General features: G+C 44.2%; 1 protein-coding gene and 1 long non-coding RNA gene across 2 annotated transcripts; one reads left to right on the plus strand and one right to left on the minus strand.

The window, feature by feature from the left end:
* The first annotated feature begins 54,641 nt into the window (after window positions 1–54,641).
* LOC144824422 (uncharacterized) lies at window positions 54,642–112,795 on the plus strand. The gene is made up of 3 exons (XR_013608941.1): window positions 54,642–54,691; window positions 70,233–70,429; window positions 110,806–112,795. It is a non-coding gene; the product is annotated as an uncharacterized LOC144824422 (long non-coding RNA).
* A 24,037-nt stretch (window positions 112,796–136,832) lies between these two features.
* Window positions 136,833–137,258, minus strand: LOC144822641 (amphinase-3-like). The gene has a single exon (XM_078680392.1). It carries the CDS (start codon window positions 137,256–137,258, stop codon window positions 136,833–136,835), a length of 426 nt encoding a protein of 141 aa, XP_078536518.1.
* Between the last annotated feature and the right edge of the window lie 6,921 nt (window positions 137,259–144,179).

Raw genomic sequence — 144,179 nt, forward strand, 5'->3', positions numbered from 1 at the left:
TGTCTCCTCCCCGTGGGCTATACGGAACATGATCTAACCCAAAGAATCGCAGTTTGTTTCTATCTTTGTTGTGGTGTTCCGCAAAATGCCGGGCTACTGGATACGAGGGGTCTACTCTATCGATTGCCCTAAGGTGCTCCAGCACTCTCAACTTAAGTTGGTTGATAGTGCTCCCGATGTAGCGTAAGCCACACGGGCATATTAGACAATACACGGCATAGGTAGTACTGCACGTGATGAATTTGTGGATCTTATTTGTTCTGACCGCATCTGGAATATCATAATGGAGCACCCTACGGCTATTAGCACATGCTTTGCACTTTCCACAGGGAAAGAACCCACTCATTTCCCTCAGAGTGTTAGGTTGGATACTAGGAGCTTCCAAATGGCTATGCACCAGCATATCCGCCAGGGACCTAGCCTTGCTAAAGGTCACTAGTGGGTATGGTGGCAGATCTTCTTTTAGCACCTCATCAGTGAGCAAAATGTGCCAGTTCTTGTGCATCCTTATTTTAAGTCTGTCGGCACCTGTGGAGTATGGTGTTATCATCCTAAATGTATCCTTCTTAGAGGTATTTGATCCTTTATGTTTCTTTTTGAGCAGGTCGTCCCTGGGGATCTTCCTGACTTTTTTCAGAGTGCCCTGTAAAAGTGGCTCATTAAACGAAAGCTGGCCAGGCAATCCGAGGCAGCCATCTCGAATTCCCGGTCTTGAGTGCTATTCCTCTTGATTCTCAAGAGTTCCCTGTAAGGGATACTCTTGATAAGTTTCGATGGATGTCCACTTTTCGCAAAGAGGATAGAGTTCCCCGCTGTCTCCTTGCGGTACAGCGAGGTGTGAACATGGCCATTTTCAACATACACCCGAAGGTCCAAATAGTTGGCTGCCACCCTACTAATTTTCCCAGATAGGTGTATGTTGTAGATGTTGTCATTAAGAGATTTGATGTATTTCTCTGCCATGTCCCTGGTGCCTTCCCACACGATGAACAAGTCATCATTGTAGCGGTACCAGTGTACCACCCTACCGCTTTCCTGGCCTTCCTTCCAGCTCCTGGGCACCCGCTCCTCCCACCAGCCAACAAACAAGTTTGCATAGCTGGGAGCGAAGCAGGTGCCCATCGCCGTACCAGAGATTTGTCTATAGAATCTATCCTCAAACAAGAAAATTTTATGAGTTAGGCAAAACTATATATATATATTACGACCACCATATCCGGTTATTCCTGGTTTCGAAATTGCGGCGAGCCTGCGCGGGTGCCGGACACCCTTCCAAATTCGCTCTCTGTTTCCTTCCCAATTGAAGAACCCACGCAGGCTGCTTCTGAATGCAAAAGTGATTTTATTTAAGGCACAAAATCTGGTAGCTGCCTACCGACGCGTTTCGCCACTAAGGCTTGGACCAAGCACAGTGTTGTGAACATTTGGAATATGCCAGAGTTTGCCAATAGGGATTTTCCCTAAGCACATCATACTGAGGAATGTTTATGGCAAGCAAGAACGAACAACGGTGGTTGCAGTATTCACCAATGTTGCCCAGACAATCGTAATGGGTAGCCGAAAAGGGTACTAAACCTGTTAGAGCTTTGGAGAGTGTTGGGGTAACATTTGGGAAGTTTGCCAAGAGCTGCATTGGAGTAAAATTAGAAGTTGGAGTACCGTCAAGAGGCACTGTGGGACTTGCAGTCCAACGATGAAATGAAATTACGGAACGGCAAAAGTTAAAGGGAACAATTTGACATTATTGAAATCTGTGTACTTAACGAGTTAAAAGAATTATGAAAGTACTTCCAAACCTTAACCAAACGAATATACTTGCCGAAATACACAGAATAACGGACTGCCTCTTTAAAAATAATGGACCTTAGTCCTTCTTCAATGCCCAAGCTACGTTTAAAATAAGCTAACGAACCCACCATTGACTTAAAGCATATGATTAAGAGGATCTGTACCTCGAAACGCGTCATGCTGTTTTTGCCGAAAATAAAGCCTTTGAAAAGTGCGATGGTGTGGCTGGTTTCACGTTGCTGGTAGCTGCGCGTGTATCTCGGTTGATATGTATACAGGGGAGGGGAGGGATGATGACATTTAAGTGTGGCGTTCAGCGCTTGCGCTCATGCTGACAATTACGCCGCTGAGGAAGGGATTTTTGCATCCTGAAACGCGTCCGGCTGTTATTTGGTGATTTGGCTATCCTGAATGAGACTTTGCTAGCAAGCTGCCACAATGCAAAATAAAGAGCGATAATTTACTTTCTGTGGAGTCCTTCAAAGTGTGGTTCCTGTGTTGTTGGATATATATATATATATATATATATATATTTATATATAAAAATATATATATATATCCATTTTCACGTCCTCCAAGAACCCGTGATCAAGGCGAGTGTATCACCGAAACGCGTTGGGGCTACGGATCCAGATGCCTGATTTCATGCTGCAATGAACTGACTAAAGAATCCTTGGACCACATTTGAATTGTGGAGAAGCGTGGCTCAGTGGTTAGAGGCGGCAGACCCGGATGCTGAGATCGGTCGTGGACCAGGGTTCGATTCCCCGCCTCGGCAGGTCTCGGGCTCAAAAATTCCACGGACTCGACAATTCTCACTCCAGTGCCTACTCGACTCACGGGGTCACACTCTGCGACTCTGGCCAATAGCTTGCTTAATCTCCACTACGGCCCCTCGCAGCGGGATGCCTGGCTTTCACCTTGTGGATACCCTGCCAGGGTATCTCACAGGGGAATACCAGGACGGGTTCCCTAAGCAAGCGCCTTGATACCTTCGGGTGATATGTGCGCTATATAAGTCGCAATACATTTACATTTACAATACATTACTGTGGTAATTTACCCTGGATTGGAGTGCATCGACGTGACTTTGTTACGTATTGTGTATCTGTATATATATATATATATATATATATATATATATATATATATATACAAACATAATAATAATGTCATTAAAACTAAATATGGTGTCCGTTTGGAAATCTTAGGTGCTTTTTAGTGGTGCCACCATACCAGCGGCACCTCTGAAGGCACACACATCATTATCTTCCTTGCATGGATCTCTAAATATGGTGGTAGATTCTCCTGTGTAAAAAATCTTGTTATTCTCTTTTCTGGTTCTCGGGTTTCTTCAGCAAGGCAAGGCTGTACTATGGCCAATGAGAACTCCATAGAATTGGATACTTTTTCTCAGCAGACCTGTGTTTCTCATGACCCATAGTGAAACAAGCGCAGAACAGGACAAATCAGCAATTCATAGCACGTTTGGTCGTTCCTTTCTCCTGGAGCCTCGGTCCTTGTTACAGACTTCTCCAATCCAGAACAATGACCAATGACTTATATTTCTTGATTCGGGGAAGTCAGTCCAGGTTATAGGTACCACGTCCTAATGGCAGGTGCCTAGAGGAAAAGAATGCCAGCAGTATTCGTTTTGCAACTACCCAAAAGTGTGATCACAGAACGCCTAGGTTATGGTAAAAAAGGTCTCTTTATTCTAGCTATCTCCTTCTACAGTTGCCTACATTCATCTACAGATATATTGCTAATCAGTGATTATAGCCCTTCAACACTCCAAACACTCATTAACCATGCCATCTTAGTTTGGACTCAGCCATATGCAAATCACACTCGTCCCTGCTCTGATGGGAACAGTCCAACCTGAACTACCAGGCTAGCTCCACCCCGAAACAGAACGCAAGCAATGTAGGACCGGTCTCAGCATGATTAGGTGAAAAATGATGGACTGGGATGCAGCCTGAGCCACTGCCAGTAGCTAAAATTAATTTAAGCATTCCATCCATCGCCTTGCTGTTGTAGTTGACGCCCTAAGTGCAACAGTTATGCCCAGATGTAGCCCCAGTACTGACTGTGCCACTGGAACCAAGCTATACCTATACCTGTCTGATTAGCCCTAATCAGGGAGAAACCGGTCCTAGGTTTCTTTTGGCATTAAAAAACACAACCCTCAGAGGAGGGCCCTGGGTGCACAATGCAGTCAATGTTATTGACACATGAGGTGTGCTTTCCACTCTCTCCAAGCCTCTTTGAGGCCATGAGGTTCCCACCCTAGGGGTAGATATGCAAATTTGTGGGGGGCACACAGCACCCCTCCCCAAGTCTCTTTGAGACCCAGGGGGACCCCATCAACTGTGGCCAATATGTAATCAAGAGGAGAGGGACAACCAGCTCTCGTCTCAGAGCCTACAACAGGCCTCGGGGACCCTAACCCCAAGGGCCTACATACAAATTGAGTCTAGAAGTCCATTCTGCCCCCCTCCCTGAGCTACTGTATTTATATATACACACATATATAAATATGTATATATATGCATATATACTTGCTCCAAACATCACCAGCCTGCTGCACACTCGAGCGGGTGCTTTCCAGAGCGGGGGTGGACCCGCTGAAATATAATTGCTCCCAGATTTCTCAATGTTCGTAGAGAACCAGAAAAAAGCACTCTCAGGGGGGGTAAAGATACCAACAAAACTTTTATTGGTTACCCAAGCACGGACAAGACGCGTTTCGGCACTTCGCCTTTGTCAATTGCGAAGCACGAACGCACCGCCATTACTTTTAAATCATGTTGTATTTCGTCATCATGTGCATGGCAAGAAAATAAAGAAAGGACAAAACTAAGTAGCAAATATATCGCCATCTTAGAATGTCTACTCTGCATAAGACAAGATAGTAATTACATTGTAACTCTCATGTCTAAGAGATTGTTTGTTGGAAAATAATGTGAATAAAATTATCCAACTACATAATTGCACATTTACAATATAAGCAGCATTTCATAAAGCCCTGGATGGGCTGAATCTCTATATACCTCAATCAAGCCCACAGATGGGCATACCTCATAACTTGTCAAGCCATGTGAAGAATACAATAAACATGAATCACTTTTTGAATATAATTATTTGGGCACTGAGCCCTATATGAAATGTATTTGAGGACAGAACCGTCGATGAGGAGTTAAATGGCACTGAGCCAATGAATGAACTATCATAACATAGACATTACATCCAAACGACTTGGTAAATGATGGACTATGTGTCGGCTTAACTTAGACATAAGTTAGATGGAATTTTTCCATGCGTAAAAACCGACTCTCGTAATCTCCTTGAAAGACTGTCCCTTCCCTCTAATACTTTTGAAAAATAACTTAAAAGTGATGAATTTAATGTATTCTAATGCAACGTTTCCCCCAAAAAAATTTCAGAATGTTTTGTTAAACTACATCTCCCAGGATGCTTCATTATAAGTTAATGGGGAGTAAATGTATAAATAGTGAAAATAGAAAATGGACAAGTGGTAACACTGTGATCAAGACCTGCGGTCGAAACGCATAGGTGGATGGGGCTCCTTGAGTCTCTTGAATAAAAAACCCATACTTCAGCAAATGGACGAGTGCAGACATTATTTTCTGTTTTGGTGAAGGATATATAGGTATATATATATATATATATAAATAATATATATATATATGTACTATAGTTATAGTTAGGACCTCGTTTCTATTCAAAAAGCGTTTTTTCTTTTGCCAATATCTTTGGCGCCGTTTCAAAACTAGTGGTTCTCTCTGGTCAGCACCTGTTTTGAAAGTTTTGCGGTGATTCGTTGAGTGGGAGAAGAGAAAAAAGGGGGGTACAAAAATGCGTTTTCTCCATGTGAATTTCCATAGGAAACCTTTGACAAACCTACAGCCTGAACTGCTGAATGGAATTACATAAGTTGGCAAAAAGTAAGGTCTTGGTTCAGAAAGCGACCTTTTTTGTACCGTGTGTATCCGTTCACTAGTTCTTTAGAAATACAAAATATCAATATCTGGTGGCGGAGGAGGATTCGCGAACCTTCCTGAGCACGAGCTTCATATTGATTGGTTGTCATCAATCCAAACCAGGAAGTGTTGCCAGTCATCTTGTGACTTGGTAAAACCGAGTCACAAGAAAAAAGGATACAAAAGGATAAAAAACAAGAAAAGGGAGCAGGGTAGAAATACCCCAACCCCCTAGGCCTGCTCACAGGGACCACCAGGGCCCAAAAAAGCATAAAAAAATATATATTTTCGGCTGAATTGAAGCTGGGTGCACGAATCAGGCCGAAAAAAAGAAAAAACAAAGCGCATGCTCCCGCGCTTCGTTTTTCTTAAGCCTCCGGGTAGGCCAGGTCCCTGGGGCAATTTATTATTGGTATGCAGGGGCCTGCGGGGGACCCCACAGCCCCGGGGATTGCCACCTCCCTGGGGCTTTGTTATGAATGTGCTGGGGAGCAAGTGCCACCCCCGCTCCCGAGGGGACCGCCACTTTCCCGGGAATTGTGTCAATTATGCGTGTGAAGGGCTCCTGCCCTCCCCCACGCTGCCCCTGGTAACGCCACCCCCCTGGGGCATTTAGTAATAATGAGCAGGGGCCTCACGGGCCCACCCAAACCCTGGGGACCGTCACCTCCCCGGGGCTTATATAATATAAAAGAGAGTGTGTGGGAGCTCCTGCCCCTCCCCAAACTGCCCCGGGGACCACCACCTCCCTGGGTCCCCGCCCTGTCATTGCAAACTCTGCTTCGCTTCATAGAAGCAGAAAACCTGCTCTTGCTTACATGAAGAGAAGCAGACAGGGGGAGCTGAATGTCAGCAGCTCCTCTTATCCAAAAGTAATGCCGGCTCCTGCGGGAGGCAGGGAGACGGTTGGGACCGCAGGGGCATTGGGGCTCCCCCTGCAGTTCCCAACGTAAGGCCAGGCCACAGGGGAGGGGGTCCCCGGGGCCATAATTAACCTCAGGAGGGGGCTGTGGTAAATAAATAAATAATACCCTATTTTTTACATGTATAAATGAATAACAGATAGCTCAATAAATAAGAGTCAAAATTCGAGGTAGTAGGAGTTTTGCAGGTTTATTACAGCATAAAGGACAGGATCAGGACAACCTGCACGGGAATAGGATGGCAAGCCCTGGCAGCGCTGCCGTGGTCAGGATCTGGAATGGCTAGCTCCCCCTTTTAATAACAATACATGAGTATATATACATAACACAAACACATAGCATTACATTGCAATAGGCGTAGCAGTGGGTGGAGCAAGAGGTGTGACGCGTAGCAGTCGCGATAGATAAGGGTGAAAAGAAGGTGTAACAGGGCGTATACATAGACATGTGATGCAAACGTAACAGAATATGTCATGAATGGGCGGAAACATTGGAGGGGGCTACCTAAGGAGCCGGGACCTCTAACCTGGTGGTGCGCGCAAACTGACAATGACGTGTTACTAGGAGAAGCTGGGGGCTATGAACTCTGTGCTAGGAGCAGAGACTAAAGTCTGGAGAGTCAGGGCGACATGTACCTAAACCCTATCTGGTATCTGATGTTTAGGGAACATGTTGATGTAAACTAGACGTCATGAGGGGAAAGGCTAACGGACTCTAAGACTGAAGCATGCATTATTCTACATGTAGTGCGTGATGAAGAATATTAAATGACCATTAAATACAGTATTTCTCTTACATGGAGCCGTATAGGCTAGACAATGACGGAAACTATTGATGCAGTTCAGTAGCTTAGGAATGCAGAGAAGGAGGACTGAACTGATAACTGGACTCATAACATAGTCTTGGCAGACTCAGAGGCAGAGCCAGGCTGCACCGGGCACTGCGAGGCAGGAAGTAAGTGAAAGGTCGAGGATACAGGTGGGGGCTGGATCGCTCCTCAGCGAGGGTTCAGGAGACAGGAGCTGAATCTGATGTCCGGGCCCTTTTGAGGCCTAGAAACGGGGACTTTTCAATGAAATAACGTGCACACTGAGAAACGTGGCAACATAACTTTACATAGGCCTGATACTCGTATTATTCACGAGGACTGGAAGCTGGCATACCAGAGGTGGACACAACTGTAATTGCGTCTTTAATCGAACATGGGGAATAACATATGCATATTAATCATGCACACATAACATATGACGGATGACACGTAGGGACACAGAACATGGCAAAATTTACTTTTCCACATTCCCTCCTTGTCACTACGTTTCCATCAGGAAACATCAATATTCATGAAACCATCTATCATTTCATACAGTATCATTTGCTCATCTCGAATTGTCTTGGAACGGGATTTAGAACGGGACTTGGGACTAGGAGTTATACTAGAAATACAGGATGTAGCACACATGCCGCAAATCGCAGGGCCACATTGTATACAGAGGCAGCAGCTGAATATGATCGCTACTGCTATACCTAGAAAGGACAAGACTTTCCATCCCCAGGCGGAAATTATACCCCAGAGCCAACCGGACCATGTCCAGGTGCCTGGATTTTGGTGGATCAGATGGGCAATTTTATGGAGTCTGGTTATAGCGGAATAGACAGACGGTGCGTTATTTGGAATGAAAATGCAGCAACTAGATCCGATGACTCTACAGGCCCCGCCCCTATCGGCCAGTATGACGTCAAGGACGAGACGATTTTGCAAAACTACAAATCTCATAGCAGATTGCTCTTCGGTTAGGTTACCTAGAGCAGAGGCAGTCTCATTTACTACAGCTTCAAGGGTTCTGGTTAATCTACGGATTAACTTACTATTCTGGACAGGGCCAATAAAGAAGAAGAAACCTTTATTGAAATCTGTATACTGTTCTAGAGTAGTTTCAGTATAATCGACAATTGGGGACTCGATCTCCCTTCTATGTCTAATGTGTACTAGATGTGTGTTTCTATGATAATCAGATGGGGCAAGAAAAACTGGTGGCAGTAGGAAGGCAATGTAACAGGTTCCCTCCCAATCGAGGGGCAGACGGACATATGCAGTTTGACCACAAATAAAATATGTATGACGTGAAGCTTTGAAAATAGATTTCCCACTGTCCCTATACTTGACAATAGTAGTACAATCACTATGTCCTACATGTACAGAACCATAATTTCGGACACATAATTCGCCTTTGACTGGTAGTACTGAAATAGCAGGTAAGTCTGGAGTAGTATCAGACTGAACATTCAGAACCATAAAATTCGACGAATAGTTACCTAAATTGTACACTTCATTTTCTAGATCTAAACCTGTTCTGTGGGGGAGACCTTGCTTGTCTGGGAAACATGTACTGTTAAGAAATGACATATCTGTTGAGGATGACGTTAACGTGGACCATGCTCCACACGAACCATTATGTGAAAAAGGATAAGGAAAAAGTGGCAGAACTCCCTTCGGTGTCTGGAAAGGGGGGAGTCGACCACACACCCAACAATTAGTGGCATTGCTGGTCTGGTGTGAATAATGCAACATACGGATAAATGTATTGTTTCGCATAGCGAGGCGGTATGAATATTCATGAGGAGGCAGATCACTAAACGTGTGTTCTACTGTAATATTAGAAGGCTTATTTACATGAGGAACTGGAAGATACAGATAGAACGCATAACTGGTGCAGGAAATCATAATGCTGATAAATAATATGAAACTTAGAAAAACGATACATCGGATTGAGTTTTGACTGACTCTCTCACTATGGGGGTCTATTTTATACATGTCAGAAACAGTCTAACCGTTTCACCTAGGGGAGGACTTATACAATCAAACTGACTGACTTATTTTACTAGACCGTAGCTTCTGTTTATACTCCTGCTGCGGAGTTTTCTCTAACAGGGGAGGGGTTGTAGCAATGTCTTTTGCGGGACAGTCCTTGAGAACAACGTTTTGGCAGTCCTTTAAATCCTGGGAAATGTTCTTTAAGGCGGGTTTCAGTCCATTAAAAAGTTTGATATGAGAAAGGTGGACCCAGCCTTTGCGTCCCTCCAACTTCACGGCTGTACGGGTAGTGAGGAGGACCAGACGGGGCTCCTTCCAACGAGGCTCCAGCGGACTTGATCTGTCAAAGTTGCGGACCATCACCATGGATCCTGGAACGATTTCATGCGGTGCCACCTCTGTATTGTCTGGAAATGCGGCGGCAACCTGTGAACGACATGAGTTGAGGGCAGACATCAAGGAAGCTAGGTAATCTGTCAGCATATTACTTGAAACATCGGTAATACATCGGGGTCTAGGAGTACCCCACATGTTAGGGGGGCGGCCGAATACGACCTCATACGGGGACAGACCTGATCTGGAATGTGCGACCATGCGCATATAAAACAAAGCAACTGGCAGAGCTACTAGCCAGTCCACACCTTTTTCTTTACACACTTTAGCAATGCGGATTTTCAGAGTCTGGTTATGTCTCTCAACGAGACCGGCTGCTTCAGGATGGCGTACACAATGAAACTTCCACTGGTACCCTAACAACAGGGAAACGTGCTTCATGAGTTCAGATGAGAATGGCTGACCGTTATCAGAATATACGACTCTAGGGAGTCCATAACGAGGGAAAAACTCACGAACCAACTGTTTAGCAGTGGTCGCGGCTGTGTAATCTGGGACTGGATATGCTTCTGTCCACCTGGACAAAGCGCATACAACTACGAGGACATACTTGAAACCTCGACATCGCTCCATCTGAATATAATCCATCTGGAGGACCTCAAAAGGGTGGTCAGGGGGCTGGAATCCACCTTGTTCCACCGGGACACTTTTACCTGGATTAAACTGACAACATATCATACAGGTACGGACTTTCTGCTTGGCTGCAGCTCGTAAATGCTTGTTGAACCAAATGTTCTGGATACTGTCCAGATGTCCAGATGTCCAAGGGAGAACAGTCGGTGCGGCTGCCTCCTGTGTCGTTAACTGTATCAGTGGCTTGGCTAGAAATGCATACTGCGGAATCCATTGTCTACAATAAGAAGTAAGGCCAATAAAAGCACGTACCTCCTTCTGGGTTCTGGGCTGAGGAAGACTCGCTATCAACTGGATACGGTCTGGTGTTAACTGCCTACCCCTCTTGGACAGTAAGTGTCCTAAGTAGACCACTTGCTGGACACAGAATTGAAGCTTCGAAGGGGACACCTTGTGCCCCATCTCGGCTAGGAAATACAGAACCGTCAGTGACGCTCGCTCGCAGTCACGTTCAGAACGGGCTGTGATCAGTAGATCATCGACATACTGGAGCAGGGCAGTGTCAGTTGGCATGTGAATGTTGTCTAGTTGTCTCTTAAGTGCTTGACTGTAAATACTAGGGCTTTCTGTGAAACCTTGAGGAGCTCGTGTAAACATATAGCTTCTTCCATTTAAACAGAATCCGAAAAGAAACTGGCTGTCTGGATGAATGGGAACACTAAAAAATGCATTCTTAAGGTCGATTACAGTAAAGAACATGGCTTCGGAATCAATGGCTATCAATAGGGAAGAGATATCTGGGACAACTGGGTACTGAGGAACTATACATTTGTTAAGTTCTCGTAGGTCAATCACTAATCGATATACTGGGGGTGCATTTGGATCAGTACGTTTCATGACTGGAATGATCGGTGAGTTGCATACATTGGAGTCAGTTTCTACAACTACTCCTTGAGCCATGAGCTCGTCTATAATTTTGGATAAGGCTGCTACAGCCTCAGGTGGCAATCTATACTGTCGGATTCGTGGTAATACTACACCTGGTTTGAGAGTCACACGATGGGGTGTGATTTGCATGTAACCTACATCAGTTGGACCTTGCGCCCATAGATGCTGCGGGACATTAGACAGTCTTGGATCAAAATCTCGTAATACATAGTGACCCTTAAAGTCACGTAGGAACAGACGTATTCCCTCCGGGGAACAACATATAACTGCACCTAACTCTTTCAGTGTTTTAATGCCTAACAGATTTTCTGGACATGACTTAGTAAGTAACAGATCAGTAGTACGGGACAATGGACCTACTTCTAGAGTGACTGGCTTTGAAATCTCATTTACGATAGGCTTTCCTGAAAATCCAAGGGAAACATTTCTTGAGCCTGAGAGCGGAGCCCCTGGAACTTCGGCGTGACTAATGGTGGTCCTACTTGCCCCTGTATCAATCAAAAACTTTCTGTCTTTCCCTAATATTTGACTGTGAACATAGGGACCTTCTTGATCTACAGGTATCTCGATGAGAGGCAAACCTACCTCCCTCTCTAGGCTGTTTCATGAATACTGCTGATACTCTGGATACTCAGACTGTGCATACTGGTACATCTGCGATGTAACATGCTGTGTTGCAGCAATAGGCTGCGGTGCTGTAACTGTCTGTGGTGCATTCTGAGACTGAGGAATCTGTGAAACCTGTTCTTGTCTAGGCGGACGTGGTCTTTCTTTAGTCTTACCAGTAGCTATGTTATGTTTCAGAACTGTACACTCGTTTATGAAATGACCTGGCTGTTTACAATAGTTGCAGTTCCCTTTAACGGGACCCGCAGGCTGATTGGCTTGATTCGGACCCCTCTTCTGACTGTCTTGGGGAACAGATTGTGCAACTAGTACTTTCATTTTCGTATCTTTCATACGTTTTCTCTCGTGTTCTTGTTCTTCCCTGATTCTATTCTGGTGGTACTGGAGCATCTGGAGCATCTGGGACGGAGTATTAGCTTGCCAGGTACTTTCGACTTTCAGAACTCGGTTTTTAATTGGTGGACTTGAATTCTCGACTAATTTAGTAACAAAAAGGTGAGGGTATGACTCACTACTTGTCTTGAGTCCACTGTTGATACTAAAACACTTTTCAAATCTAGAATAAAAATCACTAATGTCTTCTTCTTGTTTCTGTTTACAGGCTGAGATTGCATCCCAGTCTTCCTTTTTCGTTGTTAATGATCTGGGTAAAACTTGAATCAATAATTCTGGTAATTCTTTACATTTATCTCCGAGACCAGTACCTGGTACTTGTATCTTATCTTCAGCTTCTAGGACTGCCCAATCTATCTTTTTCTCTCCCACCTCCCATTCTTTTTCTTTGAGCTTTTCATACACCCCTGCGGGCAACAGAACCTTTAACATTTTAATTATATCCGGGTATGTGTATTCTCCCATACGGAGCATGTCTTTTAATTCTCTATGGAACCCCGCTGGATCTTTGTCATGACAGGGGATTAATTTCTTCATTTCAAGGAGTTCCATCTTTGTGATCGGGGTGTATACAAACACTCGCTGCATTTCGCCACCCGTTCCTCTAACTGGGTGGACTTCTCGTAACGGATTCTGTCTGTCTATGTAAAATGGTTTACTTTCTGGGGGTGAGACATGAACAAAATGCGGGTTCAAGAACGTTCTATATTTGTGGCGTTGTTCTAGAATGACACTAATTAAATCGGTACCGAGACCTCTCCATCTATACTGGAGTAACTCGTTCAGGATATCATGTAACGGACCTGGATCAGAATGTTGACCCTCATACAGAGTAATGAGGTGCTGAATCATATACATACCCACCAGTCGTTGCTCGGCTGGGGGCATTTTCAGAAACATTTGTGCCACTATTTCGTCTGGAAAAGTGGTAGAATCAGTAATCCATCGGACTGCCGATCGGGCTAGTTCTTGTTCATGCATAGTGCTTAACTCGCTATAACCGATTCGTGATTTCAGAATGTGGTCGGTAGCTTGAAATACTTGTTCTAGGGAACCTTGATCTGGTACTGGATGGTAGAAAGTAGACTTGGGTTCTAGACGTAAATGGCGATCTGGAAATCTAGGTTTTCCTACATACGCTATTCTGACGGAATTCTCATCGTCTTCCTCTTCAGGATCAGAGGTACTTTCTTTCTCGCTTACTTGTGCTGCTTTACGCTGTTCGTGTATCTTTATTATCTCTCTACGGATTTTCTTATACATACTTTCCATGGCATTGATGGTATTGTGCTTACCCTCGGCTATATTATCACTCCACTTTGTTAGAGTTTTCATTTCTTCCGGGTCTTTAGACGGGTGATCTTGTTCTCTTATTAGACAGTTAATTAAAAACTTTAATATCATGCGCTGGATCTCGGCTTTCCTTTGAGACATGGCATCACTAACACTTCCTGGGTCATCCCCTGTACGGATGAAACAATATATCCTGTCTAGATCTTCTTTCATATTCGGCAGGGTGACTAGATACTCGGTCACCCTCCTTACGCGTACTGAATATAAAACCATATTAAACTCGCCTGGAACTGGGTCATAGGCACATTCGCCAAGGGTTTGCCTGATCTCTGCAACAGACTTATTACTCTTGGGAGTACGCTGTGATGCTTGAGCATGTAATTCGAGTGCTGATAAACGCTTGTATGGCGGCGGGGTTTGAGGAAGACCTCCTCCTGCGGCCCCTAAACTAGAATCATCAACCGATGCTTTTCGTCCTGGCACGGTGGGTAATTGAAACGTGGGCTGGACTTGTATAGCGGGCTGACCCGGGGGGACTGCAAAGGGTACCCCGGTATCTGGAGGAGCAGGAATTACCTGATTTACAGGGACTGGCGGAGCAGGAACAGGATTTGCATATTCAGGGACTGTGTCGTCCAGATAGGACGAAATAAAAATATCAGCTGCGGTCGGTTTGTGACGTAGCTTGGTCGGAACTAGTGGTGGCGGAAAATTACTGGAGGCCTCCGGGGTCGCTTTTGGCAAGCCCTCGGCAAGAAGAGGATACATACCCTTAATGAGGGCATTCCTCTGTCTGTCTGATTGTTCAGTTCTAACTCGTTCACCTATCTCGATTAATTCTTTTTTCTTGTGCTCGTTCTGAGGATTCTCTACTTAATTCTGACTTTCTGATTTCTTTTTCGGTTCTTTTATGAGCTTCTTTGCGCCATAGCTCGATGGCATCTTTCTGTGATTGTCTGGCTTTCTTTTTCCATAATGCCTCTTCTACTCTCATGATGCACTCGGCATCCCACGTACCTGATACGGGCCATCTATACTTTTCTTCTAGCTCCTTTGTATACTCTACCCATAAATCTAGATATAATATGGCGCTTATGCCATGTTTCTGATACATAAAGTGACCTGGACTGTCCCTAGGCGGGACAGGAACTGCTGCTTCCAGCAGACCTTTTCTAGTTTTTAACTGACGTAATTTTGAGAAGAGCGGCATGGCTGAATCTGGACAATAATACACTACACAATAAAACACGAAATCACGTCGCACTCATACCACAACATCAAGATACATGAAGAACATTATAAATAACAGTTCGAACAGAATACTACCTGGAAATACTGAGTACAGGAAGAACAGAATGCATGAATTTTTCTCGAGAACTGAACTGACTAAAACAGAAACTAGATGCACTGCTGAAACAGTACGAAACTTACCGGTCTCTTAAAGAGACACGTCAGGACCCGTATCCACCGAAGTGGACACTTCGTTTGTGGGACTGTGTACCACCAACCCACAGACCAGAGTCAATTAAATTGACCCTGTCTAGATACCACCCCAGTAACGGTACTCACCGGGCAGCAAGAACGGAAGGCCTCGGACTGGACTGGACTGCTTCAACGACGACGACGAACTTCGGACTTCAGTTACGGGTGGACCTCCGGATACCTCGGACCTTGGACTCTTGGCTTGGGCTCTGGTCGGGACTCGCCGCGTTCCTCCACCGTCTCGTTTGGATGCTGGACCGCCTCCTCCGTCTCCTCCGTGGGCCTGAGGGATACTTGAGCAGAAATATCTGCCACTGCGCAGAAGAGTTCCGTCACGACTGCAGAGGGTCAGGGGGTCGGCGTGGCTTCACCGACGCGTGGGGAAAGGGCAAGTCCCTGTTCGGGCGCCATTATGTGGTAAATAAATAAATAATACCCTATTTTTTACATGTATAAATGAATAACAGATAGCTCAATAAATAAGAGTCAAAATTCGAGGTAGTAGGAGTTTTGCAGGTTTATTACAGCATAAAGGACAGGATCAGGACAACCTGCACGGGAATAGGATGGCAAGCCCTGGCAGCGCTGCCGTGGTCAGGATCTGGAATGGCTAGCTCTCCCTTTTAATAACAATACATGAGTATATATACATAACACAAACACATAGCATTACATTGCAATAGGCGTAGCAGTGGGTGGAGCAAGAGGTGTGACGCGTAGCAGTCGCGATAGATAAGGGTGAAAAGAAGGTGTAACAGGGCGTATACATAGACATGTGATGCAAACGTAACAGAATATGTCATGAATGGGCGGAAACATTGGAGGGGGCTACCTAAGGAGCCGGGACCTCTAACCTGGTGGTGCGCGCAAACTGACAATGACGTGTTACTAGGAGAAGCTGGGGGCTATGAACTCTGTGCTAGGAGCAGAGACTAAAGTCTGGAGAGTCAGGGCGACATGTACCTAAACCCTATCTGGTATCTGATGTTTAGGGAACATGTTGATGTAAACTAGACGTCATGAGGGGAAAGGCTAACGGACTCTAAGACTGAAGCATGCATTATTCTACATGTAGTGCGTGATGAAGAATATTAAATGACCATTAAATACAGTATTTCTCTTACATGGAGCCGTATAGGCTAGACAATGACGGAAACTATTGATGCAGTTCAGTAGCTTAGGAATGCAGAGAAGGAGGACTGAACTGATAACTGGACTCATAACATAGTCTTGGCAGACTCAGAGGCAGAGCCAGGCTGCACCGGGCACTGCGAGGCAGGAAGTAAGTGAAAGGTCGAGGATACAGGTGGGGGCTGGATCGCTCCTCAGCGAGGGTTCAGGAGACAGGAGCTGAATCTGATGTCCGGGCCCTTTTGAGGCCTAGAAACGGGGACTTTTCAATGAAATAACGTGCACACTGAGAAACGTGGCAACATAACTTTACATAGGCCTGATACTCGTATTATTCACGAGGACTGGAAGCTGGCATACCAGAGGTGGACACAACTGTAATTGCGTCTTTAATCGAACATGGGGAATAACATATGCATATTAATCATGCACACATAACATATGACGGATGACACGTAGGGACACAGAACATGGCAAAATTTACTTTTCCACAGGGCCACGTGGCCCCCTTCAAAATAACTAAATAAAAAATCAAGGCTGGCCAGGCCAATGGGATGGGGTCTCCGGGGCCATGAGTGGCCTCAGGAAGGGGGCCACTCTGCCCCCCTCCCAAATATTTAATTATTTAAAAACAAAATGTAGAAAACGAGACAATGTCCCGGGGTATGGGATCCCCGGGCGATAAAGACATCAAGAGAGGGATCCTCCTCCAAAATAAAAAATTAAAAGGAAAGGCTGGCCAGGCCCTGGGGGATGGGGTCCCCAGGGCCCTAAACATATTAAGAAAAGGGGGGCCACACAGTGCCCCTTCTAACAAAAACGCAAAAAAAGAAAAGATGCGGAGGCCCCGTCCTCTCCCAGCACCACTGTGCAAACACGCCTCCTGTCGCATTCTAAATTGGAGGATTAGGTCCCCTTAAAACCTTTGGGTCCCAGGGGGCCAACTAGCCCACCAGGTACCTCCAGTAAGCCCCACACACTGAGATTGCTGAGACATGGTATTGGGCCATGCCCCTTTTTAGTCCAGTCTGCAAACGCGCCTCTTGGCACACTGCTTGTGGGGCGATGAGGTCCTCTTGTATCCTTTCTCTATACCTCTTCCCTCTATCCCTCTTCCCTCTTTATGCAGCTCTGTTCCTTCTGTCTGTTTTTCTTTTGTTTCCTACTGTACCCCTCTTGTTTCTTTCTGCACTCCTCGAGTCTCTCATACCCCTCTTCCCTTTTTCGGCACCCCTCTTTCCTCTTTCTGTATCTCTGTTACTTCTTTTGTTTCTTTCTGCACCTTTTCCCTTCTTTCTGCATTACTCTTTCTGCACCTCTGTTACTTCTTTCTGCACTTCTTTTGCTTCTTTTTGCACTTCTTTTGTTTCTTTCTGCCCCTCTCTTGCTTCTTTCTGCACCCCTCTTGCCTCTTTCTCCAACCCTCTTCCCCCTTTTTCACTCTGTTGCATCTTTCTGCACTACACTTGCCTCTTTCTCCGCCTCTCATCCGTCTTCCTCCACCTCTGTGGCTTCTTGTTGTACTTTTCTTTCTTATTTCTGTACCTCTCTTACTTCTTTCTGTACCCCCTCATGTCTCTTTGGGCACCTCTCTTACCTCTTTCTGTTCCTTCTTTCTGCACTTGTTTTGTTATGTTTCTGCAGCTCTCTTGCTTCTTTCTGTAGCCCCTTGCCTCTTTTTCTAACCCTCTTCCCTCTTTCTCCACCCCTCTTGCCTATTTCTGCACCTCTGTTGCTTCTTTCTGCACTTCTCTTGCTTTTTTCTGCACTCCTCTTGACTCTTTCTGCACCCTTCTTCCCTCTTTATGCACCTCTCTTCCCTCTTTATGCACCCCGGTTTCCTTTTTCTGTACCTCTCTTGCCTGTTTCTGCAACTCTCTTGGCTCTTTCTGCAGTTCTTTTGTCTCCTTCTGCACCCCTGTTGCTTATTTCTTCACTTCTCTTGCCTCTTTCTGCACTCCTCTTGCCTCTTTCTACACCTCTGTTGGTTCTTTCTACACTGCTCTTGCTTCTTTCTGCACCTTTCTTGCAAATTTCTGCACCCCTCTTTCCACTATCTGTACCCCTCTTCCTTCTTTCTGCACCTCTCCTGCCTCTATCTGCACCCCTGTTCCCCCTTTCTGCACCTCTTTTGCCTGTTTCTGCAACTCTCCTGCTTCTTTCGGAACTTTTTTAAAGGTCTGCGTGCTCTCGTGACTGAGGTATATGTCTACTTGTATATGTATTCTTACATGTGTTATGCATCTGAAGATGGTAGCTTAAAAAGCGGTTATCTTCTCCCATAGGTGGTTAAATCTTCCCAGTTTTGCTCTGTCATTCGGTTGCACAGGTAGCTATGTCTTATGTATATATGTGTTATAGGGTCCCTCAAATATACTATTGAATACCCATGTGCCCTGTATTGTGAGCAGAAAGACACAATTTTACAGAGTATGCTTTGAAACACAGGTATTCAAGTGTTTGTATGTTTATTTTCATTTAACATATCACTAGGTAAAAGCATAGACGCATGCATACCTTCACAAACCTGGTCAGACTTACAACAGTGATATGCTCAGGATTGCTGTTTTATATTTGGTAGGCCTAACATTCTGAGCAGTCGATTAATAGTAAACCTTCAAGAGAAAAGTGAGCCTTAAGACATCTTCGGAGAGTGATTAGTGATTAGGGTACTTTGTATGAGTCTGCCGTAAGGTGCAGTCAAAGTAGGTCTCTTTCTGTACCTCTCTTGCCTCTATCTGCACTTCTCTTGCTTCTTTCTGCGCCTTTGTTCATCTTTCTGCACATGTTCTATCTATGTAGGCATAGTTAGAAATTAGCATTTAAAAAACCTTTAGAAATACACAAAAAAACAGAGGTTTCAGGGACGTTATAGTTAGGGATTTACATTTAAAAAAACCTTAGAAATTCATTAAAAAAAACAGGTTTCAGGGACGTTATAGTTAGGGATTAGCATTTAAAAAACCTTAGAAATTCACTGGAAAAAACACAGGTTTCACGGTCACTATAGTTAGTTGGACATTTCACTCGTATAAAACCAGAGAAATTTGGCCGTTATAGTTAGTAGAGCTAACTATAACTCACGTCCCTGCAATGCGCTGCTGATGACCTCACATATTACATCACTCATGACATGGTCAGTAACATCACTGATGACATCTCAAACTACATCACTGATGACATCAGCCACGTGATCATCTGATGCACCTCCCCACACTCTAAAAAAACCTTTGATACACCCATTCTAAAATACAGACTACCAATATCGAAACCATAGACAGACCAATAGCAGTTAGTACATACCCAGCTCAGTGATTCATAAGTCTAGATACACCTCCACTCACTATCCCATACAGTCACTCATACATGCAGTCATTCATCAAGACAGCCAATGAGATACCCACTCGTGCACCCATATAGACACTCACACACTGCCACTCACCCAAACAATTACTCAAAAATCTAGTCAGTCACCCAAAGAATTAATTACACTGACATTTATTCACATATACAGTTATACACACACACCACCTCATATATTCATACAGATAGTACCATATATGTACTCTCTTCAACAGTTACTGACATAAGCAGACACTTATCCATGCAGCCACTGTCACAATCACTCACTGTCACATATACTTACTTATATACTCCAACACTCACATATACTGCCTTTCACATATGTAGTTACTTACACATATACCACAAAGACATCCATTCATATATATTGATGTGACCACCATTACTGGGTAATATATATATTTATAATTGTAATTGTTTTTATGCAAGGCTTACAACCCCTGACAAGGCGTTGAAGCATTTTTGGGGACGCTCCTCCGGAACCCAAAGAGGATTAGTGGTGAATTAGTATAGGGAGATATGAAATTAATTTGAGCCGTGGACATGTGAGTTTGTTATTTGGATTGAAACTAGATACTGTGGTGATAGGGGAGGGAAGGGTTTGCATTTATATAGCACTTTCTTCCCCTGATGAGGTGTTGAAGAACTTTTTGGTGGATTACTGGGCAATATATTATCCAGCAGTCACCACTTGAAGTTATAATTAGGTCAGCTTTTCATCTTTTGTGTTGCTAAAACTTTGGCTCAGTTTTTACAAATCTTCACACAACTTTACAAAAAAGTGCTCTTTTTTAACTAGTTTGTGCATGGAAAGTTTAGGGGTAATCCATCGAACAGAGAGCAAGAAAAAGTGGGGGTCCCAAAAAGCAAAATACCCATGAATTTTCCATCAACTTCTTTAAGAAGCACTACAGCAAAAACAGATGAATGGAATTACACAAAATTCGTCAGGAAGCTAGATATGGTTCACAGATTCTGATTTTTGTGATTTGATGTAAATCCGTTCAGTATGTTTTGAGAAATTAAACTCCACAAAATTTTGTCTATCTGGACATTTGAGTTCAAGGGACTCTTGCAAGAGTCCCTCAAACTCAATTTAAATCAATTGAGCATTCTGATTAGCCCAGGGGCTTTTTTTACTTGGGTCAACTCGCTCCCATGGTGGTCATACTCCCGTAGGAGCAGGTTCTCTGATTGGCTGCAAGCAACATGAGAGACATTTTTCTGGCAGCCATTACAGGATTTAGTGACTTAGTAGCCTGTCCTGAACTTAAAAAATAATAATAATAATGAAAGAGGCAGGTTAGTGATATCCTGCCCTATAAAACCCCCTGGGGGGGACCCAGTGGGACCACCCTGAGGCCAAAATAAAAACTAATTCAGCAAATTTTGCTGCAATCCAGCAGGACTCCCAGAGGAGTAGGGAACAGCAGGAGGTAAATGGTAGTTATTATTTTCCAGTATACTCATCTTCCAGAAATCTTACAGATGGCAGGGCACTTGATATTTTGTGAGATATTTATTATTCAGAAGTTTAGTGTACAGGAATTTGCACTCTCATCAAAATATATAAAGTTGGCTATCGAGAGATATTGCTCAGGTATATCCATCTACAATTAGTTACTCTTTGCATACTTTCTGACAAGTTACTAAAAGCTATCTCTTTATCTTGTTGAAGACCACTACAGCCGGCAGACCTCCTTGACCAACAGAAGTTCAGTCTTTTGTCTATGTTATTTCTCTTGTTCCATTCCCCTTTCTCAGTTTCTACCTCTGGCATTCATATTCTTGTGTATGTGGTTACTGCTAGGGATGGTCAGAGACGGTAAGGTGCATTGCTTCCTCTGGATCCTCCACAAAAGTTTGTGCAATCTGCTATAAGAGAAAATTATGCAGGCTTCCTATTCTATAAAGCTTTGGATAAATTAACAAAACATGCAACCACTAGGAAACCAAAACACAGAACAGGGCTGCTGATGAAGCCACTCACGGCTTAACAGAGGCTATTGTCGATTCTACGACCTCCACTCTAGCCTTCAATTTTTTATGGTCCTCACGTAGGAATCCCAGCTCAGCATGCAGTGTTTCTATTTTGGGGACTAGAGTGGATTTAATGCCTATTACAGCTGCCATAAGTTTATCAAAGGGGTGCGAGAGGTCCAACTGGGGCATGGGTGTACTATTGGTGATTGCACAGAGCCCTGAGCACCAGGAGGTGGGCCCTGTGTATCATTAGTATGTGGCTGTTGCTTGTCCATTCTAGGTTTGCCCATCGTGGTGGTGGCGCTGCTCCGCGGGCCCCAGAAAAGTGAATCACCTTAGGCTAGGCATATACGTGGCACTATGGTGCAGGAACTAGACAGAGCGGCATTGTTTCGCAATTTCTGCGCCCGGTTTCTGAGCTGGGTTATGTTGGAGGACTCAGGTCTCACCACACCGCTGACTTGAACTATAGTGCTGTCTGGTGGTGCAAAATGCCATTTGTAGACAGCAGAGAAAGGAGGGGCTGTTAATTTGGTGCTAGCGATGATATGTTGGTCACAAGCTGGTCACGAGCTGCGACTCAGTGGGACAGCGCAGAGGTGCCAATACCTGCCGGTGCTGTTTACTTGAAGTGTTGCCTGGTGCAGCTGAAGAGAGAGGCTGCTTTCTTATGCGTTGCGGTACAAGGTCTCGTAATGGCCCATTTCAGGCCCAATGCTCTTTAGGCGTGGCAGGGCCGCCTAGAACTCAAGGCCTCCCCCGTGGCGCTAGCAGACTTTGTGAACTTGTGCCTCCACTGAAGCCGGGAGGGGTCACTGCTGCATAGGAGCCAAGTCAATCACGCTGGTGCCAGGCAATAAGTCCCAGAATAGGAGGCCTGGGGTGTGCTGAAGCGCAAACCGGCGTACCAGCTGCAGTCTGCAAACCCTCCTCCGGGAGCCTGATGGGATTCTGCCTCAGTGCCGGAGTAGCGTTGGGGTTACCCGGTTGCAATGCGTCGTGCGGCGTCGAGCCCTAGATGCTGTCTTGCAGCTGTGGTCCTGCGTAGGCGGGCCGGGCACACGGCCTGCGCCGACTCGAGTGTTCCGTTCTAGGCCGCACCTCCACGCAAGTCTGGGGGGAACGGTATCGGATCCCAAAGCCTAGGCTGCAGCGGCCGTGCTGCACCGCCCCATGCCGATGGTGGAGTCCAAGGGGTGCAGAGCGATCGCGGCTCACCCTGGGGTAGGCTATCACTGATCTCGAAGGTTACTGCCGGGTGTATGCCGGCTCAATGATTAATTGTCACGTTGTTGAGGAAAAGTAAGAAGCCCCAGTGTCTAACACAGGGTTACCGGTTGGCACCCCAGCCTGGTTAACTTCTGAATGGGACTTCCTCACTGGTACTGCAAGGTATCAAATTAACCATGGCATTAAATCCGACTTGATGCCCACGTCAAAAATATTGTCACAGTAAAGAAAATTTCAAAAACTTGCCACTCTGTGCCCAGCTAGTCCAGTGACCTCACAAAAACCTTAGCACACAGACAATTTTAAGCCTGCCTGGGAAGACATGTGAACAACTCCCAGGCTTAGGAACAAAGGCAGAAGCCACAGGGTGAGGTGTGACTACATCGCCCAGGAACCTTACAGCTAACCTAAACATAACCGCCTACAAAAACGGTACTGTTCTCATTCAAGCAGCCAACAAAGACTTAGAACAATTCGACAAATATTTCTCCACCCTTAAAGCTCACGTCCTTAATCAGCCCCATCACCCACCTCATATCGGAGATAATGCCCTCACCAACACACCACCTGTAGTCCTTTTGGACCAATCAATCCAATCTCTCTGCTATCTCAGCATCCCACACCCCCATCTATAAACCCTAACCCTTCCCTTAGGCCAGTAAAAGTGGGCGACAAGCCTGTGGTAGGTCTTGTCTTGCCCCAGATGTCCTGCGAGAGGCAGGTCATGAGCCAGACCCATTAGGAGGTTCCTGAAGCGCGCCGGTACCACCAGCACATGGGCTGCACCGGGCTCAGCAAACTTAGGCTCACTTTATAACAACTCATCTTCCCAGTAGATGAAGTGATCTCTGGACGCTAAACCTGCTGCTTGGTCTGCAGCTTGTTGCTGCATACCAACAAGAGAAGGGCACTCTTTCTGGTCCTTGCAGAATTCCTGCCTGGAGGGCCCACCTTCTTGCTGCCAATGGGTCAGCTCAGGCAGGTCGCCCAGTTCGGCCACCTGTTCCCTTGTAGGTTCCAGGGCATCCCCCTCAGGTTCTGCTCCTTCCTGGACCGTGGGAAAGACTGGGGCTGGTTTCCCGCACCCTCTGCTGCTTCCTTGCCTGGCAGGTCTCTGGGCCACTGTTTCAGGCTCCAGTTCTGCTGAATCATCCCTACTGGCTGCCATAGCACGCGTGGTCACACAGATCCATGTAGGCAAACCCAACATCTCCAAATGAGTTCTGTGTTCTACATCCTTCCATGGAGAACTCTCCAGGTCATTATCTAGCAGACAGTCTACAGGCAAGGCATCACTGACAACAACTTCCAAAAGACCAGAGACTCCCCCCATTCAAAGGGAACACGTGCTACTTTACAGAGGCTGGATTTATCGGCGGCTTTCGACACGGTCGACCACACGATTTTGGTTGATCGTGTCGAGAGACTCGGAATCTGCCACTCCGCCAAAAATCTAATTGCCTCCTTCTTAGCCAAAAGAACGCAGGCCGTCATTTTAGGCCCATATCAATCGGCACAACTTTCATCTCCCTGCGGAGTTCCTCAAGGCTCATCCCTTAGTCCGACACTTTTTAACATTTATGTGTCGGACCTTGCTAAAACCATCAAAGCACACGGGATGAGCCTAACCTCCTACGCCGATGATACCCAGTTGGTACTGGCAATCAAAGGTGATGGAGATCAAGTGTCTGAAAAATTTAAAAAGGGACTTATCGACATAGGAGAATGGATGGCCACCAACTGCCTCAAATTAAACTCAGATAAAACTGAGGTGGTCATATTTGGACCTCTTCTCCCAGCCTGGCCATCAAGTTGGTGGCCAGATGCCTTCGGTACCCCTCCCATCCCAACTGCCAAAGTTAGGAACCTCGGTATCATTTTCGATGAAGGTTTACACTTCATGGATAACGCCAATAAAACAGTTTCCACAGCACATCTAAAACTAAAGATGATCAGGAAAATTCGACCTTTTCTCCCGGACTCTGCCATCAAAACTCTGGTCACCTCCCTAGTATTTTCTGCTCTGGATTATTGCAACGGCCTCTTTCTCAACGCTCAATCTAGAGTCATATCCAAACTGCAAACTATCCAGAATGCAGCAGCACGTCTGCTGTCAGGAAAAACAAAATATGAATCAATATCTGGAAGCATAAAGGATTACCATTGGCTCACCGTTCGAAACAGAATCCATTTCAAGTCCCTCTGTATCGTGTTCAAAGCGCTCAATAATCAAGGACCTCATTTTTTGAAAGAGCAGCTGCAACCGTACAAACCTAGCAGAATTTTACGTTCAGCCACACTCGGCCAACTGTTTATTCCCCGCACAAAGACAGTATCCTGGGGTGATCGACGCTTCCTGGTGGCAGCCCCAAAGCTCTGGAATACTCTACCCCTAAACATCAGGCAGAGCCCCTCCCTCCTTCACTTCCGTAAGCTCTTAAAAACTTGGCTGTTCGATCAATGACCTTTCCAACTCCTCGTTTTTTACCACAAGTAACTGGTTTCTCAGCGCCAAGACGCCCTAGGGTATATGCTGCGCTTTATAAATATCAAAAATAAATAAATAAATAAATAAAGAGGCGCACTGAGCTGTTAGCTGCAACTGCGGGGTGTAGTACATTGAGAATGACCTGATCTTCAGATACCCACTGACACTTCACGGATGTCACGCTGGCTCCTGTGTCTCTCAGAGCCTCTATCTCAATCCCTTTAACAGTCACCTTCTGCACGTATTTCTTAGTGTTAAGGGGCAGTAACGTTTCTGGGACCATCTCTTGGTCTCCTAAAGAGACAAGGGACATAACTGCTAGCCCCTCCGCCCCACTAGAAATCTAATCCCCATCCAAAGCTACACTTGCTAACCCTGAGGCTGGAGCACCAGTGGGTGCTGGAGGTTTCTTGGGACATTTGGGAGCAAAGTGGCCCACCTAATTGCAGTGATAGCAGGTAGGGGGACCCTTGTTGTCCCTGTGGTCTCTGTTGTCCTGCCTGCCCCTAGGGGGCCATGGCTGTCTAGGCCTGGGGGGTTGGGATTCCTTTCCCTGGGTACTATTTTGGGGCCCTTGAGAGAACTCTTTTTAGTTACCCTTGTCCCCCTCACTCTTCTGCTGAGGACCCTGCCCACCTTTGGCTGTGGTACCCACAATTCCTCTGTGGACCCTGGTACTGGTCCAGCGGTCCACCTCCTTAGCAAGCTCAATGGGGTCTGTCAGCTTGCTGTCTAAAAGATGCTGGCGCAGCTCTGGAACACAAAGACTACTCAAGTGCTCCCAACTGGAAGGGTATACTCAGATGTGAGTCCCTTGCTCATTGCACCATCAGGATTCAATCAAGCCGGGCCGAAGACGGCTGAAATGCCAGAAACCGGTCCCCGGAAGCTTGTTTCCTTCCCAGTGTAAGAATTGGCTGTTGTAGTCTGGTCTGCCCTGTTCCCATGATGCACTGGGCCAGGGACAGACTAATTTGCATACAGCCGGGTTCTGAAACTGGGATGGTGCAATGAGCTAAAAAACGGTGTTGGATCTAGCCCTGATCTCTTGACTGGGTGAGAGTATTCTGCTTAATTCAGAGACTCTGTCCATCACCACCCCTTGTTGTAAATTATTTTGTCCACCCTAAGCGTGGAAGGGTATACTCAGATGTGAGTCCCTTGCTCATTGCACCATCAGGATTCAATCAAGCCGGGCCGAAGACGGCTGAAATGCCAGAAACCGGTCCCCGGAAGCTTGTTTCCTTCCCAGTGTAAGAATTGGCTGTTGTAGTCTGGTCTGCCCTGTTCCCATGATGCACTGGGCCAGGGACAGACTAATTTGCATACAGCCGGGTTCTGAAACTGGGATGGTGCAATGAGCTAAAAAACGGTGTTGGATCTAGCCCTGATCTCTTGACTGGGTGAGAGTATTCTGCTTAATTCAGAGACTCTGTCCATCACCACCCCTTGTTGTAAATTATTTTGTCCACCCTAAGCGTGGAAGGGTATACTCAGATGTGAGTCCCTTGCTCATTGCACCATCAGGATTCAATCAAGCCGGGCCGAAGACGGCTGAAATGCCAGAAACCGGTCCCCGGAAGCTTGTTTCCTTCCCAGTGTAAGAATTGGCTGTTGTAGTCTGGTCTGCCCTGTTCCCATGATGCACTGGGCCAGGGACAGACTAATTTGCATACAGCCGGGTTCTGAAACTGGGATGGTGCAATGAGCTAAAAAACGGTGTTGGATCTAGCCCTGATCTCTTGACTGGGTGAGAGTATTCTGCTTAATTCAGAGACTCTGTCCATCACCACCCCTTGTTGTAAATTATTTTGTCCACCCTAAGCGTGGAAGGGTATACTCAGATGTGAGTCCCTTGCTCATTGCACCATCAGGATTCAATCAAGCCGGGCCGAAGACGGCTGAAATGCCAGAAACCGGTCCCCGGAAGCTTGTTTCCTTCCCAGTGTAAGAATTGGCTGTTGTAGTCTGGTCTGCCCTGTTCCCATGATGCACTAGGCCAGGGACAGACTAATTTGCATACAGCCGGGTTCTGAAACTGGGATGGTGCAATGAGCTAAAAAACGGTGTTGGATCTAGCCCTGATCTCTTGACTGGGTGAGAGTATTCTGCTTAATTCAGAGACTCTGTCCATCACCACCCCTTGTTGTAAATTTTTTTTTTCCCAACTGATTAAAAGCAACAACTCATTAAAATCAGTTACTTTACTGCCCTTCATTCAACCTTCCAGTGCACGTGAGTACAAAATCACACATTCCATCCAAGTCTCAGACTCTCTCTTCTTGAAGTTTCTAAACTGCAGTCTATACTGCTCTGGAGTAAGGCCATACCAGAGACATAAGGCCTCCTTCATATTGGGGTAGGTCATGGCACCTGCCATCTAAGGGCTCTAGAGCACTCCTCCCAGAAGCCTCAAAATGTTTCCACAGGCCCGCCCCCCAATGTTGCTCAGGCACATCATTCATCCTTAATGCAATCTCATAAGAAGTAAACCAGGCATAAATATCCTCACTCCTATCGTAATTCTGTACCAGATCCTTGGGAATATATACTTTACCCCCCTGCACTGGCTGTGCGCTGCCACCATTTAAACTGGCATCCACCTCCTTGGCTTTAAGATCCAGTTCTCTCATGCTCAACTCATGAGCCAAAAGCAATTTCTTTTCTTCCAGGGCACTGGCATATTTGCTCTCCTCCACTGCCCTTTCTCTCTCCATTTTTAACTTCATGAATTCCAAGTCATATTCTCTCACTCTTTGATTCTCCTGTAACTCTTCCTGGGTGAAACCCCTACTGGAATGGTTGCTGCCAGGCCTTGAGCCTGGTCTGCTCACAGGCAGATTTATGGGTTGAAAACCATTCCCTGTACTTGCATCATTTCCCTCTTCTGCCTCCCAATGGGCCTTCAAGATTCTCTGCAGCCCATCCTTCCTGTAGACGCTCTTTATGGGGCACTCAAACTCGTGGCAGAATTTCCTAAGCTGATCAGCTTTGTATGAGTACAAATCCTCAATGATAAACTCCAATTCTGCCTCCAAGATGGGTGCCTTTCCATTCACAGACATGATGCTTTGAAGAGTTACTCAAAAATAGAACCAACCAAAAAAACAGTAGTATGCTGTGGCATAGTGGTCTGCACTCACTAGTGAAGTACACCAATCACTGTGGGTCTAATACAAATACAAGGTCAAATCCCCACCACTAAACAACAATGTTAGAACTGGGGGTCTCTAGTTGGCAGAGGTAGGACCCCCGACCAAATAGGGACCCTTGCTTCTAGTCAGGGTAAGGAGGAAGCCCTCTGAGATAACCCCTGCTCACCCCCTTGGTAGCTTGGCACGAGCAGTCAAGGCTTATCAAAGGCAATGTGTAAAGTATTTGTACCAAAACTCATAGTAACACAGTGAAAACACCACAAACTGACTCCACAACAGCTTAGAAAAATAAAGGTATTTAATCTAAACTACACAAGACCAAAACGCCAAAAATCCAACATACACAGTTCATGAATATGGTTGCAAAAGTGTTCTTAAGGTTAGCGATAAAATAATCTACAGTTGCGTCACGTTTTAGCCACAGTACCTTTGTTTGGGATAAAGAGTTCCAAGCACAGAAGATGTAGCGGTGGAAAACAAGCGATGCGTTACTCCTGAGACCCTGGGAAGGCATTAGCGACAGCCCCGCTGCAGCAGCGGATGTGTTGCGTCGAATTCGGTCTGTATGGGGAGGAAGGCGATGACTTGTATGGATTCCATTGCGTAGGTTCCGTAGGAAGTTTTCTCTCGCAAAGGCACGATGCGATGATCTCGGGGGGGCTGCGACGATCTCCGGGGGACGATGCACGGTCCAGCGGCGATCTTCCTCTCGCAGCTCCTCTGAGACGATTCTCGCAGCGACTTGATGTGGTGATCTCACCCAGCGGCGACAGGCTCTGCGACGATGTCCGCAGCAACGGGAATCTTCACGCTAACGAAGGATGCAGCATCTTCTGGCAGCGGCGACAGGCGATGCGACAATCTCGGTCTTCGTAGCGGCGGGAACTTTCTCGCTCGGCCGGGATTGCGATAAATGTTCTGTTGCAAAGTCTCTCAAATCATGGTTTCCAGCTTCCCAACACAGGTACAACTTCCAGAGGCACCACACATGGGCCAAACACTCCAGGAAGGACATAACTCTCTCAGAAGAGTTCAGGGAAGCTGGGAGTGAAGTCCTTTTGTTCCTGGGACTTCATAACAGGGAGCCAGCTGTTCTCAGGCTCTTAGAGATTTCATCAAACAAGGGGACACAGCACAAAGGAAAGTCCTTTCCCTCTGCTTGGCAGCAAAGCAACTGCAGTTCAGCCCAGCAGAGCACCAGCAGGACAGACTTCCTTCTTCAGTTTCAGCTATGGGGCAAGATAGCCTTACAATAGTGAAAAACGAAAATGGCTGTAATTCACTACCAGAGCATGTCACCTGCACAAGTACATGCTCTACCTTTCACGTACACTGCACCCTGCCCAAAGGGGTACTTTGGGCCTTCCATAGGGGTGACCAATGTGCACAGAAAGGGAAGGCTTAGGCCTGGCTAGTGGGAACACTGACCAGGAGGACATGGCAGTTCACAGACTGCACACAGGCACTGCGGTGGCAGGCCTGAGACACCATTTTAGGGCTACTCATGTGGGTGGCACAATCAGTGCTGCAGGCCCACTAGTAGCATTTGAATTACCAGCCCTGGCACACTTAGTGCTCTTTACTAGGGACTTCTTGGAAACACAAATATGCCAATCAGGTATATCCAATCACAATAACAATTTACACAGGGAGCACTTACACTCTGACACTGATCAGCAGTGGCAGAGTGCCCAAAGCATCTAAACCAGCACAAACGAAATCCAGCACAGCATCAAAAATACAGGAGGTAGAGGCAAAAGACAGGGGAAAACACGCCAAAGATGCCAGGTCTAACAGGGATGATCTTAGCACAACAAACCTTTCAAAGCCAAATGTGGTCAAATTGCTGTGGACACAAACATGCAAAAACGCTGACAGGAAAAAACTGGAAACCACAAACACTAGTTTTCAGTGATGCTATGGTTATGCTGTTGGGGTACAGTGAGGTGAATCCCCAAATGCAGAGATGCCACACAAGACTACATAATTGATGATCAGACCCTGCCTCACGCAAATTTGCAGGCATCAACAAGGAGGAAGCACACGAGTAGCGGCCAGAGGAGTTAAGTGCGGTGAGGCAGGGTGGCGAGGCCAGAGGCGCGGAGGAGGAAGTTTACAGGCTACGGAATAGGAATTATTTATTTGTTTAATTTCCCCAAGTCCGTCATCTGTCGACTCCCCCCTCACTCCCAGTGCCGCTGCTGAAGCACACATAAACTATTTTGTCATGTTCAATGCCAAATACTTTTCCAGCTACTCCTACAGTGGCAGACAGTGGCGGAAACAACCTAGCACCATGGTTGTTTGCTGCCCTTTCCTCCCCCATATGCATGAGGAGTCCCAGTCTAATTTAGCAATGCCTAAGCTATCTCAACGTGTCCCCAGTCTGTTTCCTGAAAACATATTGGCTGGACATGGGGAGCATTTAGCACTCGCTGGCTGCCAATGGGGATGGATTGCAAAGTAATATAAGCATTCAGTGTGCAAATTCCCTTCTGAGACTACAGGTTGTACCACACTTTCTTGCCACATGGAGGTTTCAGACACAAGTGGGTTAGCCATGGTCCAGCTTACATTTTCAACGTCCCGATGCAAGCCATTCCCGGGATCCGGACAGAAAATGAGTTCAAGGCTAAACGTCAGGGCCGGAGCAGAACTCGGGGGCGGGGGTAATGCTTAATTTGTAAAATAGATAAGTGCTAGGGCCCTGGTCAGCCACCACAGCTTGCACCACCCATTGCCACTGCCAGTGCTGCCAATGAGAGTACATACACAACTACTAACCATCACACTCCTACAAGTGTGGCCATTCAGACTGTTCGTAGAAAAAACAGGAGAAAACCCATAAACCTAGTTGGGATGGGTGTATCGTGTGTGCAGAAACAATTCCCAACAGGTATTACGTAGAGACAGTTTCAATTTGTGTATGCCATAGGCATTACAGAGGAACAGAGACAAGGAGTCAATTAGGTTTGAAAAAGGTGGTATTATTCACCAAGTAGCAGAGGGAGAAGAATTTTTCTTATGCAGATACAGTTTATACAGCACTGTAGAGATCAGATCTTGTGACAACCCAGTGGCACTTGGTGCAGGTGCTATATACAATGAGTGAAGTGCAGGTGCAAGTGCTTTTAAAAACAGCATTGGCGACGCATTAGTGAAAATATATACATCAATTACAGGCTCCAGAAAACAAGTTATAGTCACTTGGAAAAACAATTATTTCTATGGGAGCTTGAAAAGTGATATGCGTCATAAAATTCAGGCTGTAAGGTCGACGGCGTTTCGATCCCCTTTAGTCGGGATCGTCATCAGGACAGAGTTGTCGATGAGTACAGTGCTGTTGGCAAAGAAGGGCAGATTAAGGCAAGGGGCCGGAGAGGGACAGGATGGGGGGTGAATGGGTGTACAGTTACCGGTATGAATAAAATCAAAATAGGTCTACTGTGTTAAGGATGTATAGAAAGTGATGACTGGATAGGGACGGTGAAGGGTTGGGGGTGTCTAGTGTGGAGGTGGTATAACTAGGTATTATATCCGGATAGTGGATGTGACAATTCTAATGCTTTTGGCAACACTCACATTGTAACCAGGCAGGAATGCGTGGCTAACTATGTTCCGAGTCAGCGTGGAACACTCGAGTGCTGAAGGGAACATGAAGCAAGAATGAGTAAAGGGATCGGTATGGTACAGACATTGTCAGGGTCAAAGTACCTTGTGAAAAATTACCTGGTCGCCGTTTTCAGTCCGGCGGCTTGCGGGGAGTTGGCAGCGTCTGGAGGGGAAGAGGCAGAGAGCGGGTTAGGGAGGAAAAAGGGGGGCAGCGACGAAATGGTAGTCACGATCAAGGCGAGTACACAGCGTACTTAGGCACTGGTCTCACCTGAATTAATCAGTGGGTCAGAAGGCGAAGGCTCATCTGGCGTGGCAGCTCAGGACACCGAATGCAGGAGCTAGCTGTGGCGTTTTGGTGCTCTCGGTTTTGACTAGGCAACCGCGAGGTTGGGGCGGGGTCCGAGCGCTGTCGATGGGCTAGATCTGGGGAGTGTCTAAGGCGTGTCACGGCGCTTTGCGCGAATCGAAGGGCTGAGGGGCGGGGGCTTGCGTGGTTTGGGCGGGAGCAGGAGGCGTGGGGAACGGTTACCTGGGAACCGGGGATAAACAGGAACTAGTTCCTGAAGAAGCAAGGTAGGGTGGGTGTGACTCACGGCACGCGCTGGAGAATAAATAAGGAGGTGTCTTCAGTGTGTGGGAGGGGAGAGGCTGAAAAAGCGGCCTTTGGGGGAAAAATACACACACATTTTTTACGTCTGGACGGGGACACACAGTATTGCGCAACTAAGAGCGATAAAGGTTATTAGAAGACGGATACATTTAGTCCGACGAGGTATGAAACCAGGCAATTAATTACAAGCGAGTAGTCTATGCAGTTGGATACCTATAGTCCGATCAGGTATGAAAACAGGCAATTAGTTACAAGCGAGTAGTCTATGCAATTGGACTAGCATATTGGGAAAAGTTTTTATGCAGTTAGAGACGTGGTCATTGGTGACAGTAAAACCAGGTATACAACCAATATGCAGATATGAATTACAGTAGAGAAAAGTAAGGAGCAAGGGATAGAGGGACAGTAGGATTTAAATGGAGATGGTGCTGGCCCATTCGTCGCAAGCCCCCGCCCCTCAGCCCTTCGATTCGCGCAAAGCGCCGTGACACGCCTTAGACACTCCCCAGATCCCGCCCATCGACAGCGCTCGGACCCCGCCCCAACCTCGCGGTTGCCTAGTCAAAACCGAGAGCACCGAAATGCCACAGCTAGCTCCTGCATTCGGTGTCCTGAGCTGCCACGCCAGATGAGCCTTCGCCTTCTGACCCACTGATTAATTCAGGTGAGACCAGTGCCTAAGTACGCTGTGTACTCGCCTTGATCGTGACTACCATTTCGTCGCGGCCCCCCTTTTTCCTCCCTAACCCGCTCTCTGCCTCTTCCCCTCCAGACGCTGCCAACTCCCCGCAAGCCGCCGGACTGAAAACGGCGACCAGGTAATTTTTCACAAGGTACTTTGACCCTGACAATGTCTGTACCATACCGATCCCTTTACTCATTCTTGCTTCATGTTCCCTTCAGCACTCGAGTGTTCCACGCTGACTCGGAACATAGTTAGCCATGCATTCCTGCCTGGTTACAATGTGAGTGTTGCCAAAAGCATTAGAATTGTCACATCCACTATCCGGATATAATACCTAGTTATACCACCTCCACACTAGACACCCCCAACCCTTCACCGTCCCTATCCAGTCATCACTTTCTACACATCCTTAACACAGTAGACCTATTTTGATTTTATTCATACCGGTAACTGTACACCCATTCACCCCCCATCCTGTCCCTCTCCGGCCCCTTGCCTTAATCTGCCCTTCTTTGCCAACAGCACTGTACTCATCGACAACTCTGTCCTGATGACGATCCCGACTAAAGGGGATCGAAACGCCGTCGACCTTACAGCCTGAATTTTATGACGCATATCACTTTTCAAGCTCCCATAGAAATAATTGTTTTTCCAAATGACTATAACTTGTTTTCTGGAGCCTGTAATTGATGTATATATTTTCACTAATGCGTCGCCAATGCTGTTTTTAAAAGCACTTGCACCTGCACTTCACTCATTGTATATAGCACCTGCACCAAGTGCCACTGGGTTGTCACAAGATCTGATCTCTACAGTGCTGTATAAACTGTATCTGCATAAGAAAAATTCTTCTCCCTCTGCTACTTGGTGAATAATACCACCTTTTTCAAACCTAATTGACTCCTTGTCTCTGTTCCTCTGTAATGCCTATGGCATACACAAATTGAAACTGTATCTACGTAATACCTGTTGGGAATTGTTTCTGCACACATTCAGACTGTTCGACACCCCCAGAGCTACAAGAATGGCTTGAGCGACAGGAATTAGTTGCTTTTAGTGTATTCAGTTAATAAACAACTGCTGTCCTACTCATCTCTAAATTACACAAACAGCGCCACCATGTAGCAGCTGTCATAAGTGCTGGAGTTGACAATTAAGTGCCGGTGCTGCGCACCGGAAACTAGGGACTTGATTTAAGCACAGGTAGGTGAGGGAGGGCTGTCTTTAGAATTAACACAGTTTAAAAAGCAGCTACTGCAGACTTCTTTGTGTGTCCAGCGGTTTTCAGGCAACCATAACATGTGAAGGTAACTCTGTTGATTAATGTTCCTGCTGGAGAGAGATGGAAGTTTCTCCAGGGGCAATTTTCACTCATGATAAAGTAGTGCAAAGGGTTAATGTGCCTGCTACAAAGAACTTGTAGCACGCAAACCACTGAACAGTATTTTATGTGGATCACTCAGTAGGTTACTGCTGAGATCCTTTTGTTACTTGCAGTTTATACGTTACAACGCAAAGAACTGACTAGTAGCTATGAACTATCATCGAAGAGCTGCATGCAAACTGCATTCTTATTAGTTAATCCAACCACTGTGTTACTTTTTAAACTCTGACTTTGTGCTTTTCCAGACCAAACACTCTTAAAATATACTACCTTCTAGTATCAGTGATATGTGACTCCTACACCTAGTAATCCTTATTGTCTTGTGCAACATTTCCTACAGTCTGATTTACATACGTAAGATTCCTTGACTGTGTACAATGTGTGCATGATGTAAAGTGCTCTGACACCCTACACTGGTATGAGTAGCGCTATAAAACAAATGAAACGCATGTGCATGAGGGGCTATAGAGAGATGAGAGGCACTGGTGGAGTGTGGTAATGAGTGAATTCGTGGAGAAGGAGGTTTTTGGGGACAGGGCGGCAACACAGATTGTTGCACTGGACGCCACTAGCGCTAAAGCCGGCCCTTCTATATGTGAATTGAGGGATTCCAGTCTCTCATTGAACTGTTGGATTCTACCCATATGGCACGGCCACTCCACAGCCCACTGTGCAGATTTAATACAATGGAAAAATGCAACCCACCATCAACTTGTAATGCGACCTGGTTGTTACCTATCACTGTGCCTGTGTCCTTGAAACTACTTGGGATCCATTAATCCTCAGCAAGGGCAGATACATGATTTTTTTGCCATTAAAAACTAGACCTGGTACTTCATGTCATTGAATCATTAACAATCCTCCTCCCTTCTGCGGGTACAGGGATATGCATTAAGATTAGGCGTGAGTGAGATTTTAATTACATTGGGGTAATTCACATAATTTCAGGAACTTCGTGTTACTATTGTCACACAAAATTCCAATAATTACATAATTACACAATTTTGCGTCATTATGCGCCAGTTGCAACAAAATTTCACAGCGAGTGCTCAGGAACAACGCAAAAGGCGAGAACCAATCATGCTTTTTTTAGTGGGAAATGCGTTCTTGCATCAAAAAATTTGACGGTTATACAGATTTAACGCTCAAGAAAAGCGTCAAACGACAGATTCCCATTTCTTGTATTTAGCTATTACTTTCCCAAAAGTTTACATGGTTGCACAAAAGCATTTATGCAAATTTCCGACACTCCTAATGCCTACTGTATGTTATTTACTCACAATAGTTTATACTATGCCTTCCCACTGATCTGGGTATAAGGCATCACATGAGGTGTGGCTTCCCCCTGACCACTTCCTCTGCAAGTAGCCAGAGTTCACACTCAGAAAAGTTTATCTTTGTGAGCCTTGCAAAGGCCATGGGGGTGTTTCAGTTAGTACACTTGGTGGGATGACTATTGTAGGCAAACAATGGCATTAGTGCATTGCTTAGGGCAAATGGAGAGCCAGTGGGGGCTTTGGGCCATACTTGTATAAGACACAAGAAGTCTCTGCCACAGCCAATGCAGCTCCAGGAGCTCAGAATGCAGTCTGTGCAAGGAGCTGGGGTACATTGAGCAGTGCACTTCTATCAGGGAAGAAGTGCACGTGTCTGGCACAATTCCCGGAGGGGGTGGCAACAGCAGTAACAGCACTAAGAGCAGTAACAGCACTAACAGCAGGAGCGGGGGCAAGAGAGCGCAGCCACCTTTAGGGGGTGGCAGCCGAGTGTGTGCCCGGTGAGTCTGCATAAGCGACCCAACCAGGTTGGAGGTGGCTGGCAGGCTCATCTGAGTGCCCTGCTCTCCGCTCCCCCGCGTCAGGAAGCTGAGCAGAAGGGAAGAAAAAAGCTGCAGGCTAGCGGAAAGGAATCTGGTGATTCGAGGAAGGGGTTCAAGGAGGCTGAAAGCGCCAAGAGGTCAGAAGAACGTGAACAGTGGATAACGGCACTTCAATTTAAAACAAATACATATCATTCAAATTTTTAGCTATGCGTTCAGGCAGGGTGAGGAAGGCATTGGGAGAAAAAGTAGTTTACTCAGAAAAGCCTCGCCAAAAGGAAACAAGCATTTGCAATGCAATAGGTCTCGCATTATTAAAGTTAGAGCTATTGGCATTGTAAATGGCAATGCCTTTTATTTATGTTTTTGTTTTTAAACATTTACAATGCTAATAGCTTAGCCCCTTCGCTGCGGGGGTAATTCCCCCGCTGTGCTGGGGGAGAGGGGGGCGCGCACAGCGCTCCCATGCTCATGACGAGCTGAGCGCGTCATGAGCTACAGTGCTCCTGTGCTCATGACGAGCTCAGCTCGTCACAGGTGCATTGGTTCCCATGGAACGCTCAGCACAGCAGGGGAATTCTCCCCGCACCTGAGCGTTCCATGGCCCATGACGAGCTGAGCTCATCATGAGCACCGGAGCGCCGTGCCTCATGACGAGCTCAGCTCGTCATGAGCATGGAAAAGGTTAAACTCTCGCAAAAATGAGACCTATTGCATTGCAAATGCTTGTTTAAAGGACGCCCCAGACACTACTTCCCCAACCTACCAACCTTCAGCTATAGGACAAAACTGCAAGCTTATCTTAACAAGTCCATACCTGAATACATCGTGCTTCGAAGAGCAGCACATGCGCTGCTCAGGAACGACCTTAAAAGTCTCTGTTTTAATAGCATTATACAATATGGTCGGGTATACAGGGAAGAGCCGATTCTGCAGCTAGGATGGCTAGAATGTTAAGGCAGTGTTGGATAGTTGTCAGGGGCTATTCATTCGTTGCCTTTTAGAGGATAAAGAACATTGTTTTCTGCTCCTAAAAAATGTAATAGGTGTCAGTTATAAAGGGCTTTTATGTTAAGCGCTACACATGGAACATTGTTTAATGTAATGGATACCTAGTGTTAAGTGGTCCTTTTTTCAGTGACTTTGTGTGCATGCGTGTGTATGTATGTGTGCGTGCGTGTTTATGTGTTTGGGTTTGTTTGTGTGTGTTTGTATGTATGTATGTGTGCATGTGTGTTTGTGTGTGGGTGTGTTTGTATGTGTGTGTGTGTATTTATTTATGTATTTGTGTGTGTGTGTGTGTGTTTTTCTCTGCAGATTATAGGTTCACATCTCTGCTGGGCAGCCTCTGCCTTTCATCCTTTGGTGTCATTGTCCCTCTGACACGTTATTGGTTTTACACGAGGAGGGACTTAATACCACTCAATCTTTAAAATCATTTCAATTGATGACTAATCGTCATGGTTACTTATTTGCTAGGGAATCACTTTAAAATATAATGGCCTAAATCTGCCAAATGAGGAGAAATGGCACTGTACCATTAAAAGTACTGTGTTCTTGTTAAGAAATGTTAGTACTGTTAATCAAAAGTATACCAGGCTTCTTGAAACGAGCCGACTGCAAGATGGCTGTGCTAAGATAGCTTCTTAAACTTAACTGTACCTGTCAAACTGCCTCATATCACGTAGCCCCATCACCTATCCTCTCACAATGTCAGTGAAGTGCACCTCCATTTTATTAGTACTGATAGCGCAGGACATATTCCTGGGCATACTTAAAGCTCCTAAATTACAAAAATATAGGAAGTAACTTGCCCCTCTAACCCTTAAAGCCAGAATTAGATCAAATCCCTGTGCAGTTTCTTGCTTTCTATTCCACAGTATTGTGACAGGAAAAGCATCGCCAAGAATGTGAAATGTCTTTGTTTGTGTTTTGGTGACACAAACCCGTATGTCTCGGGTTTGCAGTGCTCCAATAGGGCTCCCAGGGGGGGCATGTTCGCGCTCTCTCCAGGCACTGTCACTTAAAATTAAAAATTAATAATGGCCAAATCAGCACGTGGCTGTAAGGGATGTATTGACTGGTCGATTTGAAGGTTTCGAGGCCACGCTGCGGGCCCACACAACTCGCCCTTTCACTTACTACTGGGAAACGAACAAAGGGATTAGTAAGGAAGTCGCAACTGCCACACAGAATGCCAGAAAAATGACAAGAGAATGTGAAAGCCATTTTCTGGGTTGTGGGATATATATGCGTTTCCGTGGTAACTCCTGTTTCTTTACAATAACACCACTCAAAGCCCCTTCAAATACAAGCAATGGTGGATTTGCTCCCACCTTCTTAAGATGGTTAAATGTCTTTATTAGAACACCAGAAAACATGGTTACAAAAAGAAACAAGCCATTTACTGTATACAACAGTGCCTCGCAAGAGAGACGCATGGTCTCGCTGACTCGAACCTAAAAATAAGTGACCTATACTGAAAAAACAGTGACTCGACTATCGAAAAAGATAGCGATGCGAATTCAGTAATTCAACTCAAGGAAACTCCTTTTACAAGAAGCATTAGTTCGGAAAGTTATTCAATCCTTGCACTGTGAACACAAATGCTACAGGTAGTCAAACTATTTACTTGACTGGTAAAAGAGACTATGCAATGGCCGAACAATGCATAAGCTTAGAAGCAACTCGGATGCCCTTATAGGCAGCAGTAACACACTCAGACTACAAAGCGCATGCAGCTGAATAATGCAAAAGGGTGTGTGCTGATGTCCTTGTTTGTTTTCGAATGCACCCGTTATTGTTATGTTCGCATGTGATTTGTAACACACTCATCCCACAGCACGAATCAGAGTATAGATTATTAGTGACTGACAACAGATCTGCAGAGATTTGAATGGCTCGGCCCACATATGCCCCTGCATACTAATAATGTTCGGGAAGAGAAGCTTCGAGGTATGCATACCGCCTGATGTATGTACACTCATGTCCCAGTCACATTCCCTGATGACATTCCACAGAGCCAACTCCCTCCTTCGCTTAGGTCGGTCGCCCTTCGCTGTCTGCCCCTAGCCCGCCCCCTATCCGAGAGACCTGCAGAACAATCGACTTAGGCTGAGCCTTGTAGCCCCACAATGAGGGGGTCTTTACCTGGTCTATGGGCAGCTGCACGGCGTTGCTGAATGGCTACAGGAGCGTGGACCCGGTGGTGGTCGCCCTAGCGCTTGGGAGCGCTTTATCTTGCCCCTAGCGCTTGAGATCGCTTTTCTGTGGTCCCTAGCGCTTCGTAGCGCCTTATTTCTGCCCTTCTAAGCGCTTGGGAGCGCTTGATGTCCTGCTAGCGCTTGGGAGCGCTATTGATCCCAGCCGGTGCCCACCCGGCGTTATTTGCCCCTTTTTATTAATCTAAGCGAGCGAGTGCCCACCTCGCTTTATATTTTTGAGAGTGCCGCCGTCGGGCCCGGGATTCCCGAGGAAACGCTGTGCCCGCCTCCCTGCTCAGGGCTGCGCTGCCTTTGGCGGACCCCTGAGGCAGGAAGCCAGGCAACCGGAGAGAAGACGTGGGCCAGGCCAGAAGAGAGAAGGAAGTCCCGGCTGCTGCTGGGCTATGATTGGCTGCCCGCCGGGATGGAGCAAAGAGGCCGAGTCCTCCCGCGGCCCGGGGCTCCTGTGAGCTAGGGAGAGCCCTGGGGCTGCCCCACCTTGAGTCCCGGTCCCGAGATGAAGGACCGGGTGAACATAGGCGCTGTCGGGCGGGGCTCCCAGGGATCAGGAGAGCCCCGCTACCGCCGCCCCAAGTGAAAAGAGGCGCTGTCGGGCGGGGCTCCCAGGGATCGGGAGAGCCCCGCTACCGCCGCCCCAGAGAAGAGAAATCCTGCGTAGCCGGTGAGTGGGGTCCGGTGCTGGTGTGTGTGTGTGTATGTGTGCGATGGCGGCGGCGGGGGGAGGGGAGTCTTTGTATGTGTGCGTGCGTGTGTGTAGGTGCGCTGGTGTGTGTGGTCTCTGTGTGTGCGTGTAGGTGCGCTAGTGTGTGTGTAGGTGCGGCGGCGACAGGGGGGGTGTGTGTGTGCCTGTGTATGCGTGTGGCTGTGTATGCGTGTGGCTGTGTATGTGCGCATGCGTGAGTGTGGGTGCGCGTGCACGCAGTCAAATCCAGCTCCAGAGAAGCGTGTGGCACCCTCTTGTCCCTCATTCCCCCGAGACAGGCAACATTAAGTCTCCAGCCTGGACGCATCCTTCGGATGCTAATTCCAGGCGAGACCTAAAAAGGCGACAAACCAGAAACAGTAAATGGTGGAAGTTCTACACTGATTAGTCCGCTAATCTCACCTATTTCGTCTATGTTTGAAAAATCAATGTTAAACAGAAAAACAACGCAAAACTCAAGATTTCACTATTTAAAGGATCCCGGTTCATTTCTCTGTGCTACTCCTGGAGAAACATCACGTCTGATGACCCTGTTGGCACCCCAGAAAATCATACAACGGATACACCAAAGGGGGAAGAGCTGGTTCAAGAACCTACCCCAAGGAAATTAAATTAAAATTTAAACTCCATTGAGACGCAAGACCTGAACAAACAGATAGTAAAGCTAGAGATTCAAGACAAGAGCAGTCTAGCCGGGGTAATCTCACCGCATAGCGCCATAATACCAACAGCATCAGTACATGCTGCGCGATACGACATCAGTTTTAGTTCGGAACATGAACATCACAAACTTCTACCTGCCGCTAGTAAAACTTGTGGAGAAAGTACGCCATGTAGTTGGGCTACAACACAGAAGCACTATGATCTGAATATATCAAACAGCTGCTCATGGACAAGAAGTTAGCCTAAATGACTTGCAATCAAACATAGACGATCTAGTACACCTTTGGTAAAACCAAGGTCTATCTCTAACTGACTTAGATGACTCAAGGGCGAGTAAACATGTGGAAGGTACACAGGAGATAATGGTGGATGAAAATGAAGATGAGGAGTTGATCGCTTCATAGGCGAGCAAACCTGTGGAAGACACACACATGATAAAGGTGGAGGCCCAAGGAAGGGTTGAAGAGGAAAAACAGATGTTTAGCCCAAACCACACAGGAGGAAAAGACAAAACATCTGATCTTAGAGCCAACTTTCAATCAAATCCAACCGAGAAATCTGGAGATTCACCTGAAAAAGGGGCAAGTAAGTAACATCACAAGCAATAAAAATGGGCAAACAGAATAAATTCCATCGGTACTCCAAGCACTACAAATGTCGACAGCTACGTTGATAATGCCATCAGATAAATTGGACATACAAATAGATCTTATGAATATCATCACATCATATATAGCTGGAATAAATACAAAACTTGAAGACTTAACAAATTTAATAAAAAGAGTACAACCAATTTACTCACCTCGGGAATCAACCTGTACATGTGGGCCAATAATAGACAAATTTGGTTTTCTTACGACAATATTGGAACAGATGCTATGCCTAAATAAGCGCTTGGTTTCGCCAGCTGTAAATCTGGAGACTGCACATACAATAAAATCAGAGGTAATTGTAAGTCAGAACCATGCATAGGCACCCACAAATATAACTCAAGAACAAAAGAAAGATTTTCAACTTCTCACTGCTGAGACGGTGGATCTTATAGGAAATGATCAGAGTGTCACAACAGAGAAACCTGAAAAGAAGGGGCCTCAAGCGCGAAGGCAAAGGAAGAAGGAAAGGAAAGCAAGAAACAGGATGAATTATCCTAAACCGCAGCAAGGCAAAAGAGTATATCCCATCTTTTTTAAACCAACAGCAGGTGAGCCCCAAGAAAAACATCATCCTGGAACAACACTGGATAGAATTACAAGTAACGCAAATACCTCAAGTGAAGGACTCAAAGGCACATATAAGGAAAAGGAGGTAGCCCCCAGGAATTACATTAATAATACAATTTCAATGGAAATTGAGGACTGCTCATTTAAAGATCCCATGAATACCGAGTCAAAGGGTAAACTTGTAGTCGCCACAATAAAGCATATAGAAAGGAATAGTATATATAAAGAGTTAGACAAAGTGGCCAGCAAAAACAAGCCTGAAAATTACAATCTGTCCTCACCAACACGGCCACAAGTACAAGAAAATAAGGCGGAATAAGGAAAAGATAGGGTCATCATTGGGGGAAACTTAAAAACTCCAAAAAAGCATGTTGCAATTAAGCGAGATAATCTGTTAAGTGCTCAAAAGTTAAGAACGGATCTAGTGGTAAATAGGGAACATACTAATACTAATAATTGGAAATCTGTTACTGGGGCAAATACATATGCTGAGAAAGTAGACAGAACTTCTTTACTTCGACATCCAGTAAAAGAAGTGGCAGATCAATGTACTCCAGTAGTATCTCAAAATCCTATACAAACTAGGCAGCAAAGTCCCTCTTATTGTCACCTAAGTATCTGTATTCCCAATCAAATTAAATATCAGTCAAAGAATATGGAAGACTAAGATATAAGAAGGGGAATAGTATCTAGTACCCAGGTAACTCAACATGTAATATGGACCGCAGAATATGAAACGCAGGGCAACTATGGTTTCCTAAATACAGGCAATATTATGAAACTTATGGCAGAAATTCAGGAACTAAAACACATACAATCATCAGATCTTGTAGCAGTCCAATTTCCACCAGGAGATAATAACACAACAAAAGAATCAACATTAACTACGTGGCAGACGTCAGAGTTAGCACAGTTAATACTAAGTAGCTCGGATCAATTTTCTGCCTGGGGAATACAAATAGAAACTGGTAATACCTTGTTATCCATTTTCACTGAATGAAATTGAAAAGCAGGACACTAAAAGGAAAAAAAACCAAAAGGCAGTTTCCACACAGGTTAATTAAATTCTACACAACGCAAAGGGTAGGAGTGGTACAGTCCAGATTTCAAAGGGATTAGTTACAGAAGTACAAAGGGAGACTGTACGAAATCAAGATCAATGGAATTGGCTACCCAGTATACTAAGCAACACAAGCAGTGTCTGACATAAGAGAGTTAAGGTTACCAGCTCTGAAACAAGTGTTATACAGATGTTATCTTGGAACATAGCTGGAGCCAGGCGATTACTTTGGGAGGGCCTTCCACTCAAGGAGTGGGTAGATTGTGATATAATAGCCCTGCACGAGACTTGGTCACAGGAAGAGATTCCGATAGCAGGTTTCACCCATTATACAGTAGCTGCGGAAAAATGCAAGCAATACGTTCGTGCAATAGGCGGACTGATAGTATACGTGTCCACAGCTATAAAAATAACAACAGAACAGCTGAAATCTCCGGATCCCAGTATATAACTTGTAAAATTTTCAGTTCAACACTCAAGTAAAGGTAATACAATGTTATTGATTAATTACTACACACAGCCTAAGGCTCAAATAAAAAAGGAGAAAGATGCCATTGTAAATAAAACAATATCGAGATTACGCTGTACTGAGCTCAGATGGAATCTAATAGTGACAGGAGACTTTAATCCCAATTTGATATTTACGCCGGATGATAATGAAATATTAACAGCAGATAATTCATTTTGGAGTATTGCACAACAACATTATGCTGAGACTTGTTGTGTGGACCATATTGGTCATCAACTAGTAACAGATCTTGAATTCCAAGGTATGCATGTGCCTAATGGAAGAACGGACGAAGATCGCCCACCGTAAAAAAGATATCACGGCCCAAGGGCGCAATCAACGTTAGATTCCACACTTATTACACTTCCTCTGATGCCTTCATTAGCTCGCTTCTTCATAGAGTACACCACTTTGACTGATCACTCAATGCAGCACATCATTTTTAACCTAAGCATGCCAAGATTTCATCTTACTAATACACCAGAGGGCGAAATTACCACCAATAAATCTGAAACGTCTGAAATGGACAAACACAACTAAAACAGATTTGTTTTTAACAAGAAAATCTCTCCTGGCAGAACAAACAACAGAACCCATGCACAGAATATAAGCTTGGTCGCTTTTTCTAAATAAACTAGCAAAAATAATGAAAGAACGTAAAATCGGGGTTAAAAGATCAATCAAACGAAAGATCTACCAAATGATCTACAAATGCTATAGAGAGAACTAATAAGAGTACAAAGGAATCTGCGCTTATAAAATTTGAGGAGATAATCTGGGGAACATTTCAACAACTGAGAAAAAATTCAAAAGAGAATGTGGGAATTTAAAAAAGTGAAAGCAGAGAGTGTCTGGTCCAAACTAATTTTCAATGTAAGACATACATACTCTAACAATTTCTGGCAGACAATAAATAACTTGTCAAGACCTCGAAATGCATTAACATTGTATATACAAGAGCATAAATGGGTTAATTTCCTTAGGGAGAAATTTAAACAGAAACAACTTCAAGACTTGGGCGATTGCCAATCGCTGACGGTGACACAGACAACTGAGCATGAATTGATCCCACAGATAAATCAGTCATTTTACACAACAGAGGAAATAATAAGTATGATAAAATAAGGTAAAAGTGATGGAGCTCCTGGGTCGAATGGCATTCCGCAAGCCACTTGTAAATATGATTCAGAGTATTGGAGTTCGCACGTACAAAAACGTTACACTGATATAGAAATTAACAATCTAGTTCCAGATAGCTGGCAGGGATCACTCATAACCCCTATTTACAAAGGAGGAGAGAGATCCAACCCTACAAGTTATAGGCTAATCGCCTTAATGGACGTTGAAGCTAAGTATTTTGCCTCACTTATCCTTAAAGATCTGGTTGATTGGTCAAGAGAATGTAATTTAATTCCAAAAAATCAAACAGGATTTAGAAAGGCCATCGGAGCTATCTCAAATATCCTGTCAATTTTACTGATTGCTGAAAAATGTAAAAACAAGAAACAGAACTTACATCTATGCTATATAGATTTAAAAGCTGCTTTTGACAGCGTAGACCGGAAACTAATGTGGACTAAATTGAAATCCTGGAATATACCGGAGAGAATACTTAGGGGTCTACTGCTGTTTTATACAGACACCTGGGTTCGTGTGAAGCTTGGGAATGGAGCTAGAATTTCCAGAAAGGTGTATTCCACCATGGGTCTAAAACAGGGGTGTGTGTTGGCCCCGCACCTATTTAATTTATTCATCTCAGTCCTATCTGGAAATCTCGATGGTATTAACTCACATTCACCGAAGTTGGGCAAACTACAATTGTCCCATCTTACTTAAGCAGACGATATTGTTCTTTTGGGCTTAACAAAGGTGGGTTTGACAAGACTATTAAACGAACCCTCTGAATTTCTGACTGTAAATAAATTGAACTCAATTTATCCAAAACTAAATCAATGCTCATTACAAACCGAATAGCCTCTTAGCATAACATCAGGCTAAAAGGCAACTTATTAGAGAAAGTATCATGCTACAAGTATTTGGGATTTTATGTAGATGATAAGTTATCCTTTCGAGACCAGAAAAAATATATGACGCAGCGAGCAGGGGGCTCCAACATTTGCACTTAAAGCACTTGCTAAGAAACTGGAGGGACCTTCATTAAGACCGCTACTGATGACTATTTCTGCTAAAGTACTGCCAACACTATCATATGCCAGTGCCTCTATGCATGTGAAGGACTCAGAAACTCTAAACAGGCTAATAACAAGTTGTTAGACCTGGCACCATTGTAGTGGGTCTCCTTTCCATTTTTGCTGTTGCCTCATGTGTCTTTGCTGGTATTAGATGCTTTGGGCACTGTGTCACTGCTATTCAGTGCCACAGTGCAAGTGCTCCCTACTGTAAATTGATGTATGGATTAGTGATTCCATGTTTGGTTTACTTGTCAGACCCTAGTCTAGTGCACTAAGTGTGCCAGGGCGTGTAATCCAAATGCTGCGGGTGGGCATGCAGCACTGGTTGTGCCACCCACAGAAGCAGCCTTGTAAAATGTGTCTAAGGTCTGCCATTGCAGAGCCTGCGTGCAGTCTGGTACTGTCATGCTGACTGGGCAAGTGCACCCACTTCCCAGTCCCTAAACCTTCCCCTTTCTTCATATCAGTCACCCCCTATGGTAGGCCAAGGGCAGGGTGCATTGTAAGTATAAGGTAGGACAAGCCCTGATGTGTGTGGCACGTCCTAATAGTGAATTACAGCCATTTTCGTTTTTCACTATTGCAAGGCTACCTGTTCTCCATAGGCCAGAATGGGTTGTTAGAATTGTTACACTTCATAATCTTAACTGTCTCAGAGAACATGGTAGAAATTCGAGTTTAGTATGCCTGAACTCAGAATAATAAAATACATCTTTTAGTAAAGTTTATTTTAATATTCTGTGTTTGCAAATATCACTTTTAGAAAGAAGGTATTTGCTTGTCTAACCATTCAAACCTGCCTCTGCTAGTTTGTGTATTCCTATGTCTGGTTTTGTGAGTGACAGGGCTGGGGAATTCCAGGAGACACGCTGAGTCACCCAGTGCTGAATAGAGAGATCTGCATCTAGATGGGAGGGAGGAGTTGACCTGAACCTTGAATAGGGCTGTACCTGCCTTCCACAATGCTGGCTCCACCCCCGGGGGAGCGGCTGATGTCTCTGCCCTGCACACTGAAAGAAGAGAAGGAGTCCTGTAAACAAAGTGCTCCAGGACTGTACTTGCCTTCCACAATGCTGGCTCCACCTCCTGTGGGGCGTCTGATGTGCATGCTCTACACTGTGAAAGGAAAGGAGAAGTCTGGTAAACAGAGTGCTTCAGAACCTGTTTGGACTGGGCAAAGGCCCCTCTCCCCTCAGAGAACAAAGGATTTCTGGGTATAAATATTGGGACCCTGATCCCATGAAATTAGATCACTTTGGACTACAAGAAGAAACCTTTACTAAGGAGAGGAACCTGAAGAAACTGAGGAGAGACTATTCCCAAGCTGAAGTACTTCTTGGGGGATTGGCCTGCAGGGGTTGCCTTACTGCCAAAGGAAGGAGAAAGGAACTTTGTGTACTTTGCTTTCAACTTGTGAAGGATCTCCAAGGTCTTGGAAAAGAGCTTGCCTCTTGCTGAAGTCTCAGGGACAACAGACTTCACCCCCCATCTCCCCAGAGTTCTTGTGGAAGTGCCTGCTGCTGTTTTGGGCCTTCTGAGGAACTGTGTGTTGCAAAGAGCTGGAAGCGCGACTCAACGAGAAGAAGCGTGTCGTGTTGCTGTGCCTGCACCGCATCGGAGAGAAGTGTGCCGCAACAAAGAGGAAGTGTGTCGCCGTTGCTGCTGCTGTCGTCGCAACTCCGAAGGAGGAGGGTGTCGCCGCTACGGTTGTCGCACTGCACCACATCAGGAGAAGAATCTCGCAACAAGGGTGGAGCATGTCTCCGCCGCTGTGCCTGCCATGGCAACTCCGAAACCGGAGGGTGTCGCCGCTGGAACTGTCGCATTGCACCGCATCGACCAAGAGTACCTCGCATCCCAGAGAAGCGCGCCGCCGTCGGAGCTGCTGCCGTCGCATCTTGGATGTCGCTGCTGTAGTTGTCGCATCGAGCGGAAGCTTCACGCATCGTGGAGAAGAGCGTTGCCGCTGAAGCTGTTGCCGTCGCATCGTAAGGGTGTCGCCCCTGCAGTCCACTTATCGAACCGAGAGTTTCTCGCATCCCCAAGAAGCACGCCCCATCTGGAAGATCTTCACGCTTTACTTCTTTGCACCTGATTTTGCCGCATTTCCTATCGCTGCGACATTGCTTGTCGTGGAAGCGCAACGCAACGCAACTAAAGGTACATTGACGCAGAGTGTCGCATCTAAGAACTGAACTGAACTAAGCTTAAATCTACCAGCTTAAAGTAATCATAGTGTGTATTTTTGTTGTTTATGGTCTTGTGGTAACTCTATATAAAGAATACTTATTTTTTATATAAAACCTGTGTGGTGTCCATTTGTAGTATTGTCACTGGGTTACTGTATGTGGTCAGAAGTGCTTAACTTACAACGCCTCTGAAGTAAGCCTTGACTGCCCGCACCACGCAACCTAGAGGGTGAGCAGGGGTTATTTTAGGTGTGTAATCCCCTTTCCCTGACTAGAGGAGAGGGTCCCTATTTGTCACAAGTACCTACATGTGCCAACTAGAGACCCCCAAATCGAACACAAGTATTTATAAAAAAGGTTCTACAGCTCCCCAAGACAGCCTCACCAGCGCAGATGAGCTTAGAATTTGGGGTATTGAGTGAAACATTGGGAAGGCTCTACACGTACATAAAGTTGTGGTATCAAATAAAACAAAATGTAGAAGTAAATAGTCTCAACGAATCTTAATGGCTTGAATTGGAACAGGAAAAAAACTTGCCAGCCTATAAATTCTTGGAACACGCGCTAAAAGTTACTTGTACTATTGATCTCTGGACTAAAAATATGCCCTATCCATCATTCAAGCTAGTACTAAACAAAGCCGCAAAGTTCCATTCATTGCTGGTTGATAAAGGCATATTTTCTAAAAGATCTCATTCCTAGATAGTGATCGATAGCTATAATATACTGAAACAAGCAGCCTATTTGGACTCCACTTTTTCTATTCATGTAAAAAGACAATTAATGGCATTACATTTTGGAAAGTTCCCCACTCTTGCGGACGCCCCGAAATGGAAGCATATGGAGAACCAAAAATGCCGGCCCTGTGGCCATGAAAAGGAAGATGTGGTTTATCTTGTATGCCACTGTAAGATACTGCAACCAGCGCAAATTACCTTTCTACGGAGAGCATTTTTGGACCGAGGAATCAAATCGTGTAGAACCGCTATTATAAGAGGACTGGACTAGACCGATTCCCAAATGAATTGCAAATTGATAAAGTTTTTACGCATTCATGAACAAGAACTGAAAGCAAAAGTAACTTAATGAGACATGCTGGAGAATATTTTAACAATTGTAGATATCTTATTATGATGTTTTTTAGAATACAATAATGTAATTTTTTTAGAATTCTTTTTTAATTGTGTATAAAATAATGTTAGGGTTTTAATTAGCTGAACAATAAACTATTACTTACTTACTTACTTACTTACTTACATGCAGCATGATGAAAAGGACCAAATGGAAGGTAGAGTCTCAGGAGCTTGGTAACACAAGTACATCTGGAGTGGAATTACTGCATGGTTTCATATGTTCATAACGTGCAGTTAGTAAGTAATAGGCTGGCATGGATTGCGCGGTTAGTGGATAGAAGCCATTAAAAACGTAGGTATCTAGAATGAGAGTAAAGATTACCAGTCACCTACTTACTATGTCTCAGTAAACTTGCATAACTTTCTATGGCCCATTCATTTTTTCCAGCACTCCACTTAATGGCTCATAATGTGACTGTACAACTCAGCGCATATAGTTGAAGGTGCTGCCTACAAGATTTACCAAATATGATTCTGTGCCACTTATGTTCGTTTTTTCTCTTTTTTAGGTTGTCTTGATATGTAAATTAAGTCTTAAACAAAGAGTAGGACAGCCTCACCAAGTTTTATGCACAAACATTAATCTTTGGGTAATGTGGGCTTTTGTTGTTCAGTGACGCAGAATAGCGACATTTGTGGCGTTGCTTTGCTAGAAGCCAAGGCAGGGCTGCTTTGAGCCCACATCCTGTGATCTGCTGTTCTGATATTTGTGGGCGAGCTGCAGAGTGTCTTTTTCACACCCCAAGATATTCGGAGGAGCTAAATTTGTTATACTGTATAAAAATCCTTAATATGTAAAATATGTCGTGCCTTCGGATTTGAGTTAACATCCTACGCGGACGACACTAAGATTGTGGTCTCAGTGATGCCAGGAAAAGAGCTAGGGGTAGCAGCGAGATTCCAGGATTGTATGTCCGCTGTAAGTTCATGGATGGCAAAAAGCTGCTTAAAACTAAACTCCTCCAAGACCGAGGTGCTCACCTTTGGTTCCAACACAAATCTTTGGAGTTCTAATTGGTGGCCTACAGATATGGGCCCGCCGCCATCTCAAGTCCAAAAGGTGAAGAATCTTGGAGTTATTATAGATAACCAACTGACCTTTAAACCCCAGGTCAAGGCGTTGACGTCCTCAATATACTGGATAATGAAAACCATTAGGAAGGTTCTTCCTTTTCTGCCAGAGGGAAGTAGGAGGACAGTGGTGACGGCGCTAGTTCTCTCGCGCCTTGACTACTGTAATAGCCTCTATTTAGAGGCTCAACAGGGGGTGCTTAACAAACTTCAGGTCCTACAAAATGCAGCTGCCCGCCTGATCGGGGGCCTGTCCAAGTTTTCATCAGTCACTAAGGAACTGGAGAGGCTGCATTGGCTCCCGATGAGGAAGAGGATTTTATTTAAAACCCTCTGCATTGTTTTTAAGGCACTGCATGGTGTGGGCCCGGCGTTTCTCCAGGATCATTTCCAGTGGTACAGACCAGGGAGACAACTGAGGTCTGCCACAATGGGACTGATTAAAACATCACGGATCAGGAAAGTACGCTGGGGAGGCAGGAGCTTTGTAGGAGGAGCGGTAAAAGCTTGGAACTCCCTCCCCTTGTCCCTCAAATTAAACTCCAACCTGCTGGCCTTTAGGAAAAGTTTTAAAACCTGGCTTTTTTCCCTCTAACATGACTGTCCGAACCTTAGGGAGTTACCACTTCAGCGCCAGGACACCGACTGGTATTTGTGCGCTCTATAAGTGTTATAAATAAATAAAAAATAATTATACTCATACAGCCACATGCATCAAGCTAAAAACCGGTCGCAAACGCTTTGCGACCAGTATGTTTGCATTTGGGATGCATCATGCCAAATGCAAAAATAGCAATTTAAGGAATCTCTAAATTGAGATTTCCTTAAATTGTGATCGCATTTAAGGAATCCCAAATTGAGATTCCTTAAATACAATGCAACAAAGAGAAAAAAAATAGCGATTTCGCTAATAGGGGCAGCAAATTACCATGAAGTTGAACTTCATGGTAATTTGCAAAAACTTTGAAAAATGCTCTGTTGTGCATTTTTCTAAGTTTCATGTTGCGCACACACATGCGCTTAGGGCATGTGTGTGTGCAACATATGTGCACAGATTAATTTCAGGGGTGCAACAGGGTGTCCTTTTGACACCCTGGCACCCTTGAAATTGCATTCTCAATTTGCGATTCACTAATTGAGAATCGCAAATTGAGAATGTCTTCCCATTCATTTCTATGGGTCTCTAGGCCCATAGGAATGAAATGGGAGGTATTCCTCAATTGCGACTCGCAATTTGCGACTCGCAATGAAGGAATATTAAGAAATCCCAATTTCTTTAGCGATTTCTTCATGCATAGCCTTTTGCTATTCCTTATTAGCGAATCCTTATTTTTCGCTAATAAGGAATCGCAAATGGCATTGTTGATGCATGTGGGCCTTAATATCACTGGCAAATGCAAGTTTGCATTTGTTTGGTGAAATGTCAAAAAGCAGGTCACATCATGCTCCGTGAAGTCTTCATTGTTCTATGGTTCTCTCTCTCTCTCTCTCTCTCTCTCTCTCGCTCTCTCTCTCTCTCGACGCTTCGTTCATTTATAGTCAAAGGCACGTTAATTCATTGGATAATTGCTCCTCGTGGTGTTTGCTAAGTGCTGACTGGCGTGGATTCGGTTCCCCCCCACAGCCTCTCAATATCCAGAGATGGTGCATTCCCTCACGGTCGGGCCACAATAAGCCGAATTGAAAAGAGTCTTGCCTCAATACCTCTGCACCTACAACAGGTTAATGAAAAGCTTTAAAACTACAGTGTGGCGCATGGAACCCACTCAGGATACTGAACTTACAGCTTCAAGGACCACATGTCCCACAATGCAACAACATTTTACGCACTCAGCAAATACCACTGTGGACAACTGGGAGTTCCCTCAACCAGGTGCCCTGTGTGTATCTATATATATTGCTGCCCTTCATTTCATGCCAATCAGCATTACGTGCAGTAGGTGAGTAATTTATTGGTAGGCATGGATTTCAGGGTTGGTTGATAGACGTTCATACCACATTAACACATGTATCTAGAATGATAGCAAAGATTAGTAGTCACTGATTCACAAAGGTAAATTTACACTTTTGTGTACGTTTACGACTAGCTGATATTCACAAAGGGACTTTGGAGTATCAGCAGGGCCGGACTGACTACCGGGCAGTTTCGGAATGCTGCCGAGCTGGGGGTCGCTTTCACTGCGGTGGGGCTGATTTTGTTCATGTAGACCTGCGTGTACTTCGAAATAGTTAATGCAAAACGAATTTCGTTTAGCACACGCAGGTCTCCATGAACGAAATCACCCCCTAGCTCAGCAGCATTCCAAACTGCCCGGTAGCCAGTCCCCACACAGAAACACATTGAACTGTTCAATCTTTTTATGTATCAATCAATCAACCAACCAGGGGTTTATAAAGGGCGCTACTCGCCCGTGAGGGTCCCAAGGCGCTGTGTAAGGTCTCCGCACTCATACAGATACTACTCGTAAGTCACTATGTGAATCAGACCCCACGTTACTATGTCTCTCTAAACTTGTACAACGTTTTAAGGTCTAAGCTTTTTTTCCAGCACCACACATAGTGACTCATAATGTGACTGTACGAAACATAACCTATAGTTCAGGGTGCTACCTACAGATTTCCCACATAACATTCTGTGCACTTATAGCAATTTTTTCTCTCTCTTCAATTCGGTTGTTTTGATATGTAAATTAAAAAACAGTCTTAAAGAAAGAAGAGGATAGCTGCACCAAGTACAAAGGGTCTTCTTATTTGATTACAGCAGGTGTGGCTCCGCCATAATGGCGCAGAAGCATCACTCCACTGGTCAGAGTCAGTGACAGAAAATTAAAATGATATTAAAAAAATATATGATAATTTTTTCTGTGATGAGCTCTGACTGACGGTGCTTGCGGGTCGGGCCAGGTCATTACGGGCAGGAATGGTGGGCACGTCACAGAGTGCATGTAAGTTTTGCTAGCCGTCTTAGGCCGGCCAAACAGACATGCACACTTCTATTCATCCAACCCTGCTCTGTTTACAGCTGGGTTAGAGAAAAAGCCTCATGGTCCCAGGCAGTGTCTGAGCGGCAGACCAGGCCTCTCATAACAATCCTGGCGCTGTTCTCGTAGCATGACAGCGGTGTCTGGATTGGGTGTGGTAGAGACAGCTGGGAGTGAAGCACCGAGGCAGCCATCGGCACCGGGCAGCAAGAGGTAAGGTTTAAAAAATATTTTTACCCTCAATTCCCCTCCTCCCCGCTTTCGTTGTGCAGCTGCCACCACTGAGCAGGGCCCCCCCAAATATTTTATGTTATATTGATTTGTATAGCGCACTAATCACCCGAGAGGGTATCCAGGCACTTGGGCAGGTGTGTAGGTGTGTGGTCCCCAAGGTGCTTAGAAGCTGAAGTGCAGGTCTTCAGCTTCTTGCTGAACTCAAGCAGTGAGGCGGAGGGTCTGATGTGCTGAGGGAGGTCGTTCCATATCTTGGGTGCGATGTAGGAGAACGCGTCACCTCCAGTTTTGCTTTACCTTAGTTTAGTTACATACACAAATATGTATCTTCAGGTAATGTGGGCTCTGTTGTTCAGTGCCTCAGAATAAATAGCCACAAGTGCAACGTTGCTTTACTTGTAGCCAAGGCAGGGCTGCATTGAGCCCACATCCTGTGGTCTGCCTTTCTGATATGTGAGGCTGAGCTGCAGCATGTCTTTTTCACACCCCAAGAGATTCTTGAAGAGCTAAACTTATGATACAGTCAAGAAAACCTTAAATATTAAAATATCTCATAATTGAACTCTTTATATCTTGGCACATTCATGTATGCATTCGTTTGGTTTGCTGAAATTTTAAACAAAGGTCACCTCAGGGTCTCTTCACTGTACTATCGTACCCCTAATTGGACCGCTATTAGCCAATCCACGCCTTCCACCATGTGTCACATGATTCCAAGCTAAAGAGAAGAACAGTATATAAAGTAGCCTTGATTTCCCCTGAACCTAATGAGACAGTCGGCGAAGAGACAGGTACCTGCTGGAACTCTCTGTGAGTATCCTGATGAGCTGTCTTTGGACGTTTTCTCTCTATTTTTCTTTCTCTCTCTTTCTCCAATCTGAATCTCTCTTGAGCCTCCACTCTCTTTTTCTCTTTCCCACCACTTTGACACTCAGAATGTGGTTCATGCTCTCTGTTCACTTTGCTCTATCATTCAGTCTTCTCCCCCACTTCTCTCTCTGACTCCATATCCGCCTCCTCTCTCTATTCCCCTGGCCAGGTCCATCTCTCGGCCTCTTACACCTCACATCTTTGCTACTGGCTCTCACTTTCCCCTCTGTCACTATCCTTCCTCTCTCTGGGCTTACCCTCTGCTCTCTCGTCTATCTATCTTCCCTCTCTCATGCTGTATATGCCTTATTCTGTGTCATATTTCTTAGTGTCAGTACAACTCCTTTTCGATATTGGCACTTATTCGACTCTCATCTAAAAATCTGCTTATTTCTCTATATCTTACTCCTGCTCTCTCTTACTCTATCTTTCACTCCCTATCTTTTAATCCTTTATTTACTTTCTCTCTCTCTTTTGCCTCATCTCTCTCCCAGACCTTTACTCTCTTTCTTTCACTCCCTATCTCACTCACCCCCTTTTTCTCACTCCCGTTCTCTCTTTCTTGTTCAATCTTTGCCTTTCACTCTCTCTCACTTTCTGTCACTCTCCCTACGCCTCTCTTTGAATGACAGTCTTCAACATATATAGCAGATGGTTCATCTTTTTGTGTTACCTCTCTAATCGCTCTCTGTTAGTCTCTGGTTGCCAACCTTGTGTATTTACATTGATTGTCTGTGTCTGGGTTCTTCACTGAGAGTAAATATGCTACATGAAAGTTATTGTCTAGTAGTCTGTTGTCTGTATTTGCATATGGGAAGATCAAAGCTCTAGTGGCTGAGCACTCACACTGCCTCGAGAGGATTTTCTACCTGTATTCCCCTATTATCATTTTTGAGGTGGGGTGGTGGCTGGTGCCGTGTTTGCAGTGGTGGGGTGGTTGCCGCTTTGGTGGCTGGTGCAGTGGTTGCAGTGGTAAAGTGGGTGCAGCGGTGGTGGCTGGTGCCGTGGTTGCAGTGGTGAGGTGGGTGCAGCAGTGGTGGCTGGTGCCGTGGTTGCAGTGGTAAGGTGGGTGCAACAGTGGTGGGTGCAACAGTGGTGGCTGGTGCCGTGGTTGCAGATGTGAGGTGGGTGCAGCGGTGGTGGCTGGTGCTGTGTTTGCAGTGGTGGGGTGGGTGCAGCGGTGGTGGCTGGTGTCGTGTTTGCAGTGGTGAGGTGGGTGCAGCTGTGGTGGCTGGTGCCGTGGTTGCAGTGGTAAGGTGGGTGCAGTGGTGGTGGCTGGTGCTGTGGTTGCAGTGGTGAGGTGTATGCAGAGGTGGTGGCTGGTACCGTGGTTGCAGTGGTGGGGTGGGTGCAGCGGTGGTGGCTTGAGCACTGGTGGATAGGTGCAGCAGTTGTGACTGAAGAGTGGTGCAGTGAAGGGTGGTTGGGTGATTGCAGCCGTGGCGGCTTGTCGGTGGTGAAGTGATTGCAGTGGTGGGGTGGATGCAGTGCTGGTGTGGGTGCAGTGGTGGTGAGGGTGCAGTGGGGATGTCTGTTGGATAGTGAAATAGTGGAGTGGGTACAGCGGTGGTGTCTGTTGGCTGGTGCTGTGGTGGTGGATGCGAGTGTGAAAAGCAAACACCCTTTATGATGGGCGACCATGTCATCCATGTAGGCGCCTGCAGGTAGTGCAGGGTGCAGCAGGTCGCTTCATACTCACTCTACGAAGGAGGTATCCGGGGCCGTCTGTCCTTGATGTGTTACATGCAGATAGCTCTGCATTGCGTTTGAATGAGTGAGTGCTCTCACCCTCACCATTATTTAAGTTGAGGTGAGGCCAATATGTTGGTGGTTCTGATCTATGGCTCATGGAGGAGCAGATGTGGAGTGTGGAGTTTCCAGATGTGTAATATTCTGCTGGCAGATATGATACTGTTAAACCTCGAGACATCTCGCTAAGCACCAACAATATACCTCCTACAGGGTATTTGATGACTTGGGGTTTGAGTGGCAGATGTGTTGTAAGCAAACCTGAAATGCTATCTTGTAATAAATGTGTCCCCTGCTTCAGTTTTATGTGTCAATCATAATTAACTGTCCAATAGGTATTCTTTGTTTTTATATTTGTCGCTGTCAGCTGCTCAGGACTCTAAAAAATTTGCACCCTGCCTGAAATGATGAGACTGGCTCTGCCAATCAAGTGCTTAGAATGCCATCACTCACAATTGCTGTTTGGAGAAAGAGGGACAAAGTTAGGGTGAGATTAGAGGCACATGTGCCGGGAGCCAGAATGTCAATAGGTGGATGGGCGAGAAGAGAAAAAAAACGTTGTCTTCTGCACATTATGCATTATGCCTTGGGTTGCAGCTCATAAGTGAGGCATGAAAAATTGGGACCGGTTAACTTCCTCATCAGAGGACAGTAACTCTCTGAAAAGTGGTCAGTAAGACTTAGGGGCAGATTTATGTCAGACTTGCGCCACGTTTACGCCGCTGTTGCGTCACGCAACGGCACGGAAACGTGGCGCATCCCTGCGACCTATTTACAACGTGACGCATCTAGGCAGATGCGTCACGTTGTAAAGCCCTGCGCCATATGAAACCTGCGTCAGGTTTCATGTGGGCGTTCTGTCGCAGGGTGGGCGTTCCCTCGTAGGAAAGCCCCGTAAAACTGACGCAGTGAAATCTACAAGATTTCACTGAGTCAGTTTTACGACGCTGCTGGGTCAAATCCTTACGCCTGCTTGAAGCAGGCATAAGGAGTGACGCACCACGTTATTTATGGGTGGCCTCTGTACATTGCAGGAGTTGTGTCGCACTTGCGACGCTACTCCAGCAATGCGCCGCCCGTACACCACAAGATGCGTCACGCATCTGCCCTTCCTTGCACCATGGTGCGCCGCATTGTAAATGCGGCGCATCTGTGGTGCCGCAAGGAGGGAATTGCGTGACGCATCAGTTCTGGCGCATCCCTGCATATGCCCCCATATTCGCGTGTAGTGACGCACTGCATATGTTAGAAAAAAGGTGAGTTTCCCTCTGAATTGCATATTTTGTTTAGTTCCTTATGTTAACAGATTCCCACTTTTCACATACTTGAGATGTCATCAGTGGTGTCATTGATGAGGTCGTAGAACATGTCATTAGTGATATAATATGTGAGGTCATAAACAGTACACAGTGGGGGCGCAGTTATATTTAGCTCTATTAACTCTAACTGGTTAATTTCTGTTTTTGTTTTAGTTCAAAATGTTAATGTTGGTCCTGACAAATTTAGCTAACTTAAACCCTTGGTTTTTCAGTGAATTTTTAAGTTTAAAAAACAAAACAATAACAGTTATTTATATTTAAGTAGCATACGAAAAGCAAATGCTGTGCACCGGAGGGAGCAGCCCACAGGACCCTAATGGGTTTCAAAGTGGAGGGGGACCAAGTGTCCCCCCAATCCAAATGAAGCCCATTAGGTCCTAGGGGTCTTATGTCTTTTAAATGGCTGGGGGACAAAGTGCCCCCCCTCCTAAGCCTTATTAGACCCTGGGGACTCCATCCCCAGGACCTTATTTTTTTTTTAATGGAAGGAGGGCGTGTGGCCCCTCTCCTGAGTCTTATTAGGCCATGGGGACCTGATCCTGAGGGATATTTTGCTGTGTTTTTTCATGTTTGGCCCCTTTGGGGGGTCCATTTGGGTCCACGCATGGGGTCTAGGGAGTCAGGGTATCCATAGCCTGCACTTATTTCTTTAAGCCCTTGCGTGCTGCGCACATTTTCACGCTGTGTGTGTGATTTAAATAGTGGGCAGGATTCGGATGGCCGTCCTCCGCACACGCCCACCGTGACGTATGAGTCCGGGGGCCGTCCGAAGCATGCAAGGGGTTAAACATGTTTAGAACAGAGGACTAAGTTCTCGAGTCCTGTACTGGCTGCCAGCAACTTTTCCTCATGTTGCTGGCTGCCAATCAGAGCGCCTGCTCCCGCGAGAGTCTGAATCTCACGGGAGCGAGATGTGTGTACATCTATATATATGTGTATATATGTTATGAACATGATGTTGTCAATACAATAATTTACACTTACCATGTCACAGTCTGTGCCACGAATTTTTCTGTAAAGAAGATTTATGGGAGGATTTGAGTCTATATATATATATTACTGTGCTAATCCTGTGCTTTCTTGTTTTACATATGTGTTTATATATATATATATATATATATATATATATATATATATATATACACACACACACACACACGTATATATATATATATATATATATATATATATATATATATATATATATATATATAAAACATATTTGAGTGAAGCTCTACGAGGCACTGATTGATAATCACCGACAGATGGATGTGTTTATGGATTCGGTACTCACTTAATTTATCCTACCCTTTATTGGATGGTTCTTTTGATCTTGGTTACTTGTAGCCCCTCTAGGTTCTGGTTGTGTTACGTCTATATCTCCACTAGACAATTGTGTCTCTTTCCCATATGCTCTCCAGTTGGAGTTTGCACTGGTTGTTTGAGATGCTTGGCTCTGTGTTTCACTGCTGTTGGATTCATGCAGTTGGTGTAGTTGGGATAAGAGAGGTAGGACTGTGGTCCAATCATGAATGTTGTATGTTGCTTGTTGGTTTGCAACTATCACATGGCCTGTCGCATCCCAGTAAGTCTCCACTGCACTTTGCATATATTTAGTTATTGTGTACATTAAAATTTGTTGTGACCTATGGGCTGTATTTTGTTTGTCATACATTTTAGGAAAGGCATATTTTTTTTCTGGGATTTGCTTAGTTCGTTTTCTAGGTCTGGCTCAGAAACAGTTGTAAATGTCTTGTCAGTCTCAAGTGTCAAAAAATGCATAATAAAAATGCATACATCTATAAATACATACATACAAATATAATAATAACGGGCTTTGAGTAACCCCTCTTCATTAAATAGGGTGTTCAATTGTCAATCATGTTATGCGTCAATAGCACAGAACTTGAGCAATGGGTCTGCGCCCTACAACTGTTGGCTATGTTTCACTGTGACGTCATTTTGTTTCATCACATGCGTACAGCCAGCCAAATGATAAGGAGTACACTTAAATGCCAAGGATTGTGGGCCTGAGTTGGTAGGCCACTCCTTTTTTATATATTTATTTTGCAAATTTTATTTTACATGTCAGGTAGGTTTGCGAAAATATGCACACCTGCCAGGACCAGACATAGTGGCAATCCTTGCTGAATATATAGCTAGTCTCATTCTGTGTTTGGTCCTGCATTTAGTTCTCCACAAAGCAGAATGACTATGTAGAGAAAACATTCTGATTCTCTGTTGATATGGTTCTCGTTGTTATGCATGGTGGGGAGGTTGGTGTGGTACGATATATAAAGATCACTGGTTAGTTTCTACCTGTTTTTGAAATAAGACACTTATGGCCTAATTTGGATGTCGGTCCGAGTTGCCTCTGACCAACATCCATGTGGTTTCGGAACCAACCTACCTCCGTCCGGCGGTCCAAGACCACAATTACGATGCGACTGAACATGGTGCAGTTGCAGACTCCCATTTCCCTATGGGAGCTTGTGCGGCAGACAGAACTCGGCCTCAGCACAAGCTCCCATAGAGAAATGGGGGTCATTGTAAATCTCTGCAGTGTGTGGGCCACCTTGGCTCCCAACCGGAGGCCGCGAAAGTAGAGGGGCCTTGCTACGGCCCCCAAAGTCACTCCCGATAGGCTTTCCACATTGGAAAGTCCAACAAGCAAAGCCTGCCGGAACGCAACATTATAATCCCGTCTGCAGAAACGCCGTTCGCATTGGATTATGTTTGGTTTCCAACTGGCTGACAGGCTCCTTGAGCCCATCGGAAGCCAACCGGATTGACCGGCCGCTTTCAAATCTGACTGCTGTCATTGTAATAGGGCGGTTAGATTTGAAACCTTGTCAGTAGGAAAGTCATCGACATTAGGTCCTAAATATCTTTATCCATTCTGTGACTGAGGGTCTTTTCTTTTACTAATGCTAAGAGTCTGGCTGATTCATTTGGCACCAACTTTCTCTCTCACTTCTGACTGCAAATGGTGCGAGAAGGGACCTCCATTTCTTGGCATTTCTTTTGGAATGTTTGACCACAAAACCTCAGGGAAGACCGGGGGAAGGGAACTAGAGACACGGGGTGCTAGGAGTAGGTAGCCTCCAAACTATAATGTTTAACACAAAGGAGACGCTCCTAGAATGATGACCTAAGTGCTATAGTGTAATAGTGTTAACTTGTGAGTGCAGGCAACTCACAAAAAGTGAAAGACTGGTCTCACACACCTCGTGGTGTCATGCTTCATCATTGACCAATCCTCGCCCTCTAAAAACTTGGGTTGATAGAGGGCGGACATGCACCTGAAGACACGTATGCACTTCTAAAGCTAAGTGAGGGCCCTTACAAAAAAAGAGTGAGGCTAAAAGGCCATTACAGATGTCATACTTATTTTAGTGGATCTGGCATCTGTATGGTGTTTAAAATAAATGGTTTGTGTGTTGGGGATTCTATTGTCCCCCCACCGTACTATAAGAGGTCAACATGTTTCTGCCTGCTGGCCCTGAGGAGTCCGTGGTATTCATCAGGACCTATACTGCATAAACGGGCTCTGCCCTTACCATGCTATGCTGGTGAGGGTTCCACTTGGTGAGGTGAACACTTTAACACACCACCGTGTGTGCGGCTAAAGTTAACGCCCTAAGTGATGGGAATACTAGCCCCATATGAGAGTGAGGAGGGGAGACCCCTTTGGTCAAGCGTGTGAATGGGGAGAACTTTCGCCTCTGCACCTACATCCGATCTCCTTGCTGGTAGCTGCGAAAGTAGACCGCACACTAAATGTGACAAGATGCAGACAAACTTTAAAGACATCTTTATTGCATATTCACCTTTTGAACTTCAGCACCCCCATCGCCACCCCAATCCCCACCAGGCACCTCTACTTCCAGCGCCTATAACTGTGCCCCGGCAAAATTAAATTATGGAAAACTAAATTAGTGCCCTAAGGGGCCATCTGTTCTTGTTTGATCACCAACTAAAGAGAAAACACCACTGTATGTACCTATCTGGTCGGCCTATGGGGGTGCTGCAACGTACTGTGACCGGAGGTGCAATTTGTGACTTGATTACAAAGCAACACATTGGGTATTGTTCTTTCCCATTTCTGCTTCAGGGTGTAGAGCACTATTTCATTCCAGTTACATGGGCAATCTAATGCCATTTATAAGTTTACCTTTTCAGTTTTTTATTGCCTAAGGCGCTGGTTAAAGGTGTTATATAAACTTTTAAGTAAAACGTCCTGCTGATTCGATTAAGCTCTGACAGTAAGATTCCATTTATGCATTTTCAAACATAGGGTCTTATTTACAAGAGGCCAGCACCCCCTCAGCGTCACTTTGTTTTTACCACACCTGTGGTGCAGACCTCTCAATCATATCCATGAGGTGACGCAAAGACACCCTGCGTGGTATTGCATGTACTCATAGATATGGAGTACGACAAGGCAGTGCAAACCAATGACTACTCTGCTTCAATAAAGTGTTCCATGGGCGTTGCAGTGGGTTTTCCCACGCAGCATCCTTGGATTTTAACGCTGCCCCAGATTTACAAAATCATGTAAACCTGAGGCAGCAGCAAAATCTTATGCCTATCAAGGGCAGGCATAATGAGAAGAAATGTTTTAATTTCTCCTCGTTTTTTCCTCTTTTCATTAGGAATACTCCTAAAAGGATAGTTTTTGTGTAGGAAGGTACCCCTACTTGCACAAAGACAATCCTGCGAAGAATGCAATGCATGGTGCAAGGGTGCCTGCGATGGCCCTAGGCACCATATTGTGCGCCGGCCCTGGGCGAAAGGACAGCAGTACACCGTACCTCATAAATATGGTGCATTCCTTCCCTTTCAATTTGGGGCAGCAGCTAAAAGACTTGCAGCTCTACTCTACGCCAATTGTTTTGTAAATGAGGCCCACAGTTTCACATGTCTTTGGTTACAAACGCCACACCTCTTGTCAATGTTTCTGAGAGATGAGTCTTACACAACATCCATTTTCTTCACACTTAAAGCACTGCTCCCGTCATTGACAATCTCTCTAATGTGATTGAAGGGATGAGAAGGAAGCATTCTTGTTTGACTGAAATATACTCTTACAATCTAGCCAAATTTTTTTGGCTTATTTTTACGTTGCATATTGTAAACTTGTACATTGCTTGTAGTGTGTCCTAGATCCTTCCATGTGGTTATCTATCATCTGTCTATCTATCTATCTATCTATCTATCTATCTATCTATCTATCTATCTATCTATCTATCTATCTATCTATCTATCTATCTATCTATCTATCTATCTATCTATCTATCTATCTATCTATCTATCTATCTATCAATCTATCTATCTATCTATCTATCTATCTATCTATATATATATCTTTCTGTCTGTCTGTCTGTCTGTCTGTGTTTGTCTATCTATCTATCTATCTATCTATCTATCTATCTATCTATCTACAGGCAAAACAAAGATGAAAGTGACATTATAATTAAGGCTCCCTGTTTTCTGCAGACAGAAAACAATGTTTTTTCTGTCTGCATTTATTTTCTAAAAGTGGATAAATACAGAAAATGTGACTCTTTGTGCTGTCTTTCATCAATTATAGCCCAACAGCTGAGCAGATGGACAGAATGGGTAGTTAAAAAACAGGATCAAATTTCTTTAAATATCTGCATGTGTCAACATACTTTGTGATAGAATGCTAATATTTGCCAGTGGATGTACTGTTATGTAATATTTGGCAACTTAAACAGCTAAAACAAGACATACATCAAAGTATGAGTACCCGTTTCATTTAAATAAATATGGAACTGTACAGTTTTACAACAACATTTATACGCAAAACACAAAATAAATATGGATAAATACAGATAAAATGGCCCAAAAATAAATATGGATAAATACAGACCGAAATGTGAAAGTTACATGGTGCAAGCAGTACCGCTGAACATATCTGGTGTAGGTTGGAGATGCCCTTTTCAAAGTAGATAGTGCCTTAAAGCCAAAGTCTGTTTCCAAAAATCAGTGAGAAAAGCCAACATTTTTGTTCACAACAGACTATCCACCTGTTGATGTTATAGCACATGCTTATAATAAAACGTTGCCGTACAGTGCTGTAGATGTAGACTATGTAAAGTAAAGGTTTTGAGATGTGGACATTTATTTGCAGAACTTCCCTGAAAATTGTGCGGCACTGCAAATTGTAGTATAATGTACAATGTAGGGGTAACATGCTTAAAGATGGCTTAACTAACAGTTTGGTTGTAAGCATGGCTCTAAAGTCGTATGCCATTCTGCTCCTCTCAGGAATGTCTGCATTGTATTTTATGACACTACGGTGGATTGTACTTACAAACTTTCTGAAGGTATCAATGGCCGGTGCATACCTGTCAAAATTGTGAGTCATCAGTGATGTTATCAATTATGTCATTTAAAATATCATCATTTATGTCATTTAACATGTCATGAGTGCTGTGATCTGTGAGGTCACAAGCTGTGCATGACAGGGGCTCAAGTTGTAGATAGTCCACTGAGCTGTAACTGGTGAATTTTAAAAGTTAAGCTCTAATTTCATTTCAACACTTAACTGTAAGACAACTTGAACCTTTGTATTTTTTTCAGTGAATTTCAGTTTTTTTATGTATATTAAATTAAGATCTTATTACCAAACCTAACTATAATGTTACTTTAACCTTGGGTTTCTTCAGTTTAATGTCTAAACATTCTAGTTGAATTCAAAAAAGAGCGGGACAACTAAGAACATTAAAAGCTTTGTATTAGTAACACCATGGGATATGCTAAATCCATATGAAGGCTTTACTAATATGCATTTTAGTTTACCTATTTACATTTTTGGGACATTTTATAGACATACTCAGTATTCTAGAACGAAATTTTAGCATATTGGTGTCTCGCCCATCTTGTACTTTAATGTATGTTTAAATATTGTAATATATTTTACCATTGAGTTTGAGCGGCCGCTTTCAAATCTGACTGCTGTCATTGTAATAGGGCGGTTAGATTTGAAACCTTGTCAGTAGGAAAGTCATCGACATTGGGTCCTAAATATCTTTATCCATTCTGTGACTGAGGGTCTTTTCTTTTACTAATGCTAAGAGTCTGGCTGATTCATTTGGCACCAACTTTCTCTCTCACTTCTGACTGCAAATGGTGCGAGAAGGGACCTCCATTTCTTGGCATTTCTTTTGGAATGTTTGACCACAAAACCTCAGGGAAGACCGGGGGAAGGGAACTAGAGACACGGGGTGCTAGGAGTAGGTAGCCTCCAAACTATAATGTTTAACACAAAGGAGACGCTCCTAGAATGATGACCTAAGTGCTATAGTGTAATAGTGTTAACTTGTGAGTGCAGGCAACTCACAAAAAGTGAAAGACTGGTCTCACACACCTCGTGGTGTCATGCTTCATCATTGACCAATCCTCGCCCTCTAAAAAATTGGGTTGATAGAGGGCGGACATGCACCTGAAGACACGTATGCACTTCTAAAGCTAAGTGAGGGCCCTTACAAAAAAAGAGTGAGGCTAAAAGGCCATTACAGATGTCATACTTATTTTAGTGGATCTGGCATCTGTATGGTGTTTAAAATAAATGGTTGGTGTGTTGGGGATTCTATTGTCCCCCCACCGTACTATAAGAGGTCAACATGTTTCTGCCTGCTGGCCCTGAGGAGTCCGTGGTATTCATCAGGACCTATACTGCATAAACGGGCTCTGCCCTTACCATGCTATGCTGGTGAGGGTTCCACTTGGTGAGGTGAACACTTTAACACACCACCGTGTGTGCGGCTAAAGTTAACGCCCTAAGTGATGGGAATACTAGCCCCATATGAGAGTGAGGAGGGGAGACCCCTTTGGTCAAGCGTGTGAATGGGGAGAACTTTCGCCTCTGCACCTACATCCGATCTCCTTGCTGGTAGCTGCGAAAGTAGACCGCACACTAAATGTGACAAGATGCAGACAAACTTTAAAGACATCTTTATTGCATATTCACCTTTTGAACTTCAGCACCCCCATCGCCACCCCAATCCCCACCAGGCACCTCTACTTCCAGCGCCTATAACTGTGCCCCGGCAAAATTAAATTATGGAAAACTAAATTAGTGCCCTAAGGGGCCATCTGTTCTTGTTTGATCACCAACTAAAGAGAAAACACCACTGTATGTACCTATCTGGTCGGCCTATGGGGGTGCTGCAACGTACTGTGACCGGAGGTGCAATTTGTGACTTGATTACAAAGCAACACATTGGGTATTGTTCTTTCCCATTTCTGCTTCAGGGTGTAGAGCACTATTTCATTCCAGTTACATGGGCAATCTAATGCCATTTATAAGTTTACCTTTTCAGTTTTTTATTGCCTAAGGCGCTGGTTAAAGGTGTTATATAAACTTTTAAGTAAAACGTCCTGCTGATTCGATTAAGCTCTGACAGTAAGATTCCATTTATGCATTTTCAAACATAGGGTCTTATTTACAAGAGGCCAGCACCCCCTCAGCGTCACTTTGTTTTTACCACACCTGTGGTGCAGACCTCTCAATCATATCCATGAGGTGACGCAAAGACACCCTGCGTGGTATTGCATGTACTCATAGATATGGAGTACGACAAGGCAGTGCAAACCAATGACTACTCTGCTTCAATAAAGTGTTCCATGGGCGTTGCAGTGGGTTTTCCCACGCAGCATCCTTGGATTTTAACGCTGCCCCAGATTTACAAAATCATGTAAACCTGAGGCAGCAGCAAAATCTTATGCCTATCAAGGGCAGGCATAATGAGAAGAAATGTTTTAATTTCTCCTCGTTTTTTCCTCTTTTCATTAGGAATACTCCTAAAAGGATAGTTTTTGTGTAGGAAGGTACCCCTACTTGCACAAAGACAATCCTGCGAAGAATGCAATGCATGGTGCAAGGGTGCCTGCGATGGCCCTAGGCACCATATTGTGCGCCGGCCCTGGGCGAAAGGACAGCAGTACACCGTACCTCATAAATATGGTGCATTCCTGCCCTTTCAATTTGGGGCAGCAGCTAAAAGACTTGCAGCTCTACTCTACGCCAATTGTTTTGTAAATGAGGCCCACAGTTTCACATGTCTTTGGTTACAAACGCCACACCTCTTGTCAATGTTTCTGAGAGATGAGTCTTACACAACATCCATTTTCTTCACACTTAAAGCACTGCTCCCGTCATTGACAATCTCTCTAATGTGATTGAAGGGATGAGAAGGAAGCATTCTTGTTTGACTGAAATATACTCTTACAATCTAGCCAAATTTTTTTGGCTTATTTTTACGTTGCATATTGTAAACTTGTACATTGCTTGTAGTGTGTCCTAGATCCTTCCATGTGGTTATCTATCATCTGTCTATCTATCTATCTATCTATCTATCTATCTATCTATCTATCTATCTATCTATCTATCTATCTATCTATCTATCTATCTATCTATCTATCTATCTATCTATCTATCTATCTATCTATCTATCTATCTATCTATCTATCTATCTATATATATATATATCTTTCTGTCTGTCTGTCTGTCTGTCTGTGTTTGTCTATCTATCTATCTATCTATCTATCTATCTACAGGCAAAACAAAGATGAAAGTGACATTATAATTAAGGCTCCCTGTTTTCTGCAGACAGAAAACAATGTTTTTTCTGTCTGCATTTATTTTCTAAAAGTGGATAAATACAGAAAATGTGACTCTTTGTGCTGTCTTTCATCAATTATAGCCCAACAGCTGAGCAGATGGACAGAATGGGTAGTTAAAAAACAGGATCAAATTTCTTTAAATATCTGCATGTGTCAACATACTTTGTGATAGAATGCTAATATTTGCCAGTGGATGTACTGTTATGTAATATTTGGCAACTTAAACAGCTAAAACAAGACATACATCAAAGTATGAGTACCCGTTTCATTTAAATAAATATGGAACTGTACAGTTTTACAACAACATTTATACGCAAAACACAAAATAAATATGGATAAATACAGATAAAATGGCCCAAAAATAAATATGGATAAATACAGACCGAAATGTAAAAAAACAGAAATACCATAAAACAGTGAGCCCTAATCATAATTAGGTGTTGAAATGAGATAAGAGCTTCACCAGTTGACATTTACCAAACTAACTATGACTTGAAGCCTTGTTGTGCATTTTTTATGACTGCATGTATTACTTCACTCATGATTTCTTAAAGGACAACATCGATTACATACCTGATGACATCTCAAATGACATCATTTTAAAAATAGAACGTTGGTATTAAAGGGCCTAAAGTTATATACAAGGTCGAATTACTGTGTGTACATGTGGGCTCATACAATGGAATAGCATAGGTCCTGGAGCCAAGCATAGTAAACTGAACATAGTGAAAGTTACATGGTGCAAGCAGTACCGCTGAACATATCTGGTGTAGGTTGGAGATGCCCTTTTCAAAGTAGATAGTGCCTTAAAGCCAAAGTCTGTTTCCAAAAATCAGTGAGAAAAGCCAAAATTTTTGTTCACAACAGACTATCCACCTGTTGATGTTATAGCACATGCTTATAATAAAACATTGCCGTACAGTGCTGTAGATGTAGACTATGTAAAGTAAAGGTTTTGAGATGTGGACATTTATTTGCAGAACTTCCCTGAAAATTGTGCGGCACTGCAAATTGTAGTATAATGTACAATGTAGGGGTAACATGCTTAAAGATGGCTTAACTAACAGTTTGGTTGTAAGCATGGCTCTAAAGTCGTATGCCATTCTGCTCCTCTCAGGAATGTCTGCATTGTATTTTATGACACTACGGTGGATTGTACTTACAAACTTTCTGAAGGTATCAATGGCCGGTGCATACCTGTCAAAATTGTGAGTCATCAGTGATGTTATCAATTATGTCATTTAAAATATCATCATTTATGTCATTTAACATGTCATGAGTGCTGTGATCTGTGAGGTCACAAGCTGTGCATGACAGGGGCTCAAGTTGTAGATAGTCCACTGAGCTGTAACTGGTGAATTTTAAAAGTTAAGCTCTAATTTCATTTCAACACTTAACTGTAAGACAACTTGAACCTTTGTATTTTTTTCAGTGAATTTCAGTTTTTTTATGTATATTAAATTAAGATCTTATTACCAAACCTAACTATAATGTTACTTTAACCTTGGGTTTCTTCAGTTTAATGTCTAAACATTCTAGTTGAATTCAAAAAAGAGCGGGACAACTAAGAACATTAAAAGCTTTGTATTAGTAACACCATGGGATATGCTAAATCCATATGAAGGCTTTACTAATATGCATTTTAGTTTACCTATTTACATTTTTGGGACATTTTATAGACATACTCAGTATTCTAGAACGAAATTTTAGCATATTGGTGTCTCGCCCATCTTGTACTTTAATGTATGTTTAAATATTGTAATATATTTTACCATTGAGTTTGAGAGGGATGATAGACTATGTTGTTTGTTGCACATGCTAAAGCATAGGGACAGTTATAGAGACACCTAAAAATGTTTAGAAGATTCCATCTACGATATCCTATGACATATTAAGTTTATTCTTCGTTCTTATTAATATACATTTTAGTATATCTGTCTATATAGCAATATATTCTAAACGTTACAGAGAAAGTACTTTAAAATTATTACACATTGCTTGGTATTTTAAAGCATTACTTTTGCAAATAACTCCAAACTGATACCAAAGGGATTTTTTACTAATAGTGCAAATATATAAGCACAGTATTGATTGTTGTGGTGCATACATTTGAAAAAAGAGAATAAAGTGAGAGGCATGATTTAATTTAATTTTTTAAATTACAAGTATTTTTAACAGTCAGTTGTTTGTTTTTGTCTAGCAAGGCATACTATCAAACACAAATAAAAAGAGATAAAGGTATGATAATCAAGAGCAAAGGAGTCCCCCCACATATTCCTCAGTTTACAAACACCCCAGTGCTCCATGGTGTCAATTCAGGAATAACCCTTAGAAGAACCAGGACTCCACCCAGGAACAACCCAGGAACAACACACAGAATATTTCTTATAAACTCAATGATAAGTGATCCACCTACATGAAACTAATCAACAACTCTCGAAAGGCGCTGCTCAAAACAGGGTGAGAGCTCTACAGAGTCCACCTTGGAGTAACAAAGGAAAATCCTACAAAAGACACATTTTTCAAGCTCTAGGGCATGTTTAGGTAGGGTGAGTGCTTTGGAAAGTCCACTAAGATGCGATAGAGGAACAACCCATAGATGGTCCATACTGCAGTCTGACTCATTCTGCGTCCCTCTGCTTGAGCACACATATTCTACGCCACCCACGAGGGCTTCTACCTTTGCGCTCCTTCTTAAACGCAGGTTATTTGTTTATGATCTGTTTTATTGCCAGCTTGTCATACTTCCTATCTGTGCTACAGATTCTTATTCATCAAATCAAATATTCTGCCACCAATTCACTAAATATTTTTTTTTAATGCATTCCTAGATCTTGTGAAACATTGAAGAAAGTCAAATCCTGTGTTACGCCTGTGGCTCACCTCAGAGTGTCTACCGCAGCAGTGTCAGTCATCACCAAGAGACATCACGCTTACTTGAACACCTAAACAAAAAGTGGGTAAGTATTCTGCAAGGTCCACTATAGCAGCCGGTTTAGCTTCATATAGTAATTCAGAGTCCATGTGCTAAACACTTCTAATGCAGCAGTCGCCCATAAAGGGCACACTCATGTCAAGATTTCAGATGGTGGGGCAGAAATGTTGTGGTCTTTCCACATCACTGAATGATCATGATGTTAGCTACAATGCTGCACTGGCAATAGGTACACAATCCTCACCCAGCAGTAAAAATGCCAACATATTAAGGAGGTGAATTTTACCTCCATGCTGAATTGGGAAGTCATTCCGTATAGTTGAAATTAAGTTTACTGCCAATTTAAGCTTTGTTGATAAAAATCTTGCACAGCATACTACGTTGCCGCTTCTGTGCTACTTTGGGGCCGATTCCGATTCGGGTCGGAAGGGCTCCGAACCATGGTCGGAGCCCTTCTGACCGAATCGGTCATTGCCGGCGGATTCCATTCCGACCAAGCCATTCCGATGGGCTTGGTCGGAATGGAATTCGACTTGGATTTCCGGATGGCCTACGACAGGCTCGGAGAGTCCGTCTGCCATCCGGAAATCCTCCAGTACTTCCCCGGTCGCCTCTTTACGACCGAAGGAGTATGATGGCAGCTTTTCACTGCTTTTTCGTGTTGGTCTGTCCGGCACGAAAAGGCAGTCGGAAGCTGTCTCTGGGGGCCCCCAGCAGGGCCCCCATGGGTGTGAGGCCACCGGATGGTGGCCTGGGGGGCAGCTATGGTGCCCCTCCGTTGATCTCCACACCCGGTGACAGGCACCTTGGGGTGCTGGCCACAGGGTGCAGGGATGAACTGCACCCCTACCTTCAGCAATGCGAGCACATGCTTTCTGACCCAAAAGGATTCTTGCATTGTGAAGTATACGAATGCGACCGAACCCTGTTCGGTCGCATCGTATTACCAGGGTAGTAACCCACGACAGCAGGTCGGTGGGTTACTGCTCCTGACCGATGTCGGACGGACTCAGGTCCGTCCGACATCGGAATCGGCCCCTTTGTGTCTGTTTGCCCAAATGCAGTTACCAGCACGTTTTTGCTGCTGTTAATGACTGATGGATTTTCTATTAGGGAGCACAATAACTCTGCAACATTTAAGCACTGAACTTGAATTCTGAATAAACAGTAAAATGTGGTTAAATCAGATTTTTACCATTTGTTGCAGGTGTAGGTTACTCCCTAAAACTATGTCACTTTTGTCATCCTCACTAATGTGTCATTTCATGGCATCGCAGATGGTCACTTTTAGCTAAATATTGATGGTCAACTTGTTAGGTATATCAATATGGGGACCAAGACATGGGTATAACAAAAGTGCTTCATACACTGACAATTTCTGGAGCTGGCCTAAACAAATGTACACACATAAAACATGAAAAGGTGATTACAGTACGGAACTCAACCCCAATATCAGATGCCTAGGTACTTTTACAACACAGACCACGGCCAAAAAATGCCAGGTATGTACTTTTCAGGCAAATTTAGCAATAAAAAAAGAGTGATTTATAAACAAATTGTGCAATACAGGCAAAGTGTTCAAACTGCATTAAAATTCACACGTATAGATTTAAAAAGAAATCATGAAAGGAAGTGTTGACTTCTAACAGCAATTTGTGCAATACGGGTGAAATGTGCAAGATCTGATAGAAAACCACACTCTTTAGACTTAAAGAATAATAAAACCAGAATAAAATACACACGTCCCTACGATCAACACTGTTGTGCAAGGAGCAAATAATATTATTTTTGAAGGGAAATGGTACGCTTTATTGGATACAGCAGACAGGAATTCTTACCAAAGCCCAGCATACCGCCATATAAGTACAATGCAGGATTATTTTCATTAGGTCACTAATGTGACAAACCTGCATCTCTCTATAGACTGGCAATAGCAGGCGTTGTCTTATATTAACAATGGAAGAAAAAAAACAATAATGCGCAAAAGTGGCAGAGCATCAAGATTACAAAAAGGGCAAGCATCCTTGTCCCACCCCACCTGATTAATCCCTGTCCAACTGATAACTGCAGGTACCTGGCCCACCGGACCTTCAAGGCCCACCGCCTAAGAGACATAGTCTTCAAATCCCTCAAGAAGGGCTGAAGTAAACCATTATAAACTGCCTTCAATAGATGCTGCAAGTTGATTCTGTTACAGACATCAGCAAAGCTGCTGTGAAATGAACACTCTTTTATTAAGCTCCATCCCTTCACCCTGTCAATGATGGCCCATCCAGGCACACCTAAGCTCTTTATTGTGGATGGTTGTCTGGGTGGAATACACAAAGTTGAACTGCCAACTACACCCAGTAATGTGACCCAGAAATAGGCTGCAGGAACTAATGGCTAAGACAGGATAATGCCAACTCTCTAAAAGTCGCATTTTCAAACTTGTAATTCAAAAATCTTACTTTACCATTAAAGGTTTTTAATTACAATTTCCAAAGACACCAAACATGATCTGTTGACCTGTTCCCATTCAATAGTCAGCCCTTATTAAATGTAATAATGCAACCTAATGTGTTCCTATGGGAGAAGTAGGCCTCCCAGTAGTGAAAAACGAATTTAGGAGTTTTTCACTACCAAGCCATTTAAAACTAAAAAAGTACATGACCCACCTTTTAATTACAATGCACTCTGCTCTATGGAACAACTAGATGTGACTTATACACAATGAAAGGAGTGGTTAAGGCCTGGCAAGGGGGGTTATTTACCAAGTCGACATGGCATTCAATGGCTACCAACAGACTACAATAGAATGCCTGAGGCATGTTTTAAGGGGCTACTGGAGTGGGTGATACAATACGTCTTGCAGGCAGTAGCATTTAATATACCCGACCGGGGCATATGGTATACCACTCTACTAAGGACTTGTACGTACATTAAATATGCCAATCAGGTGTACCCCATTTTACCATGTTTCAGGGAGTGAGCAAAAGCAGTTTAGAACTGGTTAGCAGTGGTAATTAGTACAGAGTCCTAAGACTAACAAAAACAAGTTTCACCAAAATGGAGGGAAAGAGCCAAAAGGTTTGGGGAAAGGCCACACTAATGCTGACAAGTCTAACTGTCATCATCAGGACTAGATAAGGCAGATCAAGTGGGAATTATTCAGTAAGACCTTAAGGAATAAAACATGTGAACAGTGGCAATAGTTCTGGAAATTCCACTCATTCCACTCAAACAAAAGTTTCCAATGGACAGATTTGATGATAAATTATTTAATGGGCTGCTGAGTAGTGGAATCCGCACCATGGAAAAGTAGATCTACATAATGTAGGGCAAGCCAGACACCCACATTTGGGATTAGCCTAGCTGTGGCAGTTGTTCTTCACCTGATCCCAATTGGAAGGCAGGGACACTACAGCTAGTTTTAACCCGTTGGGTGCTGGTGACGGAACCACTCCGTCACCAGCCTCGGACGGGCTGTGCTAATGATGGATTGGTTCCGTCACGGCCCGGCCGCCACGCCTGCGCAGCAGCGATTTCGCTCCTGCGCTGGGCGTTCCATTGAGCGGGCGGGGCCGTGACGGAACCACTCTGTCACAAGCACAGCGCACCCGAGGCTCGTGACGGAGTGGTTCTGTCACGAGCATTTTGGCGTTGCGCAACCACCCCTAGCACTGCGGCGTAATTACCGCCGCAGCCAAGGGGTTAAAGGTATCATCTGCCATATCAAATGTAGCTTATAGTAGTGTTTTTGCAATACCTTTACTCCTATAATAATATAAAAAATCATTCTGTTTATTGCATGACATATAGCAGAAAGAAATCTTGTAGTTAGCAGACACATCCTAGTCAAAGCAGAATGAAAGTATCCTATTTGGAAAAATTATGTGCACATTTTCAACACAATAGATTTTTATGAGGTCTCCTGATCCACCGTCAGAAGGAGGCAGGGCTGCTATATTTTTCTAGGCATGCCTGTGCTTGATTGTAATCCTATCCGACCCTGTCCCTTGTATTCAGGGGAGTTCACTCAGGAACTTTAATTAATATGTGTGCCTGTGCATTTGAATGAGGCAATGCGGTCACTAGTTGGTTATTACATTTTACCCCAATATGATCTTTGCACATGACTTACTTACGCCTACTACCCCTACTGGGGCATATACTATCAACCAGGACCCTCCAGCCACCTCTGTCTTAGGCTTTTCTTTCAAACTGACTCCAGGTGTAACCCATCTCTTTGCAGTTAGCCTTGAGCCCTCTGCACTAGGTGTTTCCTCTGTTCTTTTTACCTTGATGGTTCCAGATCAGGGCTTGCCTGGTGGTGTCTGATGCAGTCTTGCAGAGGGTGTGACCTCTCCATCCCCAGCATCTTCTCATGATTTCTTCATGCGTATGGAGTTGGAAGGTTTAGCTATCATAGCTGTGTTGCTGATGGTGTTTGGCCTGCGGATTTAGAGGATTTTCCTCAGACAGGTGTTGATTAAGGTCTAGACTTTGTCAGTTGTGGTCACTGTTGTCTGCTCCATACACATTGACCAATTTTACATTGGTGTTAAAATGTCTGATCTAGGTTTGCTTTAGGAAAGAGGGGGGTCTTGTACTTACGGGACCAGGTAGGACATCACAATTTATTAGAAAAACAAATGACCTTATCTCAATTTTTAATTGCTGCTCTTTATTTAGGCAGACTGTGTACCTAGACATATTTATTCTTAGGCACTGACGTTTTTTATCGCCCTTTGCTTACATCAAATAATTTTAAACATTTATGACTTTCAAAATGTCAAAGCATGACACACTAAAAACATTTAAATATGATAAAGAATATTGAAAAACACAATATATACACATGGATGTGTACCTAGACAAACGATTCCATACAGTCAAAAACAATACATAATGACAGTATACCAGTACTTTTTATCATAGCAGTCCTTCCTACTACTTATTTTATATCAGTGTATTAGGACTGTTCTCACAAGGGATGGTTTCTAAAGGGTACAACTTTATTATAAGTGGCCATCACTGGGGTGCACACTGTTAGTTTGGTAGCCCTTTGTGAGTGATGTGGAAAAAATTCCTGACAAAGCCGACGCGTTTCCAAACCTGTTACTTGTTTCGTGGGGTTTTCATTAGGGCTGGACTGGTTAACTTGTTAAGTGATAAAGAGGGGCAAATTAAGTGTGGGTGCCTTCTCCTTTGTTTTCCCTGACACTGGTTTTGTCAGTTAAGTGATTACCTCTGTCTGTCGTAGACTCTTTTTTGTCTTTTTTTTAAATACTCTGGCGTTTTCTGGAACACCCTGTAGTCCTTAATGGGGAGAGACAAACCAGTTGTCTCAGGTTATATGATTAAACAAGATTGTTATTTTAAACAACAGAAAAGGCAGGTGAATGAGTTTTAAGTTGCGCTGGGGAGAAACACAGGTAGAATTCAGTAATATGTTCAGCTCTAAGGATATGATCCTGGTCACCCTCCACGGATCAAACACTGTGATTTATGATAAAACACAAATGTAAAGCAGAAAAACAAGGGGTATATCCTGAGCTTCAAGCCAAGTATTAAAGTCCATCAATTCAATTCAATCAGACGATAGTCCTCATTATCATCTTCATTTATTTCAATCTTCTTCAAATGAACAAACACTAGCCGCCAACACGTGTTTCGTCCTGGTATGGTAACCAATGGACTTCTTCAGGGCTAGAAAATTACAATACACATGATCACAAAGGTGTAGATCCAAAGGTAATTGTTCATTATGAGTAAAAGTAAACCGTACTAAAAATGCATATTTATAAGTGACACCAGGAACACTGTTGGGATTTCTTTTCTTTCCTCTTGGTCTCTGATTCAGTTATCTATGGACAAGATATTTGTTATTGACTTTATGGTTCCATTATTTTTCCCTTCCAATTCATTAATATTTCTTTGTCAAGCTTCTCATAGCTTCACGTGATCATGGTATTAGGACAGTAGCTTACAATGAACTTTTACTATGACGCCATCTCAGACTGAGCTTAGAACCTTGTATTTTTATTACATATCATGAGTTGATAGGATACCACGGGACTCTTTGTTAGCGCTTAATATTGAAACAGGAGCTATTGGAATACTTTTCCCTGGGTTTGTCAATCGCGGTAGGGTTACTTCTGACTTATATCTCATTTTTTAGCGAACATAATAACTTTTCAGATTTTTGACGAAAATAAAACTTTGATTTTTGAATCACAATCTGTGTTTTTCTTACACTTAGTTTCAGTCGGACTACTATATAAAGTTATATTCTACATGAGACTATATTGATACACGGCACTAATACTTAGTTTGACACCCATACTACAAGATGGCAGCTGCACTAACTCGTTATGCCGTGTCCCACGTTTAGGGATTATGTTAGTCCGTCCCTCATGTTTAACTATGTTGTCAACTTGGATAAAGAGGCAACTCAATATGGCGCTGATGTAAACCGCCGATAGTTGTGATAGAGATCGTAGGTCACCCGACCAAATAATTTCACCATATAGTTTTCGGGCCCATAAATCTCAGTTCCTTCCTATTGTATTCTAGTGTACCCGACTTACCATCCACCGTTACGGGTACCTATGACCACGATAGATCAGGGAGCTAGCTGTGAAAGAAAGGCAGGCAAAATACAAACCCAACTTCATATAACTTTGATATTCCTAAAAAGACCACGGACAACTGGCAAGTTTAAAAGTTTTATCTAGAATTCATTTTCTGAGAGCATACAGTTTATGACAAGAAGGCAGTCTATAATCAGGATAACGAAAAGCACATAACCATACAGGAAATGGGCAACTAAAGCACGTACTAGAGTTTTGCTACTGGGATATACTTCAAGGGTAAAATAAAAGATTGGAAATCCTACACATCTATAGGAGGGGAAAAATTGGAACACGCTATGATTCTAACAATACCACTTCAATCAGGTTTCAGGAGAAAATTATAGAACTGTATCTATATTTCATAAACAGTGTGGAGAGAAGGTATTCTAAAAGGTTGGGAAACATAGGAACATGCTAGGAAAACAGCAATAACGTATGAGCTTTCATTCAGTAGCTTTGCGAAAGCATGGAAAATCACTTATGCGCAAAAAGTATGTCTTTATTAAAGCAAAGACAGAAAATAGAAAGATGCAGTATAGAGTTCTCAGCAATATATATTTACCTAGAATGGTGTGAAAACCAACCCTGGCCACGGATCAGTCAAGGACAGGAAATACCCCAAGGAAGGACAGTCATCAATGGGACAGCAGGTGCAGAATGGACACCCCAGGACAGGACAGGAAAACCAGATTAGGATCAGGACAGGACCACCAGGACACGACCAGCACCCGCAGTTCGGAAGCAACGCCTGCGCTCCACCCTCTCTGCAGCTATCAGTCAGGACCCCGATTGGGTTAGCGAACTTTCCAGCAAAGTGCTCCGCCAGCACTTAAGGTTTAGTAAAACCTTTGAGTCTATGGTCAAATTCGTACAGAGTGCTCCGCAGCGCTCTGTAAATTCAGTCACCTATTGAGTGCGTTGGGTCAGTGACAGGTCAGCTATTCAGACAAGTCGGACAATTTCTCTAGCTGAACCTCGGCTAGATATACTGTTTTCGGGTCAGTGTACCACCCCCCAATGTTGCAAAGTGTCAGAATCCCCAATTTCGATTGGTCCCCACGTAGGATAGGTTAACACACCAATCAGAACAAACTTCTACAAGCTCGGTTTTGCATCCTAAGGAACCGCCTAGCAGATTTGGGGCTTCTCACGGTAGATATGACAGAATACAATAGGAAAATATCATTGTAACAATTTCAGTACATTCAAATCCATCTTGCTGGGTCAGAGGTTGCTTTCACAGGAGCATCTTGACTGTGGCTGCCAGCTGGCTGTGTTCCACTACTCAAGGCTACCTTCTCCCAGGCTGCGCGACATGCGCAGAAGGGACCTTCAAGATGGTTCTCGTCTCATTCAGACCCCCCAATTATCGCAGTACATGAAAAGTAAGCGAAAACAAATTAAAAACATAGAAATAAATGAATGTACTACATATCATGAGCTTGTTACTTTATATTTCTCATTATAAAAATAAACTATGCAATTACGAGTTAGTGCAACAAACAATAACACAAGAGCATCTGCACAAGCTTCACCACGTTTAATACATAAGCAGCCATCTTGAGGCTATTACGCATGTGCACATTTTCCCACCAGAACTGCAACCACGTCACGTCACGTGAGTGTGACTAACGCATGCGCAGAAGCAAATTCCAAAGCAGCGGCCATTTTAAGGACAAGAGTTAATCGTTTTAGTAAAACACATAGGCAAGCGTCAATAATATACACGTACATCCAAAAATAAAGGAAATTAGTAAGACATACAAATTGGATTACAGAGTTATACATTAATTCGAGGTTCATGACTCAAGCAAGTCGCGTAATATGCGAAATCTTGCTCTATCAATCCCCTCTTTGATGATATTTACTATCGTCACAAACAAATGGAACCAGATGCCAACTTCTCTCACACTTTGTGCATCTAAATCTCTTCCAACAGACGATTCAATTTCTCTTTCACATCTTTGCTGGGGTGAGAATTTTTCACCTTTTTGTAAATTTGATTATTCATTTCTTCCAATTCCAGTTCATCCACACTCCGTTTCACGCCTCTTCGATTCACAGTGTATTTCTTTGTGTGTTTCCGACATTTGCAACAGACAAATATGAGGAAAATGATGAAACCTATCACTCCAATTGGCATCAGTACCTTAAACAATAAACCTTTACCTAAATTAGCAAACCAATGACCTACATTGGAGAAACCATCAACTAGTCTCTTCCAGGCACTGTCAACCTCCAGTGGTTTGAGTTCCTTTTCCAAATTAGTAATGTTTGTCACATATCTTTTGATCTGCACACTTTTATCCGGTATGTAAGTGCAACAATGTTGCGCCTTCAGCATCCGGCAGACTCCGCCCTCTTTTGCTAATAAGGTATCAAGCGCAAGTCTGTTCTGCAAAACCATTGATCTGATCGCAACCATTTCGGTATTGACCAATAGGAATCCATGAGCTGTGTCAGTAGACAGCACATCCACTATTGTGGACAATTTGCAAATTCTGTGTGTGTTCAGAACCACTCCCACTCCAGGTATCAGTGCACTAAAAATACTACCCATTATTTCACCTACGCTTTCTCTTTTACTACGCACTAAGCCATTAGTGTTTTCATTGCTTCCAGCAATTTCATTCACATGGTATATTTTCGGGAAGACAATGCCAAAGTAGCAGCTTCCATACCAGTGATCCGGCAATTTGAAATAAGCCTTGTTTCCACATATATAATAAATTCCGGGAAACACAGGTTCTGACCCATTTTTGAAACCCCAACCTCCAATTACCTTGTAATTGTGTTCACATTGACTGGAACCAATGAAAATGTTATTATAATAACTAGTCTTCTCGCGGTGAAGACAGAGTTTCCCTTTCCTTTCGAAATCCAGCAACAAAGCAAGACCACCCCACCATTTGAGGTGCTCTCCATGTTTTCAGCACATTTGGGAGTTTTCTGTCTTTTGTCATTTGCCTTTCTTTGGAAACTCTCCCTTCTTTTCTCTGCCATGTTTAAAAATATTTTTTCTTGCTCATGTAATGAACAGGTCAAGTTATCTCTGTGTGCTTCATTTAAGTCTATGGTACCTATAGTCAGAAAGTATTCTCCCATATAACGTGTAACGTCACTTTTGGTATGTACAGGATTCAGATTTACACGTATAGAAAATATCACGTCTGAGTTAGAGTAGTAGTACTGTAACGGTCCTCTTTTGTAAAATAAGCTTGCTAAAATACTACAGGAAATTACATGAGTCAGAGGCAGGTGATGGTAAGTCACGCCTTCAGCTACAGAAGTAGGTAGCTTCATGCAGACATAGCAGTCTTCTATCTCCATAGTTTCTACATAATGCACTAACAGGTTTGCGAAAACATTTAAATGAGTCTGGTTCTTAACTCCATGGTAATGTAGTCCTTCCTCATCTGATGCTTCTAAGTCTCGTTTTGTTTGTCTGAGTGCCTTTTCACGTCTTTCTACACTTCGTGTTGTCAGTTCTTCAGTGTCAGTGGTCACAGTCTGTGTAGGAACAATATCAGTATTTTTGCTTATCATATACGGAATAAAAACTGTTAGTCCTATCCAAACTATTAACACTATAGCTATACTACATATGCATACTTTGCAACATGTTTTGCAACAACTGCATCTAGGCCTTTCATTCACTCTTGAATCAGACATTTTGCTCAGAAGAAGTTTTCAACCCCTTTTTGTAACTTTACACAGGTAGCTTACTCTGTGTAACTTCAGGTGAGTTCGTCTTCTTCGGCAGACAGATCAGCAATCTGTTCTTCGTCACTTTCGTCAGAGATATCAAGATCCTCAAATTCTTTCAAAACTAAGTATGTCCATTCAGGATCTTGATATTTTTCGTTCAGTCTTTTTATTCGAGCACTCCTTCTTTTGGAGCTTTCTCCAGCTTGCTCTGTAATTCGCTGACTTTTCCTTCTGTCTGCAAGTTTCTCTTCTACTGTTTTTATTCTCAGTCTCAGTCTCTTAATATATCTTGGTTCGATATTTTTCTTTTTCTTGAGTCTTTTCGCTGGCACTGTGATTTGGCTTTCTTCTAATGCTCTTTTATTTTCGTTTGTTTGTGGCACTTCTGCTTCTGTCTCTTCCCTTCCTGTCTGACTAGTCCCAGGTCTTGTATCTATTTCTTCTGCCTGGTTACTAAGCTGGCCTGGTTCAGGTGAATTTTGGGTTTGGCTTTCGAGTGCCTCTGTTTCTGTGTCCTGAACACGTTCCTCTAATTCTATCTGATCCTGTTCAAGCACTTCGATCTCTTGATTTTCTTCTGCTTGAACGTTTACACTAGTTCTAGTCTGACCCTTTTCAATTTCAGGAGTTAGTGGAGGTGTGTCGATCACTTGCTCTGTCCCTGTCTGACCTTCCTCTTCGTCCTCAGATTTGACGTGAATCTCAATAATCTGAGGGTCTTCGCCTGTGCCTATCTCGTCCTCTCTATTCCACTCTCTATCTTCGTAGCTTCGCTCTCTTGTTCTGATTGGGTCTTCAGTTAGGTCGATTATGGGTATCCAATCATCTTGGCTGGTGCTCGGCTGTTCGTCATCAGCTACTTCAGGACCAACGTCTGCAGACCCCTCAGCTGGACAACCTTCAGCTCCAGGTTCCTTGTCTGGAATCACCTTCTGTGTATGGCAGGCATGGATCCACTTCGGAACACCAGCACACTTCACCGCTGTCATGGTCACCAGTATTATTTGGCGTTTTTCTCCCCACCTCGGTGCAAGGCAACTAGAACGAGTATGTTTCTTGATTCTAACCCAGTCACCAGGAACCAATTTGTGAACTGGGGTTGTTGGATTGGCGACGGCGTCTTCCCCAATCTGGCGAGAGATAGAACGCACTTGGTCACCCAGTTGCTTGCAGTACTCAAGTACCAAATCATCAGAAATGTTTAACAATTTGTATCCTGGTACCCATGCTTGTCTCATCACTCTTCCCATCAGGATTTCATGAGGGCTCAGGCCTGTCTTTCGGTCTGGAATACTTCTGAGTCCCATCAGAACAAGAGGTAAAGCATTTATCCAGTTCATGCCTGTAGAATTACACATCTTTCCTAATCTCAATTTTATTGTGCTATTTATTTGCTCTACTACTCCAGAAGCCTCTGGACGATATGCACAGTGCAGCTTTTGTTTGATCTGGAATGCTTTACAGAGCTGATCGATTACCTCATTCTGAAAATGTTTGCCTCTATCTGATTCAATCGTGACTGGAACCCTGAACCTAGGCATCAATTCTCGTAGTAACAATTTGGCTACTGTTATGGCGTCACTCTGTTTGGTGGGGTAGGCTTCCACCCATTTTGAAAACAGGCAGACAATGACAAGGACATGTCTTTTTCCCTCACAACGAGGCATGGTGATGAAGTCAATTTGTATTCTCACAAAGGGACCCCCTGATTTCCCAATTTTCCCCAGTTCAACTACTGTTCTTTTGCCAGCGTTGAACTGCTGACATGTCAAGCACCTCTGGCAGAGTGATTCTGCTACTTTCTTGAACTTCGGATTGTACCATGCTTGTTGGAAAACCAGAACCATGGCATCCCTACCAGTGTGTGAATTTCCATGTATCAGTCTTGCCATAGAAGCAAGCAGATGTCTAGGCAACACAGGCATACCATTTGGGCCCACAATGACACCATCCTCACTTCTTGGTCGACAACCAAGTTTTCTCCACTTTTCTTTCTCTTTCGATGGCACAGCATGCTGCCAATCTCTCAACTCTTCCCAGGTGGGCACCTCTTCAAACACCATAAGTTGGCAGCTGTTTCCAAGTCCCCCCAATTTAACATTTACAGACATGCGACTTCTGGCGCAATGTTTGGCCACTTCATCAGCAAAATTATTTCCCAAAGATACATGGTCAAGGCCCGATTTATGAGCAGCACATTTGACCACTGCCAATTCTTTCGGTAATTGAATTGCCTCCAGTAAATCTTGTACAACCCTTCCATTTCGAATGGGAGTACCTGATGAAGTCAGAAATTCTCTTTGTAGCCATAATTGGCCGAAGTCATGCACAACCCCATAACAGTACTGACTGTCAGTATATACTGTTATTCTTTTGTTTTTCCCAATTTTGCAGGCTCTTATCAAAGCAATCAATTCGGCTACTTGTGCAGACTTCACCCCAAATAAACAGGATGCTTCTTTAATGCTGTCTAAGGTGACTACAGCATAAGCAGCACTTAGGCCTACAAGTTTGTGTCTCATACATGAGCCATCCACAAAGAACTCCTCATCATTTACAGGCAAATGTGTTTCCTTAATGTCTGGGCGGGGTTTAGTACTGAATTCTGTCAGGTCAATGCAGTCATGCTCGTTCTCTCCCTCGGCTTCTACAATCATTGAGCCAGGGAGTAGGGTGGCTGGATTCAGGATATTACACCGAGTAATGACTACATTTGCAGCACCCACAAGAATCCTCTCGTATTTAGTCAGCCGACTAGGGGTGAGATACTGGGTCTTAGTTCGGGTCAGTAAAATTACAACTGCATGTGGAACATACACAGTTACAGGATGTCCCATTACGATAGATTCACTCTGCTCTAGACTTCTGCAAGTTGCAACTACTGCTTTCAGACATCCAGGTAATCCAGCAGCCACTGGATCCAAAGTGGCAGAAAAATATGCCACAGGGCGTCTAGTCAACCCATGCTCCTGAGTTAAGACTGACAGTGCACAATTGTCTCGTGTGTCACAGAACAGTGCAAATTCCTTAGAATAGTCAGGCATCCCTAAAGCAGGGGCTGTACACAGACAATCTCGTAATTTAGTAAAAGCTGTTAAGCTTTCATCATCCCATTCCACTGGGTCCTGTGCTCCTTTGTCATTTTTATCAAAGGCTTTGCCAGGACTGCAAATCCCACAATCCATTGCCTGCAGTAACCTACAACTCCAAGGAACATTCTGACTTCTTTCTGAGTACGGGGTAACTGCATCTTTTGAATTATTCTGACTCTTTCTGAAGTGACTTTTCTGATGCCTTTTTCTATCTGGTGCCACAGATATTTCACTGACTTTGAACAGAACTGTAACTTTTCAGGGGCTACTTTATGTCCCTTTTCACCTAGGTGATTCAGTAAAGCAATGGTGTCAATCACACAATCCCTATGACTTTTGGATGCCACCAAGAGGTCGTCGATATATTGCACCAAAACAGACTTTCCAGGTAAGACTAAAGATTCAAGGCACTTTTTCAGGTTTTGATTAAAAATAGAGGGGCTTTCTGTGTACCCCTGGGGGACACGATTCCAAACATACATGTGACTGTTGAAAGCAAACGAGAAAAGAAATTTGCTGTCTGGATGCAATGGGATCGAAAAGAATGCGTGACATAGGTCTATCACAGTGAACCACTCAGCATCCCAGGGAATCTGATACAGGATCACTGCTGGGTTCGGGACAATAGGACAGCAAGGAACCACAATTTTGTTTACCTTTCTCAGGTCCTGCACTACTCTGTACTTGCCACTAGGTTTCTTGATTCCAATTATGGGTGAGTTACACGGACTACTCATCACTTCTTGTATGATGTTTGCTTCTAGCAATTTTTGTATTTCAATGGCGACTCCTGCTCTCACTTCGGCACTCATTTTGTATGGCCTGGTATTGGGGTAAACTGCATTTTCTTTCATGGCTATTTGTATTGGGTCTACATTTGCCATTAATCCTACATCCTTTCCAGTAAAGTCCCATACTTCTGGTTTCACTGTCTTTTGGAGTTCTTCAGGCAAGTCTTGTATAGTCATTCGTTTAATTTCTGAGTCAGGTCTGATCAACATTAATTTGTATATGCCATCCTCATCTGGGTTTTGAATTTCGACTCCTTTTGGTGAGCAAAAGATGGTACAGTTCATTTTGCACAACAAATCACGTCCCAGTAAGTTTACTGGACTGGTATCACACACTACAAATCTATGCATTTCTTTGAAGTTCCCTATTGTGATCTCCATGGGCTCGGTAACGGGGGTACTAATCAATTGATTAGATACACCCACTACTTGGATTGCTTCTCCCGAGAGGGGTAGGTTTGGAACGTCCGCTGTTCTCACAGTAGAACGGGTAGCACCAGTGTCCAATAGGAAGGTGACATCATTTCCATCCACCTTTCCTTCAATGTATGGCCCTGACTGGTCTACCGGCAAGGAGGCGCCAAGTACACACTCCTCGTCCTCCCCTCTCAGGCCCCGTCAGTACTGGTCGTCACAGAGAAAAGTGTCATTCAACAGAAACTGCGAAGTTGCTGCATTTCTATTCTCATTGCCTCCCCAAATTTCTATGTCGTCACCCTGCGGTGATTTTCCTTTATAATTCTGTCTTGGCGCTCGGGGCAGTTGACTTGCTTTTACCTGTTGCTGGGTCTTTCTTGGTTTTTCATTCTGCATCTGTGGAATTAAATCAGGGGTTTGGGTATTATCATGCTGTAAATATGGACACTCGTCTCTCCAATGCCCAATTTCTCCGCACTGGTGGCAGGGAAATTTCTTTTTAGCCTCTTCTCTGCTCATTTTTACTTTGGGCTTCCCTCCACCCCCAGAGCCTTGATTTTGGATATTTTTATTCATTTTATTCAATTGTTTTTCCTGTTGCTCAGCTAATTTTACTTGTGCCCACATGACCTTCTCCTTTAAGGCCTTTTGCTTTTCTGCCATCTCATCCTCACAGTACTTTGCGTACCGTAGGACCTCATCCATTTTCATAGACTGCCAACAAATTTTATTATCTTTGATCCACTGGCAAATTTCGGGTCTTAAACCGTTTACAAACCTGTAAATGAAGTGGGTCATGTCCTTCATCTCGATGTTATCTATACCGCTGTACGTTTTAAACACCTGTAACAGTCTCTCATAAAAGGAGTGCACGGTCTCATCCCTTTCCTGCGTGGTTCTATCTATCTTGGTCCAATCAGTTTCCTTTGCAGGCACCTTTTGCTTTTGATGTTGAATTACCTGATCATATTTTTTCATCACTTCATTAGAGGGTGCTCCAGTGGTAGGGTCCCTCGGGTATTCCTCACGAGGCCAAGCTATGGCAATCTTACACTCGGTCCATAAATCTACAGGGACCACAATGTCATATAACCCATCCAAGTCTTTCCACAGGCATTTTTGCACCTTTACAAACCTTTCCACCTGCCTGTACCAGTCCACAGGCATCTCTCGTAATTTTGGAAAATCATTTGTAAAGGACACAATATCCTGTCTGGACCACGGAATGTGCACGTATTTTCCACCTGGCACTTCACGCATAGGGTATAACTGCTCTGGCTTGTCAGCTTCTTTTAGAACGAACTCTGGGGTCGCTTGTTTGGATCTAGCCTCATCTTTCTTTTTGGCCCATCTGGCTTTCCATTTTTCTACATCTCCCCATTTTTGCAACACAGTCAATAATTCCTTGACCTGTGCCTTTTTCCCTGACACATTCAGGTTTTCCAAATCCTTGTCTGAGAAATCTGCTCTGTACGGTTTTTGCAAAGGTTTGGATTTCGAAATGTCTATTCCCATACTAGCTGCAGTGTCAGTTAGTTTTTCATGGAGTACTCTTGCATTCCGGGTAAGGCTCTTACAAATAAACAGCAGCTCTTCCTCAGAGTAGGTATTTAGTCTGTCTAATCCTACATTTCCTGCCATTAATTCTTCTATTTCTACTCTCAGTTTGTAGAGATCTAAAGGTTTCGACTCCATCTTTCAATTTCTTCTGGAGTCACTAACGTGACACTCTTGGTACCCGAAGTTGATTCCATTTGAATCTCCCTCGTGTTCAAAGGATTATGTCTTTTCTGCATCGTTTTCCCTGTGTCCCTATTGGGTAGATCCAGTAGCGAGATCTCGGATTCGCACTCACTTGTATGGTCATCTACGATTAAGGGTTCTGGTCTCGGCTGTGCCATAACTGGGGTAATAACTGGAGTTTTTGGACTCCCTTGCCGGTCCCCATACAACGGAACCACAGGTCCAATAGTTACCGGAATTGTCAATGCTTCAGGGCTTGTATTTAACTGGGAGATTTTGTGAATTATTTCAGCTCTCTGTTTTGCTAAGGCCTCTCGCTCCTTTTCCTCTAATAACCTGTCTAAGGATTTTTCGTGTAATATCTGCGGGGTCAAAGTTGGGGCATAACTCGGGGCAGTGGGATACGTCTCACTTGGTCCTTCCCCATAATTAGGTTTGGGGAACAAACTTCTGGTGCCTAGGGATCTTGGTTCTTCCTCATACGGATGTTTTAAGAATGGCATTCCTGAGCAGGATGGTCTTGTCTCACTTTCGTAGAGAGGTCTAGGGAAAAAATCTCTTTTGCGTGAGTATCTCGCCTCTCCACTAGCGGGTATTCTTGGGTAAATATCTCTCGTATCTATGGGTCCCAAACTCTCAGTATAGGGAGGTATTTGACAATTCCCTCCCACACTTGCAGACCTGGCCTCATCCTGGGGAGGAGGTCTTCTGGAATTATCCCCTTCACTGGAAGATCGGTGTCCTTCATTATAAGGAGGCGGACTTCTTATAAACATGTCATCTAACAGCTCATCATCCGACTCTCCAATGGGCACCCACTATTTGCATTTTTTATTTTCTTCTCCCCCCCAGGAGGACGACCCATGGGCATCATAGGAAACAGTCCTTCTACAATCATATTCTGCCTCCACTGTTTGATCTTTTTGTCTCGGGTCTCCTGTTTCAATTTTGGATAAAATTTAGTTAACCCTTTATCCATTCGGGGTTTATCTCTTTCAAAAGCCTCAATCTCCCATTCCTCTAGTGCTTCATACTGCGTTAATCTAGGTCTGGGATGTAAATCATTCATTCGGGTTCTCAAATTAAATATAATCCTGCCGTTAAATGTACCTTCTAACGGAAAAGCCAATACTCCGTCATCTTTCGTGTATTCCGCCCAATTTTCCAACCATACACACGAGTGGTACCCTTTATCAAACATCATGAAAGATGCGGGAGTATTCGGTGGCGGAATGACAACACCTTCTATGGTTCTAATCGGTTTGTCCTTTTTGAAATAATTCTTTACCTTATTTACAAGAGATAATTTTCTCTTATTTCCGTACATAATGCTGGTGTTATGTCCTTTCCACTGATTGTTCTCAAATCCTAAGTGTCGTGGATCAGGTCTAGTATGCGGTCTATACGAGTGCCACATACGATTTCTGCGAGTGACTTTGTTTACAAAATCACTTCCAATCTTAATGCGTCTTTTATTTTCGTGCGACCAATGAAATGCACAAATTCAAATAATCTCTACCAATGGGTGCGCGGCCTTTTCGCGAGACAAGTTCTCACTCTTCGGCACTCACCCCTCCTTCACAATTTCAGCTCCGCTACACACCCGCTGCGTCTACCAATCCCAGCGCGGCACGGAGTGACGTCAGAGCAGCTTCGCGACTGACTCCCTCCCTCAAAAGGTAACGGACACTTAATTTCTTTCTAAAGTGCTCGTGCTTGGTTATTTAACAACGAATACACATTCGCCACTGTACTCCAGTGTCTAGACAGGACAGATTTGTTTCACTGCAAGTAAACTCCTTCTGTCTACTTTTCACACGCTACGGATAGATCTCTTCTGCCTATCCTTCACTCAAGCATTAGGGAACCTGCTACTTCCTTAGACTCATCCACTTTTCTGGGATATATTTTAAGTCCAACGTTTCACCAGCGAACCCTTTTGCTATCACCCAAACCCCGACGACCCTGCTACTCCTTCCGCTGTGACCCTTACTAGGTTATATCACGAGAGAAGTTTTGCCAATGATCTCATAGCTATCATTTATTCAAACATACATTCAGAAAAACCCTAGTTAGTGCTTCCAGTTCTGCCTAACCTGCACCAACTTTCCTAGAGCCAGTGACCTCAAAGCAAGTGGATTCTCTTCACCACTTGCTATTCAATTACCCGGGAATTCCCAACAAACATTTAAACAATAACTAACGAGTGTGTTAATACATATATCAGTATACTAATAAGAAAAACAATTTAAAACATTTCATAATTTTCAAAACAAAACATTTCACGTGAGTGATCAGTTCACATAAATTGTTTTGCGCCTATAGCAGCACTAAATATTTTCCTAGCAGCATCCAACTTATCTAGCTTAACTAGTCCTACCTAACTTTAACTAGTCCCTAACCATCACCTCTGCTACCAGAAAATTACTGATAGAGATCGTAGGTCACCCGACCAAATAATTTCACCATATAGTTTTCGGGCCCATAAATCTCAGTTCACCATATACATTAATCAGATGACCTTACAATTCTACTACCAGTAACCCTGATTAGTTCCTATTGTATTCTAGTGTACCCGACTTACCATCCACCGTTACGGGTACCTACGACCACGATAGATCAGGGAGCTAGCTGTGAAAGAAAGGCAGGCAAAATACAAACCCAACTTCATATAACTTTGATATTCCTAAAAAGACCACGGACAACTGGCAAGTTTAAAAGTTTTATCTAGAATTCATTTTCTGAGAGCATACAGTTTATGACAAGAAGGCAGTCTATAATCAGGATAACGAAAAGCACATAACCATACAGGAAATGGGCAACTAAAGCACGTACTAGAGTTTTGCTACTGAGATATACTTCAAGGGTAAAATAAAAGATTGGAAATCCTACACATCTATAGGAGGGGAAAAATTGGAACACGCTATGATTCTAACAATACCACTTCAATCAGGTTTCAGGAGAAAATTATAGAACTGTATCTATATTTCATAAACAGTGTGGAGAGAAGGTATTCTAAAAGGTTGGGAAACATAGGAACATGCTAGGAAAACAGCAATAACGTATGAGCTTTCATTCAGTAGCTTTGCGAAAGCATGGAAAATCACTTATGCGCAAAAAGTATGTCTTTATTAAAGCAAAGACAGAAAATAGAAAGATGCAGTATAGAGTTCTCAGCAATATATATTTACCTAGAATGGTGTGAAAACCAACCCTGGCCACGGATCAGTCAAGGACAGGAAATACCCCAAGGAAGGACAGTCATCAATGGGACAGCAGGTGCAGAATGGACACCCCAGGACAGGACAGGAAAACCAGATAAGGATCAGGACAGGACCACCAGGACACGACCAGCACCCGCAGTTCGGAAGCAACGCCTGCGCTCCACCCTCTCTGCAGCTATCAGTCAGGACCCCGATTGGGTTAGCGAACTTTCCAGCAAAGTGCTCCGCCAGCACTTAAGGTTTGGTAAAACCTTTGAGTCTATGGTCAAATTCGGACAGAGTGCTCCGCAGCGCTCTGTAAATTCAGTCACCTATTGAGTGCGTTGGGTCAGTGACAGGTCAGCTATTCAGACAAGTCGGACAATTTCTCTAGCTGAACCTAGGCTAGATATACTGTTTTTGGGTCAGTGTACCACCCCCCAATGTTGCAAAGTGTCAGAATCCCCAATTTCGATTGGTCCCCACGTAGGATAGGTTAACACACCAATCAGAACAAACTTCTACAAGCTCGGTTTTGCATCCTAAGGAACTGCCTAGCAGATTTGGGGTTTCTCACGGTAGATATGACAGAATACAATAGGAAAATATCATTGTAACAATTTCAGTACATTCGAATCCATCTTGCTGGGTCAGAGGTTGCTTTCACAGGAGCATCTTGACTGTGGCTGCCAGCTGGCTGTGTTCCACTACTCAAGGCTACCTTCTCCCAGGCTGCGCGACATGCGCAGAAGGGACCTTCAAGATGGTTCTCGTCTCATTCAGACCCCCCAATTATCGCGGTACATGAAAAGTAAGCGAAAACAAATTAAAAACATAGAAATAAATGAATGTACTACATATCATGAGCTTGTTACTTTATATTTCTCATTATAAAAATAAACTATGCAATTACGAGTTAGTGCAACAAACAATAACACGAGAGCATCTGCACAAGCTTCACCACGTTTAATACATAAGCAGCCATCTTGAGGCTATTACATATGCGCACCTTTTCCCACCAGAACTGCAACCATGTCACGTCACGTGAGTGTGACTAACGCATGCGCAGAAGCAAATTCCAAAGTAGCGGCCATTTTAAGGACAAGAGTTAATTGTTTTAGTAAAACACATAGGCAAGCGTCACTAATATACACGTACATCCAAAAATAAAGGAAATTAGTAAGACATACAAATTGGATTACAGAGTTATACATTCATTCGAGGTTCATGACTCAAGCAAGTCGCGTAATATGCGAAATCTTGCTCTATCAGTTGCATAGGAGCAATTGGCCCGTTCTCCGTACTCGGAGGTGAGTTTATTATCTTTTAATAGTTGTTACCGCGTGGTACACCTAACCGAGTTTTTTAATCTATCCTGCACCCTATATATAACGGTTTGCCCCGCAGTACGAGTTTTACTTTAATGGTGCATACTTTTCACTTTATTTTGAAATCTGACATCGTTATCGTGGGTGTCTTTCTTATGTTTTATATCGGGAGTATAAGAATCTGTTATTCCCTGCATAATTACTTGGAATTGATTTTATGATTATTTAGTATTGATATACAAATATACAAGAGCAACTTATACTGTGTGTTTCTTTAGGTTGCTGGTAATACTGATTTTAATACGGAACGCCTTTACACTATGAGGCTGTTATTTTATTCTTAAAAGCATGGAAGGATTGAAGAACGACATTACATACTGAAAGAACATTGACCCCCCGTATTATACTTGGAATTTACACTTTATCAGTGAGTTCTTTTTTCTTCTACATTTATACTGATTAGAGATGGTTTTTATAGATAATTGGCAAGCTCAGGATCCATGAGGATAGATGCAATTTAGATTTTTGTTTTTTTGCATTTTCTATCTCCTTTAGTTCGCTCCGGTGTTTTGCGTGGACCCAAGGCCCACCGTACCTGTACCTTGACTTATTGAATCTAGCCTTAGGTGAGCCCTTCTTCTTTCTCGGTGTGCTTTTTTCGTCTCTTCTTTTTTCCTCTCCCCTCCTCCCCCCTTTTTTCCTCCTTTATTGGTTTTGCTTCAACGTATTGCATGGTTTGGATCACCCTCTGTACACATAGCACTTCTTATCTTTCAATTGAATATTGAAACTATTCCTTTACACAATATATGGGTCCATAACATTACTATTTTTACTTTACTAACTTTTGTGGTCTATGTACCACGTTATAAACCTCGGCATTTTGTTTTTGGTCACGTTATTCGGTATTTCTTATCTTCTCACTTGGTTTTCTATTTCGGCGTTCCATCACTTTAATTGGCAATTGTAAGAGTATAACGGATTTAATGACATGATGTTTTATGCATTTGCGAGTTATTATGGCTCTCTATAACATGTTAATGCTGATGCATTACAGATTGTTAGACTCTATTTTCAACTGGGGAATGGGGTCACAGTATGATCATTTAATATTTTGACCCCAAACTCAGGCCATTTTGTTTCTTTGTATTAATCTTTATGGTTATCATGGTGTCACTTATATATATGCATTTTTAGTACGGTTGACTTTTACTCACAAGGAACAATTACCTTTGGATCTACACCTGTGTGATCATGTGTATTGTAATTTTCTAGCCCTTAAGAAGTCCATTGGTTACCATACCAGGACGAAACACATGTTGGCGGCTAGTGTTTGTTCATTTGAAGAAGATTGAAATAAATGAAGATGATAATGAGGACTATTGTCTGATTGAATTGAATTGATGGACTTTAATACTTGGCTTGAAGCTCAGGATATACCCCTTGTTTTTCAAGATTGTTATTTTATCACTGTGGTAGATTTGAACCATGCGGCAATGAAACTTACTGCTTTTTAAATACTGCTTCTTTTAGTTAGCACGTGTGTCACAGTCTTGAAAAATGGTCGAGCCATGATGAAACATCATCATTGCACATAACCGATGGTGTTAATGCGGTATTACACAGTGGCAGTTGCAACTGTGTAGTTATGGTTCAGCTGCACTTTCCACTGAAAAGGCATTTTTTTATTTGCCTACAACGTTTGAACCCATTGACAGATTTCCACAAAGCTTGCCAATCCACTAACTCAGCCAGTTATGTTTCATCATGGCAAGTTATGTGAGGATCCCTCTACTAGAACAAAAAAAAGTGTATAATTTCCCATAGTAGCTTCTATTGGAATATAACTTTACTCCACTTGCATGTTTGGTTTGGTATGGATCTGTTCATTCGTTTTTGAGATATTTGTGTTTTAAAAGTGCAGAGTGGGATTTAAAGGGTTGACACTTTTGTATATGCTTTCAGTTGAAAAGCCATTTTTTTGTTTGTTTTATACGTTGGCACCATTCAATGAATATGCCTGAAATTTGGTTAGTATGTTCAGATTACTATTGGTATTTTTTAATTTGTGCTTATTCATAAAGGGAGGGCCCAGTTAAAAAGGAAGGGGGCAAAAAGGTGTTCATTTACCAATAGGTCTGGCACTGTGTGATGAATCTACACACAATTCTGCAGAAGCTAGGTAGGATTAATTTTCTGTGGTGTGTCAAATTTTATGCCAAGAAATTCAGTTGCAAACAGATTTAAAAACACCAGTGCGGAGATAAAATGGATGCAAGCTTGGGAGTCACCTCAGTAATAATGATTGATCATGCCTTCTTTCCTTGTCTAGGAATGCCTGCCCTTTTCATCCATGGAGAGAGACTATGGGGCCGATTAGGATGGCGGTTTTTCCGCATCCTCCGGGCCGGCGGAAGTGTCCGCCGTCCTGGAGGATGCGGAAAAACCGCGGCGGAGACTCCAAAGACCCACCGCCAAATTAGGATGGCTGGTGGGTCTGGAATTCCGTCCGCCGCTTTTCCGCCGCGGTCGGCTTCCGACCGCGGCGGAAAAGCTATAACATGGCAGGCGGTGTCTATGAGACACCGTCCGCCATATTATGATGTTTGTGTAAATATGCTTTTCCACGGCGGCTTTTCCGCCATGGAAAAGCATACGGACATTCACTTTGGGGGCCCGTTGCGGGCCCCCTGGGTGAATGGGGGGTGGGGGGTGCACATGGGGGGTACCTATGGTACCCCCCAGCATTTGCGTACACAAAGCAGCAGGCACCGTGCGGTGCCTGCCGCTTTGTGCATGTAAATGCAACACATGCTTTTTTAACATTGCGGCGGGTGCAGCTTGAAGCTGCACCCGCCGCAATGTTAATAATAGAGGATGTGACCGCCACCCTGGCGGTCACATCCTAATTGCCATGGAGGGACCGCCGCTGCCCATGCGGACGGTCCCTCCTACTCAGGGGTGGCGGACGGACGCAAGTCCGTCCGCCATCCTAATCGGCCCCTATGTGTCTGGAGGTTTTGTCCCACGGTGCTGTATTTCTTCACAACAGATTCTGTTGATGTACTGGCAGTAGGGTCTCACATTTTCTCTCCCTGCTTGGGTCCCTTGTGCGAGCCAGCTGCAAGCCTGGCTCTACTTGGGCTACCCAACATCCTTGGGCTGGAGGGAGACTCTGCTGAAAGACTAGACCAGGTTTGAAGACACCCCATCGAACCGCATACAAGACCATCTTCCTATACTACCCAAGACTACAAGGGGCGGCATTCTCTGACTATTCCGGCCACCCATCTTGTGTGTGACGGGGAGGCCATTTGGTCCTCTCTGCTGCCCCTTGGAATAGATCCCGGATGTACACATTTTTGTCCCATCATTCGTTTAGTCGTTGGCTTTTGTGGGCGAGGGTTTTTTCTTGAACAGGTTGGGGAAATTGAAGTCTGTTGGGGAGGGAAGGGATGTTGATCTGTTACTATTCTGAGTGTAGCAATAAGTTGGACGTTACTTAGTGTCTCCTTGTTGCACTCTTTGTCAGAATATGGCCGCATATACCTCGCTCGCTGTACTCTTTACCTAATAGACTTCGAGATTTCGACATTTGACTCAAATTGTTTACTTAGCATCACAGAGAAAATACAGTTCCCTGATGAAGGGCCCAATGACCCGAAATGCATAGGGATGATTGACATGACATGTTAAATATCTGTGATACCAAGAACCAACTACCTATGACATATATGCATCTATGAGAGTTCATCATAATGATGTTTTGAGTACGCAATAAAATAAAATTCATTTGATAAGAAGAAACTATGAAAAATTGTGGACTTTATTTTGAAATTGAGAAAGGTTATTACAACCTAAATCAGAGTGCAACAAGGAGACACTAAGTAACGTCCAACTTAGTGCTACACTCAGTGTTTTTACTTGACTCCCTCAGGCCAGAGGGGGATACCCATTGTGCACCCAAGACGTGTACTAAACCAAAGGATTGAATAACAGTCTTTAAAAATGTGTGCCTCACATTACTTTAGTTTTTTTGATCTGTCACTGTTCCCATTGCACTTCTTAAACGTACTTGATCATAGTCCAGATGTATAGTGTCAGATAGCCGATGCTACCCACTCGTACATTTGCAATTATGAGTGGGGTATAAAACGATCCCCTGGAGATTGGGCACTAAACTCCAAATATTATATTTACTGCATGTCTAACATAACATTCATGTCATGGAACACCCAAGGTGCTGTAGACTTGCGCATGGTTAGGTTGTTTGCATATCTTCAGTGACATAAGGTAGCAATTGGCTTCCCCCAGGAGCTCCACCTCACTGAGCGAACACGAGGTAGGTTGCGTGCGGGCTAGGTTTGTGAAGCCCATGCAGCATCTAGGCAGCTTCTACTAGGGGTGGCGGTCATCAAGCGAAAGGGGGTGAGGTACCGACCGCTAGCTGTGCATATTGACCATGAAGAGAAATACGTCAAGATAGTGTACAATAGGGCAGGATGATAACCCTTGTGTGTGTGTGTATATGGTCCAGATGCTGCCTTTCCCAAAGTTCTTCCTTTTCCCTATGGCATAAGGTGATGGGAGTGGGCTCCAATACAATAATATGCGAGGGGACTTTGTTTCAGACTACCAATAGGTCGACATATGGAGGGAAAATTACCCCAGGAGATTTGAGGGTATGTTCAGCAAAACTTTCCATAAAGTATGGCCCTACTTTCATTATCGGTGGGTTACCAGAGATGTTGCGGCTCTAATGTGGGCAACTGAACACGCCCCTCGGACCCTTTTGGACCGTTTCCAAGTAGGGCTCGAGTTTCCTCCAGCCGAGGCAGGTGATAGTGTTTTCTCATAGACATTGCCTTGAAAACTCTGAGTGACCAACAATTGGACTCAGAAATCTGGGGGCGATCTCTGACAACTATGCCCATAATGTGCAATCTGTCCAATCCCACTGTGTGTGGTATGGAAGGCCTTTAAGCTTATATTAATGGAATCTTCTTGTCTATGCAAATAAGCGTCTTGTACGACACTAGGACCTGACTCGCCCACCTTGAGCGGGAAATGCAGGACCTGGAGACTCAATATTTTCCTATGAGTGACACACAACTTCTACTGCTCGTTTGCTGAGTACCATGAGTATGCGGGAAGAGAAGCACATTACATGGTAACGGACGCTATGAGGAGGGTGGTAAAGGAAGGAAAGCCCTGGTGACCCTACTCTGGGCCTGCTGGGGCTGTCTATTGAATGCTGATCCATTGTAGCCATTCCACGGCTGCGGTCATGAAGACAATGACGCAATATTACATGATGCTATATAGGTCCAATCTGACTGTGACCCCTCTGGAATTACAGGAGCACTTTGACATCATACAGCTGCTGTGGTTCGACGATGCACACAGACAATAACTCCACATCCCGTTTGAGGTGTATGACATCATACTTGTGAACTGGAGCGTACCTATCGATAGGACCCTGGGATTAGACTGTCTCACTACCCAATTTTACAAAGAATACTCCACCTTGACTATAGAGTCTCCCTAGGGTACAGTATAGGAAAAAGTAAAAACGCTTCTTTAACTTGAAAAAAAAAGAAAAAATATTTTATGCTTAGTATTAATTAATTGTATATATTTGTATAACATTTCAATTTTTTTTAAATTGCTGCAGTGCAATTAACTTAATATTGAATTACATCTTTAATTTATTGAGATTGATTTTTTTTTTCTCAAGTTTAAATTAAAAAACAAATTCTCAGTTAAAGTAAAAACATGTAATGTTTCATGCATTAATACTTTTTACAAGTGATGTATCTAATTAATTAAAAATAATTGTATAATATTGCAAAAGTTAATGTTACATTAATTTGTAAATGTAAAAATGTTGTTAAAAAATATTACTTTTTTATTTTTTATTTTTAGATATTATTTTAACGTAAGTCCCTGCTATCTATATTTTCTATGGTAGGGTGTTGCGGTACGAATTGTTGGCCACCTGTGGTGCTGGATTTACTACACGCCTGAGCTGGAGCAATTTACTGCTGCTTAGTGTCCTTTTATTGCTGAGGTAACTTTAGAAGTGCAGTTTGCTGATAGTAGTGGGTGCATGAGCCTCCCTAAAGCCCCCCAAGCCCTCCATAAACTTCCCCTTACTCCTCCCTAAATCCCTCCCACTTATTAGTAAGTATGCATTTTTAGGTGATGCGTCGTCGTACAGCCCTGGAGCTGACAATGTAAAGTCCTTGCAGCGGCAATGCGTTGGTATTAAAGGAGATGCATCGGTTCCAACCAGCACAATGACGGTGAAGAAAGGGTTTTTGGTGACAGAACTCAGTAAACCCATCTCCATGGGACCAGGACTGGATTGGCACAAGTTGGCAGGGTTAAACTCACAGTTGGCAGAGTCCAGAAATTGCAGGAGTGTTGATGGAAACCTTTCTATCCTTGAGACTTCAAAACAGGAGGCAAGCCGTCAAGCTTTGGGAGTCACTCAAGCTCTTGAGGATGTAGAATTGCAGGTTCAGTCCTTCTCACTCCCAGGCAAGGAGCAGCAGGCAGCAGGCCAACACAATAAACTAGTTCAGAAAAGTGGCAGTCCCTCCTGGCAGCAAAGTTGTCCTTCTTCCTGGTGAATCTCTTAAGTTAGTGGTGTCAGAGGTCCAGTACCTATAACCAGTTACGCCTTTGAAGTGGGGGAGAATTCAAAGAGAGACCTTTGAAGTGCACAAGTCCCTTTCTTCTCTGCCTTGGCTCCAGACTAACTACCTGGTGTCAAGCAGTCCTTTGTGAGGAGACAGGACACAACACTTTCAGGTGTGTCAGCTCCTCCCTACATCCTGCCCAGGATGACCCATCAGGATGTTAATGGCCCATCAGTCACACCTAACCTTTTGTCTGAGGCTGTCTAGAGGGCGTTCCTGGGCGATAAGGACAGAGTCAGCACAAGTGTGACCAGGCGCTCAACAAGAGATAGATTTCCTTTATGACCCAGAAGGGGCCAAATTGTTCCCCATTATAAGAGTTATAGAATGAATCATCAACTATTACTCTAAAACGAAGATGAGTGAATGAACTTGATAAAGATAGGTGAGTAGAGTACTTACCTGTCACAGACTAGTTTGATAATAGTCAATTTCGATTTGGTCCTGAAGAAGGCCCACAGACCAATGTGGGCTACTAGGGCCGAAACATGTCGACCGTCCATGAACTTACCCCATGGTGCAGTGGAACAATAGCATTCCACCAAAGCACCACCCTACCCTTTTTAATCTTGCCCCATCCTCAGTAATTAAAGCTTCAAACTTAGGACAGGAGGTATTTTTAACTCAAACTACGCTAGAACAATGTTGCACTTTTTATCACAACTGTCAAAAAACCAGATGATCTACCTCCGTGTGGAAAAAGAAGATCATTTGGAGAACCCACTGTTTGAGTGATAAAAGAGCCAATGATGAGGCTATTCACATAGCCGACAAGGCAGAGACCCAAGATATACTGCACCACTTGTGGCATGTGAATGAGGGTCTTCGATATACCAGAACCACAGGACCCTGGTAAAAATAGATTCTGTGATTCATTCTCCTCTAATTTCTTCTGTCTAGAGGGAATCCACCCCAGAAGTGTATTGAGAGACTCCCAGAAAGAACAGAATGGTTAAAGTAAGAAAATTCCAACTTTCTAAAAGTGGCATTTTCAGACTTGCAACTTAAAATCCAACTTTACCATGGGATGTGAATTTAAAATGTGAGTCCAGAGACACCAAGCTTGAAATGTCAAACTTTTCCCAATTGGAAATTACACATATAAAATGTACTAAGGTAATCCCGACTTTAAACTATGGGAGAGAGAGTCCTTGTAGTCTCAGGACTCTAGGGGGAGAGAGGGACCAGCTCCGTTGAGTGCTGGGATTATCCGAAGAGCCAGGTCTTGAGGTCCTTCCTGAACTGGGACAATGTGGGAAATTGTCAGAAGTGGAGGAGGGGAGTGTTCCAGGCTTTGGGTGAGAGGTAGGAGAAGGACTTTCCTCCCGTTCTAGTCTTGCTGATATGTGGGACAGTGGCCAGAGCAGCTGGGCTGATTAGATGTGTCTTTTAGGTTCGTGGAAGATGAGGCGGCTGTTCAGGTATGCAGGTCTGGTGTTGTGCAAGACCTTGTATGCATGGGTGTGGAATTTGAAGGTAATTCTTCTTTCAACTGGAAGCCAATAGAGATAACGGAGGTGTTGGGTGTTGTGACTGTGACAGGGGATGTCAAAGATCAGTCTGGCTGCAGAGTTCTGGCCAGTCTGGAGTTTGTGAAGGAGTTTCTCATTGGTTCCAGAGTAGAGAGCATTGGCGTAGTCCGGTCAGCTGCTGATGAGTGGTGTGTTACAGTTTTTCTGTATTCAGTTGGGATCCATCTGAAAGTCTTTCGAAGCATGTGGAGGGTGTTGAAGCAGGTTGAGGATACAGAATTGATCTGGCAGTTCATTGTGAGTGATGAGTCTGGTATGATGCTGAGGTTTTGTGCGTGGTCCGTCGGGGTGTGGAGATTTCAGAGGGTGGAGGACCACCAGGAGCCATTCCATGCAGAGGCGGTGGAGCCAAGGATAAGGACTTCTGTCTTTTCTGAGTTGAGTTTTAGGCAGCTGTTCTTCTACCAGGTGGCAATGGCTTTCATCCCTTCTTGAAAGTTGTGTTTGGTGATGTTGGGTTCGTTGGTGAGGGAAAGGATCAGCTGGATATTGTCGGCATAAAAGACAATGTTGAGCCCATGGTTCCTCACGATGGTTGCAAGGGGGGGGCATGTAGACATTGAAGATGGTGGGGCTGAGGGAGGAGCCCTGTGGAACTCCACAGTTGGTCTCTGGGGGTTCTGAGAGGTAGGGAGGGAGTCTGACCCGCTGAGTTCTGCCAGTGAGGAAGGAACGTATCCAGTTGAGGCCCTTGTCTTGGATGCCTGCGTTGTGGAGTCTGGTGGCTAGGGTGTGGTGGCAGATGGTGTTGAATGCAGCAGAGAGGTCCAGGAGGATGAGGGCTGCCCTTTTGCCCTGGTCAAGGAAGAAGCGATTGCCATCAGTGGCGGGGAGTATGGCTGCATCTGTGCAGTGGGTGCTTCGGGAATCCGGATTGGGAGATGTCCAGGATGTTGTTAGCTTCAATGAAGTTTTCTAGCTGGGTGTTGACAGCCTTTTTGTTGAATTTGGCTGCAAATGGAAGCAGGAAGACGGGCACGAAGTTCTTGAGGTCTGTAGGGTCTGTAGAGGTTTTCTTCAGGAGGAGGTTGACTTCGGCGTGTTTACAGTCATCGGGGAAGGTGGCGTCTCAAAGGAGCAGTTGATCATCCGATGTAGTTCGGATGCGACGGCATAGGTGGCTCTGTGTAAGATGTAGTGTGGGCAGGGGTCTGACGGTGCTCCGGAGAGGATGCCTTTCATGGTCTTCAAGATGTTTTCTGTCATGAGCATGATCCATTTGAAGCAGATTGTTGGGTGGCGTCGCATGAGAGGGGAGCTGGAGCGGTGAAGTGGTCTTGGTTGTCGAAGGTGGCGCAGACCATCTTAATCTTGTTGTGGCAGAAGGTGCTGTGTCTGTTGCAGAGGTGGGACATCTGTTGTTTCGCTGCAGGGTTTGGCGATTTTCCTTGATGATGGAGAAGAGCTCTTTGGTGTTGTGTGCGTTGGTGAGGATTCTGTCTTGGAGGGATTTCTTTCTTGTGGATTTGATGAGTTGGTCGTGTGCAGTGGTGACTGCTTTGTAGTGGGCATGTGTTTCCGGGGTTTGTTGTTCTTCTTAGTATTTTTGAGTTGTCTGTAGGAGCGTCTGGATTCTTGTAGTGCAGGGGTGAACCGGCTTGCTTTCTTGATGTGTCTTCCAGTGGCTTTCTTGAATGGGGACAAGTGTTTTGGGGCAGTTTGGGATCCAGCTGTGAAGGTTGCTTGCTGTGGTGTTTGCGCCTGATGTAGTTGGTGGTGGGGTGTTGACAAGGGCAGAGGTGAGCTGGTATTGGTGACTTTGTTCCATCTTCTGCGGGGGAGGCGGTGGTCGTGCTTGTGTACAGTGGGTTGTTTGAAGGTGAAGTGGATACAGTGGTGATGTGTTTAGAGAAGTTCCGTGGTGTGGCTCTAGGAGACACTGTTTCCTCCGGTGAAGACGGAGTCGAGTGTGTGTCACGCAGTGTGCATGGGGGCAGTACCTAGATGTTTCAGTCCTATGTTGACGTGATTCTCTGGGTGGGAGGCGGTATTTGAGTCGTGGTGGTTATCCAGGTGGAAGTTTAGGTCTCCTAGTAGGATGTAGTCTGTGGATGTGAGGGCGTGGGGTTCGATGAGGTCGGTAATGGAGTCAGTAAAAAGAATCTGGGAGCCAGGCGTCCTGTAGATGAGGGTTCCGCAGAGAGTCATTTTGGAGTTGGTCCGAATCTGGGAGTGAAGGTGGTCCATGAGGGTACTTTTGTGTATGATGGCGATGCCTCCTCCTGGACGAATGGGGCGATCCTTGCACAAGTTCTTGTATCTATCAGGAATGGTGGTGGTGATGTCGGCTGCAGAGTTGGCGTTGGTCCAGGTTTCTGTGAGGAAGGCGACGTTGAGCGAATAAGGGTTGACGAGATGCCAGATTTCTATGGTGCGCTTGTGAAAGGAACGTTTGTTGAGGAGGATGCATTCAAGTGGTATGTGAGCAGTGATGTCCAGTAAGCTGGGATATGCTGATGGGGTACGGAGGTGGGTGAAAGTGCGGAGGTAGTATAGACAGGAGTGAGGGCCGTAGGTGTTGCTTGGCGTCTAGAGCTGGCAGTTGCTGCTTCCGGGGTGGAGATCATGGAGTGTGCTGGAGTTGAAGCGGAAGTGGGTCAGAGGACTAGGGTATCTGGGACTGACCACGCTCAGGTCGTGGACAGGCGCAGACTGGCTTGCCTTTGGCGCAGCCGTGCTGCGGCTGCCATTAACAAGGGATCTGGCGGGAAGCGGGTCAGCTGAGAGGCAAGAAGGACACGCTGGAGGGGGGAGGGTCAGCGGGGGCAGCAGTGGCTGGGGAAAACAAAGGAAAGATGGAGAAGTTAAAAGTGAAAACTAAGGAAAACTTAGGAAAGAGTGAGAAGTGAAAAGGAGAAAGGTGTCAGAAGGGCAGAATAAAGGAAAGAGGAAAAGGGGCACAAAAGGAAAGAGGCAAGAGAAGCAGAGGCAAAGCAGCAGAGTGCCCTTGCACTGGACCACCAGGGATGAGGCACATGCAGGAGCCTATGGGTGGAGGAGGGCCTTGAACACTTTGCAACAGAGCTCAGGGGGCAGCACTTAGTGGTGGAGCTGCGGGGGAGAGCAGTCACACTGACCAGGTTTTTCACTAGCAGAACATGTAAAACTTAAAAGTACATGATCTACTTATTAAATACACTGCACCCTGCCCTTATGGCTGTCTAGGGTCTACCTTAGGAGTGACTCATATGTAATAAAAAAGGAAGTTATGGGCCTGAGAAGTACGCTATCTTGCCAGGCTGAAATGGTAGTTTAAAACTGCACCCACAGGCCTTCAGTGGCAGTCCTGAGACATGTTTATGGGGCTGCTTAAGTGGGTGGCACAAGCAGTGCTGCATGCCCACTAGTAGCATCCAATTTGCATGCCCTGGGCACAGGTAATGCACTTTAATAGGGACTTGTAAGTAAAATTAATATATCAATTCTGGATAAACCAATGTTACCATGTTTAAAGCAGAGAGCACATGCACTTTAGCACTGGGTGGCAGTGGTAAAAGTGCCCGGAGTCCTAAAGCCAAGTAAAACAAGGACATAAAAAGAGGAGGAGCAAGGCAAAATGTTTGGTGGTGACCTTGCAGAATGGGCCATTTCCAACACCTGTCATCACACATTTGGTTAGTGAGGGACGCCTACAGTGTGCGGTGTGGTAGTGGCCTCATTAGGAAATGTGATGTACTTTGGTGCTTTCAATAAACCACTCAGTCATTTGTGACTTAATATTCTCAGTAAAAGCAGTTCTGATGGCGCAATTTGTTTGTAATATGAAATTTAGGGACTTCACAAATGTATATGATAGAGGAAGTACCAGATACCTTATATATTTTGGAAACTCTGTGACCATTACAAGAATAAGGCCACAGCAGAGTGGCGGAGTGGCTTTAGAAAGTCAAAGAATCCCGAGGTGATTTACAATATCCTCATAACTTACGGTAGCATGGAATTTTTGTCAAATTTAATAAGATTTGATTTCCAGAAAATGGTCACAAGTGGTACACTGACTTTGGAATTAAAAATAAATGTTGCAAACCAATTTTTGTAATATTAGGTCAGTTTGCAAAATAGGTAATCTCAGCAGGTTGAAAAACTACTTGTCTAATTAATATTCATTAGACAGGTAGCAATTTGAAACTCCCTATGATTGGCGGTTCTCACATGGATGGAAAAAGGGACAGAAGACCCCCTTCCCTTTGATTGCATTCCAAAACTGAAACCTTATCTTTTTTAAAGCATCCAATGCTACATTAAGAAACTAGGGCTGTCTCAAAATGGAAATAACTTCTGTATTTAAGAACATTGTTGCAAGAGGGCAGTGATTCTCTGTCCGACAACCTACTCCCTTTGAGGCCGATACCACCGATTCACAAAGGAGAAGGTATCCAAGGGCAACATTCTAAGAGCCCGAGGAGGGCAGTTACAGGGCATCTCCAATAAAATGATAGCTGTCCTGTCCAACTTCCTCCCTATTCTACCTCCCTATTTTGCAGTAGTTAATGCTTCCTATGATGGCTGTGACTCCCAGCATGTCAGTGGGAGACAGCGCTGGCGGGAAATATCTACCAAGGCAGAAGGAAATTCTAAATTTGGTGGGCCAACCAAACTGTAAAAATCCCTGTACTGAACTGAGTTCCAAAAACAGTCTGTAATAGGAAAGTTTACTGTGATACCTGGCTTTTATGAAATGGTGGTTAATGGCCTGATTTTAATATCTAAATCTGGCCCTAACTCACCAAGTGAAAGACATTAACTAAGATTTGTGTGCAATATTTTGAATGTATATTCAGGATCTTACTTTCTTCATTAGAAATTTTATTTTAACTTCAATGATTGAGCCTTACTAATTTTACCTGTACCACAGTGAAAAGATATGTAAATAAAGGTAATGAAAAAGCCATAACATGAAATATACCCCCCTATCTCCATCCAACTCCCTGCTCAACAAATCCCCCGTTGACTCCGTTCCATCTCCCTCATAATGGCACCAAAAAAATTGGCTTGTTTCTCCTACCAGCCTTCCCCTCTTTACCTTCCATCCCTTTCAGATAGTCCCAAATACCTGTTGCCCTCCCCTCCCACCATCTCCAAACCCCCCATACTTCTCATAATAAGCATACAAAAATATCTGGTGGCACATTTATTAAAAAGTTACACAAAATGATGTAACAAGATAACTTGCTGCGATGCGTGAGAGGGAGAGGGCAGGAATGCACCAAATCTAAAAAGGAATGACCCATTCCTTTTCTCTTCCTGCGCTGGTGTATTGTGTGCAGGCTAGCACCAACGTAGGAACTCTTGCTCCATTTTGAAAGGATGTCTGTGTTGCACGCAGAATTGTTTTTTGTGCAGGAAGGTATACTTGGAAGTAGTAGTGCTAGTACATTGCCTCATATTGGGAGAAGCAGGTGGCTCTGGAGATAGTGTGTAGAAGGTATACGTTCCTGCACAAAACAATCTGTGGAGGCACTTTCCTATTTCTAGAAAGAAAACATACTTCTCCTTGTTACGCCTCTTTTGGGAAGTTATAGCATTTTGAGGTTTAAAAGTCATTTTAAATCTGGGAATCCACCAAAATCAATGGGGGATTAATAGGAACGTCCATGCTCCACCCATTGAACACCCATAAAGCAGAGTAACGCAAGGCAGCGATTTGCGCTACCTTGTATTACTTTGGATTTTCTTATCTACTACTGTCTCCCACCTCTTATGAACCTCCACAGAAAAAAACACATTTGGGGCTATTCACAAAGTAAACTTACAAATGTAATCTACTCTTCCACTTTTGAGTAACTTTACCACTTTTGGCTATTCACACAATTCAAGAGTAAAGTAAAGTAAATTAAAAGTGTAAATTACATGTATCCACACCTTGAAAAAAGGGATGGAGCCACATTTACGACTGTAAGTTACTATTGACAAAAAGAAATAGTAGTAAGTCCAGCACCACACATGAACAATCAATGATACTGCAAACCCTCCCTTAAAAAAATGGAGTTTGGTACCTAAAATAAAACCCATAAGAAATAATGTTGAATTCAATTCAATTCTTTATAATAGTTACAAATATAAAAAATATAATTTGATGTTAAAAGAAATTCGAAATGAAACATATTTATTATTTAATTATAGATTATGTTAACAACCTTTATTGAGTTTATAAATTAAAGTAAACTAATTTACTATCAAAGTTGTATTAAATTACTTTTAATTAATTCTATACATCACTTTTAAAAATTAGTAGTGAGCAAAAAAAAGTTTTTTAATGTTAGTTGGAAATGTATTTTTTAATTTAACTTTGGGAAATCATTTTTTAATTTACTGTTATGTATTTAAATTAATTAAATGTATAATTCAAATCAAGTTAATGATGCTGTAGCCTATTTCTTTATTTTGCTCTACATTTAAAATAAACTAGCAGCCCGTCCCGACGTTGTCCGGGAGCAATTAGGCTTCAGGGCCCCCACCCGGCACCACGTTGTCCGTGGGTCCCCCGGAGCCTTCCTCCATATATTGCAGTATTATACCTCTATGTTTACTTTGTACGCTTTTGTAACCTGCACACGTCACTTTTTCCTCCTGTAATGCAGTATTATACCTCTGTTTACTTTGTACGCTTTTGTAACCTGCACACGTCACGCCTATGTCCATCTGCACACCCTGACGATTACAACGTTGTATCGGGTGTGTGGATTGGTGCTGTGGTTCCCGAGTTTACCCGCCTCAAAGGTTCAAAGTTCTTGCTTTATAATAGTAGTATAGATATATAAAATTAATTTACATTAATATGTAGCATAAAATATTTTTACTGTTTATTACAAAGTTTGAAAAAATGTATAATGCTTCATATACTTTATTATAGAGAGTTCTCCACCCTGACTGTGGAATCTCGCTTTGGTAAAATACAGAGGCAGTGAAAGCAGTGGAGAGAAAAACATCTATTTAACTCAAAAAATAATTGGTCAAAATATTTTTCTGTAAAATAATAAAAATTAACGTTAATAGTTGATTGCGTTCCAAAATGTAAGTCTTTTTTTCATAGCAGCCCATATTCCAATAAGAAACTGGTGCTGTCTTAAAAAAGATAAAAAGATTTGTTTTTACAGAGTCAGGCATTGGTCCTCTCTATACCTATCTCCCGCCCAGGCCTCCACCCCGATTTACGAAGGAGGAATCCATGACGCACCATTCCCGTTAGTCATGTAGTTACCTCCACAAATTAGGAACCTGTACCTGATCAATGGCTTGCATCCGGAAACCATTGATACATTGGATGTGCATTTGCAACGGCAAACCATTGCTAATACTACACCGACTCACAGTTTAGAAGGAACATCATGTCCATAGTCTTTCCAAATTGCAACTTGGTATGGATTAGTACATAAGAATAAGGGACTTTGAGGTCTCAACCTCTGCGATTTTTTGGATTATCCCTTAGTATATCTTGTGCTTTATTGCTTGAATTACACCATGTCCCTTCCACCAGCCGTCTTGAAAATGATCACCTGTCTATTACTTCTTGTGAAAGAGACTTTCTGGTTGCAAGTATGCACAAAGACCTCACTATATTATGTAATTGTTTTTTATACTACATTATAATCAGATCTCCTTCTTAAGACAGTAACAGTAGTTAAAATTGCGTGGGAAGAGGCAGATATATTTGTGCTTTCTTGTAAAAAAGGCTTGCGGTGCAGTAAATACAAATTCTGCTGTAAATGTCATCTAAAGGACCTAAAGTATACATTTTTAAGGGACGAATAGTTCAGCTGGAGAGCGGATTTCTCTCATATTGTTTAAACAGTAATTTGTCATGGCACCTGTGGTATAGATTAATAACAACAATTATACCGGAGGGTCTAACACAGAAAGTACGCACAATGTATCCAAAAAGGGGTAACCTGAGACAACCTAGACATGTGTGTATCCAGCTAGGGTCATCCCCACAGTGGTCAGGAAAGGATGCCCATCAGTCACCACACGGAACTGCCCTTCATCATTTGGAATTCCCACAAGACCGCCATCGGAATAGCCCTTCAACTGTCACAGGCGGGGGTCCAGATGATAAAAGGAGCTCCACCGCCGATCAGTTGGGTCTACCTATGGTCTTGCTACTCAAATTGTGAGGATCCTAGCACACATATCAAAAATTGGGGGACTGATGTTGCAGTGCTCAAAATGTGTGAAAAATAAAAATAAAAAACTAGGTGATTCTAAAATAGGATGAGGGGGTACTAATAACTTTATTCTGGTGTTACCCACTCTTCCAAAGTTAAAAAGTAGTCAGTAACAGCCGCTATATTATGGACTGCCTGGATGTTTTATATGGTCGACATGTTTCAGCAATAATTGACCAGTTTGTCATTGCTTTCTTCAGGACCGTATCTACTGATAGCTACTGCAAAACTAGTGATGATGAAAACAAAGGAATGTGCTCAAAATCAAAAACAGATACAGAGATCACCTGATAAGACTAGGTGTTCATATCATTCTTCTTCCCTCCTTTCAAGTGATACTGAAAAAAAGGAAAAAGGAGAAATGTGAAGGTTGAACCCACAGTGTCCTTAAGGGTAACATGGTGTACAACATTATGACCATAGTTATGATTAAATAGTAGGTATCATCAAAGTATACCAATGGCACTGATCACTGAGTGCGCGTGTACTAACACTGGGTCTTATCTAGTAAATACCAATGTGAGAAAGATTAAACCAGATGACCGTACTTGTAAGAGGTAAGGACCTCACCCCACCTGGCCACGGCTCAGGAAAAGGGGAGCACCGCTCTAAAAAATAGAAGGAGAAGAGTGCACAACTTTTTGTTAACTCTGCTCTAACTATCAAGTACTTGTACAATCCAGATCAGCACACATAAAGCCAAAAATCACCCATTCCCAACTCGTGCTTAACATATTCTGGGTTGGCTGTTAATGGTGAAAATCAAATACTTTCCCATATAGAGGAGAAAAAACGGCTTGCAAAAACGAGGGCTCCTCGTTTCAATAGTATTCAAAATGACCAACACCTCGTCTGAAGTATGCAAACTAGCATTGAAGTGCATTAAAATAATCATAATCAGTTCCGAAGGACCCTTCCCCTTACCTCTCCGTCGGTACTCCTGGAATCGGCGTCTGAGCCGATCGGGGAGGTGCCGGTGGGTAGAGGAGTTCAAGATTATATCGTGTCACGTAAATGGTCAGAAACTAATCACGTGGTGTATGGCCAACTATACGAAGACAAACGGTCTCTGATTGGCCAAAGGAGACTCGTCAACAGCCAATCACGGTACCGTATTAGCTCAAAGCCTATGTAGACTCGCCGTCATTTTTTGTGAAAAACCCGATCTTTATTTAAAGACTTTGTTACCACTGATTCACAGAGATGTGTTGAAAGCTTTAAGTTGAAAGGACAAGTCCATGTTGGTGTTTAAGAAGACCATATTGATGTTCAGGAAAACAGGTTAAGTGACTTTGCTAGTAAAGTAAATAAAGATAGTAGAACCCAGATGTTTAAACAGTGGTATGTAAAACGTAAGAGGGATATCTTAAGTCAAATACTGCTAGCTACATGATGTAAAAAGCTTCTGCGATACAGTTAAGTCACTGCCACGAGATTGGCAGGTACTATGATAGATATTAAAAGAGAATCTAGGAAATAGATGAACATGAGAGATGGCCCACCCCTCGATACAGGGATTTTAGTAAGGTCTAGCAGTACTATAATCAGCCCTGTACTTTTAAATGGACTTGGCTGTTACCAATAATTACAGTGGTTGTACAGGAGCACTGTCACGTATAATTAAAGGGACGACCAGGGTATATCGTCATTTAGACCCACCCGGTTAGTGCCCATCTTGAAAACCCATTTCTGCTCTTTTAGTAGAAGGAACTTCGACACATCTGTAACATGCGCAGGAATGTGCGGCTGTTCAATCACTGTCCACTGAAACGCAGTCGATGGACGGCGCGCTTCAAGAAAGTGATTAGTCAGTTTCGTTGCTTGAATCTTACACCTGATTGTGCTTTTATGCTCAGAGATTCTGACTCTGATTTTCCGAGTTGTCATCCCTATGTATTTCAACCCACAGGGACAGGTGATGAGATAAACAAGATTAGCGCTGTTACAATTCGTGAATTTGGACTGAATCCACAGTCTGGAAGTACCAACATCGATTTCAGTGGTTTTCCTCGTTTGTGGGCAAGCTTGACAGCTACCACAGGGATGATGACCCGTGACTGGGGGAAGATCCCAGAGAGAGCCTAGGGCCCTAGGTCTCTCTTCACGTGGTCGTGTGTAAATTAATCGATCCCTGAGGTTAGGTCCCCTTTTATATGAAAACAAGGGACTCTGAATAGAAAAGTTGTCCGAATTGAGGATAGACCAATGTCTCTTAACCACTTTCTGTATGGTGTTGGAATAAGTCCCAAAAGTGGTCACGAAAGGTTTTGGGGCTCCAGGGGGGTGATTTTAGGGTTCAGGGTGGTAATGGGTTTTGGGGTGTCAGGGGTCATTTTAGGGTTCAGGGTGGGTATGGGTTTTGGGGTGCCAGGGGTAATTTAAGGGTTCAGGGCGGGTATGGGCTTTGGGGCTCCAGGGGGGTGATTTTAGAGTTCAGGGTGGTAATGGGTTTTGGGGTGCCAGGGGGTAATTTTAGGGTGTGGGGTGAGTATGGGTTTTGGGGTGCCAGGGGGGGATAATTTTAGGGATCAGGATGGGTATGGGTTTTGGGGTGCCGGGGGTAATTTTAGAGTTCAGGGCGGGTATGGGTTTTAAGGTGTGAGGGGGCATTAACCGATCCTGATTATCTGCCATTTTAGCTCCGCCCCATTGATTAACATTAGCCACGCCCCTTCTTTTGCCATGTTAGCCCCCCCCGAAATGAAGACCTAGTTGCGCCCCTGTCTCAGGGTACCCCTTTTTGGAAACATTGTGCGTGCTTTCTGTGTTAGACCCTCCGGTATAACTGTTGTTATTAATCTCTAGGGAACATATTGGAGCTAGGTCTTTAAAATTCCCTTTGGTCCTAATTATCTGTTTGTGCTTGTACCTGTGGTATAGACCCAGTGACGTCACCTCAACTCTGAAAAAGTATTAAAGTAGAATAGTGCTTTTCTATTGATGGCAAGTCGTGATGTCACATTGATGTATGCTAATTTGGAGCGAGTTTTAATACATTTATTGCAGGTTTCCATGTATGATAAGGCTGTAACTGTGAGAGTACTTCCTGACTGACCTTACGCCCAACCCCTGTCCTTTTTGTCTCCTTCTCACCCCTGCAGGTCCCTCCCTGGAAGAAGATGGCTGTGAAGAACATGGCGTCCTGTGTCTTTCTCCTATTGTTCCTAGTCGCCATCTTAGGTTTTAACCCCGCGTCCTCACAGTCTTGGGAAGCGTTTAGAAACAAGCACATTGACGACTCGGTTCAAGAAGGAGACAACAATTACTGCACCGATGAAATACTAAATCGAGGTATCAAGGGAAAACGTGGACGCTGTAAACCACGAAACACCTTCATCCACAAACGGGAGGACATTATCGAAGGTCTGTGCACTGACATACCTGAAAGACGAACCATCTGGGGCAACAATCCGTGCAATCTCACGGACTGCTTCCTTCATCGTGGCACATCTCAAGACAGGTGGCCTAAATGCAACTATAGGGCCTACAACTACCCCAGACGTATCAGAATTACATGCGACAATGGTTTCCCTGTGCACTTTGGGGGTATCGGGAATCCCAAACTCTGAAATTGCAGCCACATCAGGAGTAAAGTGCCGCTATTGCAATTAGCTTTATTTGTGCACCCGAGTTAAACAGAGCTCTGTATATAGTAGAATCAGGGACCTCATGTACAAAAGAGGTTTTGCGTCACAGCCACAGGGTTGCATCGGTAAAGTAGCATTTTATGATGAGCAAAACGCCCTTTGCAAGTCAGAATATTAGCTCTGATTCTCAAAAGGGTTTTACATCCTAATATGAGTCACACATAGGAAGGGGCTTGGGATACGGTGTCCCCACACCTACTTGGAAGTCACAGTTGTATGTATCAGTGCTTTGTGACGGCAGCTGCTGTTACAAACCATTGATCAGACACCGTTGTGGGAGAGCCTCCCCATCTGTCCTTGTGGGAGAGTCACCTCAGCTGTCCCTGTGAGAGAGTCTCCCAAACTGTCTCTGTGGGAGAGCCTCCCCAGCTGTCCTTGTGGGAGAGCCTGCCCAGCTGTCCTTGTGGGAGAGTCACCTCAGCTGTCCTTGTGGGAGAGTCACCTCAGCTGTCCTTGTGGGGGAGTCACCTCAGCTGTCCCTGTGAGAGAGTCTCCCAAACTGTCTCTGTGGGAGAGCCTCCCCAGCTGTCCTTGTGGGAGAGGTATCTCAGCTGTCCTTGTGGGAGAGCCTGCCCAGCTGTCCTTGTGGGAGAGCCTCCCCAGCTGTCCTTGTGGGAGAGCCTCCCCAGCTGTCCTTGTGGGAGAGCCTTCCCAGCTGCACTTGTGGGAATGTCTCCCCTTGGGAGTTGTGGTTAACAGCCTCTGGGATAGGGCATGATTTGTGGACCTTGAAGCCTGTGCTCTAAACAACATTGGGGCTCATTACGATGTTGGGTGGACTCACATCTACACACCACTGTAGCAGTCTGGAACTGCCCGACCTCAGCATTTGGATGAGACCGCCCTATGTGCAGTTGGAAATATCTATTTTATAATGGCAGCTTGTGCGGTGGGCAGAAAAGGCCAGCAGCACAAGCTGCCATTGTGAAATAGCCACACGGTGCAGCGATGTTCCAGGCCCCATATCAGAGGGCCAGGGAGAAAGGGGCCCTGCTAGGGGCCACCAAAGTAATTTTGACTCTGAACGAATGTGGGAACACCTATAGCTTAGTTGACCTTTCAGGGCAGGGCTAGTCGAGGCTTAGCAGCTTATTTCCAGAAGAACTATTCCTATTCTTTGTCCGCAAGTAAAATTATAGTATTCCGACTTAGGTCCCGAACTCTGAGCTGACTGAGCTTCAAGAAGGAGAAGCTAATCAACAGATTTCACAGCATCCCAGTGCATTCTGGGAATGTGTGGTTCTCTCAGTCATCAGCAGGTCCACAGATGCCACTCCTACCTGGGGGTTGTGCTCTAGCTGACAGCCTTAGCTATGGACACTTCCCTCACCTATTGGTATAGGTGGACACCTCCCTTACCGTTCAAGGCCTGGAATACGCTTTATAATTCACTTTGTAATTTACATTTCTGAATCGATGCTCTGCTTGCAATAAACATCTGTCTGAAGATGTATTTGTCTTTTACGATGTACAGTAAGTTTCCAAGAATGCTAATGCACCTTACTCTTCTGAGTTATTGTAAGATGCAGATGTTTGTGGATGGGCTCAATGGCAAACGCTTAAAGCTGAAGGGTTAAATGCCAATATCTTCATTTTTTTCCCTCAAATTAAATCAGATATTCCAGCATCTAGAACTCAGTGTTCAGCAAGTTCCACGAAGTAAACGCTGGAATAATTGTGACCTGGTGGTCTGTGATGTGCTTTATGTGTTATTTTGTCATTGTGAATCTTACAAATCTATTTACTTACAGACCTCATGGGTGTTGGGGCACAGCTTAGGAGGTGGGACATTACATAGAAAAAATATATTTAGAAAATAGGGCACGTGACATTAAGGGCTGGGAGTGCAAAAGGGTCAACAGAGTCTTAACACATGATGGCGAGTTATACACACATATAGCAACACACTTAAATAGCCAGAAAGAACCTGAAACTCATTTTAAAAAACTAGTGCATATGAAAAACAGGAAGAGAGATAAGATGAAAGGCATGGTGTGCGGTGTCATCCTTCAGGAAGTGAATGCAGGGGCACAGGAAAATGCCTTCACGCACAACGACAATTTATACACGCCTAGGAATGCACTATAATAGCCAGAAATAGTCTGGTGCACATTTGAACAGGGAGGAACACAAAGATCCATAAGGCAGCTGTGATGTGTGTGGCAAGTCCGGATACATTAGCAATACTTATCTTTCTAGGCAGGGTCTGAGTTCTTTGTACAAAGAAGGAGATTTCCTGATAGAGGTAGTGAGTTCCATATTTTGGGGCTACTCCTGAGAAGCTTTATGTTGGTCCTTTTCTTTTTTTAGAGTCATGGAAGTTTCTAAGTACGGATAACTCTTGTTCTTTGATTCTTGGTTGCCTCAAGAGATTTAGCCTGACGCGTTTATGTGACCTGCTTTGCATGTTTATATTCACCTTTTAATTGACGTTTAGGCTCTAGAAGGTGCTATATAAGGTCAGCAAGGATTGGAGATTTCCTTCAAGTCTGAGAACAGATGAGACGGTGCTTATAAATAAACAGGGTAAGCTGTTGGACAATTGCACCTCGTATAGGCCCATAACATTGTTAAATATCGAGACCAACATTCTGGTAAGTGTTCTCACAAACCCATAATATATTGATGAAAAATAAACTGATTGACCTGGGACAATAAGGATTTATGACATACTGATCAATTTAACACAACCTTCAATGTCTGTTTAACGCCTCTCCATGATACCTACACTACAAAAACCAGATGTGTTGTTGGCACTAAATGTAGAAAAGGGACTTGAATCACTGGAGTGGGCTTTCTGCACTCTCTCCTCACAGGAACTGAACTTGACTTGAAATGTAGGTCTTGGTTGTCCCTTTATACTTAGCCAATAGCCAGAGTGTGGGTGATTGGTGCATTGTTGGAACCCTTTTTCCAGGCAGGAGCATGAGAGAGGGGTGCCTACTCTCACCACTGTCAATGTTTTCGTGCTAGAGCCACTGGCGAACTGGGTCGGAGTGATGCCCAGATCAGGGGGCTGAGGTGGGATCCGTATTGGGGAGACCTCTTCTTCTTTTATACAGACCACCCTCTTCTACGTGGCTGACTCTGAACATTCTGTACCCAGAATCCTACACATGATAAATACATTCAGGGAATTCTCAGGGTGTTGATGAATTGACAACACTCAAGTTTGGTGCCACTGATGGAATATGACCACCGAGGGAATGGGAGTGCCCGCTGAGATTTACTTTGGAGGAGTTCAGATATTTGGGAGTCTACACTACTAAATATAAAGCAGATGTGTTTCACTGCAGAGGGCTCCTGATCACCCTGCTTGGGAGGGCTGCAATATGCAAAATTATCACTTTGCAGAAATTTACATATAAACTCTCAAACACTCGCTACTCAATCCCGACACTTTCTTTTTTTTTATGTATTTTTTTATTTCCAGGAAGCAGTCATTTATTCTATTCTTTAACAAACACAAATCCGAAGAAAAAAAACAAAAAAGGAGCGTAACACAATCATTCAGAAGGACGTAATATCCAAATACATTTCATAATTTAGATACGCTAAAAAAAAACATATGAAAGAAAAAATAATGAAATACATAAATTAAGCCCCAGACTACCCGACCGAATGTTCAAGAATCCTAGTTTAACTACTGTTCATCAGGGGCCCCCAGACTAGCCAACCCCTTTCCTTCGCTCTCCTGCCCTTGCATTTATACTATGTCATCTCCAAATTAAATACATGAAAATGTCTAGCATACCGCGCCTGATATGTCGGAGGGTCTTCATCCTTCCACTTGGAAGCAATCATTATACGAAAGATGTCTGTCACCATAAAACAAAGATAAACTTGGGTCACTTTCTTTCAATGTGGGAGATGAAGGAACAAGGACCTTACTGTGGGATGGAAACCCGCCTTAAATAGTGATGGTTACCCTCTGCAGAAGTCCGAATGAAGAGGGAGTTGCTCTCCTTCATCTAAAAATATACGATTGGGCTGCCCACTGATTGTAGTTAATGATTGAGTGTTCAGTGACAACAGCACCATCGGTTCCAGCAGACAGGAGAGCCATGGAACTCAATGGGTAGCCATAGGCACTATATGGTAGGGTGACCGTGACAATTGGACCGATCCAGCCCTCGACAATGATAAAGGGGTGGGATGCAGCTATCCACGGAATGGTGTGGGGGTCTCATCAGATACAGCTCTCTGGGATACTATTCTGCTATTCTGCTGACAGATTGAGGCAATCTTGAGGGCTTTAAATATTAAGACGTCCTCGGCTTCTACAAATTTGAAGATGTTTTTAGATCTGAGGGTATTAAGCCTCAAACAAGAATTCAAGCTGAATGAGACCAAAAGGTATAAATATTTGCAAGATAAAAACTGCACTGACCAAGAGTAATGATATGCTCCAATATGTACGTGATGAATCACCAACAGAATACAGACTGATGCCGGATCCTGTTCAGAGACCTGCTATTTCACAGGTATGTTGCTCTTTCATCAATAATCCTCTAATGCTCAAGGCTCCATCTGAAAGCCATATGAGAGCACGATCTCTGGGTGATGGAAGAGGCCGATTGGGGGAGGCTTGCAGACGTTTCCTGAGGTTGCAATAAGGGCTGATCCAGTTGATGAAATTGCAAATAATCCACAAGGTTCCTACTCCTCAAGATGAATAAAATAGATAATAAAAAACAACTTAGGGGGTGTGGTATGGAGGGCCGGTTTATGAACAAGCTAAGGGTGTTGCCTACGATTTCACTTTTTCTGGAGAGGGGTGGCCAGTTGGATCAAACTGGAGACGGGCGTTAACATTGAGTTGCGGGCTGCACTGTTCCCATGAGGCACAGGGTCAAGACTGAGGGCTAAATGCATGCGACGTTCAATCATACAACCAGGTGGGTGGCTTTTATGTGGTTTGCATTGCATGGGTTTCAGGTACCATTAATTATTTCCAGTTATATGTACTCACCTTCTGCAGCACATTCATTTGAGAGTGGAACCTCCGTCCTGAGTGCATAACCTCCACAGACGTAACTATGTTATTTGTAAGCCCCTTTGTGAATTGCAAAAAGTAGTAAACCCAGACATTAGCTCTAAGTTTACCTTTGGGAATTGGGGACACATATTTCAGCCAGCCTGACCCTCAGCATCTCATTTACTTGCTCCACCATGACAGAAGCCTCTGCCTGATGATTACAATGCAGACACTGCTCCACCTATAAAGACACGCAAAGCATTTTGAGGACTTCATTATTAAATTGAGCCCCTTGGTCTTGCTCAAGAAAAACCGGTAATCCAAACCTCTGTATGAGTTTACGCACCACCAGTTTAACCACAATGAGACTGTCATTTCTCTTTGTTGTGGCCGGCTTCCACCCATTGAGAGAAAATACACACTAGAACCAGAACATATTTGAACCTGCTACACTCAGACATCCTGACATAATTTAAATTCATTCTATTAATGGTTCCTCCTGATCTTCCTACATGACTCATGATTACTAAAGCCCTCCTTCCCACATTCATCTGCTGGCACCAAACACAACAATGGCACAAATTCTCAGCCATGACTCTAAAATGTGGGGTGAAACAATTCTGTTTAAATAACTTAATCCCTGCGCCTCTCCCTGCATGTATGAGACCATGAAAGTGTGTTGTCATCGGAGACAACAAACTGTCAGGCAACACAGGTCTTCCATTTGCTGAAACCCAAATTTCAGTATAATTCTTGGTACAACCTGCTCGGATCCCACTCTCCTGTTCCATTTGTAGCACCTCCTTTTGCAACCTCTTAACCTCTTCCCATGTGTCAGCAAAAGACAGCAACATGCTGAGATTTGTTTCCTCCTCAGGTTCATTTGCGCAATCCCCGTTAAATGCACATGCAACATTAGCACAGTACTGGGTGGCTTCATTGGCATGCCGGTTTCCTGAGGTCACCAAATCATTGCTGCTTCTGTGAGCATTGCATTTAACCATGGCAACTTCCTAGTGCGTCTAGCAACACCTCTTACAATCTCATTCCATATTCCCCATTTATAATAGAGGGTTCATATGCAGTCATAAATCCTCCTTGTGACCACCATTATCCAAAATCATGGATGACACTAAAGCCATATTAACATTAAAATAGTCACTCACAATTGGTCTGAAACATACCAAGCTCTAGTAAGAGCAAACAATTCTGCTACTTGAGCAGAAGTAACACCGTAGAGCCAGGAAGCTACCACTACACCTTGAACTGTACAGACACTGTAAGCTGCTCTCAAATCTCCCCCATGAAGCACCCACAAACATTACATAATCCGGCTCATCAAAGGGTTCATCATTAATATCAGGTCGTGACTTGGTGCACGATCCTGTGACATCTAGGCCATCAGGTTCAACGTCCTACCCTCCCATTTAATTTTCAAGCAAAGGTAACAATGTATTTTCAGCAGCAAGAATTGTCTGCTCATATAGGTTAAGCCTATTGCTTGTCAGATGCTGAGTTTTCGTTCTGGTAGTAATATTTCTACGAAGTGTGGGATCATCACTGTAAGAGGATAGTCTATAGCTATGTGCTCACTCCTCCTGATGCTGACACCTGCGGCTGCTACTGATTTGATTCAAAAAGGGGGTGGTAATGGACAGAGTATCTGAATTAAGCAGAACACTCCTACCCAGTCAAAAGATCAGGGCTTGATCCATCACCGTTTTTTAGCTCACTGCACCATCCCAGTTCAGAACCTGGCTACATGCAAATTAGTCTGACCCTGGCCCAGTGCATCATGGGAACAGGGCAGACCAAACTACCAAGCCAATTCTTTACTGGAAAGGAAACAAGCTTCCGGGGACCGGTTTCTGGCATTACAGCCGTCTTCGGCCCGGCTTGCTTGAATCCTGATGGTGCAGTGAGCAAGGGACTCACATCTGAGCATACCCTTCCACACTTGTGGTGGCCAAAACGATTCAAAAAGGGGGTGGTGATGGACAGAGTATCTGAATTAAGCAGAACACTCCTACCCAGTCAAAAGATCAGGGCTTGATCCATCACCGTTTTTTAGCTCACTGCACCATCCCAGTTCAGAACCTGGCTACATGCAAATTAGTCTGACCCTGGCCCAGTGCATCATGGGAACAGGGCAGACCAAACTACCAAGCCAATTATTTACTGGAAAGGAAACAAGCTTCCGGGGACCGGTTTCTGGCATTACAGCCGTCTTCGGCCCGGCTTGCTTGAATCCTGATGGTGCAGTGAGCAAGGGACTCACATCTGAGCATACCCTTCCACACTTGTGGTGGCCAAAACGATTCAAAAAGGGGGTGGTGATGGACAGAGTATCTGAATTAAGCAGAACACTCCTACCCAGTCAAAAGATCAGGGCTTGATCCATCACCGTTTTTTAGCTCACTGCACCATCCCAGTTCAGAACCTGGCTACATGCAAATTAGTCTGACCCTGGCCCAGTGCATCATGGGAACAGGGCAGACCAAACTACCAAGCCAATTCTTTACTGGAAAGGAAACAAGCTTCCGGGGACCGGTTTCTGGCGTTACAGCCGTCTTCGGCCCGGCTTGCTTGAATCCTGATGGTGCAGTGAGCAAGGGACTCACATCTGAGCATACCCTTCCACACTTGTGGTGGCCAAAACGATTCAAAAAGGGGGTGGTGATGGACAGAGTATCTGAATTAAGCAGAACACTCCTACCCAGTCAAAAGATCAGGGCTTGATCCATCACCGTTTTTTAGCTCACTGCACCATCCCAGTTCAGAACCTGGCTACATGCAAATTAGTCTGACCCTGGCCCAGTGCATCATGGGAACAGGGCAGACCAAACTACCAAGCCAATTCTTTACTGGAAAGGAAACAAGCTTCCGGGGACCGGTTTCTGGCATTATAGCCGTCTTCGGCCCGGCTTGCTTGAGTCCTGATGGTGCAGTGAGCAAGGGACTCACATCTGAGCATACCCTTCCACACTTGTGGTGGCCAAAACGATTCAAAAAGGGGGTGGTGATGGACAGAGTATCTGAATTAAGCAGAACACTCCTACCCAGTCAAAAGATCAGGGCTTGATCCATCACCGTTTTTTAGCTCACTGCACCATCCCAGTTCAGAACCTGGCTACATGCAAATTAGTCTGACCCTGGCCCAGTGCATCATGGGAACAGGGCAGACCAAACTACCAAGCCAATTCTTTACTGGAAAGGAAACAAGCTTCCGGGGACCGGTTTCTGGCATTATAGCCGTCTTCGGCCCGGCTTGCTTGAGTCCTGATGGTGCAGTGAGCAAGGGACTCACATCTGAGCATACCCTTCCACACTTGTGGTGGCCAAAACGATTCAAAAAGGGGGTGGTGATGGACAGAGTATCTGAATTAAGCAGAACACTCCTACCCAGTCAAAAGATCAGGGCTTGATCCATCACCGTTTTTTAGCTCACTGCACCATCCCAGTTCAGAACCTGGCTACATGCCAATTAGTCTGACCCTGGCCCAGTGCATCATGGGAACAGGGCAGACCAAACTACCAAGCCAATTCTTTACTGGAAAGGAAACAAGCTTCCGGGGACCGGTTTCTGGCATTACAGCCGTCTTCGGCCCGGCTTGCTTGCATCCTGATGGTGCAGTGAGCAAGGGACTCACATCTGAGCATACCCTTCCACACTTGTGGTGGCCAAAACGATTCAAAAAGGGGGTGGTGAGCTAAATAACGGTGATGGATCAAGCCCTGATCTTTGGACTGGGTAAGAGTGGTCTGCTTAATTCAGACACTCTGTTCATCACCACCCCCTTTTCTGAATCATTTTGTCCACCATAAGCGTGGAAGGGTATACTCAGACATGAGTCCCTTGCTCACTGCTCCATCAGGATTCAAGCAAGCCGGGCCGACGATGCCTGAAATGGCAGAAACCGGTCCCCGGAAGCTTGTCTCCTTTCTGGTGAAGAATTGGCTTGGTAGTTTGGTCTGCCCTGTTCCCATGATGCACTGGGCCAGGGACAGACTAATTTACATATAGCCAGGTTCTGAGCTGGGATGGGGCAGTGAGCTAAATAACGGTGATGGATCAAGCCCTGATCTTTGGACTGGGTAAGAGTGGTCTGCTTAATTCAGACACTCTGTTCATCACCACCCCCTTTTCTGAATCATTTTGTCCACCATAAGCGTGGAAGGGTATACTCAGACATGAGTCCCTTGCTCACTGCTCCATCAGGATTCAAGCAAGCCGGGCCGACGACGCCTGAAATGGCAGAAACCGGTCCCCGGAAGCTTGTCTCCTTTCTGGTGAAGAATTGGCTTGGTAGTTTGGTCTGCCCTGTTCCCATGATGCACTGGGCCAGGGACAGACTAATTTGCATATAGCCAGGTTCTGAGCTGGGATGGGGCAGTGAGCTAAATAACGGTGATGGATCAAGCCCTGATCTTTGGACTGGGTAAGAGTCGTCTGCTTAATTCAGACACTCTGTTCATCACCACCCCCTTTTCTGAATCATTTTGTCCACCATAAGCGTGGAAGGGTATACTCAGACATGAGTCCCTTGCTCACCGCTCCATCAGGATTCAAGCAAGCCGGGCCGACGACGCCTGAAATGGCAGAAACCGGTCCCCGGAAGCTTGTCTCCTTTCTGGTGAAGAATTGGCTTGGTAGTTTGGTCTGCCCTGTTCCCATGATGCACTGGGCCAGGGACAGACTAATTTGCATATAGCCAGGTTCTGAGCTGGGATGGGGCAGTGAGCTAAATAACGGTGATGGATCAAGCCCTGATCTTTGGACTGGGTAAGAGTGGTCTGCTTAATTCAGACACTCTGTTCATCACCACCCCCTTTTCTGCTACTGATTTGAGGCAGCCGGGCAGTCTAGTCAAGAATAGCAGAAAAGTAAGCCACAGGCATTCGTGAATCAACATGCAATTGAGTAAGTACTGAGAGAGCGCAGCCCATCCTCTCACTGCAAAACAAAGTAAAATCTTCATTATAATCGTGTATTACCAGAGTCAGGGCATAGCACAGACTGTTTCTCAGCTCTAAGAAGGCATTCAAGTAATCCTTGTCCAATGGTATCGGATCTGACACATCCTTGTGTGTCAGCCTCTATCGAGGCATGGCCATTAGGGAAATGTTGAGAATCCACTGTACCCCACCATTCCCAGAAACATACTGACTTCTCTCTGTGTGGTTGAAGGGTTCATTTTCAAGATGGTAGAAATTCTTTCTTGTGACATGTTCTTTGCTCCATTCTCAAAATGGTGCTCTAGATACAAGACCTTTTTTTTGGGGAGTGCTGAAATTGACTCTGGACACTACATCCATTCACAGCCAAATGATTTAATAGTGCAATCATATCTTGCTTACAGGATCCTTGAGAGCTTGACACAACTAAAAGGTCATTAATGTACTGCGGAAGGACTGAATTGCATGGCAGCTGCAGAGATTCAAGATTTTTCTTCAGTTTTGATTAAAGATTGAGGGACAATTCATATACCTGAGGAACTTAGCACCATGCCAAAATTCTATTTTGGAACAATAACACAAACAGAAACTGCAATGGAATAGAAAGGAAAGGAATGCTTAACACAAATCAACAACTGTGAAACATGATGCTTCACAGGTTATCTGAAATAAAATAACAGCGGAATTAGGCACCAAAAGACAACATGAAAAAACTATGTTAATAATCTCCTTAAGGTACAATGCAGTATTTGCCGTTAGACTTCTACAGGCACATAATGATTCCTTGTTGTGTCATTGCCTCAATCAGTGGGGAAATTCCAGCCAGTGTCTCAGGTGTGAGATTGTTTTTATTTTTTTTAATTTTATTTATCCATACCCAGTGTAGACACTCTTACAAAAAATATGAATATGATACATAATTTCATGAAGAAAAAATTAAGAGAAAGTAAATTCATTCAGAGAGGTAGTTGAAAACTTATTGCACTTTTCACAAAACTGAGTCAATACACATTAATCCAAAGAACATATAGTACCATATAAAACCAATTCAGGATTTTCATACAAATACCTCCTACATAGATGGATCTAATAAATTTGATGTACGGCATTTTTAAAAGAGAATAAACACCAATTTTATCACAGTACACAAAACTTATATCAAATTTTGTTCAAATATATACCTTTAAAAGTTAAAAAGAATGCTGCAGGTGGTATACACAACAGATCAAAAAAGAGGGCAGTTATACCGTATATAATTCATGAGTATTCCCATCTATTTGGCTTTTCTTTTTATAGATAATTTGATCTCATTAATTATATTCCTGTTAATCAAAGCCCCCGGCCTCTCCACTCCATTCTGCTATACATGCCCATATTTCTAACCCCCGACTTCTAGCTTTCCTCCCTCTACATGCATATAGAGCTACCTCCTGTTTCCATACCCCACGAAGTCTAGCTAACCGCATCTGAAAAGTAGGTGGCTCCTTCCAGTAGGCTGCTAGCATTATTCTAAAGATAGTGTTGTATAGCGTTTTAGGAGCCTAGTGTAATTTTCCCAATTCATTCCCTTATATAGGTATAATTCACATTACCCTTATATAGGCATAGAAATCATAACCATATTTAGACATAACCCATCCAGTCCAAATACGGCATGGCTACTTCCACTAGTTCCAAAAAGCCACAATGATTTCTTGGAAAACTCGGCTTCAGCAGTCAGGGACATCCCCTTTCTTGAATATTGATTTGTCCTAGAAATCATAGCATTTGCAAACAACTACCGTTCTTTGATGATGTTATTATGTCCGACCTTAAGTCAATCCAGGCACCTTCAAGGTATAAATATGCCTACACTTGCCCTAGCAAACACAAGGTGGTTTGGAGCAGTCCAACTATCTACTTGCCCGACGCATCTCGCTACAGTAAGTGCCAAAGGAAGCCGACCCTCCAGCTGATGCACTGACAGAGAGGCTGCCTTTCACTCACGGAGAATCCAGCTCCAGTGTTTCCAAGCTCCCCTTGCGGGGTGTTGAGAAATTGAGCCGGAGACAGAGATACCAGACCTCCTTCATTCTAAACCAAGGTACGGAGCTGATTAGACCATAAGAGAAACCTTCGATAGATTCTTAGCAAAGAAACTAAACACATACTTACTTCTTCCCTCATACTAGACTACGGTTAGGTACATCGGGGTAGGCGTATTTTCGAAACACCAGTTGAGTACTTTTAGTCTTTTGTTATTTATTTATGTATTTTATGGCTTAATAACCATACCATGCTTTTACAGTATTATTTCTTAATACTCTTCTTGCTGTACGCATTATACTTTACAGCCAGTATTATGATGTAGCAGTTCATTTCTTCTGCACGAGAAAGAAGACTGTTCAATAAATACTTTTATTGAAAACGCCCGTCTCTCTATTTCTCTGCACCTCTGGTGAAACGAAGCATGCCAGATTGACCCGAGTAAAATATCTATCTATTGTTTCCACGACTCTGAAGATCAGTTTTATTCTTGGAGAAACAAAGTTGTCATGTTTATGCGGGTTGTCAGAAACTAATCCCTTCTTGGGTATTCAAGAAAGTTTCTAGTGACCTCTGAGCTAGCTGGCACTCACAATTAAGTCTAATATATTCGATAGAGACCTAGTCGACTTAAGTCCTACGTCACATCTATAAGATATATTATTCCAATGCGCAGAGCCTATTGGGAATATAGGAACTACACTACAATAGCTGTACCTAAATAGAGGCAATATTCTTGTTCTTTATTACACCCCAGAGTGTTATCCTATCCCAAAATTGCTAACGTCGAGGTCAGCTCGAGGTTACTGCCAAATAAGGTTTTCCAAAAGCCGAGGATTCTAGACTTTAAGAGGGCCAGCCCAGTTCCCCACAATCATAGAACATATGTATCAATGCAGCCGGGCCAACCCCACACCTAGGACACCTATCATCCACCCTTTTCCCCCATGAGAATAGCTTCACCGTTGTGAAATAAAGATTAAATATGATCTAATATAATTGTGCTTTTAAATTGGAAGATATAAAATTTCAGCAGATAGTTCTAAACTATAGATATCTGCCTCCGGATTATGCAAATTCACTGCCCATAATGTCTCATTCTTTTCTAGATCTTCCGGCATTGCCGCTAATAAGAGACTATATAGGCTTCCAATCCTACAAGACTCACTTCTAATCTGATCCATCAAAGGAATCCGCTCAATCTTCACCCTTGGTCAATATGCCATAAGGATATTCTTAATTTGTGCAAATTTAAAAAACTGGTTAGGGAGTATCCCGAAGTCATGTTGTAATTCAGAGAATTGGGGTTGCTGTTTTCCACCATAAAACTCTCCAATAGTGGTAAACCCTTTATTCTCCCACTCCTGCCCCATAATATCATAGGCATCCCTCGGGAAGAATGATACATGCCATAGGGGGGTATATTGCTTGACCCTGGGAATTTCTATGAATTTTAATATCTGCTTCCAGATCCTCCATGCACTTTTATGATTTTAAACCGGACATTCTTATAATAACTTTGCTGCAATTGTTTTAAAAGAAGCCCAGAGTCCTCATTTCCTACTTCCAGTTTCAATATTGTTGGAATTCTCTCAATCATTCCCTCATCGCCATTCCTATCTATCTTCAGCAAAAAGGATATTTGATGCAATAAGGCGGCCCAGTAATATAATGTAATATTTGGAACTGCCAGCCCTCCTCAATATTGTATCAATGTCAAAAACTTAATAGACCTCCTCACCTTCCCATATTGCCACATAAAGTTAGAGAACATAGAATTAATATTTTTGAGTATATGATCATCCAGAACAAGCGGAATTGACCTAAATAGGTATAAAAATTTGGGCAAAATACTAAATTTACAAGAAATTTCCCCTCCCAATAATCGAAAAGTGCAGCCCATTAACCCTCTTCAGTTCTACAGCTAAGGTTTTAACAAGTGGATTAAAATTCAATTTAGTTATATTATCCACTTTCGCCGTAATAGGCACCCCTAAATAGACTGCTGACTCCTCCGCCCACCTTGAATTAAAATCCACATTCTCTGTACAAACAACAATAGTTTTCTCTCTGTTCAGAGTGTAACCTGATAGCAAGCCAACCCTCTCAGTTATACAATTAATTTAGTCTAGGCCCTCTTAAGGGTCTGATGTTAAAATTGCCACGTCGTCGGCATAGGCCAGTATTTTGGTCTTATACCCCTTGATGCATATAGGTTTAATTTTAACTGCCTGTAAAAGCTTCTCCACTAATGGGTTGATGTATGGGGCAAATAAGATGGGTGAGCAGGGACATCCCTGCCGGGTTCCCCTAGATATAAAAACCTCCCCTGACTCTCTTCCCATCACTTGTATCCGAGCGTTTAGAACCCGATATATAGCTTAAATTGCTCTAATAAATCCCTGACCAAACCCCTTTAGCTCCAGAATCCCCCCCGAAATTCCCACGTCACATGATCAAATGTCTTCTCGGCGTCTAGAAGGATCATGGCCATCTGGCCCCCCGTCTCGGATACAATATCAAATAGTGAAATTGTTCTCCGGGTGTGGTCTGTTGTTTCTCTCCCTGGTATAAAACCATGTTGCCACAGAGAGATCAGGCGGCCAATGACCCCTCCCAACTGAGTAGCTAAGATCTTAGAATATATTTTTGTGTTAATCAAGGAGATTGGTCTATAAGACCCTGGATTGACTGGAGGTTTCCCCTTTTTTGGAAAGATTACAATACTAGTTTTCTTCAATGACTCCAGAGTGTTCCCATTGTACTGGGTACCTCTAAAGAGATCTAATAAGAGAGGCATTATTGTCATACCCAGGATTTTATATACGTCAAGGGGTATTGCGTCAGGGCCTGTTTCTTGAAGCCAAGCTCTGCAAAGCCAATTGAATCTCTTCCTGTAAAATCTCTGATTCTAGCTCTTCCTTTAAACCTTCATCTAAAACCTCTCCCTGCTCCCCCGTTGTTACCATCTGGGTAATATCATTAATTGTCATGCTTTCCTCCCTAACCCCTTCTTCAGAGTGTAGTATTTGTTAATAGTCTTGAAAAGTTTTGACTATATCATCTGGGTCTGGATGTACCGCTCCCCCCATATTTATTGCTAATACTTTATTCTGCGCTGACTTTTGTCTGGTGCGAAGAACTAGTCTCTTCCCGACTGATTATCCGCTCTCATTTAAGCTGCTAAGCCGGGACTGAAACTCCTCTGCTGATTAATTTCTGCCTTAGGAGCCAAATTTTGTCCCTGACTTTATGTTGTCTCTTTTCCCTGTTCAATTAATAGAGAATGCTCTTCCTCTGCCATTTTGAGTTTATACATTAGCTCTTGATTTCTTGCCATACGTAGCGCTCGTGCTTTGGCAGTATAGCTAATAGTTTCTCCCCTCAAACCCGTCTTAAACGTATCCCAAACAACTATTCTAGTGGTGCTGTACCTATTAATGTCAAAATAGACAACTGTTCATTTTTTAATATGCTCAATATATTCCTTATTAACCAACAGCTTCTTATCAAATGTCCATTTCCCCCTTTTTTTAGTAGAGCCCGGAATTTCCACTACCAGAAGTAATGGATTATGGTCCGATATGACCTTAGGTACAATTGTAATACTAGCTTTATTGAGGAGATCTGTTGATCCCAAAAAATAATTAATTCTAACACATTTTTAGGTGGAAATGAATAATATGTGCTTCCTGTATTTTGAGATGTGTTTTTAGCTAGCCACATATCCACTAAACCATGGCTCTTATTAAGTGAGGTTAGTGCCCTGTATACCTCCGCCCTTGATAACCCCCTTGATTATTATAACCGGGCAGTGGTTCTACGGCGATGTTCAAGTACCCACATATATTTAGGGCGTAGGCCACGTTGCCAATTCTAGCTCAGCTCAAGATCTTCAAAAATCTGGGGATCGTCATAATTTGACTCATAGATTGAACATATAGGGAGACCCATCCCGAGCTCAACTATCGCCCATCTACCTAATGTATCAGCTGCCTTACGTTTGGCTTGGCCCAGAAATGTTTTAGCAAAAATGGCTAACCCTTGGATGTTTGAGATGTATATGTGAGTAGGTTATAACCCTGAATTGTCATCCAGTGTCTTTTTTCCCAGGGGAGATGGGTCTCTTGCAAACAGACAATGTCAAATGAATTTAACTTTACCAGCTCCCCCAATTTACCCCTCTTAGTCACATCATTCAATCCTGTTACATTAATTGACCAGATGTTTATTCTCCCCATCTAAATTTGTTTTTAGTGGTTCCTTGTATTTCTAACAATCCCATGTCCCTGTCCATTTTCTGCAACACTATACAATTCACATAGATCATACTCTAAATGACATATATGCCTTTTAGTTGTTTACATATTTCATCTTCTCCTCTGGGTATGTTTTGTTTTGCATTTTATCCCCACCCCTTTTCACCCCCTCCACCTCCCTGACCCCCGCCCCCATACCCTCCGAGAGACACTCAGACATGTGTCTGCGTGTGATGAATGCATCGCACATAACTAAGAACCCGTCAAAAAACTGTGCCTTTAATTAACACTTGCTGTGTAATTACTATAGCCTACCCCCATCAATGTCTTAACTGTACTACCTTAAAACAGAAAAAAAGAAAAGGGGGACTGAGAGAAGATGTCCCCAAGAAAAAAGGAACACGAAAAAACACCTAATTTTAATATCTTATCATCCTTCACACCCTGTTAAGCTGTCCAAATACTCCATTTGCTTTTATCTCGGACAAAAAAAACCTTGTCTGTCCATTCCAGATAACTTTTAACCTGGCAGGGTTATTCAAAAAGGCCTGAGCCTTTTTATCCTGGAAGGGATTTATCATCTGCCTCAGCCTCCAAAGTCTTTCGACGTTGGTGTGGCAGAAGTCTGGGCCAACAAAATAGGAGACCTCATTTCTGGATCAAAAATAGCTTGATGCAGCTGAAACCTGCCAAAGTATACTAGGATAGCTTGTGGCAATGCCCCTGCTCTTACTGGCTGCTTTTGTTCAAAGGGCATCCTATGCGCCTGCTGAACCTCTAATGACCAATTCCAGTCTGTAAGCTCTGGGAACAACTCTCTAAACAGCTCAATAACATACCTACGGGCATCTTCCCCCTCCGCACCCTCTGGAACACCCAAAGCGCGTAGATTATTCCACCGTTGGAGGTTCTCGTATCCTTCCAGTTTCCACAGGATATCGGCTATCTGTGCCTCCTGCGATTTAGCCTGCTCCTGAGTACTTGCCAGATCTGACTCTGTGGTGCAAATCTTTGCCTCCAAATCTGTCATCCACTCCCCAAACGCACTACAGGTTTTTGACAGTTTCCGGACCACTCCTTGTACTTTCCTCATTGAAGCCTGAGCCTTACGCCCGTGCTGCCGCATCTCCTCACGGTGAGTGGATATTGCCTGGAATATGGTCTCTAGTGTTGGTGAGCTAGGCTCTACTCCCTTCCCCCCTTTGCTTCATTTACTGGGGCAATTGTAAGCTGGACTGAGGGGGTAAGATCTCTCTCGTGTTTTCCTTCTCCTCTGGATTGTCTGGATTGTCCCAGGCTTTCCACCATCTGAGAGCACACGCTCAATATCGCTGTCGCTTAGGTCGGCATTGCTGCTGTCCGTAGCCCCCTCTGACCAGTCTCCCCCATCTGAAACAGAGAAAAAGTCAAGTTCCTTTTCAGAATCCTTTTCGGGTTTCCTCCCCCTGCCCTCACTTTCAATCTCCGTTTCTACTGGCTGAGCTGGCTGAGCTGATACAATAGCCGCTTGAGTCCCCGCGGCAGCATTATCACCATTGTTAACTCTATCAGCGATACTACCTTCAGGAGTGTTTTCCTCAATGGGGGGAGGGCTTACTTCTACAGCACTCAGACCCTCTTCAGCTTCACCCCCACTTACTCTTACTGGGGGCACATGATCCTCTCCCAAATCAGTCTCAGAGCATTTTTTAATACCTGAGTTGGTGGCAGCTCCTTCACAATTTTCACCCCTCTGGTCCCTGGCACATTAGTCACTTAACCGCCATTGCCCCTCATAAGGTCCACTACTGTGTGACCGTCTGATTTTACCTCCTTTCTTCCTCCCTGAGGTTGTCCCAGCTCCAGTACCGGCTCCTTCTCCTCTAAAAGCCCACGTAGTAATCAGCATATCCACCTCCCCGCATCCATACACACCATGGCAGTAGCCCTCTTCAGGGCGAGTTTTGCCTTCGCTTTTGCCAATGCTGCCGCCGATTTTGGGGCCATTTCTCCAGCCTCTGTGACCCCCACAAGCTCCACCATGTCCAGATCAGTCACCAGTAATATAAGCTCCTCCGATGGTGATGCCGCCGGCTCCAGCGCCGTATCTGCCAGGTAGAGACCCGCCCCGCATCAACATAGTCTGCATGCTGAATCAGGACCGCCGAGGCCGCTGAAGATGCCGGGGACGCCAGGAATGCCTTCCTCAGATTCTGGCAATTCCTGAGTAGAGCCTATCCAAAACAGGCCCCCACCAGCTAAAAATATCGCCCCTGCGGGATTAGTGGTGTACAGGTAAACTCTGCCTGCATATTTCACAGCTCTCTGTCATTTTCACCGGGTAAAATCACAGTATTTTTATTGACAACATCGGTGTGAGCTACGGCCTCAGTCGACCGCCATCTTGCCTCTCACCCCGAATAATATATTTTTCTTAGGTGTGAGATTGTAATGTGAACTCTGTGGGTATTTAGCATTAGGTTCAATGGTTATTCAGACAGATTTTACACCGAAGATAAGTCTGATGTCTTTGCCTGAGAAGTCACACACTTCAGGCTTCACAGTGTCTTTCATCTACAGTCATTAAAGGGAACAGTACAACCTCTGCCTGGCCATTCGAAAATCGACAAAATCATGAGTTTGGAGCTCAACACCATTAGGTGCGTAGTTAATAGTGCATTTGAACTTGCACAAAAGATCACGCCTTAACAAGTTGACAGGGCTAGAGTCACATACTACAAATTGATAATCTTCTTCAAAGGTGCCTATTTTAACTGGGAGCTTTTGTGAAATGGGATTAATAATGTGTTTGTTCCTAACACCTACAATTTGGTTTTGTTTCCCACACTGGGTAGGCCAGGGAATTCTGTTCCAATGGTGGAACAGGTAGCATCAGTGTCGATCAAGATGGAGACTTGGGTAGAGGTACGAGGCAGGGATGCCCGCTCTCCCCTCTCCTATTCACCTTGGCCCTGGAGCCTCTGGCATCTTGGATACAGCGGGATCCGGTGATCCATGGTTTTCGATGGGCTGAATCCTGGGAGGACCGCATCTCATTATATGGGATGATATATTGTTGTTCCTAACTTCCCCAAAGGCCTCGCTTACAGCAGTGCTAGATATCTTCGCCATCTTTGGTAGATACTCGGGGTACACCATTAACTGGCTTAAATCAGTATTGTATGTCCTCAAGGGACCCCTCACAGGCCTTCCCAGGGGCTGCCCAATACAGATCACCACACAGGGTTTTAAATACCTTGGCATTTATATAACCACCAACCCTGCAAACAGATTCGCACAGAACCTCCTCTAAACCTTGCAGCGACTAAAGAGGGACTCAGACCGCTGGATAAAACACCCGCTCTCATTGCTAGGCAGAGCCTCCCTGTTCAAGATGATGTCCCTACCCCGATTCCTATATGTCCTACAAAATTCATTAGATCTAGTTCCTGCCAGCTATTTCAAAGAGATCGAGACCCTACAACGACGTTTACTAAGGAACGGGAAGCCACGTATAGCGCTACCCAAACTGAGCCTCACCTGGTACGACGGGGGGGATCGACCTCCCTGATCTCAAAAAATATTATTGGGCAGCTCATTTGATGGCCAGTAACCATGACACCTACAGACAGGCAGGCGACCCGGGCTACGCAATGGATCACTGGATACTGCCCGGAGGGAACTACAATTGAGCGCTCTATCGAACGCTGGGAGACACCACCTGACCGGGCCAACCAAACAGTAAGTATGGGCGAATTCCGCGGATCTGCGGTTGGCGAATTCACTCGAAATTGAGGATTTTTTTGCGATTTGCACTGGAGTACTTTCTACTGGCTAATGTATAGTGGTTCCTACACTACAGCTGCGTAAAGTGCCAGAAGAGTTGTCTCCAGTGACCATGTGTGTGTTACTGCCATCGCGCCGAATGGTGCAGGGGTCCCTTGAGTGAGCTGGCCATCATAGTGGGTAAATGGCGGGAAGATGGTGCACACCGCTAGTGTGTGGGCGGGGCCAAACGGGGAGGGGCTTCTATGCGAGTTCACATGCCTCTTGCATGTATAAAAGGTCAGAGACCAATCAGAGCAGCAGACGAGGAGAAATAAGCTCCTGGTCACAGGAACTGCACAGGGATTGCGCTCGTGAAAGTGAAGGATGCACTTTGCAATCCCTGTGCAGTTCCTGTGACCAGGAGCTTCTTTCTCCTCGTCTGCTGCTCTGATCGGTCTCCGACCTTTTATACACACAAGAGGCATGTGAACTCGCATAGAAGCCCCCCGTTTGGCCCGCCCACACACGGTATGGGGAGAAAGCACACCTGCCCAGCCTCAACGAAGCTCACAATTGTTTTTGGGCTGATAATTTTTGTGACAGGAGCATCGTGTCAGAATGAACCCTGCCCTTCATATTTATCCAATAAGATGCCATAGTTTTGTGCGATACCTCTACTCAACTGGAGTACGTTCTACTGGCTAATCAGTAAGTGCTACGTCGTTGGGTGAATATAGTGCTTTTCCTTCACTACAGCTGCGAAAGTGCCAAAAGAGTTGTCTCCAGTGACCATGTGTGTGTTACTGCCATCGCGTCGAAGGGCGCAGGGGTCCCTTGAGTGAGCTGGCCATCCCCTCCCAAAGAATTCCGCCCGCGAGTGAATTTGCGAATTATCGGCAATTTCGCAAGATTTGCAGATTGCAAAATTGCCGAAAATCCTCAAATTTTGAGAGCGGAACAGATTTTTGGCCCATGCTTACCAAACAGTCGGTGCAGGTCTGGAAGGCAGCCACCAGGAGCATGGGGTGGGAACATAAAAATAACCCTGGCTATGCCACTGTGGGATTCGGAAAGGTTTGGGAACCTCTTATCCACTAAAGGTTTTGATAAATGGGACCTCATAGGCATATCAAAAATAGGTGACCTATGGGTAAAGGGCGAGGTCCTTCGCTACCCTACAACAAGAATATGATCTCGCTCCTACGGAGTACTTCAGATACCTACAAGTCCGCCTCGCCTTATACTCCTGCCTTCAAAGAGGAGAGACCCCCCTGAAGCCACACCCCTTGAAGACAGACTCCTTGATGGCTATTTACCAACAAAAGCATCTCGCTCACATATAAAAAGTTAGTGAACCACACTGGGGTCCCTCGGATGAGACTGCGAAAGAAGTGGGAGGGGGATGGCATAATACTTGATGCTGAAAACTGAGTGGCAGTGATATCTTTGCCATGGGAGGTAGCCATTGCAGCGAAGTTGAGGCTAATACATTTCAAAATCTTGCACCGGATTTATATCACAGGGCCTGGGATGGTACAAATGGGTAGAGCACCGGATGGCAAATGTAGAAGGGGCTGTGGAAACGAAGGCACTTTCCTTCACATACTATAATATTGCCCCCTTATCCAAAGGTACTGGAAGAAAATACATGAGGTCCCGAGCAAAGTGTTACAACATTCTCTCTCTCTGGAGGCTAAGAGAATGTGTGGGAGCACACGGACCTAAACATCACACGCATAACTTGGGTTACATTGGGGCTGATGATAGCGAAGCGTAACATAGCTCAGAAATGGGGGGCATTGCAGACACCCGCAGTGTGTGCATGGAAGAATGATATGGACTGGTACATGTTCCGGGAAAAGTATATATATGTAGCCAGGGGGTGTCCAAAAAAGTGGTCCCGCATTTGGAATGATTGGAATGAATATAGAGGAAATCTTTGCACCCCGCCACAGCTACCAGCTCAAGATGACACAAATCACCTGTAGTCAACGTATTGTGTATTTTTAACCCTATGAGAATCTTGTCAAGATAAGAAAGGAGAATGTAATGTATAAAGCCTTGTGATTTTGATTCCTACCGTTAATAAAAAGTTTCAACAAAAAAAAAAGATGGACACTTGGTGGCCATTCACCTCACCTATCTCCAAAACTGTGCCAAATACACAATCTTCCTCACCCTTCCAGCACTGTCATTGTGACTGATCAGCGTCAAAACCTTCGGACTCAAACATTGATTACTGTTGATATGGGTTCTGATTTTGGAACTAATTCAAATGTACCCTCTAGGCTAAATTCACATTGAATCTGTGGTTTTCCATGGTTTGAGGGGGGACTTGGATCACTGTGGCTTGGGGCATATTACGATTTTGCATTCTCTGCAGTGGAACATTGTGTGTTTTGTTAAGATTCACATTTGGCCATCATCAACTATGCCATTGGGGCTCTGCCATCACTCTTGCTTCCAGTGATCCAACTTCTTTGTAATAGTGACATCGATTTGATCACTTCAATGTTTCAATATCTACTCCTGAATGCAGATCAATTGGGGCACCACACCGTCTACAATATGAGACACTAACTTTTACATTGCATCATCTGCCCTGCACTCTGATACCCTACACCTTACATCCCTCCAACATTTGCCACATATGGCTGATTCTGTTTCGTTTGGGCCAGCAAAAACGTCTCCTTGAGCTGCTTCTGTTCATTTCCTGTTCATCACTACAGTACTTAGCATACCTCAAGATTTCATCCAACGACTTGTTCTGCCAACAAATCAAATTCTGCTGAATATTCCTACTAATCTCTGGTTGCAACCAAGGAACAAGCTGTGATACACAAATTCCTGTGTCTCCGTTTTCTGGGTTCTAAACGCTGCTATGTTGTTTAAACACCAGCAACAATCATTCATAATAGGCATGCACCGATTCCTGTTGACTGGTTTGACTGATTTTTAGCCAATCATTGTCTTTTGGAGGAACCTTTCACTTCAAAAAGTTATTCACATGCTCATATATTGTATTGGCCTCAATAGATGGTGCACAAGTCCCTGCATCCCTTGTGGATTCAGCACAGGGACACTGTATGGCTAGTTTACATTCAGCCCACAAGTCACTTGGAACTACAAAGTCGGAAAACATATTCATATATTTCGGTGATGTAGCGATAAATCCTGATGCAGCCACTCTACGTACCACTCCCGAAATTGTGGATATGTTGGCAATGGTCATTGGAACAGTCACAGCTGGAACGGTCCGTCTGAGTTATCATTACAGGAGCAATTGGACCAAAGGTATGTACTACTGGGGCAGTAGTGATAGTAACAGTCAAAACAGTAGTTGTCTGGATGGGCACAGTTGTAACTGAGACAGTCTGGATTGGTCCTCCTAACTGTATCATGTCTTGGCTAACAGGGGCCCTGCCTGGTGCAGGTTCCCATGGGTACTACTGGACTCATGCATAGGCATACTTTTATGGATGCATTTCTTTATGAATTGTTCCCATTATGTCAAGGTATTGAGATAGCTTTGTTTAATAAAATGGATTCCTTGGAAACAGAAAGTAAATCTAGGTCTGGAGGAAGGATTGTTTAAAAAGAGAGAACGCCTTTTCCTGAGAATGATAGTATGACCAGGAAAACCAAGAACAATTTGATGTAGTGATAAGACCCCCCTCCCAAAAAAAATCCTGCAAAAGGAGTTGATCAGGTCACAGGCCTCAATTGCCCACCATGCCCTCCAGCGTTGTATTTTGCAGTTGGGCTTCAAGAAGGCTTGGTGCTGTGAGAGGGTACATCTCTCCCCTAGGCCTGAATAGGGTTTAGTGAGAATAGATGGTGCATCTGCATATCCAATCACAAACCTGTGAAAACTTTGGTAAGGAAAGAGGGAAAATCTTCCAGTCCACAGGACATATGTAAGGTCATGTCTTGAAAGCTTTGGTAAGGTGAGAATAAATACCTGTCCTTAGCCATAATTATTATGTGCCCATCCGAACACAGCTTCAGCAAGGTGAGAGGACAATAATTTCCCTCCTCAGACCCTCCTCAGCATAAAGCTTTATCAAGTGAGATGGATCGCTGACCCTATAGGGATGTACTGTGAGTCCAGACCTGATGTAAGATTTGTATGCATGAGTTTCTGCAGCTGCCTCATACAGGCTCATACTACTCCTAGGAGGGTGCTGTATGCAGAGAAGGTGTGAATACATGTATACTGCCACATCTGAATATGCTGAGGACCAATAGGAAGTACAGTTTTATGCAGTAACTCAGGCTCCTGTGCACCACCCCAGCTTCCTTCAGAAGTGGCTGCAGCTGAGGCCTAGGTGAACCTGCCTGTTCTTGACCAAGGCATTGCCCCCTCAGCAGCAGTTCTTCCAAGGCTCATCTTCTGCTAGTAGGGTCAGGGGGCTCATCCGACTCTGATTCTCTTGACCTCCAGCAATCTCAGGGCTTGGATACACATCAAAACAATATAGGTTTGAGCTCACTCTGATTTAAGATATGCACTTATTTCCCCTCCTAATTAACAAAGTGAATTTTCAGTGCAGACATATGCATTGCTGTGCATGCTCTTGCTGTCATCAGTACTCTGTGTCAAGTTGTTACTGACCACAGCTGGTGAAATTTAATGCATACTCGATGAAGCCACAAAGAAGGCCCAACATGACTTGAGAATAAGTCAGAACATGTTGTCATAAATTGGGCTTCTGGTGCTCAAAGAGGTTATTTGCAGCGCAGATGAGATGTGAGCAGCCTTGTATTTTTCAATATAGATTATTTTATGTCTATCCAGGGTGCAAAGAATAGGGCCAGCTCTAGGGGCTGGGGAGGTATGTTGGGTGGTGTCCTCCCCCCATCCCTCCTCCGGGTAAGGAATGACAGCTGTTCCCCAGGCAGCAGCAGGGGGAACCTCTCCACTTGGAGGTTCTATGCTTCTGCCTTGGAGAGCGAGGGTACTGCCTTTCCTTTGGGGAGGTGGAGGGGCACACCCTGTCACCATGCTAGAGTCCACCGTGCTCCAAGGGAAGGTAATGAGTGACATGCAAACCGCCTGTCTCATTATTATCAATATGACAAGAACCAGTGGTTTGCTTCACTGCGGACAGAAGCAAAACAAGCGGGGGTGGGGGTGGCAGTTGGGACACCTGCACCCCAACATTGCATCCACAGTATGCCAGCATTGTGACCTCAACTCTTAACACCTTGGCGCCAGCGGTTTTCGGGCTGTGCACTAACTTTTGCGGAAGTCCGCGTTACATGACGAGCTTAGCTCGTCATGAGCGTACGAGAGGAGTAACTCATGACGAGCTGAGCTCGTCATGAGCGTAGAAGGGATCAAAGGACCAGGGGTTCACATGCCACAGAAGTGGCACATTGTGAATTAGCTGCAGTGTCACGAGACCAGTTGGGTATTGGGCACTCTGTATACAGAGCTCTGTTCACCTCGGGTTTACAAATGAAGCGACAAGCAACGGCAGAGTTTTACTCTTGCAAGCAGCTGTAATTCAGAATTACACGATTTTCTCAAAGTGCACCGGGGCGCCATCTTCGCACTTAATCATGATGGGTTTGTGGTAGGTGTAGGCCATATAGTTGCATGTTGGCGGCATTTCCTCCAGTATCAAGGTAATATGTTCGCAGTGCGTGAGATAGTACGGGTTGTTGCTTGTGATGAACTGAGATCCCTCTATGCCCTTGCACAAGCCCTTGATGGTGCTAGGCGGTGCGTGGATGAAGGTGTTATGGGGTTTACACTGTCCTTGGGCATCTGTAATTCCTCGATTTCGGATTTCAGAGTAGCAGTAATAGTTGCCTCCTCCTCGTACTGAGTCGTCAATGTGCTTTATCTTGAACTGCTCCCAAGACTGTGAGGAGGCGGGGCTAAGACCGGAAAGGGCGATGACAGCCACCAGGAGGAAGGCACAAGATGTCATCATCTTCACAGCCACCTTCACCTAGGACAGGACCTGCATAGGTGAGAAGGAGAGAGTAATTGACAGGGGAAGAAGGGGGTACACACTTAACCCGCATTACTCATTTATAGAAACCTGTAATATATTTACACGAACCTACGCCTTATATTGCATGTATCAATCTACATGTGGCATCACTACTTACCGTCAATAAGAACATTACATCACTAGTCTCATTTAATACGTTATTACAGTTGACATATGACGTCACAGGGCCTCTGCCAGATACTGCAGATAGTGTCAGGAAGCATTACTGTTTGGATAATAAAATCTTAATCTGTCCAACTCTTTTTTGTGAACTTTTATAGTATGCGCACAACGTGACATTCCTTTCCTCCTCCCCAAATTCTGTCACCTTAGCCCAGAGGTCTTCAAACTTTTTGATGCCGAGGCCCCCTTGTAAAACCTTTTTAGGCGTAAGGACCCCCTTCCGACAAAAGTTTCTAGAAACTGGTACTCCTCATCATCAACTTTTGACAACCATAAATGCGCCTGTTAGACCGCATCACATCCATCCATCATTCATCCACCCACACTTTCACACATCCATCCATCCTTTCATCCTTCCATCCATCCATCCATCCTTCATCCATCATCCATCCGCCCACCTGTTCACACATCCATCCATCATTCATCCATGCAACCTTTTATCCATCCATAAATCCATCCACCCTTTCATCCTCCCTTCATCCATCCACCCTTTCATCCATACATCCATCCACCCACCCTTTCATCCATCCATCCACCCATCATTCATCCCCCCACCTTTTCACACATCCATCCATCATTCATCCATGCAGCCTTTTATCCATCCATACATCCACCCACCCTTTCATCCTCCCATCCATACATCCATCCTTCATCCATCCACCCTTTCATCCATACATCCATCCACCCACCCTTTCATCCATCATCCACCCATCATTCATCCCCCCACCTTTTCACACATCCATCCATGCATCATTCATCCATGCAACCTTTTATCCATCCATACATCCATCCAACCTTTCTTCCATCCATCCATTCTTCATCCGTCCACCCTTTCATCCTTCCATCCATCCACCCTTTCATCCATTCATCCACTATTTCATCCATCCATCCATCCATCATCCGTCCACCCTTTCATCCTTGCATCCATATATCTATCCTTCATCCATCTATCCTTCACCCATCCACCCTTTCATCCTTCCATCCATACATCCATCCTTCATCCATACATCCATCCTTTATCCATCCACCCTTCCATCCATCCACCCATCATTCATCCACCCACCTTTTCACACATCCATCCATCCTTCATCCATGCAACCTTTTATCCATCCATGCATCCATCCACCCTTTCATCCTCTCATCCATACATCTATCCATCATCCATCCACCCTTTCATCCATCCACCCACCCACCCGTTCATCCATCCATCCACCCATCATTCATCCCCCCACCTTTTCACACATCCATCCATGCATAATTCATCCATGCAACCTTTTATCCATCCATCCATCCATCCACCCTTTCAGCCATCCATCCATCCTTCATCCATCCACCCTTTCATCCTTCCATCCATCCACCCTTTCATCCATTCATCCACCCTTTCATCCATCCATCCATCCTTGATCCGTCCACCCTTTCATCCTTACATCCATACATCTATCCTTCATCCATCTATCCTTCACCCATTTACCCTTTCATCCTTCCATCCATATGAAGTACTGGGTTTTTCAGAACCGGTACTGAACCGGTAACCCAGCGGTGCCAGGGACAACACCCTAAGACTTCGGGTCCTTCCTGTTTCAGACTACAGACACACAGAGTCTTCTAGGTGAAGTCAAACATTGAGTTTATTGGCTGCAACCAAGTAACAGGTGTCCTTGAAGTACAACACGGTGTATATTCTCAGGAGACTGCTCAATCTTACAAAGCCAGCCTTCTCTTTTTATACAAAATATTATGCTTCAGGCAAACATTCCTAATTTTACAGTTGACCATACACATATTTTCACTACAAAGAAAAAGCAGAGTAATGATGACAATCCCACATTTCAGTTTGTTCAGCCCACAATCAATTACCCGGCAAGGCCCAATATTTTCATCAGATATCAACGAAACCCCAATAAAAACGGACACCTCCTCCTCGTAAAGCAGGTCATAAAGAAGGAAACAGGGGCAGGTGTGTGTAAGATTAGGAAGGGTTTGTGAGTGGTGAAGGGTTTATGGCATGTTGTGCCTTGATACTATCTCGACCGGCCACTGGGAGAGGAACTGCCCAAACAGGTTCGGCCTTGGGCAGTGGAGTCAGCTTGCCCAGGTCGCAGAGAAGTCAGCAAAGGTGTACGTGTCCTTCAGAATCATGTTTTGGCCCTAGTCACCGGCCTATGTGAGGGCAATCACAAAATGGCTGCTATTCACAAAATGGAACCCAAGGGTTCAGAACGAAAACTACGTTTTCAGGGTGAAAGCGTCACTCGAATATGACGAAAATGCTTGTGCATAGTATACTGGCCATTTTCGGTCTGCTGATATCAAAATCGTCATGATATGACGATGTTTATAATATAGGTCCAAAATTTTCAGTACTACAGACCCTCCTTTTGCCCTTACATAGGCAACAACCTATACTCATGCTAATCTGAGTCCAGGTCTATATTCATAAAGTCATTGAGATGTTGCTGTAGCATCATCCTATTACTTAGCTCGTCCCTCGATACAGGTTTCCTTACACATGATGTAGCACAGAGGCCACATAGTGCAGGAGCACACTGTACACATAGACATAACAGGAAAAGAATGGCTAAGATTATCCCAATGACCATCAGATTTTCCATCCCCAGGCGGATATCAGTTCCCAGAACCATCCCACCAACGACCAATCTCCTTTATCCACATGAATAGATTCGGAAATCTTATGCAGTTTGGAAATGGCCTGGTACACTTTTGGAGCGTTATCTGGAATGAAAACACAGCAACTCGATTGGATCACTCTACATACCCCACCTCGGTCTGCAAGTATAACGTCTAACGCGACCCTGTTCTGAAGGGTCATAAGACGATCCGACTGGAGCTCAGCAGTCAAGTTACTAAGGGCACCGGCAGTTTCAACCACGGTGGATTCAACCACCCTTGTCAATTGCCTTATGTTCCTGCTGTTAACCATGGGTCCCCCGAACGGCAGAAAACCCTTCACGAAATCCCCCAATTCTTGTCCTGCAGTGTCTTCTTCACTGAAGACACCTCTAACTATCCTTGTCTTATGGTAATCTGCCGCCGCTGTGTAGGTGGGAGGCAACAGGAACGAAATAAAGCATGTGCCCGAAAAGTCAGGGGGCAACCATGTATAGGCTCTATCATGGCAGATGAAATAGGTACCCTTAGCTGCTAAGAACGAAGGGGAAGTCTGGGACGCAAAAACATATGTTTCAGTGCAGATACTCTTCCCTAACTGAGCTCTGGGATTCTTGCCATTACCTTGCAGGTGACCCTGATGGGGTACAATCCAAATTGGGGAAGATCTCTTAGCTTGCTGTTTCTCACTCAGAGTAACTCCATATACGGTCACGTTCCATCCTATATACACTAGTGTCTCATCTCTCAGGATAGTCTCATAGGATATATCTTCTTTAATCATATCTACTATACCCTTGACTTGAGCACTATTCTTAGGATTGTCATTTACAGAACAAAGGGGGTAGATTTCATGAGCGTGGATGAACATCGTTCTGTATGCCCACACAGACCCATTATGGCTGAAAGGCAGGACCAGATAGGGGATACCTTTATCCGTTGTGTGAGGCATAAGACCACACACCCAACAGTTTGTTGTGTTCATTACTAGTTGGTGTTGGTGCAAAAGCTGAACGAAGGAGTTATTAATAAACTCTAATCTCCTAGCGGATTCATGTTCAGGAAAAGGGTGGAAAGAATGCGAGGAAACAGTAGGAGGAGTTATGGGCGATGTAGTGGGTGCAAATGTCACTCGAAAAGAGAATAAAACATATCCTATTAAAAACATCATAACATTGAACAACATGAAAATGCATAGTATCAAAAAACGTTTCTTGGTCATCATTCTGCAAATTGTAGTCTTAAAGTTAATTTGTTTGGCAGGTCTCTCCATCTCGAAAAACTCCATCCTCTCTAAAATGCTGCTCGCGATGGTAGGGTGTTCTATGCTAAGGGATGCTTCTGTCAGTCCAGGGCAACTCCCTGAGACCAACCAGAACCGTCGACCTAACGTCTTCGGCTGCACCCCAAAGACTTGGGAAACTGCGACCCTACAGCTGAACCCGGATGGTGGTTCGAAAAACAATAAATAAAGAAAAGTTTCTCAGATGAGAGAGCTGCACTTTCAAAATTTAGCAAAGAAAAAGAAAATGTTATTTGTTCATAGTTTCCGGCCTCAGATTATAGCGCTGCTTCCCAGATGCTGTCTGGTCTTGAAACAGGAGTTCAGGCTCTGTAATGTCCAATCGAATTGCCGGTGGCACAGCTTCTTGCAAAAGATTGTCACTTTCTTGTTCAGAAATTGTTCCTTTTATGCGTGCATCACTGAAAGGCAGAAATCGAGGCACAGTTTCAGTCTCAGAGTCAGCAACACCCTCCTGGACCCACCGGTCGTACGGCAGAGGCAAAGGGACCCTCTTGCAGTGTACGCCGTGGATCCAGTTCTTCTTCCCTTCCACTCGAACGGCTGATCTTGTTGAGAGAAGAACTAGGTGAGGGCCGGTCCACCGGGGCTGGTCATTCTTTGTTCGCTGGAAATTCTTGACCAGCACCCAGGATCCAGGATCGATCAGATGTCCTGGAGCTTCAGAGACCTGAGGCAGAGTATCGTGAACCTGTTGGTGTAAAACACACAATTTAGCCGTCAATTCGTACAAATAGTCAAGCAGTACAGGGTGTTCGATCTCACTGAATTTTGTCGGCCTTGGCACTCCCCATATGTTGGCCGGACGGCCGAACACTATTTCATACGGACTAAGTCCCACTCGCGAATGCACAGTCATTCTGGTTGATAGGGGTGCCAAAGGCAGAGCGTCAGGCCATTTAAGGCCAGAGTTCGCTTGGATTTTGGCCAATTTCAGTTTTAACGTGCCATTGTAGCACTCTACTAGTCCAGCTGATTGAGGGTGATTTGCAGCGTGAAATTTTTGTTGGATGCCTAGCCCTTCACATACTTTCTTCATCACTTGACCCACAAATTCACTCCCATTGTCACTCCAGACCATTCTCGGCATTCGAAACCTAGGGAAAAATTATTTGACAAGGGCTTTAGCTGTGGATAAGGCAGTGTTGTCCTTTGAGGGATACGCTTCTACCCATCTTGAAAAGGCACAAACAACAACGAGTATGTATTTTAGATTGTTGCCCCTTTCCATGTGGATGAAATCTAGCTGCAAAACCTCGAACGGATACGTTGGAGGCGCAAAATGACCAGCTGGAGTTGGGGTTCCCCTACCAGGATTGTATTTCAGACACACCATACAATTCTTGACCACATTCTCTGCACACTTGGGAATTCCAGCATTTTGCCATACTGGAGCCAACAACTTATAAATCCCTTTCACACTGATGTGAGCCATTCCATGAGCCACTGTAACAACTGCAGGCACATACGCATCGGGTAACAACCATCTCTGATGTTCTGACAAATCAACCCAACAACCATTCACATCCAATCTCCCCTTACTCTCTCTCCATGTACTCAACTCTTTCTCTGTAGCTTCAGTTTGAATAGACTTTACACTCTCTATCGTGTCTTCACACATTCCAACGTCACCAACCCATCTTGCAGGGCCTGCAACATACATTCGACTCATCACATCCCTTGCTGTTTCTTTTGCGACTTCGTCAGCAAATGCATTTCCGCAACCAACATCATCAGTCACCTTCTTGTGTGCACTGCATTTTACAATCGTGACTTGCAACGGCAGAGTAAGTGATTCAAGGAGCTCATTCACCAATTGACCATGCTGAATCTTAGTTCCATGCGAAGTCAGGAACCCACGTTCTTTCCACAATCGTCCAAAACTGTGAGCCACACCGAATGCATACTGGCTGTCAGTATATATAGTCACTTTCATTCCTTTCGACAACACACACGCTCTAGTAAGTGCAATCAACTCTGCTGCTTGAGCTGAATTATGTGGGATACGTGCAGCTTCAACAATCGTATGCAAAGTCGTAACAGCATATGCCGCAGTCGTATCTCCATTCGGAAGCTTGAAGCATGAACCATCCACCCATAAGGTACCATCACACTTTGCAAGAGGAGTGTCACTAAGATCTATTCTCCCTTTCGTTTCTTCTTCTGTTCTGAGGAAACAATCATGCTGTTCAGAAGTATCTAACTCTGTTTCAATCGGTAACAACGTGGCTGGATTCAACGTGTTGCATCTTTTTATGTGCACATGACTCGCTAACAGTGTTAACTCGTAACCTGACAACCGAGCACTAGTTAAGTGCTGTGTCTTGGTCCTGTTTAACAACATGTCCACTGCATGTGGAACCATCACAATCAATATATTATTCATGACTAAACCAGCAGACTTTCGAATAGAAACAGCTGCTGCTACTGTGGCTCTCAAGCAGCTTGGCAATGCTTTAGCTACCGGGTCCAAAGTTGACGAAAAATATGCACATGGACGCTGTTTGCCTCCGAACAACTGTGTCAACACTGACAATGCACAACCTTCTTTCTCATGGACATACAATGTAAAGGGCTTACTGTAGTCGGGGGTACCCAACACAGGAGCCGAACATAATGCATCGCGCAATTCGGAAAAACTTTTCTGACACTCTTCAGACCATGGGAGGGGATGCGGTGTATCTTTACAAGTTAATGCCACCAAACGTTTGGCCAAAAAAGAAAAATTCGGTATCCATTGTCTG

The sequence above is a fragment of the Lissotriton helveticus genome, chromosome 3_1 (assembly GCF_964261635.1).
Source record: "Lissotriton helveticus chromosome 3_1, aLisHel1.1, whole genome shotgun sequence".
NCBI lineage: Eukaryota > Metazoa > Chordata > Amphibia > Caudata > Salamandridae > Lissotriton > Lissotriton helveticus.

Coding starts and splice junctions, on each gene's coding strand:
- LOC144822641 (XM_078680392.1), bottom strand. CDS start 137,258: ATGATGACATCTTGTGCCTTCCTCCTGGTGGCTGTCATCGCCCTTTCC.